We start from the raw sequence: 144,179 nt of genomic DNA, 5'->3' as shown, positions 1-144,179 counted from the left end.
CCTTTTAGCAATGTATCATCTTTTACAAGCATAGATTAATGTTGTGATTTTTCATTTATTTATTCCATCAACAAGCCTACTGATTATCTAATTGGTCCTCCTTGACCTCATTGCCCTCCCAATCAAACAGGCCAGATAGCCACAGACAATTAAATACAGAAGATGAAGTGATGGAAGCAGACATATGGCTATTTACAGAAGCCTGAGGTGGGCAAGGACAGAGCTCTGGTAAAGGTCATGTGCGACCTGAGTCTCCACAGATAAACAGCCAGGCTTAAAGACTAGGAAGAGACTAAAAACAGCCAGTATTTCTAGAGGTTAAGTTCCCCCACCTCAAAAAAACCAACATACCAATCAAATTTAACTTTTTTCTGGAAAAGGGTCTTGCAGTGAGAAATCTATTCAGTTTATGATGATCCAATAATAGCCCAAGTAGTAAATCACCCAAATCAATGGAGAAAATGTAGAAGAATTCAAATGACTATACAAACAGATAAAAAGTGACAGATAAAGGGGCGCCTGAGTGGCTCAGTCATTAAGCGTCTGCCTTCAGCTCGGCTCGGGTCATGATCTCAGGGTCCTGGGATTGAGCCCCGCATCAGGCTCCCTGCTCCACGGGAAGTCTGCTTCTCCCTCCCCCACTCCCCCTGCTTGTGTTCCCTCTCTCGCTGTGTCTCTCTCTGTCAAATAAATAAAATCTGCTAGGCTCTCAATACAACAAAGCAAGAAGAACTAGGAGTGTTTACAGAAGTCATCTCCTGCAACTTTGCCTGTGCAACTTCAGGCAAAAAGACCAACCAAACAATGGACTTCATTAAGGACCGGATTGGAAATGGGATAGCATACACTACCTTGCCCTTAACAAAAACATGGCCTTTCAAACCAAGTACTGTGTACAGTTCTAAACTCTAGTTCAGAGGCAGTCGGGTACAGTGATTAACAGATATGTTCAAATCCAACTTTCTGCCACTTACCATGTCACAGTTCCTTCACTTGTAAAATGAGAGGAGGAATACCTAAGTTTTTCCACAATTAAATGAAAAACATGTAATATTTTTAGCATAGTACATAACACGTAAGACTGTTCCCCAAAACAGTAGTTATCATTACTACTATAAAGCAAGAAGTAATCTCCCAGAGAAAAGCCATTACAATATCAAGAGACATTCTTAAACTTTGATATGCATTAAAATCACCTCAAGGGCTTGTTGAAAATGCAGATTCCTAGGACCCATTCCTCCCAGGGATTAATTCTACAAGTCTAAAGTAGAATGTGGGGGGAGAAAAAATTAAACATAAAAATAAAACATAAAATAGAATGTGGCCATTCTCTTGCCCAAACATCAAGAATTACTGAAGTAAGAGAATCAAGGCACTGCCCTATTTAAAAAAAAAAAAAAAAGGCTAAAAACCAGGATTCTTCCATACAAAGAACTGATCTAAAACAGTATGTTCAGCACCTGTTCAACAAGTTCATTCATTCAACTAACATTGAGTTCCTACTATGCAGTGAAAAGAACAGACAAGGTCCCCATTTTCTGAGTTTAATTTCTAGTGTAGGAAACAAGAATATAAAAAATAAGGAAATTCCAGATAGCACAAAATGTTATGAAGAAAATAAAGGAATGGAGAGATAATTAGGGAGCAATCTCCTCAAAGATACAACATCTGAACTGAGACCTGAATGACATGATGGAATCAGCCACAGCAAGATCTGAGAGAATATTGAAGCCACAAGGTACGGCAATCGTAAATGCCCTAAAGCAGGAACAAGCCTGACAAGTTCCAGGGACAGTGCCAGCAGAGCTGGAAAACAGGAAGAAACTGACGTGGCCAGGCTCCGGGGTACTAATCTAGGCAGAGGGATATATGGTGAGTTAAGGGAAGGAGGCAGGGCCAAAACATGTAGTTTGGATTTTATTCTGAACATGATGGAAGGCTTTCCAAAAAAAGGATAACATAATCTGATTTACACTTTAAAGGATCTTTTACCATGTTGTGATTTGGTAAGGGGAATGCACCATAAAAAGCCAAAGAGAAGGCCAGGAGACCAGGACGTTACTACAGTAGGCCAGGTAAGAGATAGTGAAGAGTTGGCAAAGGTAGAATCAGTAGCAATGGGAAGTAGTGGCCAAATTTAGAATACACATTTAAACACTATAATTAAAGGCAAATCAGAAAAAGTACTAAGTCACAAAATAAGTAGTAATCATCTGGAACTAATTACCCAAGAGATAGGGAATAAAAATTGAGATTTAAAGGTTTTACATACATTTATGACTAAGGGATGTGAACGGGTTATTAGCATATTTAGGATACTTCCTAATAAGTATTTATCCTCTGAAGCTGAGGTGAAGGGGACATTTCCTTCTCTTTTGGCACCACCAAGAAGGCAATGGGCTAAACGGGCATACATTCAATACTCTTAAGTGTGATTCATAAAGTAAAATCTTTGGGGACCTCACTGACAAGAGGCCTGGCCAGGTGGTCAGCATTTGGAGCACAGTGTAGCTATCGAATAGAACTAAAGCTCTACCTGAATCAAATCACTAAATTAGCAAAACCCTTTTAAACTTTCTATCATCAACTTAGGCTATTCTGTCCCTGCTCTCCCAAGAGTTAAACAAGAAAACCTTATAGTGACACACAATGCATATTAACTTCTTAATGTTATCATAGAAGTCTGGGAGGAAATCTTTTAAAACCATGATTTTAGAGACTCCTGGGTGGCTCAGTCGGTTAAGCATCTGCCTTCGGCTCTGATCATGATCCCAGGGATCAGTCCTGCATCAGGCTCCTTGCTCCGTGGGGAGCCTGCTTCTCCTTCTGCCTCTGCCTCTCCCCTCTGCTCGTTCTCTCTCTCTCAAATAAATGAATAAAATCTTAAAAAAAAATAAAACCACAATTTTAATTATTATGGTTTGGCAAACATACAGTGAATATACCCTAATTTAAGGTCCAAAAGTCACTCTCCACGAAAATATAAATTTTGTTACTCCAAAGTACTACCACGTAGAAGAGCAGATAACAGAAAAAGCATATGCAGTATGATACCATTTTTGTGTAAAATGTATAACTGCAAAAAAGAAGTCTGGAAGGATATAAATCACTACCAACATTTTGATCATTTCTGGATGGCAGGATTATCAATGATTTATTTTCTTCCTTTTTCCTTATTAATTGTAATAATTCTCCAATTATAAATTATTTGATATAAGCCAGAATATTCAGTTCAGGTTACATAAAAGGTAAAAAAAAAAAATTCAAGGAAACATAATTTCATTTATCTAAATCAGCAGGATTCCAACTGTGGTATTAAGAAAAAAAGATCTCAATTGCACATACAGGAGAAAGAAATTTGTTAAGAAGAGGTCCATGATCTACCACACAAGGAAACACCCTTCAAGGAAGTGGTCTAAATGCCTAAGTACTCTTCCTGAATTTCATAAGGGGCAATCAATTAGCACATACTTTTGTTGTTCTTTCTTGCCATTTACCAAAGAAACACCTCAATCAGTTCTCTGGGGACAAAAAAAAGGGGGGATTTTTTTAAACACCAAGTTAGGGCAAAAAGGAGGTTTGGTCCTCTGGTTTCCTTTGTGCTGTCCAGGGGCGCGGAGGGTAGCAGGGCTTGAAGCTACCCTAGAGGAATCTGCATGGCCGATCACCTGAAGTGGAAGGGAACGCAAGCTTTCTGCAACCTCCACTGAACTGGGCCGTGAGACCGCCTCCTAAGGGTCTCAAGGCTAAAACACCATCCAAGTTATTGTGTATGTAGAGCTGCCAACGATTTCTGACAATAACACACAAAAACTGGAAGGTCTCTTCAACAAACACAGGTATTACTTGATTGAGGCTCATCCGACTCTCGATGCAAAACCAAGATACCTTCTCTTATTAAGGCCGTTATCTTCGATTCTGCAAACTAGGAAAACTCAAAACATCCTATTGACTTTCTACAGCTAACAAATACCATCTTGGCTAAAATCCGAACACACACAGAAGCAGCCACTTTGGAAAACTTTGGCTTTAAACAGCAACATTGGACTTCCAAGTGCTCCGGTAACCAGTTTATCGCACATTATGTCTTTATAAAGGGTGCTACCTCTTTACTGTCAGCTCTGGTTCCACTTACTGAACAAACAGAAAAAGAGAATACTTTCAATTCACACCACAATAAGGACTAAAAAAGATCCCGCTTTCTGGATGGCAGCTTTCCTGTCTCATCAATCACAACAAAGGACGCATCCTAATGACTTCATCAAACCTAGAGAAACGGAGGTAAATGATACAGTGTGGATTTCAGGGTTTGTGGGGTTTTCCTTCCCGCTACGACTCTCTTCTTTTTACTCCATTATACGCCTCCACCCGAGCTGACTGCCTTGCCCTAAAAATAAAACCACCCGTGGCTACCGTCCACTTTCCTGCTAAGCCCCGACCCTGATTTCCTGCAGAGAAAGCCAAATTGCAGGCTCTCTGCCTCGCTCTTCGCCGGGGGACGCGGGCTCGGCAGCAGCCGGCTTTTCCCGGTGCAGAGTCACCAGCCCAGCCGGAGAACCACCGAGCCCGAGAAGCCAGCCCCGCTCTGCTGCAGCCGCCGCAGTCCCCCAGAGCCTGAGCCCCCAGGAAAAACAGGGTGAGGGGAGGGTGGGCCGGCAAACGGCGGTGGTAGAGGGGAAGACACTCACCCGCCCAGACAACAACCGACGGGGCGGGGAGGATGGGGGCCGGGACCAAGGCTCGGCAGAAAGACCGCCTGAAGCTTCCGGGACGCCGCGGCCGCTGCTGCTCCTGGCCGCTGACTTCCTCCCCTCCTCTGTTTTGATTCGATTGACCACGTCACTCAAAGCCACGAGACCCGGATCTGCCGGCTCCCGCGGGCGGCCGCGCAACAGATTGCAGCTGCTCGAGACCCCAGCCGCCCGCCGGCAGAGCATGCGCGCGCTCTGCGCCTGCCCAGTGCGTCGGGGGAGGCGGGGCGGGCGCGAGCGATCACGCTATTCGTGGGGGCGCAGAGCGCGGGGGTTGCAGTTCCGGTTGGGAGGGGTGGGGCCGAGCGCTGTGAAGTGAAGAGGGCGAGGCACGGCGTTTGTTGAATTGCTCCGTGTAACCTCTGTTTCGTATCTCGTGAACAATGTCCTTTGCTGTGCGTCTCCTTTTGCTTGATTTGGTGGCTTCCTCTGACCCGAGTCCTTAGAATAGCGAGGGGAGAAGTAGAGGTGGGCGCAAGTTCGTGTCTGCTGAGAAAGTACCTTTGTAGAGTTGTGGGGTTTTTGTTTTTGTGTGTTTTGTTTGTTTTGGGGTTGGGGTTTTTTTTTGCTCACTTAGGCCCGGGTGAAAATTGGAGATGAGAATTTAGTCCGATGCACAAAAGTATGTCAAATGTAGCAGTTATTGAACCACTTTATCCTCCCTAACGTTTTTGCACCCGGAAAGCTGTCTAAAATTAAGCTCAAGAGAAATAGTAAAGGGAATAGGTCACCAACCATGGCTTGCTGGTCCGGAGATAAGAATGGGCGGGGGGAAGCTTTGTTGGGCGGCATCCCTAAGCCTTTGTTGCTGGAATAAGGATACTATTTGGGAAGTAAGAACCTCACATCTTTTGGACCTTTGGTGCTTCCTACGCTCCCATTCTGGCATTCTTAGTTTCCCAGCTAAACCTTTGGGGCCCTGGAAATTTCCCAATTTGGCAAAACTTAGGGCTACTCTTTTTTTTTTTTTTTTTTTCCCCCTTGAGAGAGAGACTATAGAGGGAGAGGGAGAAGCAGGCTCCCTGCTGATGCGGGAATCGATTCCAGGACCCTGAGATCATGACCTGAGCCCAAGGCAGACGCTTCACGACTGAGCCACCCAGGTGCCCCAGGGCTACTCTGTTTTAGGTCCATGAATTAACAAACTTTAATTAGAACAGGGCCAGTGGCAAAATAAAAGTGTAAGTTCCAAACAAAGATTTCACAAAGGCATATCCTCTGCCTGTCCTGCAGAAGAGGTGAAAGTTAGCTGTTAAAAACAGTCTTCCTTACTCCGACTTGGATGGATGACCTTTTCACCTCTCTGAATTTCTGCCCAGCCACTTAGTAAATCCTCTCCCCTGAGTCACCTTCAGCAAATTAGTAATATAATCTACAAGATCTTTTTAATATACATGGAATATTGCACAAAGATAAAGATTTCTAGAAAATTAAAGGTTTCTGGTAAAACTCAGTGTTTCCTTGTTAATTAACAGATTATAAGTAAATAGAAGTCAAACTTCTTGGCTGTTCATCTGCCATCTTGAACTCTACTCAAATTTAGAGAACTTGAGGTGGAATCTAATGCCCTAATGAAGTTCATGTGCTGACACTATAGCAGAGGGTTTTTAATTTGTGGAACAGAAAGTCTTACATGCTTGGGTGCACTCACGTGCACAGATGTGTTTGAGAACACTTTAAAACAACAGTATGTCACAAAACTAGAATTGTACGGGTTGTGGCAAAATTATCAATACTTGTTTTATAAAGTATATTACAGGAAAATTAAGATGTTAGGATCCTTGGCAGGCAGCTGCCAAGGTAACCTCCAATGATTCTCACCTCTGGAAATGTAGTCCCCTCCAGCCTTTTGAATCAAGTCTAGTCCCATCCATAGAATACAGCTGAAGGTGTGTGACTTCTGAGACTAGGTCATAAAAGCACTGGTTGCAGCTTTCCACCTCATTCTTTTGGATTGCTTGCATTGGGTAAGCTAATGTACACACCACTCCACTCGAGCAGCTCTATAAGGGGACCATGTGGAGAGGAACAAGAGCCTCCACTAACGGCCGCACCACCTTGCCAGCCATGTGAGTGAACTACTTTGGGCTGATCTTGTAACCCCAGCCAAGCATTGGTTGACTGCATTCCTGCCCAGCATCTATTTGCAATCTCATGAGAGAGAGAAAGGGCCAGCTTTACCCACAGAGAGTGATATGGGATTTTACATGGTTTATGCCCAATCGTAAAGTTCAACCTTTCTAACCTTTAAACAATAGAAAAACAAAAAGTGTGTGTGTGATTCTATACTTAAAGCAATTTGAAGAATAACAGAATTCCTACCACAGTACGTGGAACATAGTAGATACTGAATAAATACTTTTTAAATTATTTTTTATTTATTTGGGGGAGGGCAGCAAAAGCAAGGTTTATTGAGTGATAGTAAATCAAAGTTTATTGAGAGTGCGAAGCTCCCAAAGAGGGAGGGGACCCAAGAGGGTTGCCCAATAGATACTTTTTAAAAGATTTATCCGTTTTAGAGAGAGAGAGTGGGTACAACTGCACGAGTCAGGAGGGGCAGAGGGAGGAAATCTTCAAGCAGACTCCCCGCTGAGTTCAGTGCCCAAAGCAGGGCTCAATCCCATGACCCATGAGATCATGACCTGAGCAGAAACCAAGAGTCGGATGGATGCTCAACCAGTTGAGCCACCCAGACGCCCCTGAATAAATATTTGTTGAATGGACACACAAAATTAAAGACACACCATTTAGAAAATACTGGGAATAAATATTGATAAAGAAGTAACACCATAATATATGAAGGACTCATACACATCAATAAGGAAGATATTAATGCCTCTAATACTTGTGTAGGTATAGAGTATGAACTGAAGGTTTACACACAAAAAGGAGAAACAAATAACTAATATTTGAAAATCTTCAATATTGGGCACATGCGTGGCTCAGTTGGTTAAGCATCTGCCTTTGGCTCAGGTCATAACCCCGGGGTCCTGGGATCAAGCCACGCATCAGGTTCTTTGTGAGGTGGGGAGCCTTCTTCTCCCTCTGCCTGCCGCTCCCCCTGCTTGTGCTCTCTCTCTTTCTCTGTCAAATAAATAAATAAAATCTTAAAAAAATAAAAGTCTTCAATCTCATCAAAATGCAAATTAAGGGGTGCCTGGGTGGCTCAGTCAGTTAAGCATCCAACTCTTAATCTCAGTTCGGGTCTTGATCTCAGGGTCATGAGTTCAAGCCCCGTATTGGGCTCCATGCTGGGTGTGGACCCTACTTTAAATAAATAAATACAGAAATAAATGCAAATTAAACTAAAATTTCCTTTTAAAACTATTACTTTATGGAGATTTTAAAGACTTTTTATTTTTAAGTAATCTCTACACCCAACATGGGGCTCAAACTCACAACCCTGAGATCAAGAGTCTCATGCTCCACTGACCAAGCCAGCCAGGCACTCCTGGAGATATTTTTAAATAGGAGTATTTAATATTGGTACTGTTAGCTCTACTGGTAGAATTTTTAAGTTGGCAGTCAGCTTTTTGGAAATCAATTTGGCAATATATATGAAGTTCTATAAAAATCACATCCATTAGCTCAATTTCACTATTAGGAACTTAAATAATTTAAAAGTTAATAACATTATAAAGATATTAATTGCATTTATATGATGGAATAAAAATATGGAAATAACCTCTGTGAATAATGGTAATGGAATAGATAACTTTGTTGCATTGTATGTTAGGATCTAAGAAACTTGAGTATAGAAGTAATTTAAAATAGATTTTAAGAAAGTTAATCACATTTTATATGATGGAGAAAATATCTAGAAATCATCTAAACATGTAATGGTAATGGAATGGATGAATATGTTAAATTATGTGTTAGGGACTAACAAACTTGAAAGTTTCTCCCCTTTCTGAACCAACCCTACTTTGATTCTTGATCTAGAAGAAGAAAGTGTTCGTAAGTAATATATGCTTTATATGTTCATAAAAGCATTCTGGAATATATTCCTAAAACTACTGACATTGGTTACTGGGGGAAGGGGGTGCAGGTGGAGAGAAGTAAGTGGTGAGAGACTTCTTTATGACTTTTTACCCTTTTGTATGGTTTGAATTTTTACATATCCAATACATAAGTTTTGCAATGAAAACAACATTTTTTTTTTTTTTACCTTTTTTTGTGGTTGTATTAGGCTGTCTGTCTGTATACAGGCTACATAACAGAATACCACAGACTGGATGGCTCAAACAACAGAAATTTATTTTCTCAAACTTCTGGTGGTACGAAATCCAAGATCAAGGTGCCCACAGGGTTGGTTTCTGGTGAGATCTCTCTTCCTGGCTTACAAATGGCCACCATCTGGCTGTGTCCTCACATGGCCTTTCTTCTGTGCACAGGCCTTCCTAATGTCTCTTTTTATAAGGATGCCAATGCTGTTGAATTAGGGCTTACCCTTATGAACTCATTTAACTTTAATTACTTCCTTATAGGCCCTATCTCCAAATATAGTCACATTGGGTGTTGGGGCTTCAATATATGAATCTGAGGAGACATAATTTAATCCATAGGAGTGGTTATATATATATAACATGAAATTTACCATTCTAACCATTTTTGAGAATACAGTTCTATGGCATTAAATATATTCGTGTTGTGTAAAAATCACCAACATCTATTTCAGAAACTTTTTCGTCTTTCCAAGTAAAACTCTGTGCCTGTTAAACACTAATTTCCCATTCCCCCTTCTCCCCAGTCCCTGGCAACCACTATTCTACTTTCTGTCTCTGTAAATTTGACTACTCTTGGAACTTCATATAAATAAATCACAGAAGGGTGCTTGGCTGGCTCAGTCAGAAGAACATGTGACTTTTGATCTTGGGGTCGTGAGTTCGATCCCCATGTCAGGTGTAGAGATTACTTAAATAAATAAGACTTAAAAAAATAAATGAATCATACAATATTTGTCCTCTTGTGACTGACTTATTTCACTTAGCACAATTTATTATTTTAAAAGATTTAGTTTTTTGAGAGAGAGAGGGAGGGGGAGGGAGAGAAGAAGAGAGAGTCTTAAGCAGACTCCACAGGACGTGGGGCTCAATCTCACAACTCTGAGATCATGACCTGAGCCAAAACCAAGAGTCAGATGCTTAAACTGATTGCACCACCCAGGCACCCCTCACTGAGCATAATTTAAAGTCATCCATGTAGCTTGTAGCAGAATATCCTTCCTTTTCAAGGCTGAATAATTTTCCATTGCATGTATACACCACGTTTTGTTTATTTGTTCATCTATTGATAAAAACTTGGGTTGCTTCCACCTTTTGGCCTATTGTAAAACTTCTATGAATATGGGAGTACAAATATCTATTCAAGTCAGTGCTTTTCATTCTTTTAAACATATACCCAGAAGTGAAATTGCTGGATCATATGGTTATTCTACATTTAATTTTTTGAGGACCCATCATACTGTTTTCCACAGTAGCTGCACTATTTTACATTCCTACCAGCAGTGCACGAGGGTTCCAGTTTCCCCACATCCTCACCAATACTTGTTACTTTCTTTTTTTTTTCATATTATTCATCCTAATGGGTGTGAGGTGGTATATCATTATAGCTTTGATTTGCATTGTCCTGATAATTAGTGATGAAAATCTTTACATGTGCTTACTGGCAATTTGTATGTATCTTCTTTAGAGAACTGTTCAAGTACTTTGCCCATTTTTTAATTGGGTGGCTCATTTTTTTGTTGTTGAGTTGTAGAAGTTCTCTATATGTTCTGGATATTAATCCCTTATTGGGTATATAATTTGCAAACATTTTCTTTCATTGCATGTGTTGCCTTTTTACTCTGTTGACAGTGTCCTTTGCACAAAAGTTTTAAATTTTGATAAAGTCCAGTTTATCTATTTTTTTCTTTTATTGCCTATGGTTTTGGTGTCATATCCAAGAAATCATTACCAAGTCCAATGAAGCTTTTCCTCTGTTTTCTTCTTTTTTTTTTTTTAAGATTTTATTTATTTGAGAGAGAGAGCATGCACACACAGAGGCAGAGGGAGAAGCAGACTCCCTGCTGAGCAGGGAGCCTGATGAGGGGCTCAATCCCAAGACCCTAAGACCATGACTGAAGCCAAAGGCAGACACTTAACCAACTGAGCCACCCGGGAGCCCCCATCTGTTTTCTTCTAAGAGTTTTATAGTTTTAGCTATTAAGTTTAAATCTTTGATCAATTTTCAGCTATTTTTTTTATATATATAGTGTAAGGTAAGGGTCTAACTTCATTCCTTTGCATTTGGTTATTCATTTTTCTGAGCACCGTTTGTTGAAAAGACTGTTCTTTCCCTACTTGATACTCTTGTCAAAAATCATCTGACCATATATGTGAGTGTTTACTTCTGGGTTCTCTATTCTATCATATTTGTGTGTGTGTGTGTGTGTGTGTGTCCATTTTTATGTCAGTACCACACTGTTTTGATTATGATTACTGTGGCTCTATAGTAAGTTTTGAAATCCAGAAATGTGAGACCTCCAACTTTTTTCTTCTTATTTTAAGATTGTTTTGACTATTCAGGGTCCTTTGAGAGTCCATATGAATTTTAGGAATGATTTTTCTATTTCTGCAAAAAATGTCATTGGGATTTTGATAGGGGGTGTGTTGATCTGTAGATCACTTTGGGTAGTATAGATGTCAAAATAATATAAAGTCTTCCAATCCATGAACACAGGATGGATGTCTTCATTTATTTGTATCTTTAATTTGTTTCAGCAATGTTTTCTAGTTTTCAGTGTAGTAGTTTTTCACTTCCTTGTTTAAGTTTATTCCTAAATATTTTATTCTTTTTGATGCTATTATAAATTGAATTATTTTCTTAATTTTTCTTTTGGATTATTCATTGTATATAGAAATGCAACTGATTTCTGAGTGTTGATTTTGTATCCTGCAACTTTGCTGAATTTGTTTATTAGTTCTTTTGTTTGTTCTTTGTTCTGAATTTGTTTATTAGTATATCATCTGCAAACAGAGATAATTTTACTTCCTTTCCAATGTGGATGTCTTTATTTATTTTTCTTGCCTAATGGCTCTAGCTAGGACTTCCAGTACAATGTTGAATACAAGTCATCAGTGAATGAATTATGACTACCATACAACATATGGAAAAATGCTTATGGACCTACTGTTAAGGGGAAAAATGACACAACATGCACACTATAATTATATCTGGGTAAAGAATATTACACAGATGAATAAACACTAAAAAAAGGAATATTAAAAGTGTTAGGAAGTGAGATAATTCCTGATTTTACCATGTTTGAAAAAAAATTTTTTTAAAGATTTTATTTATTTATTTGATAGAAAGAGAGAGAACACAAGCAGGGGAGTGAGAGAGGGAGAAGCGGGGCTCGATCCCGGGACCCAGGGATTATGACCTGAGCCGAAAGCAGACACCTAACGACTGAGCCACCCAGGCACCCCTGAAAAATTTTTTTAAAGATTTTATTTATTTTTTTAGAGAGAGAGTGTGTGTGCACAAGTGAGGGGAGGGGCAGAGGGAGAGGGAGAGAGACAATCTCAAGCAGACTCCATGCTGAGTGCAGAGCCCAACACAGGCTCAATCCCGGGTCCCTGAGATTATAACCTGAGCTGAAATCAACAGTCAGATGCTCAACCAACTGAGCCACTCAGGCACTCTTCATGTTCAAAATTTTAAAAATATTTCAGCAGCTGAACTATAGTCTGAACTGAGCATATTAAGAATTACTGTGTTTTTTAATATTAATATTCTAAGGATATTGGGCTTTGTTCTTAAGACTAATCCATTCATTCCAAACAGTAGTTGAGATTGATGTTTTATCTCAGACCTGAAAGGTTTGCATCTATTAAAAACAGTTTACCAACTGTTAAAATGCCTGAGATAACTTGAAGTTCAGAGAGGTCTATGTTTTTATGTTTTATCTTTTTAATAAAGATCTCTACTCTTGGGTGTCTGGGTGGCTCAGTCGGTTAAGCAGCTGCCTTTGGCTCAGGTCATGATCCCGGGGTCCTGGGATTAAGTCCCGCATAGGCTCCCCGCTTGGTGGGGAGTCTGCTTCTCCCTCTCCCTCTGCCCCTCCCCCCTGCTCATGCTCTCTCTCTCTCTCTCTCTCCCTCTCTCTCAAAGATATAAATAAAATCTTTAAAAAAAAATCTCTACTCTTTATCATATTTACTTCCAAGTTTCATGAGTAGAAATTTGAATAAGAAAGACATTTCTTTGGGTTAGGAAAATAAAAGGTAAATTATTTGTCCGCTGACACCGGGGATAATGTTTAATAAGTGTGAGAAGCAGTGTGATAGCTTCAGTATGGTTGCAGTTTGCCTTTCCACATTTCTTCCTTTTAGAAGAGATTACTTATGGGCGCATGGCTGGCTCAGTGGGTAAAGCATGCAACTTCTTGATCTCAGAGTTGTGGGTTCAAGTCACACGTTGGTTGTAGAGATCACTTAAAAATAAAATCTTAAAAAAAATAGAAGCTATTATTTCATTCTCTGGAACACGTTAAACACACACACACAAATAAAACTAGGGTTTATTGAGTTCTAACAGTTATTAAGCTATGTCTGTTTTTATTCCCCCATCTCTAACTCCTCACCAAAGTATTTCAGTCTCTTTAAAGTTTAAAAGATATCATCTTCTTTGAAAAGTAGCAAGATGGTGGAGGAGTAGGAGACCTAGATTTCGTCTGGTCCCAGGAATTCAGCTGGTTAGGGATCAAACCATTCTAAACACCTACGAACTCAACAGGAGAATGAAGAAAAGAATAGCAACAACTCTCTGAACCGAAAAGCGACCACTTTCTGGAAGCCACTCACTACACTGTGACTATGGACAAGTTGTTTGAACTCCAAGGGCCTCAATTTCCTCATCTGCAAAATGGAGATGAAGATACTACATTTGTCCTAAGTACCAAATATGAAGCCATTTGTCCTAAGTACCAAATATGAAGCCAATCCGACATAAATTCCCTTACCTTGCAGACTGAGCAACAATCTCTCATTATGATATACTCCCATAAATCACACAGGATTGCATGGTAGGAACAGCATAGCTCTGCCTTTAATTCTGTTTCTGTGTGTTCGTGTGAGTGTGTGCTCCCATATGCAAAAAACGAAAAGAAAGAAAGAGAAATGGGGCTGCCGTCTACCTTGTAAAGTCCTTTTAACTAAAAGTGACTAGTGTTGGGTGCCTGGGTGGCTCAGTTGGTTAAGCAACTGCCTTCGGCTCAGGTCATGATCCTGGAGTCCCAGGATCGAGTCCCACATTGGGCTCCCTGCTCAGCGGGGAGTCTGCTTCTCCCTCTGACCCTCCCCCCTCTCATGCTCTATCTCATTCTCTCTCTCAAATAAATAAATAAAATCTTTAAAATAAATAAATAAATAAAAGTGACTAGTGTTAAAAAAAAAAAAAAAGATATCATCTTCGGAGTGCCTGGGTTGTTCAGTCAGTTAAGCAGCTACCTTCAGCCCAGGTCATGATCCCTGGGTCCTGTTTCTCCCTCTCCCGAACTTGTGCATGCACTCTCTCTCTCTCTCAAATAAATAAAATCTTTAAAAATTTTTAAAAATAAAAGATATCATCTTCTGCTATCAGAATATTCTTTCTCCTAATGTGATATGTAGAATTGTAAATCTTGAAGGGACCCCCAAAGCATTACAGGAGGATTTTAAGTACTCATTTCCTGGCTATTATATTACCTCTTTATCTGACTAAATCCACAGACTTCTAGCTTCAGCCACATTCCAAAATGCCACCTATTTAACTTTCCCTTGCTACTGGAAATCAACTTTAAATTGTTAAAAAGAATCTAAATGCTAAATTAATGGGAGATTAAAATAGATGAAAGGATGTTCTTTCCTGAACTAGGCTTTAATCTAGGATCAACTATGACTAGAAATCCTTTGGCTCTGGGAAGGAGGCTGCAGACCTTGAGGAGGAAAGACAATTAGAAACTAAACTGGGAAATCAGGAATGCTCTGGAATGTTCATAGATTCAATCCCATAGATAGGTTGGCAACAACCCACACATTTAATTAAATGGTACAATATTTATTAAAATGCTCTGTAAACAATAATGAACTAGACTATTAAAAAACCAACCAATTCTGAATGATTTGTAATATTAGTCTTATACACATATTAGCAAGTCTCTACCGCACTTACACTTCTAATTATACGAAACAGTTTGAAAGGAGTCCAGCTCAAATCATTGTATCAGGGATTGTTTCATTTTAAGGGAAAAGGGGTCCTGTTTTTGAGCCCACAGCTAAGAATACACGATACTAAAGACTACCCTCCCCTGGGAACCTGGCTGGTTCAGTCAGTGGATAGTGGGACTCTTGATCGCAAGGTCATGAGTTCAAACCCCACATTGGGTGTAGAGATTACTTTATAAAAAAAAAAAAGACCTACCCCCCCTAACCCATTCTGTGTTTGAAGAAGCATCAGCTTTTGGAGTCTATCCCTTCCTCATTGGGTCTAGTGAGAGGTACCAGTTAAGAAAACACAAACCCCCACTATTATCCCCTCCCTCCTGTAAGGGAAGACAGGAACAAGGAAAGTTGCATTTTAGAGGGAATACAGTGTTCTAAAGAGAGGACATTCTCTTTCCTTACATTGGGAAGGAGAGTAGAGAATGTCCCCCTTCCCTAAGACCAGGAAGGGAGTTACCAAAAGAATCATTCATAAAGTAGAGGTCCTTGAACCCTCTGAACCATTACCTGCCTCAGTAAGTTGAGAATCCATGATTGCCTCTGGTCTAAAAATTGCTGAGCCATTCTCCTGATGCTGCTAGGGAATAGAAAAAAGAGACATGAGAGGGGTGCCCGGCTGGCTCAGTCAGTAGGCTTAGTCAGTAGACACTTGATCTTAGGGTCATGAGTTCAAGCCCCACATAGGGCAGAGAGCTTACTTAAATACATAAATAAAATTTTTTTAAAGATTTTATTTATTTATCTGAGGATGAGAGAGAGAACACGAGAGGAGAGAGGGTCAGAAACAGAAGCAGACTCCCCGCTGAGCAGGGAGCCCAATGTGGGACTCGATCCTGGGACTCCAGGATCATGACCTGAGCCGAAGGCAGTCGCTTATCCAACTGAGCCACCCAGGCACCCCCATAAATAAAATTTTAAATATTTTTTAAAAAGACATGAGAAAGTGGGTAAAGCTGAGAGAGGGGGTGTCAGCTGAGTAGGGGGGCAGTCTGCATACCTACTGTTTGGAATGGCAAGTTTCCCAAGACTCAAGTTGTACTACATGGTATAGCAAGGCCCTAGAACTGCCCCATCACCACACAAGCACAAAAGCACGTGCAATGCATGCCCATACCAGCCATGTATTATCTCCAGCTCAAGCAGGCAAAAAAACTCCAACTCCGAATTCTGAGAGAAAAACCAATTCGCCCAGCTTAGTGCACTCCTGGTCCAACTGGCTAGGGACTGAAGAGCAATACTATGTGTGAGCAAACTCTTAGAGAAGGAGGCATTGGCAAGCTCATTTAAAGAAGGGGATGGAAAGTAAATGAGAGACATTACAGCACAGTTTATCTGCAACCGATATTTTGATGATAACAATTTGGGAAACTGGCCCATTGTAAGAGAAGATATATTCCTTTTCCTAACTAAATCTTCCATTTTGAGGTAATATCAAATAATAGACCTGTAATATCAAATAATGTTTATTTTTTTAAATGTCTATTTTTTTAAAAAATTTTTATTTATTTTTTGACAGAGAGACAACGAGAGAGGGAACACAAACAGGGGGAGTGGGAGAGGGAGAAGCAGGCTTCCCGCAGAGCAAGGAGCCTGATGTGGGGCTCGATCCCAGGACCCTGGGATCATGACCTGAGCTGAAGGCAGATGCTTAATGACTGAGCCACCCAGGTGCCCCTCAAATAATGTTTAATGTAAAATTTAATTGCCATTATTACATGACTGTAGTTGGCAAAAGTGGTTACATATTTTATCTCTCCAATAAATTATTTATGGAAGACACCCACCCCCCAAAAAAAACAAACCTCAAGAACAAAAAGAGAAAGTACTCATTTGGAGTAACTGTCATTTTAGTTAATTATTATGTGCCCGACTTCTAGGCAAAATGTTTTTCGGACCATAAGAAGGTTCACGGTATACAAGTAGTCATCATTATCAGCAACAATAACAAACACCTATAAAGCACTTATAGAAGGTCAAGTCTTTCTGCTGCTGCGGTCATGGTTAAGTTCAAATAAACTGAGTGCCTTCTAAAAGGAAATCATTGTATGGAGCGCTGGTGCTGGAACAACTGGGAATCCGTATTAAAAATCTTAAGTATAGGGGTAACTGGGTAGCTCGGTTGGTTGAGCGTACGACTGGATTTCGGCTTAGGATCCTGGGTCAAGCCCTAGGTCAGGATCCATGCTGGGTGTGGAGCTGCTTAGGACTCTTTCTTTACCTCTCCCTCTGCCCCTCCCCCATCCCCGTTCCCACACAAAAAAGACTACTACTCAGTAATAAACGGGCATGGATTGTTGATGTACACAACATGGATAAATCTCAAATGCATTATGCTGAGTGAAAGAACCCCATATCAAAGGATAGGTACGTAGTATTTCATCTGTGATATTCTGATAAAAGTAAAAATATAGGGAGGCGCCTGGGTGGCTCAGTTGGTTGAGTGTCTGACTTCAGCTCAGGACATGATCTCAGGGTCCTGGGGTCAGCTCTGTGTTGGCCGGCGATCAGCGGGGAGTCTGCCTCTCCCTCTCCCTCTGCCCCTCACCCACTCATGCTCACACGCTCTCTCTCTGTCTCTCAAATAAATAAAATCTTTAAAAAATGTAAAACTAGGGGCGCCTGCGTGGCTCAGTCGGTTAAGTGTGTGCCTTCGGCTCAGGTCATGATCGCAGGATCCTGGGTTCAAGCCCCATGTCGGGCTCCCTGCTCGGCGGGAAGCCTGCTTCTCCCTCTCCCATGCCCCCTGCGTGTGTTCCCTCTCTCGCTGTGTCTCTCTCTGCCAAATAAATAAATAAAATATTTTAAAAAAATAAATAAAGTAAAACTATAGGAACAAATATAATGCATACAGATCAGTGGTTGCCAAGATTAGGAGTCGAAAAGGGCCATAGGGGCAGCAGGAGGGAATTATTTCAGGTGTTGAATTGTTTTGTAGCCTGTCTGTGGTGGTGGTTACAAGAATCTACACATGCAAAAAAAGAATCTATACATGCATAAAATATCATAGATATGTACATTACACTGAAAACATGAATTTTTATGTATTTGCCAGAAAAAATAATTATCTGCATAAAGAGCTTCCTTGATGCTTTAAAAAACATTACCTTATATTAACATATGTATAATCATAAGTATTAACATATGTATACATCCATGAAGCTAGCACCACAACCACAACCAAGAAAGCTAATTTATCACACCCACGTGTTGCTTTTGTAATCCCTCCTTCCTCTTCATTCTAGACCCTCTTCCCCAAGCAATCACTTCCTAGATTATTTTGCATTTTATAGACTTTTATATAAATGTATTCACACAACATGTACTCCTTTTTTGTCTAACTTCTTTCACTCAGCATGCTTATTTTGAGATTTATCCCTGTTGTTTCATGTATCAATAGTTCATTCTTTTTTATCACTGTGTAACATTCCATTGTACGGTATACCATAATTTGTTTATCCATGAACTTCTCTGGGTTTTCAGTTTGGGCTATTAAAAATAAAGCTACTAGGGACATTTATGCTTTCATGTTTCTTATATAAATACCTAGGAGTGGAATGGTTGTGTCATATGGAAGGCACATATTTAACTTTCAAGAAACTGCCAAACTGCCAAAGTACCATTTTACATTCCCATCAGCAACGTGTAAGAGTTAATTCCTTCTTATCCTTACCAATAATTGGTATGGTCAGTCTTTTCAGTTTTAGGCATAGGTGTGGAGTGTTACCTAATTGTGGTATTAATTTGTATTTCCCTAATATCTAATAGTGTTAAGCATCTTTTCATGTATTTATTTGCTGTTATATACCCTCTTTGGTCAAGTAAGTCTAAAGATTTTAGTGAAGCAGCTTTCAAGAGGTATAAACATAAAATTTAAACCTCCAAGTATTTACTATTTCCTCTAAGAGCTCCTTTTAAATACTTGTTTAAATAATAGCTTTATTGGGGTGCCTGGGTGGCTCAGTCGTTAAGCATCTGCCTTTGGTTCAGGCCATGATGCCAGGGTCCTGGGATCGAGCCCTGAGTAGGGCTCCCTGCTCAGCGGGGAGCCTGCTTCTCCCACTCCCTCTGCCTGCCGCTCCTCCTGCTTGTGCGCTCTCTCTCTTAGTCTCTCTCTCTGTGTCAAATAAATAAATAAAATGTTTAAAAAAATAAATAATAGCTTTATTGAGATATGATTCATACACCATAAAATTCACCCCTTTAAAGTGTACAATTCATAGTTTTTAGTATATTCATGGATCCGTGCAACCACAAGTACTGTCTACTCTCAGAACATTTTCATCACTGCAACAAGAAACCACATAATCAGTAAGAATCACTTTCCATGCACCTCCTTCTTCCGACCGCTGGGAACCCCTACTATACTTTCTGTTTCTGTGGATTTGCCTATTCTGGCCCAGCAGTGGAATTGCTTGGGCATATGGTAACTCTAAGTTCAGCATTTTGAATAATTATCAAACTATCTTCCAAAGTGGTTATGCCATTTTACAATCATAATAACGATGTGTAAGAGTTCCATGCACTCCACATATATTCTACATTCTCACCAACTTGTTACTGCCTTTTGTTTTTTAGCCATCTTACTGGGTATGAAGTGGTATGTCACTGTGATTTTGATTTGCATTTCCCTAATGACTAATTACGTGGGGCATCTTTGCATGTACTCATTGGCCATTTGTATGTTTTCCTTGGAGAAATGTCTATTCATATCTTTCACCCATTTTTTAATCAAATTGTTTTTTTATTGTTGATTTTTAAGAGTCATTGTATATTTTGGATTCAACTCCCTTATCAGTTATATCTTGTAAGTATTTTTTTATTCAGTGGATTATCCTTTTACTTTCTTGATAGTGTCCTTTGAAGCAACACTTCTTTGTCCTTTGAAGTGAAAGGCTTCAAAGTTTTTAGTTTTGATAAAATTCAGTTTATGTATTTTTTTCTTTTGTCACTTGTGTTTTGGTATCATACCTAAGAAACTATTGCCTAATCTGAGGTCATAAAAATTTACCCCTATGTTTCCTTCTATGTGTTTTATTGCTTTAGCTCTTAGGACTATGACCCATTTTGAATTAATTTTTATATATTATGAGCTAGGGGTCCAACTTCATTCATTTGCATGTGGAGACCCAGTTGTCCCAGTACTACTTGTCGAAAAGACTATTTTCCCCCGTCTTTTTAATAGTTTTAATCTCTAATTGGGAAATATGTCTATGCAAAACTCATGCATTACTTAATTTCCAAGCGTAGTATCATCATACTTACTTAATGTCTACCAGAGTTATCCGTCATCTATGACCTGAATATGAATAGTCATGGTTTTAGTTTGCTTTGACATCCAAGAGATGTCCAGGAAGTAAGCTATATTTGCTTTTTAAAAAAATATATGTTTCAGGGCACCTGGGTGGCTCAGTCATTAAGCGTCTGCCTTCAGCTCAGGTCATGATCCCAGCCTGGTGTCGAGCACCACATCGGCCTCCCTGCTTGGCTGGAAGCCTGCTTCTCCCGCCCTCACTCCCCCTGCTTGTATTCCCTCTCTCGCTGTGTCTCCCTCTGTCAAATAAATAAATAAAATCTTAAAAAAAAATGTTTCTTAGTACAGTAATAGTTCATATTATTCCTTAGAGACAAGAAAACGTAACTCTTTACAATGTTATTTAGTACTACAGTTTCTTACATAAACCTATCATTTTTTATTTTTTTATTTTTTTTTAAGATTTTATTTATTTATTTGTCAGAGTGAGAGAGAGTGCACAAGCAGGAGGAGAGGCAGAGTGAGAGGGAGAAGCAGGCTCCCCGATGAGTGAGGAGCCTGATGCGGGGCTCGATACCAGGCCCCTGGGATCACGACCTGAGCCGAAGGCAGATGCCCAACCAACTGAACCACCCAGGTGTCCCAATATATCATTTTTTAATCTGCAAAGATATTGGTAGAACCTTTACTTATATCCAGTGATGACTTCATTAGAGCTAGAACGTGGGTTCTCCACCCAGCTTCAAAGTTTACTTTTTAAACAAAATTTACATAAGTTAACAGACAATATTTGCAGTGGTTTTGTAGTGTATTAACTTAGTTAAACAAGAACTGAGTCCCGGAAATTTTCTTCCTTACATAGGTACAGGTTAGCCTGGGCCACAAGAGACATTTTGGGTGAGGGTGAGATCTGGAAGGCAGAGGTGAAAAAGGAGCCATCTTAAAAAAAAAAAAAGTTTTATTTTGACATAATTCACTCTCCATCTAGCCATGTAACTCACCCATTATCATCTTCTTTGTACACTCGAAGGGTCAATGCAGCACACCACCTACTATTGCAGTTCACACACACTGTCAGTGATTTGTTGGCTCACTTTGGAGGTGTGCGGCAGCAGCGGGGTCCAAAGCAACTCTGTCTCCTGCTGGATCTCCTCCTTTAGCTTCTCCAACTCTGACTCCTGAGTCAGCTGCACATTTAGCTTCATAATGAAGGATACTAGCTTCTCTTGCAAGTTACCTGCATCGCTGACGTTAAAGGCTTAGAGGTGGTAAGGGACCAAAGCAGGTTCTAGCTTGTCTTCCTGGGTTCCAGTTTATCTTCGCTCTCCCCTACTTCACGTCCATTTTTCCCTCTGGACTGCCTGCCATGCTGGCGGCTTCAGGCCCAGCACCAGACAGAAGCAAAAGCCAGACATAAACTATTTAACCAGTTCCCACAATTGCCTAAGGTCAAATGTTACATCATTACACACTTAGCAATCTTTGCAAATCCTCCCTGTCAATAAGCCATCTAAGTGTATAATTAATGAAGAGTCAACTGGCTATACAACCTTCACCCCTAATTCCAAAATGCTTGTCTAGAGTGTTTTATCCAATTGTTTTTTTGTGAGCTCTGGTTTCTTACAATATTCAGCTCAAGATTATCACTTGGATTTTCCCCCAGGGTCTGCCTTAGTATATCAGATGAACACCAAGACAGGATGAAATGGCCTGGGGGTAAAAAATAAACTTTTAGGTCGAATGAATACAGGAGTACAATGTACAAGACGGGTTAAGCTTGCTTATCAGCCCCTTAGGGTGATAGAATTAATTTAAGGGATATGAAATGCCACTATAAAAGGGTAAAAATTAAAATGTAGTTAAAATTTAGAATGTATGATTTTAAAAATGTATGTCATTGAGGTATCTTTTTTACTTTAACATGTAATTAGTACAGATAAGGTTTTTAATAGAAATTTCTCACCCTACTGGGTAAAATTGAAAAGAGAATAATATATTAATTGACTCTTTGACCAGCACTAGTTGGAGATGTGAAATGAGAACTTTTAGAGTTACTAAGCCAGGCCTTCCCTGCTGCTATTGCAGAATTGGGTCCCTCATTTCAACCGATTGCTCAAGGATATCAGGCAACCAACCTGGTTCACTGATAGCAGTTCCAAAACACAGGGTCATGGAAAGCAGTGGCCCACCCAGGGTCCAGTAGATGGCAAAATTCTTGTGAAAGAAAAGAAGAAGTTGGTCCAGGGGGCTAACTTAGAGGCAGTATTCCTGGCAGTGATAGAATTAGATACAAATAGGAGTCCTATTCTCTGAGTGTCTACTGGCTCTTGGACTGTTAGCAAGGGATTTGCAATCTGGCCTAGCAAGTGGGCCAAAAATCAGTGGATGATAAAAGGGGTACTGCTCTTTGGAAATCTTTATGTAAATTCCAAAGCAAACAAGAGTGAAACACATGTTGCTGCTCACCAAAGAAACCTGATGCAAGGGATCAACAAGTTTGATCTCTCTCTTTTTTTTTTTTTTTAAGATTTTTAAAATTTATTTGACAGAGAGAGACACAGCGAGACAAGCAGGGGGAGTGGGAGAGGGAGAAGCAGGCTTCCCACTGAGCGGGGAACCCGATGCGGGGCTCCATCCCAGGACCCTGGGATCATGACCTGAGCCGAAGGCAGACGCTTAACGACTGAGCCCCTTGATCTCTTGAAGTGGCAACCTGGGTCCATGAAATGAGTTGACATTAGGGAATTCAAGCCGCGCGGCAATGGACCGCGTGACCAAAGTACCAGTGGTCTTCACTGAAACGCAAACTGTTAATAATGTTTCTATTTACAATTAACCTCTGGTAGTATTCCCAGGGGAGAAGCTCCAGCGCATAGCTGGCCAGTAGATAATATTGACTCTTTATCTATTGCTCCAGGGGAACTTAGATGGATATTGAAAGAACTTGATACATAGTCTGGGTTGGGTTTTGCACACCTAGGGACTGAAGCCACTGTCTTTAAAACTACCGAAAAGCTGGAACAAGAATATCGTGACCATTTGGCCCTGTTAGTTACATTTCCTCAGATCAAAGCACTCACTTCTCTGCCCACACGGTACAACAATGGGCAAAGAAACATCAGTCACTGGACTGGGCTTATCATATTCCTTATCACACTCAAAGGAGTCGATTAGTAGACAATTAGAATTGAACTAAACACAACAACTACTTAAAAAGATGCAGGGGTGGGGCGCCTGGGTGGCTCAGTCATTAAGCATCTGCCTTCGGCTCAGGTCATGATCCCGGGGTCCTGGGATCGAGCCCCGCATCGGGCTCCCTGCTCGGCAAGAAGCCTGCTTCTCCCTCTCCCATTCCCCCTGCTTGTGTTCCTGCTCTCGCTATCTCTCTCTCTGTCAAATAAATAAATAAAAAATTAAAAAAAAAAAAAAGATGCAGGGGTGAGATGGATTGAAGGATGGGTCTACAAACCTCTAGCTTGTGTTTTGCAACTTAACATGAGGGAGACTGAAGTTGGGTCTCAGTTAAACAAATTGTTAGGCTTTTATAGTTGACGCAGGGAAAAGAGAGTGGGGGATAATAGAGGAACATAAAGAAAGGTCTTTCGTAGTTTTGACAATTTTCTTTTTTTTTTAAGATTTTATTTATTTCAGAGAGAGAGAGAGCACGAGCAGGAGGAAGGGCAGAGGGAGAAGCAGACTCCCCACTAAGCAGGGAGCCTGACTCTCGGGGCTTGATCCCTGGACCCTGAAACCATGACCTGAGCCAAAGGCAGACGCTTAACCAACTGAGCCACCCAGGCGTCCCAGACAATTTTTCTTTTTTAATGCTGTCTTAGTCCATTTGGGCTGTTAAAACAAAGTACCACGGATTGGGTGGCTTATGTACAACAGAAATTTATTTCTCTTGGGGCGCCTGGGAAAAAAGAAATTTATTTATCTCACAGTTCTGGAGGCTGAAAGTCAGAGATTACAGTGCCAGCATGATTGAGTTCTAATGAGGGCCCTCTTTCAGTTTGCAAACCACTGATTTCTCATCGAATCCTCACAAGGCACAGAGCAGAGAGCAACAGTAGGCCTCATGACTTTTATAGGGGCACTAATCCCATTTATGAGGGAACAATCCTCATCTAATCCTAATCACCTCCCAAAGGCTCCACCTCCTAGTACCATCACATTGCAGGAGGGTTTTGAGATAAATTTGGGGGGTGGGGATGGACACAAACTTATCAGTCCATAACAAATGCACTGGACTGGTAGTTCCTGGCCTAGATATATAATTAAGGGCTCCCGAGGCTGATAACGTAAAACAAGATAGTATCTACTAATTTGAACCTGACGCAAGAATTTCAAAGAGCTTGGTGGGATAGACTATCCCTTCCCCCACTTTGCCAAGTTGGGGCTAACTGTACAAATGTTTTGTTGCCTAGTGGACAGGATAGCCCCATTTTCTCTACTTATTCAATCTGATCCCCTAAATTTGGAATGGACTGAAAGCTAAGTCCAAACACACTTCATCTCATTACCAGCTACATGGACTAGCCCAGGGGCTAAAGCAGAAGGATCTTATTCAGGAAGAAAGGTTTGAATTAAAATTGATGATTAATGAAAGAAAAGTGAAATTATTGCTGAGGGGAAAGGAGCCAATAAATGGTTTTTACAAAAGGGAAAATCTAACAATGCTAGTGAGGCTTAGACAGAGACTTAGAATAAAAGAATAATATTCTGTCTTAGTTTAGACTCAGGTGCCTGTTCCAGGGGAGGGAGCCTGCCAAAACCTCTTCCTCTTTTGAGGGGTGCCTGGGTGGCTCAGTCAGTTAAGCGTCTGCCTTTGGCTCAGGTCATGATCTCAGGGTCCTGGGATTGAGCCTGCATCCTCTGCATGGGGCTCCCTGCTTAGTGGGGAGTCTGCTTCTCCCTCTGCCTCTCCCCCTGGATTTTGATCTCTCTCTCTTTGCTCACTCTCTCTCTCTCAAAGAAATAAATAAAATCTTAAAAACAAAACAAAACAGGGCGCCTGGGTGGCTCAGATGGTTAAGCGTCTGCCTTCGGCTCAGGTCATGATCCCAGAGTCCTGGGATCGAGTCCCGCATCGGGCTCCCTGCTCCTTGGGAGTCTGCTTCTCCCTCTGCCTCTCTCTCTCTTTCTGTCTCTCATGAATAAATAAATAAAATCTTTAAAAAAACAAAACAAAACAAAACAAAACGTCTTCCTCTTTTGAAGAGCCAGGAAGTAAGCTGAAGAAAAACAAACAAACTTCCAGGAATGGTCTACATTCTCAAAATGAATGATAAAAGTGGGAAGTTCTAACTGTGACTATATAGTAAAATACTAATGTGGCTATGTCTTTTGGTTTTTGTTTCATAGGACATTATCCCTACAGAAGAGAATTGGCCTTTCCAAGGAAGAGGTAGAGTTGATTAATGATAGATTGATTACGGTTCTTAATCATACAGCAGATGTATACCTTATAGTTCAGATAGCTCTAGATTAAGGAGGCAGAAGAATCATAAAGTCAGTATAAAAATATGAGAAAATTTATGCTGATATTATTTAGTGGTTTAGTTTCTGCTTGAATTCATACTACCTCCTCACTGGTTATTGCCAATGTTTATTCAGAATCTGTGCATGCATTTCAATTGTAAGGCAACTCAATTTCTGTCAAAACAGGGATAATTGTTTTGCTGTAAAAAGGTCTTGACTGCAGATTAGAACAGTGGACTGAACTGTGACAGTTGATTCGCACAGGCCAGAAATGAGCCTGCACTGTTTTGCTAAAGTTCCTGCATGGCACTGACCCCTGGTCAAGTCAAGAAACATATTGATGGATAGTGTTGTTTCATAACCGTGGGTCTGAGGAGTTTTGAGGTAGTTGCAATTTGTACCACTTTGTCAAGATTGATTATTAATATCAATGAGACCAGTGCTCTATCGCTGGGCTCAGCTCAGCTGTTGAGACTGGCTATTTAGCAGGAATATACCTACATGACCAGTAAAATGTAACAAACTCCACCCAAGACTCCATTTTGGGCTTTTTGCTTCCACGATATTCTGTGCACACACCAGTGGTTCCTGACCTGAGAGAGAAACTGCATCTGGCTTCAAGCCTTATGCAAGCGAAGCAGCCCACCCTGGCCTCTCCGGACCCCTGACAGTGAGGCAGCCTTTACTGTGATGCAATTTGTACTTCAATGCCATTGATATATTCTTTTTTTTTTTTTTTAACGGACTGTAAATTTGTAAGCGCCGTCATTTTGAGTGTTGTGAGTCTTCTTGAGCAATAAAACCCTGTGTAACTATTACTGTCAGTGCATGTGTAGATATTACATATTAACTAAAAATATTCTAAGAAAATAAAGGCATGCAGTTTAGGTTATCATCAGGGACTCTGTTGAAAAGATAAGAAAGGAAATAAAGGATGACAAGAGGATGTAATATTACTTAATTTAGGAGGAACATAATAAGCAGAATATTTTGACTCCAGAACCCCACTACTTAACGGGGGAGGGTCAAAACCGGCTGTTCCAGTTCCAATTAGAACCATCCTCAACACATAGCAGTTTATTTGAAATTAAAACACTTGACTAAACCTTCAGCTGTTATGATATCATACTGAGGTTGGCCAAGAGCACGGTGAGATTCCGGAGAATGATTTTATGATATTTGAACTGATAATCCTAGAGTCTCCCCGAACTCCAAGCTAAGGGCACCATGTTTCATGTCTAAAATGAGACAGTGGGGAAATTTAAGGAGAGGTATTGATGAATAAATTGCTATGGTTGGTGAAATACTTTGTAGCATCCCACATGAGTTGAAGTGGGAATAATTTGGAAACCCAACCATAGAAATATTTTCAGTTCTTAAATATAAGTTATCTAGGACTAGAGCAAAAGTTTTGAGAGAGCATAAGATTAGTTAGATCCAGCGGATAAGAACGAAAAAGAGATGGTATTTGACAATATTTTGAAAGCACAGTGTGAAAGCAAAGAAATCACTTTTACCCCAAAATTATAGAAACCGAGGTACTTGTAGCTGAACCAGGGACAAAATCTAGGACAAAGTTTTCCCTAACAGAACGATCTACATGGGTGGAGGCCTGCTTTTCCTACTGGAAGACTGACCCTACTTTCAAACATAATTTAGGACCTGATATCATTTTCAACAATTAAATAATAGGACTACTGAGTAATATAAGACAGACACTGTGGTTATTTGATGACTGAATAAGCATGACACAGGAAAAGAACACACAGTCCTTGGCTTTGATAAATAGTTCTCCACCCAAATACTGGAAATCACATAAGGAGAAACTGCCATTAAATTATGGATGACTGTCCACCAATTACTTGTAAGCAGAGTAAATACATCATCAGGGAGAGTCTAAAATAAAACGTGATAGGCATTAGCCAGCGGTAGTTGAGCATTTTTGAGGTGCTAGTTCTTGTGCTGTGTGTTAGGTATAGTATGTAACTCACAGTAATGCAATAGATAACATTATTATTACCTTTTCACAGATGAGGAAACTGAAGACCATAAAGTCACTCCAGTTTTCGGACATCAGGCCATTGTTTAATGACCTATGCAGTGGCTAGTGGTAAAAATGGAGAAAGAATATCTGAAAGGAAAAAACCAGCTCACTAGATTTGAATCACCAAAAGTGATTACTTCAAATGAAGAATTCATAAGAATTTATTCTATGAATGGCTCAGTTGTTAAGCGTCTGTCTTCGGCTCAGGTCATGATTCCAGGGTCCTGGGATCGAGCCCTGCATTGGGCTCCCTGCTCCGCGGGAAGCCTGCTTCTCCCTCTCCCACTCCCCCTGCTTGTGTTCCCTCTCTCGCTGTGTCTCTCTCTGTCAAATAAATAAATAAAATCTTAAAAAAAAAATATGACACCAACACTTGAATTTAAGTAAGATCACAGTTCTTCAAGTGTTCTTGCTTTTGGTTACACTTTTCCATATACATTCATACAATGCGCTTTATTAGTCAAATTTCCCACCATAATCAAGCAACAGATAACTACTGAGCTTTTGCCATTTATAAGACCTTGATGGACATTGTGAGAGAGAAAAGAAATAGATGACAGGGCATTTGCCTATGAAGAACTACACCGAGTGGGAGAGAAAAACAAATGAAAAGTGAATTCCTTTTAAAACATTCATCCCATGACTACAGAGAAGCTGTTACTACCCTGGTTCCACAAATACCTGCCTCTCTGACCTCCCATCACTTTCTTTGGGTGGCTCCCATCACTCGGCATTGACCCTTTAAGGTAACTCTTCCTCAATGTTCTCTTGTTCTTCTCACTATACACGGTCACCCTAAATGACCTCAATTCTTCCAAGTCTTCAAATTAACGTCAGTGCAAATGACTTCCAAATCTGTATCTCTTTGTGCTGTGGAATCACATTTCCAACTGCCTGCTGGATTCATTCCAGTGGACTTTGTGGTTATCTCCTCTATGTGCATCACACCCCAGGTCCAGAGGTAGGCTTCACTGGGCTAAGAATCCTGTCCAACCTCCTTGCTAGTTATTGGTTTAAATGAGCACAAAGCACTCTTTTTGGTCTCGGGGATTGAGTTAGTCCTGGACATGAGATTCAATCTAGGCATTGACAAGTGAATAAACAGAGAGCACCACATGGAGAGATGGCCTCTTTTTTCCTCAGTATAGTGTAAGGGAGGAAAACCTTTTTTTTTTTTTCTTCCTTTCTAGGTTATTTGGTTGGTCTAATACTGAAAATGACATGAGACAGATTAGCAGGAGAAAAATTTAATATCATAATTATGGGAGCTCATAAAAATATGAGACTCAGAGAAGTGACCAAAGCAGGGAGTTTTTTATACCTTTTAGACAAAGACACAATAAATTTGTGAAGAACTGACAAGACAAAGAAGTTTGGACTTGGGGTAGCAAGTTCATGAAGAAGTAACTAGGTTTGTTTATATAGCTTTCTTGACCCTGAATTTCTTATCTCTGGCAATAAAGATGCCTTCTGCCCTCCAGGTACAAGGAGGGCAAGCTTCACATGGGGGATTTATTTTCTGTCTTCAGGCGGACAAGGATGAGAGTGTCTTTCTTGCACTGACTGTTCATTAAGTAACTTTAATTCAAAAGAATCAAGATGCCAAAGAAGCATATTTGGGGGCAGCCTGCCCCGAACCCTATCAAATATCTTGTCCAGGTATGAGGCCAGAAAAGTTGCAGGAATCTTAAAAACCAGCCTAAGGAAAAGGCTGACACAAGGAAGAGAACAGAGCAAGAGAAGGGAAATGGAACTGGAGGTACTTTAGGTTAGCCCTAAAAGCCCGTCCCACCTCTGGATTTCTGATTTGTGAACCCATTACTTTCCTTATTATTCCAGCCCATTTGAATAAGGGTTTATATCCCTTGTAGCCAAAAGCATTCTAATTGACATACTCACTGTTGGTTAATGGACTCATCATGGACACAATCACTTACACTAGAAATCAGAGTGATTGAGGATGCCTCCCTCTTTCACAATCACATTGTTCTGTGGTTTCTGCATCCACAATCTATCTCACCTTAGCTCCTTCTTTTCATTCCCTATTGTCATCCCCCATGGCCGTAACACTTCTAACTGGAGTCTCTCTACTTTTAATCTTTCCTCTTCTTTCTATTCATTTGACATGTTTCTTTCTGCTAGTAGCTTTTTAGATAGAGTGAAAAAAAATTTTTTTAAATAAAACATAGACTGAATAATGCCATAACTTTGCAGAAATTCCAATGGATTTCCATTACCTATAACACCATTTCCTAAATGTGTTCCATAGAACACATATTGTCCCAGGAAAATATCAAAGAAAGGGTTTTGTGATCAAATACACTTAGGAATTTTATCTGTGGTAGCCAAATTCTGAGATAGCTCCCAATGATCCTTCCTGTCTCTGAGTACTTACTCCCTTCTGTGGTGCCTTCCCGTATTGTATCAGGATTGGTTTATGTGAGCATCAGAATAAGGGATAAGTGATGGTATGTCATTCCAAGTTTAGGTCATAAAGGTTAGCTTCTGTGTTGGTCTTTCTTGGATGACTCATGGTGGGGAAGCCAGTTGACATTTCACGAGAAGAGGTTCATGTGGCAAAGAACCAAGGCCTTCAGGGGCGCCTGGGTGGCTCAGATGGTTGAGCATCTGCCTTCGGCTCAGGTCATGATCCCAGGGTCCTGGGATCGAGTCCCACATCGGGCTCCCTGCTAGGCGGGGAGCCTGCTTCTCCCTCTGCCTCTGCCTCTGCCTCTTTCTCTCTCTCTCTCTGACTCTCATGAATTAAAAAAAAAACAAAACCAAGGCCTTCAGCCAACAGCCAGAGTTCACCCGATGGGCTTATACTCTTTCTCTACTGGAGTGCTTAAAAGAGCAATGGTGGAAGAGCCCTTTCCTCCTTATCACCCTGTCCCTTGAGCCTCCACAGATTAACACAACAGACTGTGCTGGAATAGAAAAATAATTATTTACAAAGGAGAACTATAATATACAAGAGACAAGAGGTAACATATCAACAACTTGAGCTTTCCTTTGCATTCCAGAAGGGAAAGCACCCAAAGACTTCATTGGGACGGAGCCCTCACGGGGCCCTTCCCTCCATTCCTAACAGGACAGTCCAGGCTCTTGCCCCTGCCTCTGCTCCAAACATCTCCTCTTCAAGATAGTCCTACAACCCCACACTATCCTTGGGAAAAAAACCTGGTCCTGCTCCTTCTATAGGAAAAGATTTCTTCCCCTGGACCTTTCTCCCACCATCTGCCCGAGTCTAGGTCTTATTGTTTCAAAAAGGGACTATAAGAGAAGAAAGAAGTCAGCACAAATCACTATAAGAAGGCTGACTATCGTGCATATTAATACTAATCTGCTTCTGCTGGGCAGGAATTTTTCATCAGTGAGTGGGGGACCCACTCTTAATGGCTCTGGTCTCAAGTAATTATCTGAACTTAAACTAGGTGAGCAGCAACACTGCCAGTCTTTTGGTCTTTTGTAAGGTAAGTATATCTCCCAACGACTTGCATTAATGATTTATCTTGAAGATATCAAAGTCTAATTTCATACTTAAGAAAGAAAAAGAAAGAATGTGTCCTCTGTCATCAAGATTCCCCATTGTGTTAATAAGTTCCCAGTGGTTTCTTTCCTACTCCTCCAAGGAGCTTGAGGCCATTACAAAATTACTTACTGGCTTTTAAAGTCTTCCTTCTCTCTAACTCAGAGATTGGCACCAGCCTCAGTTGCGTTCTTTAGACTCAGACATTCCTGATAACAGGTAAGAAGGAAATTGTTGATACTTTCCATCATTAGGGCACGGTCCAATGAAAGCAAAAATCAGGGAAAGGGTGCCTGGTTGGCTCGGTTGGAGGAACATGTGACTCTTGATCTTGGGGTCATGAGTTCTAGATCCACGTTGGGTATAGAGATTACATAAATAAACTTTAAAAAATCAGAGAAAAACAAAGAAGTTGATAGCTTGAATGCATAACTCCAAGAGAATATTTTCAAGTTTATTCATTCAACTACTATTTATTGAGTGCCTGCTATATGTCAGGCATTCTGGGTACAAAGACAAGTAAGATGTAAAACATATAAAACATGATTCCCTGAGAACTCATAGCTTGATAGAGGATTGATGATTGAGAAATGATTTGGCCAGATGTTTTAACTTCCAGTCTAATCCTCAGTTTGCTAAATGAACCACTTTGATTTCCTTGTCCTCAAAGTGCAATTCATAAAATTTCTTCAGAGTCTTGAAACATGATTGCCTAGGCTCTTAAGTATACAATATTTGATTTGGACAAATATGTGATCTTTCATTCCTGTTTCCTTTCCTAAGTTGATTTCAAAGATAGACTAATAGAAGTCAACCTCAAGATCCCTCTTTAAAACTAGATCAAATCCTAAGCAGCCAGCTCTATGTCGCCTTCTCCTGGTTGCCTCTGGTTGCCAAGAATTAAAAGGTTCAGAAGGCATTCTCTCAGAGAAAGAGAGAGAAAAAGAAAACAAAATCAACAACAGAACAAATGAATCTCAGCTATTGTGGAATCTAAATTCCCAAAAGTTTAAGAAAGAAAGACCTCTAGGGGGCGCCTGGCTGGCTCAGTCAGTAGAGCATGGAACCCAAGTTGTGAGTTGGGGCACCATGTTGGGTGTAGAGCTTACTTAAAAAAAAAATACAAAAAAAAAAAAAGAGCCTCTAACCAAATAGTCCAGGCCAGTCTAGTTCTCAATCATCTAGACTCCCTTCAATTCCTTTGTAAGTCTCACCCAAGTGTTCAGACACAATCATTTAGGGAGGGATAAGTTGGATATTTTTCTACTCCCCTTCCTACCAGCTAGTGCTATCAAACCGTATTTGCATTTCCATGGTAACTCAAAACCCCTCCCCCTTGTCCTCCTTCATTATGGATTCTGATGCATTTCCAGTTTCTTTCCTGTAAGGTACAGTTAAGAGAAACAGGATGGCTGAGATTGGGAAAAGGAGCCAGTGCAGTCCTACAGAGCCACTGATTAATTATAAATTAGCATTTTCCAACATAACATGGTGGAGAGCTATGACATGGAAAACAGTTCCTGTTATATATATAAAAAGAAAAACCTTGCTTTGACCTCATTTTCTTCTCATTATCCCTTTTCTCCTTTATCGCTTTTTGCAGGTTTTTGTTTCTGTCTTCTTTTTATTGGATTTACATTTTTCATTGTGTCCTTTATCTCACCAGTTCTCCTTTCCCCACCCCACCCCCCTTTTTTTTTACACTGCTTAGGACATTGTAGAAATGTGTATTTCTAAATTTGTTATGCTGTACTTTTTGTTCTTGAGTAGATACTGGGCAAAAGGAGTTCAGGATATAAGAAATTTGTGTTATATTCATTTTCTGCCTCAGTAGAGAAATAGTGCCTTCTAGTGTTTGCAATAACATTTTGTATTTGCACTATTTCCACTCTGAAAAGTAAAATGATACTTTTAGGGGCACCTGGGTGGCTCAGTCGGTAAGCGTCTGCCTTCGGCTCAGGTATGATCCCAGGGTCCTGGGATCGAGCCCTGCATCGGGCTCCCTGCTCAGTGGGAAGCCTGCTTCTCCCTCTCCCACTCCCCCTGCTTGTGTTCCCTCTCTCGCTATGTCTCTCTCGGTCAAATAAATAAACAAAATCTTTAAAAAAAAATGATACTTTTATTTTTTGTAGTTCTACCTATTTATTAAATATATTGATAATATTTTTATTTTAGGGACTTAAAAGTCAGGATCATAAAACATTTATTTAATGAGCTGATGATAGCACCTAGTCCAAATATGTGAAAGGATTAGAAAAATGTATGCTACATAATGCATTCCCCATTTAGCTGCCATCGGTCACCAACTGGTGAGGAAACAAATCACAAAAATATGATTCATGATATTGCCAAGACTGCTAAAAAGATGCCATAAGCAAAGAATTGCAAAAACTGGTTGCTTGAAGGCACCATGAACAGGAAATGTTATAGGCTTAAAATTTCTATCCCTCAAGGTATCCCTTTTGGGTTTTGACATGGGTTTTTTTTCTTTTTTAATTTTTTTTTATTTTAAAGATTTCATTTATTTATTTATTTGAGAGAGAGAGAGAGAAACAGCATGAGAGGGGAGAGGGTCAGAGGGAGAAGCAGGCTCCCCGCTGAGCTGGGAGCCTGATGTGGGACGCGATCCCAGGACTCTGGGATCATGACCTGAGCCGAAGGCAGTTGCTTAACCAACTGAGCCACCCAGGCGCCCTTGACATGGGTTTTGAAGGGATTTGATTGACATGTCTTCTTTGGTTCTGCTGCTCCTAAGTCACCTCTATTTCTCCTAGAACCGGCCATGTTCTTTGGAAGAAGAGCTGTTCTCTCAGAGAGGCAGCTATACTCCTTACGCAATTTATTGTTGTGAGAAGTTAGCTGTTGTCCAGTATTTCCCAACTTCCTGTGGCTGGATAAGCATTCCCTAAAATGGATTCTCACTTGTTGACTATTATGAAAATGGGAGGAATAACTTTGTGCATGTGTATATCTATGTATTGTGTTAGGGTTCTCTAGATATACAGACACAGATATATAGATATAGACATATATATAATTATATAGGTGTTTGTGTTTTTATGTATCTATATATACACGTATCCTAATGGTTCTGTTTCTATATATTTATTTTTATAAAGAAATTTATTATGAGCAATTTGCTCATGCAATTACGGAGGCTGACAAGTCCCCAGATTTGCAGGGTGAGTTGGCAATCTGGAGACCAAGGAGAGCTGATGGTACAATTCCAGTCCAAGTTCAAAGACCTGAGAACTAGGAGAGACAATTTTCAGTTCCACTTCAAAGGCTGGCAGGCTTGAGACTCAGGAAGAGTTGATGTTTCAGTTTGAGTCTGAAGGCAGAAAAAATTCTCCTTTACTTGAGGGAAGGTTAGCCTTTTGTTTTATTCAAGCCCTTCAACTGATTGGATGAGGCCCACCCCCATTTGGTGGGGGAATTTGCTTTACTTAGTCTATTGATTCAAATGTTAATCTCATCAGAAACAAAATAATGTTTGACCGAATACCTGGGCACCCCATGGCACGGTCAAGTAGATACATAAAATCACAGGTATTATCAACGTATACAAATTAAAATATGTTTATTTCTTTAAAATGTTTATAGTGTCATTGTTCTATAAAAAACATATTGTTTCAGTATTCGTTATTTGAGTCTTATGAATTTCTTTCTTCAAAGCAGTAGACTGTACAATCTCTAGAGTTATTGTAGACAGTGTCTTTATTCCACAAATAACTGGAAAGAATATGGAGATAATATTTATTGAACACCAACCATTTATTTGGGATTAGCTATTAGTACATTTAATTTCCACAATAATCAACTGAAGTAGATAAGATTACTATCATTTTAGAGATGAGGAAGCTGAGACTCAGAGAGGTTAAATAACTTGCCCCAAAGTGGCAGAATATGACTCTAGAAATAGAAACAAATCTTAAAAGCTCATATTCTTTCTACTCCAATATATTATCACTAACAAGCTATATTACTGAGGCAAACTAACTTCTTCAGGCCTTGCAAAATGACTATGAACTAGATGATTTCTTTTTTTTAATATTTTATTTTTTAAATAATCTCTACCCTCAACATGGGGCTCAGACTCACAACCCTAAGATTAAGAATTACAGAATGAGCCACCCAGGCACCCTTGAACTAGATGATTTCTTAGGTCTCAGTTGTTAGAGTTCATGGCAGAGATTTCCAATTGTCTATCCAATATCCATTACCCTATTCTTCCTTGCCAATAGAATAGAGATAAACTCATTTAGCATACCTCCTTTCACCTTTCATCTTTACCCTTATTCCTACCTGAATACAGACATGATGCTAAAAGAGAAACATCATGTCCCAATTTCTTGGTGCAATGTTTGTTTTCTACTCTTCTAGCTAACGATCTTTCAACTTCATTCCAGGATCTAATGTTGGCCTTCAAAGTACAGTGTGTTCACCCCAGGGTAGAAGCAAAATAATTATAGGTGTGCCAAAGTAAATACACATATATTTAAAAACATAGGTTTTTCCTAAATACAGGGAAAATTTTGTCATTGAAGTAATTTGGAAAATACAGAAAAATTGGAAATAAAAAAATAGGAAGCCTGTTATTCCTTATTTAAGAGAAAGAGAAAACCATTTTTGAAATTTTGCTGTGTTTGAATTTTACTCCTGGTCATAGTGGAATGATCAACTGTAAAACTGCATTAAACATATTCAGCAACTATTTTCAGACAATGTACAATTAACAGCATAGACTACAGTTTCTGAGAGAAAGAAAACCCATGAGGTGAGTCTCATTATTGATCAGCTCTCTGCCTAAGGAAAATTTCCTAACTGTAGTGCAGAGGGCTTGAATTTGGGCAGAGCATAGAGATCCTGCTGAACTGAGGAGGCAGGCATGAGAGTCTGCGGTCTCTGAGTTGGCTAAAATCTCGGGGGCAAGGCACTGGAGAGGAATAAGCTGTATAGAAGTGGGGGGTTCCAGATACATCTATATCTACATGTCTAGGTCTATATACCTATCTATATTTTTTCAACTGATCTATATAGCACTACACACACACACATACATATACCCACATATATATACATATATGTGTGTATATATATTGAGAGAGAGGGAGGGAGAGGTCTAGATATAGATATATAAATATATATAGTTATATATCTCTGGTCTAGCAGCACATAAAAAGCATTTGATAAAATAAAATAACCATTCATGACATAAATTCTCATCAAATTAAGAACAGAAATTTTCAGGGTGCCTGGGTGGCTCAGATGGTTAAGCGTCTGCCTTCAGCTCAGGTCATGATCCCAGGGTCCTGGGATCGAGCCCCACATCGGACTCCTGGCTCAGTGGGGAGCCTGCTTCTCCCTGTCCCTCTGCCTCTCTCCCTCCTCATGCTTTCTCTCTCTCTCTGTATCTCTGTGTCTCAAATGAATAAATAAAATCTTTTTTAAAAAAAAGAATAGAAATTTTCTTAGTCTGTATAGAAACATGTACAAAAACTGCAGCTAGTATCACTTATGGATGGACGAAGGAATGCTTTCCCTCTAAGATTGGGCATAAAGCTAGGATATCCACATTCAACACACTTAGTATTATTGTATTGGAGGTCTTAGCTAATGCAATAAGGCAAGAAAAAAAGATATAGAGATTCAAAAGGAAGAGGTAAAACTGTTTGTATTCACAGATCACATGATTGATTACTTATAAAGAAAATCCTAGAGAATATACTAAAAAAGTGCTATAATTAAGAAACGAATTTAACAGGGAAGTGTGGTTAAAGAATCACTTGTATGTCAATACACTAGCAACAAAACTACTGGAAAATATAAAATTTTAAATGCTATTAATATATTTATAGCATTTAAAAATAACATAATTAGGAATAAATTTAACAAAAGATGTCCAAGACTTCTTCGCTGAAAAGAGGTAAAGCGTGACTGAGAGAAATTACGAATCTAAGTAACAGAAAAATATATCATATTTGTGGACTGAAAGATCTAAAATTGTTAAGATATCAGTTGTACCCAAATTGATCTTATAGAATCAATGCAATCTTAATCAAAGTCTCTGAAGACTTTGAAGAAATAGACGAGCTGATTTTTAAATTTATTTGGAAATGTAAGAAACCAAAATAGCGAAAACAATTTTGGATATCTTGTTATTTCAACACTATTTGTTGAAGGACTTTCCTTTCCCCATTGCATTGCTTTGATGCTTTTGTCAAAAATAAACTGATCTTATAAGTGTGGATCTATTTTGGGGCCATTTTGTTCCATTGATCTATTTATTGATTTTATGCCAGTCCTACACTATCTTGATTGATCCATACGACTGTTGTTTCTATGACTGGTTCTAGAGCCTATAGTCCACAGGGCAAGTACTCAGGAAAGGAAGATGGATGTGACGTGGAGGAGGCAAGAACAAACTGAAATTTGTGAGGTTGAGCTGGACATCCATGGGATGGACTAGGACTCAGGTAGGTCTTTCATCGCCTCCAAGCTCCCAACTTGAATGATGGGGGTGTAATGCAAGGAATCCAGCTGATACTTTTCATCTAAGAGCTATTCAGGCACCCTCCCCAGGAGGCGAAGAAGCTGCAGGAGATCTGGCAGGAGCTAGAGTTGCAGTACTGTCCACACCAGCAGGTGAGCCAGCAGATAAGAGACAGCTGTAACACTTGCTGGTGCCCTGCACTGACATTACAAGTATAAGAAGAAGATGGCTGCTACTTCACTTGTGCCTTCTAAATCTCATGCAGAGAAATCCCTCATGGCCCTGGAACTATGTGTTGGGCAGCTATTCTCCATAGTTCTCTCACTTTTCTGCACATTTCAGAGCAAAGGCAGTGTCAGACTTTATTTTGGAACATCTTTTTTTTTTTTTAAAGATTTTATTTATTTATTTGAGAGAGAGAGAGAGAGCAGGGTGGGGGAGGAGGGCAGAGGGAGAGGGAGAAGTGGACACCCCCCTCCGAGCAGGGAGACCGCCGTGGGGCTCGATCCCAGGACCCTGAGATCATGACCTGAGCCGAAGGCAGATGCTCAACCAACTGAGCCACCCAGGCGCTCCTATTTCGAAATATCTTTTAAAAGATATTTGTATAGTGAACAGCCTTGAAAGAAAGAGATAGTGTCTTCCTCTGGGATAGAGGGTACATTTATTTGCTCTCCGGTATAATAAGACAATAATGGAATAATGACACCTTCCAAGGCAAAGGTTGGAGAGGTTTGCTTGCAGCCTATTAAAAAGATTGGGAGTTTTCCTAAGCTCAAAGTCCCTCAGTTGTAACACAAAGTCATTACATGCGTAGCACCCACCTGAATCTACCTCCATGTTGCCCCGGTGGGGCTTGGTGGGGGGTGAGTGTGAGGGCAAAAGAAGCTGTATGAACATGAAGCTCATCTGACTGCTTATGCCGTGAAAAAGAAAGTCCTCTACCTCTAACCTGGGTATCTCATGTCTTCTGTCAGATCCACTAATGGTGGCAGGCTTTTAAGAGGGTAAAATCTGGAAAACGTGGTTCCAGTTTAGCTAAATTGACCCAACACAAATCCACTGTAGAGAGACAAAGGGAGAGAGGACTGAGGGGCAAGGGAGGGAGAGGGTATATGGTAAAATGTTAGCAATTGGTAGATCCAGATGAAAGCTATGCGAGTGTTCATTACACTAATCTTTTTTTTTTTTTTTTGAGAGAGAGAAAGAGCGCAGGGGAGGGTCAGAGGGAGAGGGAAAGAGAATCCCAAGCAGTCTCCACGCTCAGCACAGAGCCAGATGTGGGGCTCAATCTCACGACACTCAGATCATGACCTGAGCTGAAATCAAGAGTCAGACATTTAAGCAACTGAGCCACCCAAGCACCCCTACACTATTCTTTCAATTGAAATTTTACAAAGTAGAAAGCCAAAAGGGAAAAATCACCCAGACTGCTATGTGAGACGGTAGAGTGGGAAGAGCTGAAGCAGGGATATTAGTTTGGAAGTCTTAAGCAGATAGCCAACCCACAAACCAGAAATCTAGGAGCCATTTTGCCATCTTTTCCCACATCCAAACTATCACCAGGTCACCAGGTTAATATAACCTCCTAGTCAGCTTAAATTTTGGCATAATCTCTTTTTCAGTACCAATACCTGGATTAGAGCAAGACTAATAAAATCATCTCCCAATTAGTGGTCTTACCACCAGTACAGCTGTCTCTAAGTCATCCTCCAAATTGCTGCCAGGATAATCTTCAAAGATCTTTTCTGACCATGTCATTTCCCCCAACTCAAAACCCTCTGCAGCCAGGACGAAGTTCAAATTCCTGTACACCGCCTCCGTGGCATCATGATCTGGACCCCACACTTGACTTACACATGCACCAGAACAATGGTCACATCTTTGTTTTCCCACACACATCACGCTCTTTTCGACATGGTATTTCTGCTGCCTAGAATGTCCTTTTCACCTTGACTTCTCTGCGTACCTATTCATCCTTTCATATCTGGTGACTGCAACACTCACAGGTGCTGAGACACTTTCCTGAGCCTCGCCCGCAGTAAGCATTTCCTCCTCCGTGCGATTTCACAGCCTTGCTCATGCTTCAGTTATTTCACACATCACACACTGTTATATTATTTATTGACATGGCTGTCTTCCCAACGAGGCCATGAGTGTCTTACAGGCAGGGACTGACTCGTAGTTGTAATCCAATGCAAAGGAAAGGGACTACGTGTGGCAGGTGTTCTAGAACAGCTCATTGAAGTGAACTGAAAATCCTGTCACAGTAAGAGAATTTAGGAAGGGCAGAGAAGAGATGAAATACTGAAAATGCCAAGCATAAACTTTGCATGGCTGAATTCTAAGATGCCCACCCAACGAGTCAGCTCTGAGTCACCGCTTTGAGGTTTGAAAACACATAAATGAAGCAACTGAATATAGAATTGTAACCACCTTCTTTGAAGAGGGTTTCTTGCTAGCTGTTTGGGGAAGTACAAAATGATGGCAAATATCTTTTTTTTAAAATAGGAAATCTAGGGGCGCCTGGGTGGCTCAGTCGTTAAGCGTCTGCCTTTGGCTCAGGCCATGATCCCAGGGTCCTGGGATCAAGGCCCGCCTTGGGCTCCCTGCTCCGCGGGAGGCCTGCTTCTCCCTCTCCCACTCCCCCTGCTTGTGTTCCCTCTCTCGCTGTGTCTCTCTCTGTCAAATAAATAAAATCTTTAATAATAATAATAATAAAATAAAATAGGAAATCTAGGGAAATTCAAACTGAGTATTAAAACATAAGGCTAGTTCATGAACAGAGAGAATGAGTAAGTTGGAAGAGGGAAAGTGGTATAAACAAAATTTCTCTTATATAGTATCCCCCCTGCATCATCATTCTGTACTTTCTGAGAGAGAGAACTCAATTTCTATTCCTACCATTTGAAAGGTCCTCCATTTTAATCTAAAAAAGCTGAACTCAGAGAAACAAAGAATAGAGTGGTGGTTGCTAGGGGCTGGGGCTGGGGGGTGGAAGCAATGGGGGGATATTGGTCAAAGGGTACAAACTTCCAAACTTTGGTGATTATAGCTAATAATACTATATTATATACTTGAAAGTTGCTAGGAGCGTAGATCTTAAATGTTCTCACCACAAAAAAGAAATGGTAATTATGTGACAGGACGGAGGTGTTAGCTAATTCTTTGGTGGTAATCATTTTGCAATATTGAAGTGTACACCTTAAACTTATGCAATGTTGTATGTCAATTACATCTCAATGAAGCTGGAAAAAAAAGGTCTTCGTTTTAACAATAAAGTTGTTGAATTCCTGCCTGAAACTCTACATTTCAGAAGAAACATTGTAAATAGGATACTTTATAGTTATTATTTTTTATGTAGCAAAACAGCTCTAAAATGCTTTGAAATAGGCAAAATAATTTTAAAAGCAAGGTTTTGTACTAAACTGTCTATGATGTATTTTAATAAATTAATCCAAAAAATACTACCTTGTAATACCAGTGGTTAGTAGTACCAATACATAAAGGCAGTGTCAGGAAAAGTGATGTCCTCAGCAAGAAGAACAAGGAACAGAAGGTGGAATGATAACGGATGACAGAGGAAAAAGCAGAATCCATCTGCTCCTACTTTGCTTTCATTTTCCATCACAAAGAATTATCCTCAAATTCGAAAAGGTAAGAGCTACACATGAAGGAGAGAATTTTAGTCCAAGGCAGGTGAGGATGTAAGAAAGCATCCAGCCCTTTAGTGCTAACTTCACTTCTCTGGTTTCACTGTGAGAATTTGAAATGTGGTGGTAACTTTGTTGGGAACCGGAGAGGTGCCAGAAGACTGGAGATGGACAAATGTCCTCATTTTCTAAAAGAAGAAACTATAAGCCTGTGAACACATTTTTTTCCTTGGCAAAATTCTGGAATGGAAAATTAGACAAATGGTTTGTGAATCTTTTAAAAAGTGGTGAAAATAAGACACAGCATGAATTCACTAAAAAAATAAGTGGCTCTAAATGAGGTGTTCTTCCTTTCTAATAGGGTTCCGACTCCACCTGGTCTGACCCCTACAGGGTGGGACACAAGGGAAGAAGGTGGGCTTGGGAGTGGGATGAGGCTGTATTCCCTTCCCAGCTTCCTCACTTACCAACAGGGAGACTTGGACACTCAAATTCTCGGAGCCTGACTTGTAACCCAAATGTGATGGAGCTTCTTTGGGCTAGCTCTGCTCTCACCCAAGAACTTACTTGAGACCAATCTCACACATGTGGTCTTATTACAAAACGACAACAACGATTCAAACTTTGAAGGCATTGATAAATAATGGGGATTATGTTATATATGACACAACAAAACTTTTTAAAAATATCCTTGTCTAATCTGACACTTTCCTTAAAATTCTTTCCCTTGGGAATCTATATCATCTCCTTCACTTCGAACTCTCTCAAAACAAACAAACAAACACACTCTCCACAGCTTCTCCAGGTATACCTCTGCTTTCAGTAAAATGCCAATATTCAGAAAATGAATGTGTGGTTAGCTAAAACCGAACCATACTCACGTGAATTCTTCTGTCACATCAAAAAATAAAATAATAGTACCTATGTCAGAAACTTTTTGAGAGGCCTAGCTTAAAAATTCTATATGAAAAAGTTTTGGTCTAGTCACTCAGTAAGTAGTAGCCATTATTATTCATCACTACTCTCACTACTGTGATAGAGCAAGAAAACGGTATGGACCCTCTATATCCTTAATTTTTCAAGGCATTTCACAAATCTTCATGGGCAAGGAGGGTTGGAGATAGTATAGTTCATTGGAAGTTCAAACAATTTATACTAAGGTGAGATAGAAGTTTCTAGTAGTTTGTCAGAGGCCTCTATGGTCCTATCCTGTTAAACATTTTCATGAATCAGTTAACATTAAGAAGCATATTGGACATGCTAATAAAATTTGTAGTTAATACAAAATGGGGGGTGATTAATAGATGACAAGCTTAATGACAAAACAAAGATTCCAGAAGATCTGAAAAGGCTGATACAAAAAAGTAATTCAATATGGTTTAATGTAAAATCGAGTTTCCCCCAATGGTTACCTCTTACATAAGTATAGTAGTACAGTAACAAAGCCAGAAATTTGACATTAGTACAATGTGTGTGTATAATTCTGTGTCATTTTCTCACATGTGTAGATTTGTGTAACCACTGCTATAATCAAATCTGTTGGTGTTGACATTTTACCTTATCTCCATTTATGTTCCTTTACCGTCCCACATTTATAAGATAATTGTCTTACATATTTACTCTATATACATTGAGAACCACATTAGACAGCGTTATAATTTTTGTTTCAATGGCCAAACGGAAAACTCAAGATAAGAAAAGTCTATTGTATTTAGCTATATTTTTGCTTTTTCTGTGTTCTTTCTTCCTTCCTGATGTTACAAGATTCTTTCTCTCATCATTTCCTTCTGTTTAAAAGAGAACTTCCTTTAGCCACTCTTTTAGGGTAGGTCTAATTTGGTGAATTTTATGTCATATTCTCTTAGTTTTCCTTCATCTGAGAATGTCTTTTTTTTTTTTTAAAGATTTTATTTATCTATTTGAGAGAGAGAGAGAGCATGAGCAGGGGGAGGGGCAGGGGAGAGGGAGAAGCAGGCTCCCCACTGAGCAGGGAGTCCAATGTAGGGCTCAACAGAACTCTGGGATTCCGACCTGAGCCGAAGGCAGTCGCCCAACCGACCGAGCCACCCAGGCGCCCCACATCTGAGAATGTCTTGATTGATCCTTCACTTCCGAAAGACATTGTCTCTGGATAGAGAATTCTGGTTTGACAGTTCTTCTCTTTCACAACTTCAAAAATGTTGTGCCATTTTCTTCTGGCCTCTTTGACTTCTGATGAGAAATCTGCTATTATTCCAAGTGCTTTCTGTCTATAGTAATATTTCATTTCTCTCTGAGTACTTTCAAAAATTTTCCCATGTCTTCAGTTTTCAGAAGTTTGATTCTGATGTGCCTTGACACGGATTTCTTTAAGTTTATCCTGTCTGGAGTTCAGTCCGTTTCTGGCAACTGCTTATGGGTTTTTCGGGTGGTTGTTTGGTTTTGACAAATTTGGGAAATTTTCAGTTATTATTTCTTCAAATACTTTTTCAGTCCTATTCTCTTCTTCCTCTGTCCAGGACTCTGAAAATATGACTATTAGACTTTTTTGTTGTACCCCACAAGTCCTCAAGATTTTGTTAATTTTTCCAAAAATCCATTTTCTCTTATTGTTCAGACTGCGTAATTTCTACTCTTCTATCTTCAAGTTCACTGCTTCAACTGTCCTCTCCATTCTTCTGTTGAGCCCATCCATTAAGATTTTAATTTTGGTTATTGAATTTTTTAGCTCTAAATTTCCATTTGGTTCTCCTTTATATATCCTATTTCTCTTCTAAGACTTTCTGTCTCTTTGCAAAACTTTCTGTTTTGTTCTTTTTCTTTAAACATGCTCATAATTGCTTATTGAAACATATTTATGATATCTGCTTTGAAATCCTTGTAAAATAATTCTAACATCTGTGTCATTTTGGTGTTGGCATCTGTTAATTGTCTTTTCTTCATTCATTTTGAGATCATCCTGGTTTTTGGTATGAGCAATTTTTTATTGAAACCTGGACATTTGGGGTATTAGAAGACTCCAGATCTTATTTGTTTGTTTGTTTGTTTGTTTTTAAAGATTTTATTTATTTGTTTGACAGAGAGAGAGTGAGAGAGGGAACACAAGCAGGGGGAGTGGGAGAGGGAGAAGCAGGCTTCCCTCTGAGCAGGGAGCCTGATGCGGAGCTCGATCCCAGAACTCCAGGATCATGACCTGAGCCGAAGGCAGATGCTTAACGACTGTGCCACCCAGGCACCCCTCCAGATCTTATTTAAATCTTGTGTTTTAGGAGGCCTCTCTGCTCTGGTGGGTAAGGGGGGGGGCACTACTTCATTACTGCCAGGTGAGGGTGAAGTGTTGGTTCTCTTCTATTACACCCTGGGTGGAGGAAGGGGCATTTGATTACTACTGAGTAAGAGTGGAGTTCTGGCTTCCTACATGGCCTCTGCTGATACCGTGGAGGTGTGTATGCATTGTTACCACTCACAGGTGGTGAAAGTCCTGACTCTATTAGGTCTCTTCTGACAGCACTCAGCAAGGAGGAGGAGGGATGTCTTGGGTACAGATGGAAGTCCAGGCTCCCCATATGGTCTCCACGGACAACACCGGGAATCCTATGCTCTTAACCATCAAGCTCTTCACTTGGCTTTCTCTGACACTTACCCAGGCAGGGAGATTGGCATGATTCATTACAGCCTGGAAAAAGTGGGAGTCTAGGCTCCCCACTGGGCCTTTGCTGGTGATTGTGTGGGTGGAGTCACAGTTTTTTCTTTTTTTTTTCCTGTGATGTTTGCATAAAGTAGAGCAGTTATTGTTTAAAGTTTTTTTGTCTAGCAAACTATCCCCTTCCTGGTCCTTTGGCTAGAGAGAAAAGGCTTTTCTTGGGAACACAATTTTTTTAAATCTGTGTCCATTCATAGTTCCAAGTTGCTGGCTTTTCCAGTATCCAGTCTGGAATATACACGTGAAAAGATAACCCAGGAACTCACCACCATGTTATCCTTGGGCCTTAACATAATTAGCTGGTCCACTTTCTCTTCTCCATATATCCAGGGATTTTAGTTGCACTTAGTGGAAGAAATAGGGAAAAGGACATCTATCCCATTTCTTCCTGGATGTAGAAGTCTATGCTAGCTTTTAAAATCCTCATGTCAATCCTATGAGGTAACTACTATTACAGTCATTTCAGATGGGGAAACTGAGGTTAAGTCATTTGCCCAAGATCACACAACTAGTAAGTGGGAATATGAGATTCAAATCTGAGGCAGTCTGGGGTCAGAGCTCATGCTCACGACCACCACATGGGCTTATGACAATCATTTATTTATTCATCATTACATTTCAGTCAAAGTATCATCACACTTAATTTCATTCATTAATTCAAAAAATATTTATTGAGCGCCCATTATGAAGCACCTTGTACTAGATATAAAGAGACAATATTAAAAAGACATGGTCTCGGGGTGCCTGGGTGGCTCAGTCGTTGGGCGTCTGCCTTCGGCTCGGGTCGTGGTCCCGGGGTCCTGGGATCGAGCCCCGCATCGGGCTCCCTGCTCAGCGGGAAGCCTGCTTCTCCCTCTCCCACTCCCCCTGCTTGTGTTCCCTCTCTCACTGTGTCTCTCTCTGTCAAATAAATAAAAACTTAAAAAAATAAAATATAAAAATAAAAAGACATGGTCTCTGCCATAAGATGATTACAGTCTAGTAAAGGGTATAGAAATATAAATAAATAATCATAATAGAACAATGTGAGTGCAATAGTAGATATATGTGGTAGATGCAGTGACTGCACAAAAGAGATTGTTAAGTTTGGAGAAGGAAGGAAAGTTTCACAGATGTTTAATTTGGATCTTGAAAGATTAGGATGTCAGTAAATGGACGAGGTAAAGAAGAAATTCCAAGCAAAGAGAACAGCATACACAAAGGCACATAAGCATGAAAATAGATAGCATCACGTGTTTGGGAAGCACTAAATAGAATGACATAGCTGTTGTACATGGTGCCTGTTGTGGGGTGGAAGGTAGCATTGTTTTTCCCAAATTATCTTGACGCTGCTTATTAAACAATTCATTATTTCTCTAACAATTTGAAAAGCCACATGTATCACATAGTAAATCTTTTTTTTTAAAGATTTTATTTATTTGAGAGAGAGAGAGAGAGAGAGCATGAGTGGGGGGTGGGGAGAGGAAGAAGCAGGCTCCCCACTGAGCAGGGAGCCTGATGAGGGACTTGATCCAGGACCCTGGGATGCTTAACCAACTGAGCCACCCAGGTGCCCATCACGTACTAAATCTTTATAAAGTGTTGGATCAGTCCATTCTCGCTATACCATCTACTCAGAAAATGATTTGATTCTCAACAGCTTTAAAGTATTTATTTTCATATCTAATAGTGTCTTTCTTATTCAAAGATTCTTAGATTTAGAATGAAATGGTTCAGATGAGGGGGGAAAAAAGCTCCTTGGAATTTTAGTTGGAATAGCATTAAATTGATAAATTATTTTGAGCAGATGGGAAAATCATTAAAATTTTGAGAGAGAAATGTGTCTTTTTATTTGAGTCTTCTCAATAAAGTTTCATGTTTTTTATGTGCTATATAACTATAATATTTATTGCTAGATAATTATTTTAGTTTTATTTTGTGAAAACAATTCTGAAATTGATTTTTTAAATTATTATACAAATACATAGTGAATTCATGTCAAAGTTTTATTTAATTCATTAATGAGACAATCAGTAAAATTCTGAGCTCCTTCAGAAAAATAGAACTAGGGGTACCTGGCTGGCTCAGTTGGAAGAGTATGCAATATTTTTTTTTTATTTTTATTTTTTGAGAAAGAGAGAGAAGGTGCATGAGAGAGAGCAGATGGGGGCAGAGGGAGAGGGGGAGAGAGAATCTTAATCAGGTTCCATGGTATCTCACGACCCTGAGATCGTGACCTGAGCAGAAATCAAGAGTTGGATGCTTAACCAACTGAACCACCCAGGTGCCCCAGAGCATGTGACTCTTGATCTTGGGGCTGTGAGTTCGAGCTCAATGTTGGGTATAGAGTTTACTGAAAATAAACAAAATCTTTAAAAAAGAAAAAGAAAAGAAGAAGTAGAAGCATATAGTTAATGGGAAAAAGAATGTTGAAATAAGATTGCTAAATTAGATGCAAAACTGGTCAGTATCCTAAGGGACAATAAAATACAATCTTACTACCAACAGAAAAAAAAAACCACTCTACATCCTATTTATTTCTATAAATTAAGCTCAACTATTACAGGAAAACATCTGGTCCCTAATCAATTATTGGTCAGAGTTACAATTTCTGAGTCAGAGATGATCCTTGGGCAGCTTATTTTAAAATGCTCTAAAAAAATACTGAAGCACAGAATAGCCAACACAATACTGGAAAAGAAGGACAAAGTTGGAGGATTGACGCTAGCTGACTTCAAGATTTACTATAAAGCTGCAATAATCAAGACAGTGGTACTAGTGAAAGAATGGATAAAGAGATCAGTGAATAGAACAGAGTACCCAGAAATAGACCCATACAAATATGTGCAAAAAATATATATATTTGTATGTATAGTGAATATAGTGAACTGATCTTTGACAAAGAGCAAAGGCAATCCAGTGGAATAAAGATAGTCTTTTCACAAATGGTGCCGGATACTAGGTATACACATGCAAATAAATGAATCTAGACACTAACCTTACTTAAACCTATCAGAAAAATTAGCTCAAAATGGACTTCACCAAAAAAAGTCACAAAACTATAAAACTTCTAGAAGATAATATAGGAGAAAATCTAGAATTTTTAGATACAACACCAAAAGCATGATCTTTGAAAGAAGATATTAATAAGTTGGACTTAATTAAAATTTAAAACTTTCTGCAAAAGATGCTGTCAAGAGAATGAAAAGATAAACCAGAAACTTGGAGAAAATATTTGCAAAATACATATCTGATATAGCACTTGTATCCAAAACATAGAAAAAACTTCTAAAATTCAACAATAAAAAATATATGTCATTAAGGAATTATGAATTAAAACAGTAAGATATATTATTAGAATGGCTAAATTCCCAAATGCTGACAATACCAAATGCTGATGAGGATGTAGAGCAACCGAACTCTCATTGCTGGTGGTGATGCAAAATGGTATAGCAACTTCAGAAGACAGTTTGGTTGTTTCTTTTCCTCTTTTCCTTTAAATATTTTTACTTATATATTTATTTGACACACAGAGAGAACACAAGCAGGGGGAGCAGCAGAGGGAGAGGGAGAAGCAGGCTTCCCGCTGAGCAGGGAACCCAATGTGAGGCTCATCCCAGGACCCCGGGATCATGACCTGAGCTGAAGGCAGACACTTAACTGACTGAGCCACACAGACCCTTTTTTTTTTAATAAAGATTTTATTTTTAAGTAATCTCTACACCCAATGTGGGGCTCGAACTCACAACCCTGAGATCAAGAGTCACATACTCCACCGACTGAGCCAGCCAGGTGCCCCTAAGTGGCACTTATTTTTAAATTAGCATATGCTATGTTATTTATATGTATTTTAATGAGATATTCTATTTCCTCCAATAAATTGGTAGTTTCATGAGCAGAGTCCATCTTATTTCTCTATGTATCCCTAGCATCTAACATAGTTACTTGTATACTCATAAATGTTGATAATAGTGCATTTTCTTCAAATGTAAAGCTTTGCCTGGGAAGAAAGATAAGAATAACCTGTGTTTAAAGGCTTGAGATGATCCCTTACATACATGGTCAAAGAATTTTCTTTTTTTTTTTTTAGATTTTATTTATTTATTTGAGAGAGAGAGAATGAGAGAGAGAGCACGAGAGGAAAGAGGGTCAGAGGGAGAAGCAGACTCCCTGCTCAGCAGGGAGCCTGATGTGGGACTGGATCCCGGGACTCCAGGATCATGACCTGAGCCGAAGGCAGTTGCTTAACCAACTGAGCCACCCAGGCGCCCGGTCAAAGAATTTTCAACAAGGACCAAGACTATTCATTGGGGAAAGGATAATCCTTTCAACAAATCATGCTGGGAAAACTGGACATCCACATGCACAATAATGTGGGACCCATATCTTACACCATATTCAAAAATTAACTCAAAATGGATCAAAGACCTAAAAGTAACAGCTAAAGGGGCACCTGGGTGGCTCAGTCCTTAAGTGTCTGTCTTTGGCTCAGGTTATGATCTGGGGGTCCTGGGATTAAGCCCCATGTAGGGCTTCCTGCTCAGTGGGGAGCTGTTTCTCCCTCTCCTTCTGCCTCCTCCCCTCTGCTCATGCTCTGTCTCACTCTCAAATAAATAAATAAAATCTTCAAAAACAAAGTAAAAATAACCTTCTGGGGAGGAGGGAAAAAAAGAAAAATACACAGAACGGTCTTTCCTAATGTTAATTTAGCAATATACTAATAGGTTAAAGATGTGTAAGAATTCACAAAATTGTTAATATATCTAATTCATAAAAAGGAAGATAAAATGTAGTTGCATCAAATTCTGAGCACAGTGCTTTTGCTGAGATGTTTATATGATAAGTCTGTCTCCTGCTACTTTGGATTATGCTTTTCATTACAGCTCTGCTATGCAGAGAAGCCTGGCCTCCGTAGGGTCTCCTGAGAGTGCCTGTTATGCTGCTTGCTAGCTTCAGAGGGCACAGGGAGAATTGTTTGCATATGCTTCCCTAAACCTCTGGAAAGAGACACTTAAAGCTGGATCGTTCACCGTAGAAAGGAGCTATTCCCTAGAATAGTACAGTTGAATGTTCAGCTACAGTGATCTGCAAGTGGCGATGAATCTCTACTAAGGAGCATCAAGAAAGGGAAAGATATTTATCTATTATTCATAGGGCAATACCTATAGCGGTCATTCTCACTTGGTCCTTCTGAGTTAGGTCATCACCCTAGTGGGGAAAGTTGTTACACTGGGCTCACTAATCCTAATGCAGAGCCTACAGAACAGTAGAGAGAGAGTGGTAACTTTCCTCAATGACAGCAATATCCAGGAAAGTAAGAAATTATTGTTGTACCTTGGTTTATCAGACAGAGTCCTGGCAGAAAGCAGGTGGTTAATCAGAAGAATTTGTTAAAGAGACTATAAAAGTTACAGGAAGCTGACAAAGGTTAACAATAGCAGGGACTGCTTGGCACCTCCAGGCTTGAAAGGGTAGAGGCAGCAAGATTACCAGAATCCTAAAAGAGCTCTAGCAGTAGCTGTAGCTATAGCTGGAGGCGAGAGCTATTGGACAGAAACTGCAGCCTTTGGTAGTGAAATACAGCATTGCTGATCCTTAGTCTCATTTCCTGCCAGAGCCTCCCAATCATTGGCCACACTCATCTGAAATCCAGAAGGTAATGAAGCCTTATTGATGTCAGGACAACGTTGCAGATCATACTTCCAGAATCTAGGGGCACAGAGTAGAGACTTTTGGAGAGTGGATTTGCAGGAACAAATGAAGACTATCTGACCAACTTAATGAGGCTTATATGATTTATGAAATTCTGTATTCTAAATGAATGATAAACAATTGACATGATTGAGGGGTCGAATAGGTAGAAGCTAGTTGTGGATTTTATTTAGTGGGAAGTTCTTGGCCTTTGAGATGACCAAAGGAAGGGGATTTTGGAGAGTGGCTTCTAATGGATTGGGATCTTTGCATTGGGGCCCCAATGGTTCTAGGGTCTAAAATAGAGGACTGTAGTTTAGAGGACAAAAAGGAATCAACCAACTCAGCAAAAACAACTGAGATGGTCAGCAGAGGGAGGCCTACCGGAAAGTTGGCTCATGTCTTAAAAGTGAAGTGTGAAGGCCATACAGCCATGTCCCAGTTGTAGCTGTGTATTCCCTGGAAAGAGTGAAATTAGAAATTCCTTCCCTCAAAAAGTTCCCACCTAAAGAACCTCTGTGCCTAACAGGAACCAAATCAGTAATTTAAGACAAGGAAACCTATTCTGTGCTATTAAAATCAGCTAAAACCATACTGCACGTATTCTGAAGCCACAATGGGGGGAGTTCTGCTCTGTTCTCTAAATTTGGAATAATATAATGTGCATTACAATCAATACTGTGGTGCCCACTGGCCTGGAGCTAAGTTTAGAAGTTCGACTGTGGATCTAAATGCTGTTTTCCACTCTTGCCACTAGAGCTCCTTACCCCAGCTGGGGTGGGTTGGGGAGAGAAGATAAGATGGGAAGGGCAGAATTCAGTGACAGAAAAAAAGGCAAAATGACCTCAGAGTTATGACTGGGTATTAAAAAAAAAAAGTTAAATGAGAGGCTTGAGTAGAACAGGCAGTGATGAGAGAAAGAAAGGAAAAAAGTTTCAAAAAAGCTGGTAAAAACAAGGCCAGGAAAGGGCAGTAGGGGAAAAAAATTGCTCTGCCTTGGGAAGAACAAGAAATTTGAATCTGAGGAGCAGTAACAGTAACTAGCAAGAACTACAAAAAGGAAGACTTGCACATTTCAGATGTTGGCAATTATTATCAGGGGTCAGCAAAGCACTATTATGCCTTGCTGCATTTTTTTTATGTGAATCAATAGATCAAAACACATTGTTCTGTGAGAGGCAACAGAAGAGTTACCAGATTAACTCTCCATCAATCTAAAACCAAGTTGACAACCTTCACATATATAATGTTTATGTAAGTTATATACTCTGAAAGTGTGTGACTTTTTAGATCTAACCCTTGTGCCTAAGCAGTACAGTATACTCAAATGTACTTAGAACTCCTTTATACTCTTTAAAAATATCGAGGATTCCAAAGAGCATTTGTTCACATGGGCTAAACAACACTGTGTTAGAAATTAAGACAGAAATTATTGGAACATTTATTTTAAAATAACTATAATGGGGGTGCCTGGGTGGTCAGTTGGTTGAGTGTCTGCCTTTGGCTCGGGTCATGATCCCGAGGTCCTGGGATCGAGCCCCGTATTGGGTTCCCTGCTCATCGGGGAGTCTGCTTCTCCCTCTCCCTCTCCCTCTGCCTCTCCCCCCCACCCCCCGCTCATGTTCTCTCTCTCTAATAAATAAATAAAATCTTTTTAAAAATTGTAAAAAAATAAAAATTTAAAAAATAACTATAGGGGCGCCTGGGTGGCTCGGTCGTTAAGTGTCTGTCCTGGGATCGAGCCCTGCATCGGGCTCCTTGCTTGGCAGGGAGCCTGCTTCTCCCTCTCCTTCCTGCTTGTACTCTCTCACTGTCTCTCCTCTCTCTATCTCTCAAATAAAGAAAATCTTAAAAAAAAAATAAAAATAAAAAATAACTATAATAGAGGTGTCTGGGAGGCTCAGTCGGTTGGGTGGCTGACTCTTGATTTCAGTTTGGGTCACGATCTGAGGGTCATGATCTTAGTTGAGCCCGGCATGGGCATGGAGTCTGCTTGGAATTCCCTCTCTCTCTCTCCCTCTGCCCCCCACCCCGCTTGCCCCGGCTCTCTCTCTTTAACAATATAGTTACTATAATAAACCAAAAATACTATAATAAACCTATTACATACATATATCTTTTTTTTTTTTAAAGATTTTATTTATTTACTTGAGACAGAGAGAATGAGAGACAGAGAGCATGAGAGGGAGGAGGGTCAGAGGGAGAAGCAGACTCCCTGCCGAGCAGGGAGCCCAATGCGGGACTCGATCCAGGGACTCCAGGATCATGACCTGAGCCGAAGGCAGTCGCTTAACCAACTGAGCCACCCAGGCGCCCCTACATACTTATACCTTGTATAATATATCTTGAGTGAAAATAATTGTGTTTTCCAAGATAAAATCTCTTTTTAATGCCTGGCTTCATAGAACACAGCTGGATTTTCACATATGCTTTTGCAGTCAGTATGTGCATATATTGTTTTGGTTGAAGTAGATGAAGAAAATTCAATCTCATACAAATACGTAGTTGGAAAGTGAAGAAATATTTTAATAACTTTTTCAGATAATTGTGGATATTATTCTTCAGTACTACACTAAATCCATACAAGGGGTCATTCCTCAAAGGTTAGTTGCAATGTGGAATCTGAAATGTTACCAGTGAATTTTTTTGTACTCTGTTACATTAAAATCCACTGGTCTGTCGCACACCTTGAATGGAGGTTATACCCATGCATGATTTTGTAACATCATGCATTGGTCATTTAGAAAATACTAGTTCACTGGCTTATGCAGATCTTCCAAATATTAACACATTTCATTATATGATTTCAAGCAATCACATTTATTAATTTCACCATCAATTTAATCAAAACATCTTTAAGTGTATTGAGAAACTGTCAAGTCACAGGGGCAGATATATTTTCTAAAACTCTAATTTTCAGTTGGAAGTTTGAATTTTATCATTGGCAACAAATTCTGCCAGTTGTTTTCCTTGATGTGACAGGCTCACCTAGTTCATTTGTGATAAAATGTCTGCCAAATACCCAACGCTTGATAAACATAGTTTGTCTCAATCATTATTTTAAGTAAAAATAGTTCCATGGAAATAGTGGCTAATTTAGCTCACAACTCAACCAATTGTACAAATGCTTAACCATGTGCTTTGGTATGCAGTAGAAGTGCTTTCTCTATCCTTCCCATGAATGACACAGAATATTAAAAAGGCATGTATTCAAAAGTTGAAGTTTAATAAAATCAATTTCTACTGCTTCATCAAACACATTCTAAAGTGAAACTGGTAAAAAAAAAAAAAAGGGAGGGGGCACCTTGCTGGCTTAGTTGGTAGAGCATGTGACTTTTTTTTTTTTAAAGATTTTATTTACTTATTTGACAGAGAGAGAGACAGCGAGAGAGGGAACACAAGCAGGGGGAGTGGGAGAGGGAGAAGCAGGCTTCCATGGAGCAGGGAGCCCAACGTGGGCCTCGATCCCAGGATCCTGGGATCAAGACCTGAGCCGAAGGCAGACGCTTAACGAGCCACCCAGGTGCCCCGAGCATGTGACTCTTGATGTCAGGGTTGTAAGTTCAAGCCCCATGTTGGGTGTAGAGATTACTTAAAAATAGAATCTTTTTTTAAAAAAAGTGAGGGGCTTCTGGGTGGCTCAGTCAGTTAAGCATCTGCCTTCGGCTGAGGTCATGATCCCAGGGTCCTGGGATCGAGCCCCGCATCGGGCTCCCTGCTCCGCGGGAAGCCTGCTTCTCCCTCTCCCACTCCCCCTGCTTGTGTTCCCTCTCTCGCTGTGTCTCTCTCTGTCAAAATGAATAAATAAAATCTTAAAAATAAATAAATAAATAAATAAATAAGTGCAATTCTTACTAAAAAAAAGTAAAACTGGTATTTTTTTTTTTTTTTTTTTTTAGTAAGCTCTATACCCAATGCAGGGCTCGAACTCAGGACCCCGAAATCAAGTTGCATGCTCCACCAACTGAGCCAGCCAGATGCCTCTGAAACTGGTATTTTTTGTCTTTTTAAGATTTATTTATTTATTTTAGAGGGGGGAGGGGCAGAGGGAGAGAATCTCGAACAGAGACTGATATAGGGTTTGATCTCACCACCCATGAGATCATGACCTGAGCCGAAACCAAGAGTAATACGCTTAAGTGACTGAGCCACCCAGGCACCCCAAAACTGGTATTTTCGAAAGTGAGTGCATGGTATTAATAAAATTATTAATAGTATAGTAATTATTTTGTTCGCTATTGCTTTTATGTCACCAGTGTAAATGTCAACATAGTAAAAGGCAAATAATGTCTTAGTTGTATTATGATAATAGTTTGGTCATGGCAGACCAATCCCTGAAACCATATCAGGGAGCCCCCGCATTTCTGTGGACTGAACTTTGAGATGAATTCTCCCTTCCCTGACAGAATGTAAATCCTGCAATTCCAGAGGTTTTCTGTTTCTTGTTCACTGATATACCTCTAGTGCCTACATTGTGCCTGGCACATAGTAGGCACTCAATAATTATTTGTTTAATTAATAAATTTTTAATGAAGTAATCAACCAGAACTAGATCATAATAGTGAAGAGCTTATAATCTGCATTACTGGAAACTCATTTTTTAAAAATTTAGTTTTGAATAGGTAAAATATACAAGAGGGTACACGGTGAAAATTTGCCCATTTTGCCTTCTCCAAGGCATTTAAGTTGTTTTCTCAGAGATATCCCCTACTGTCAGTTTCTTATGCATTTTTCCAGTGATATTTTGAGGATTCACAAGTATATACACAAGCATATTCCTTTCTTCCCTCACACATATGGTGGTATACTACATACAATATGGACTGCATAGTGCTTTTTCAAAAGTAAACTTTTCTTTTGGAGTAATTGTAGATTTACAGAAAAGTTTCAGAGATTCTTGTATACTCTTTACCCACTTCTACTAATGTTAACATCTTACATAACCATAGTACCATGTCAAAACTAAGAAATTAATATTGGTACAATACTATTAACTAAATTACAGAATTTACTTAGATTTCACTAGTTATGTCCTTTCAGTTCTAGGATCTAATCCAAGATAACACATTGCATTTAGCATACTGCTTTTTTTGCCTTAAAATGTACTTTGGGAATTGTCTCATTATCAGTTAATATGTAGTTGCCTCATTCTCTGGAAGGACTGTAGAATGACTTCCTAGAAGTAGAATTTCAAGGCCAATGATTATATGTGTTTAAAAATGACCAGGGGTGCCTGGGTGGCTCAGTCGGTTAAGTGTCTGACTCTTGATTTGGCTCAGGTCATGATCTCAGGGTCTTGAGAGCCCCCCTCTGTGTGGGGCTCCATGCTAAGTGGGGAGCCTGCTTAAGATTCTCTCTCTCCTTCTCCCTTTGCCCCTCCCCTGCTTTCTCTCTCTCAAGAAAAAAAAAAAGACCAAACCCCTCTCCGCCAAAGAAATTACCATACTCTTCTAAGCAGTCCCCCTGTGCTTTGAGTGTTGCAAGTTTCTTTGAAGTTCCAAGATTAAGATTGGGGACTGAATGAAGTTGACAAATGTAAATTACTCAAACCAGTTTTTGCAGACTTCAAAATAACTATTTTTTTTTAAGATTTTATTTATTTATTTGACAGAAAGACAGTGAGAGAGGGAACACAAGCAGGGGGAGTGGGAGAGGGAGAAGCAGGCTTCCCGCTGAGCAGGAGCCTGATGAAGAGCTCCATCCCAGAACCCTGGAATCATGACCTGAGCCAAAGGCAGATGCTTAATGACTGAGCCACCCAGGCGCCCCAAAATAACTATTTTTAATGTACTGACACAAATACACATAGCATTGCATGATTTACATTATACCAATAATTCATTGTACCATGACCCAGAGGTATAGTTGGTTCCTCTTAGAACCACTAGGGGGCTCTGCTGGAAGGGTTTTTATAATTTATGTTAGTCCACTTTGGGAGATGTTTCCAAATGATGCTTTAGAATTCTGACCTCTTAAAACTTGAAAGAGATCGTCATCTAATCCAGCTTCTTTATTTTGCTGATGAGGAAACCAAGGTTGACCAAGATAGCTAGCATGGAGGAGAGCTGGGATCAAAAATCTCTTCTTGGTTCCTGTGGCAGAGGTTCAAGAACTTCTTTTTTTCCATGTACTTCCACTTGAATGATTCACTGCCGGGGGATAGTTCCTTTTTGGTGCCATAATTTTAGTAATTTTTGCTAAGACCGTGTATTTGTGATATTTTTCTAGGAGGACACTTTACTAATTGATTAGGTGAAAGAAGCTCATGAAATAAAAACTAAATAACCTTTATTACTTATTCTATTTAAAGTACTGCTCAGCACCAAAACCATATTATTTACTGAAACCCTAGCAACGACTTTCAAATTGCCTTTCAAACTTACTTCGCGCTTAAAACATTTTACTCTTATCTTCATTTGTTCATTCAATATTTATTGAGTGCCTACTACTGCCAGACACCGTTGTAGGCCCTAGGCTTACAGAAGTAAAGCTACCGTTCCTCCACAAGAAGCCTCTATTTCTCCGTTTTTCACTTTAATATACAAACTATTTTCACATGTTTTAGTTTAGTGGTTCTCATAGTGTAGCAGCAAGAGAACTTGTTAGAGGTGCAAATTATTAGGCCACCCCACACTCTAGGGATGGGGGTCTAGCAACCTGGTTTTTTTAACAAGCTCTTCAGGGATTCTGATGTACACTCGAGGTTAAAAACTATTAAAACTCAGTATTAATTATCTAAGTAGCTCAGAGATCAACATCTGGCTTCTAAATCCACCTCAGGCATCTACATGGAGTACCTGTTTGAAATACACCTGATGGGACCCAACAACGACCACTCTTAATTCAGTGACGTGTAGTACCTGGAACGATCGGATTAGTAGTGGCACTCTAATGGCTTCAGAACAAAAACGGACCGCAGTGGATTTTTCTGGGCTACAACAACAGAAAATGGGCCGGATCGAGTTCTGGAATGGTGCTTTTATACACTAGACACAGTCAGGCACATTAAGCCTGTGGGTTCTGGGTCTGGCTGAGTCAGGACGGCGCTCGTAGGCGCTCGTAGTCGATGGGGCCGCGTGAACCCGTTAGGTTGGGCTCAGTCTTCAGTCAGAGGCCATGGGCTGGAAGCCCCAACCACACCGCAGTGATTTGAAGAGTGACCGCGGCACAAGAGAGGACCCGGGAGGCCCTGGCAGGGCGGGCCGGCGCGGAAGCCGCACCGCCCCGGACCCAGACGCTGGCAGGGCGGAGCCGCGCGGCCGCAGCTCCGGCAGAGACGCGCGGCGCGGCTCGGCGGGGGCTCGCGTTTGAGGCGTATGGGGCTACAACGGGAGCGGCTGCGCCGCCCGGCCGGGTCAGCGTCTTGCGCATGCGCGGACCCGGCGCCATTTTGGTGGCCGGGCGCGGAGGTGATTCCACACTGAAGAGAGCGCGGCGGCCGGGGTGGCAGTGGCAGCGTTCGTGTGCTCGGGTGTGAATCGCCGAGGGAGGAGGCGGTGGTGGAAGAGGTGGCGGCGGTGGCGGTGGTCGTAGCGGTGGCGGAGGAGGCGGGTACGAATCAGCTGCGGGCGGAGACATGGCCAACATCGCGGTGCAGCGAATCAAGCGGGAGTTCAAGGAGGTGCTGAAGAGCGAGGAGGTCAGAAATGAACTCCCGGACATCCCCCACCCCAGCCCAGGGCGGGAGGGTTCTTCCAGCGGAGACCCCAGTATCCCCGGTAACCCCTGGGTGGCCCTCCTTGCGGTCGCCCTTTTGCCTGTGGGGAAGCAGCAGTCTCCCCCTGCTTCCGTCGCCTTCTCCTCCCCTCCCTGGGCCCTGGGATGGACCGCCTCGCGGGCGGGTGGTCTGGAGAGGAACACGGTTTGGGGGGCAGATGGAGAAGGGGGCACTTCTTGGAGGGGTGTGAGCTCCAGAGAGAGCCCCGAGGCAGTGGCAACAGCTGGAAGTGTGGCTGTAGGGTGTGGAGGGAGCAGGCCGAGCCTGAGAAAACCCGGGAAGTGGGTTGGGGGAAGGGGAAAGGTGGTAACTGGATCCGGAGAGCCGCGCTGCTCAAAGGCCCACACTTTTAAGGGTATTCTACATTATAGCCTGTTTGGCCTCCAGTGTCCTTTCCTTTGGGAAGGAGCGGTAAAAGGCCTTAGGTATTGGTGAAGGGAGGACGTTCAGAGTTACTCCCTCCTTAGTTCGGTGTTGGGAGAGAAGAGGAGACATAATGGGATACTATTTTATTTGAGTGGGAGATAAGGGAATTTTCACCTGAGGTAGGAAATTGATTCCAAATTAGATCATTATCTCATTTTCACCGACCCCGGCCCCCAATTTCTAGGCCTCTTTTCTGTTGACATCTAAAGCTTTTTGATTGCGTGAAGGCAAGTTGTTTGGTGTATTAAAGGCATTTAAATGTTTTTCGTTAGGAAAAAATAATGGAGGGTATGAGTAGCTTATTTCAAAATATTGTTTACAAGTTACAGATCAGAGTTTCTCCTAAGACAATGCCTCTGTGACTGTTGTGTTGTGCCATGAAACTTCATTATGATGTCCCTCATAGTTAACTTGATTCTTACTTTTTAAAAACAGTCCTATTAAAAACATGGGATTTCACCAGATCAATACATTATTATACCTCCTTATTGAGTAGGTTTGTCTCGATGTATCTTATCTGAAATTATTAAAAACATTTTTTTGGTCTCAAGCTGCTCTTGAGTCTTGCAGAATTTACTCTGATGTTGGCCATATTTATTTATGTAAGATATTTAAAATTCCCTAGTTATTTGACTCAAAACTGTGCAAGTGTTGGTACAATTTTTCATACTCAAATCAACAAGAATGCCAAGTTGTTTTTCCTCCTTGGATTTAACAAAGAGAGATGAAAAAGTAATACTGAAATACTTATTATTTTCAAGATGTCACATACCATTATTAAACGTATCATTACTATTTGTGGTTTTATCTTGTGTTGGAACTTTGATAATCTAAATGATTTGTGAAATTCATCATTCTAAGTATGTGATGAGTAATAGACATAAATGATAGTACTTGAGCTTTATTTGTGTCACTGATTCTACAGTGATCATTTTTCCAATTAGACATGTTGAATATAATTCTTTAAAATTAACTTAAAAATAACCAATACTAGCAGATTTTTTGAATGTAGTAGTCTGTGAGAAATGATCTGTTTTACAGAGCATGTGTATGAACTCTGACCTCTGTATTTGTTCAAGTGCCAAAACTCTGAATGGAAGGATGACTTTGTATTTTTGCGGTACAGTGCAGAAATAGGGTCATAAATGTCTGTACTGATACACAGTGAAACAATAATTCTCACATTTTATTTGCAAGAAAATATATTCCAGGATAGTTGACATATATATTCCTAATGAAAGATTCAGTTAATACAGTTGCCAACAGCCTAAAACATTTCTTCTGTAATAAAGTTGTACAAGCCTGAGAATATAAGATTTCTTTCAAATACTTTATTTTCTATTACTTAAAAATGGTAAGTTACTGCTCTCGTAATTCATATGGTCTCTTTGCTTTATATGAGGTGACATTCATCATGATATTTTTAGTACTTCAGTTAATGCTTAAAAGAAATCTAGTATCGCTCTAGTATGCATATTGTTAAAACAGTACTGCCCTTCATATGTAAGGGATGCTGAAGCCTTGCTTCAAGTAAGCATTATAGTATTTCAGAGGAAGAGAATAGGAAATGCAACAAATTATTTTTTTTAAGAAGAGTACCTTTATAAATCTGGAAGGAAACTTCTTCCAGAAAATAAGTTGCAAAGTACATTTAGAAAAGGGTCAGATAATTTAATCTTGGATTATAACCAATAAATAGCTTTATTTTCACCAATATTTTATTTCATCGATAATTTAGTAGGCCCAGTTCTATAAGTGGATTATGTTGATTACTTTCAGCTCATTGAAGGACTTGTAGTACAGTCCACGTGTTTCCTTTTTAAGTGTGGAAATGTAGTATTTTGAGTGTCTGGTCAAGTAACCAAGTATTTCATCATTTCATTTATGTAACTCTCGACATTTACCAAAGTTTGTTTCATATGCTCTTGCTTACTAAGAATACTGGTTGATTTAAGTTTTTTTTTTTTTTTTTGGCCTTTTAAGTTGTCTTATAAAGATAGCTGACATTTGCTCAATTCTGACCATAAGAAGTTGTAAGTGGCCATTCTTGGAGTGTGTTAATTAAAATATACTCTCCAGGATAAATCAAATGTGAAAAGCAAGGTGCAGAATAGTGTGGAGGAGGCCACCATTTGTGTTGAAAGAAGGGGAAAATATATGTATTTGTCTCAGTGAGAAATTGGTAAAATTGATTACTTCTAAATAAGGGAATGGGTGTCTGGGGTAACAGGCATCAAAGGATCCCTTTTGAGTTTTGAGTCATGCAAATATACTATTTACTTAAAATAATAAATAAAGGCATCTAGGCCTTTTTTCCTTGAGACTGTTTGGAAATCCATCCTTTATGTGTCAGACATTAATTTTATATATGTGTGAATTTTAAGTAATATTTCAAATTGCCAGGAATGGAAAATTGATTAAAATACATTTTATAGTTATTTTATGAGTCGAATTACTAAGTGAAGTGTTGATTGTGAGGATATAATAAAACTATAATCTGTATTCACAGGTTGTATTATTATTATTGCTGTTAACAACTAACCACCATTTGTAGAGTGGCTCTCAGTACCATTTGTTTATGCATTATTGCTCATTTTCAAGAACAATTCTTTGAATTAGATTTCCTATTTCTTAGATGAGGAAATTGAGATTCAAAGAAGTTAAATTATTTGTCTGCAAACATATAGCTTTGGGATTTGGATCTAGGTCTGCTTGTGTTTATATTGTACCACACTGTCATTACTTTCCAAGGATAGGCATGCTTTAATTATTTAAAAATAACTGAGACTGGTTTGTATTACTGGTTACAGGATTTAAACACAACCTAATTAAAAAAAATAAATAAATAAACACAACCTAATTTAATAGTTTAAACGTTAAAATAAGGGACGCCTGGGTGGCTCAGTCATTAAGCGTCTGCCTTTGGCTCAGGTCATGATCCCAGGATCTTGGGATCAAGTCCCGCGTGGAGCTCCTTGCTCAGTGGGAAGCCTACTTCTCCCTCTGCCTGCTGCTCCCCCCCTGCTTGTGGTCTTTCTCCCTCTCCCTCTCTCCCTCTCTCCCTCTGACAAATAAATAAAATCTTAAAAAAGAAACACATTAAAATAAGTGTTAACCTGTAAATTACTTAAAGATTTAGTTGATGTCAATATGCAAAATACTTTTAAAAAATATTTATTTGAGAGAGAGTGCAAGCTGCGGGAGGGGCAAAAGGAGAGTGAGAGAGAGAATCTCAAGCATGCTCCCCACTGAGCTCAGAGCCCTGCATGAGGCTTCATCTCAAGACCCTGAGGTCATGACTTGAGCTGGAACTGTGAGTCAGACACCTAACAGACTGAGCCACCCAGGCACCCCTGTAAAATACTTTAAAATTTGAAGCTTAGTGAAGTAAAATGCCCTTAAGTCAGTGCACATACCCGTGTTTGATCGTTATATGTTATTTGTAGTTTTTTCATATTGTAATTGTACTTTGCTAACATTTTCTAAGATTTCAATAGGGAATATTTTAATTTATGGCATTACAAATTGATTTCATGAAAACTATAGTGTAAGTTTTCTTTTAAGTGTTTAAATGGATTTTGTATTTAGTGTCATTTTAAATTTAATATATTTGATCTAGGTTGATCTATAGAACTAGTTGGCAAGTCTTTAGAAGTAAATCTTTTTTTTTTTTTATTTTAAAGATTTTATTTATCTATTTTTTAGAAAGCGAGCGAGAGAGAAACAGCATGAGAGGGGAGAGGGTCAGAGGGAGAAGCAGGCTCCCCGCGGAGCCGGGAGCCCGATGCGGGACTCGATCCCAGGACCTTGGGATCATGACCTGAGCCGAAGGCAGACGCTTAACCATCTGAGCCACCCAGGCGCCCTCTTTAGAAGTAAATCTGTTGATTTCTGTAGACCATAGTTTCTCATCCTTAGCATTATTGACATTTTAGGTGGATAATGAATTCTTTGCTGTCAGAGTGGCTCTTTGCATTGTAGGATGTTTAGTAGTATCCCTGGCTTCTGTCACTAGTTGCCAGTAGCACAACTAACCCTCCTCCCTACCTCCCCTTGCTCCCTGCCAGTTGTAGCAACTGAAACGTCTCCAGACTTTGCCAAATGTTGAGAACCACTGCTGTAGACAAAACTCTTTAGAAGAACATTTCAGACTATTAACTTTGTAAGATGTGTAGTGTATTTTATCTAAAAGATGCACAGTAAAGGTACAAAAAAGTTTATAGCATGGCTACTACTAGTTTTGAGTGATGTTTTAAGATTTTATATTTGTTTTCCCTTTGTAAATGATTTTTTTCTTTTAAACTCTTTCCTTTTTGATTTAAAGAAAAAGGTGAAATTCCCTGCTGGAAATGAATGTAACCGGAATTTGAACAATTTTTTTAAGAGTAGAAAAGCAGTTTTTACAGTTACATAAGTTACAGCTCTGTGTAACTTATTTAAATAGTGTGCCTTATGGGGTTCTGGGTGTGGGCTGAGTGAGGAAAGCTTTTGATGGGGTAAAAAAAAAAAAATTAGAGCCTGTCCAAGTAATACTGTTTGGGGTGCATTTCTTGTTTTATTTATTGTAAAGACTTTGATCTCTGTCCATCAGGCATAGATTTAGATGCATCTGGGATTCCCTACATGTCACCCCTTTGTGAAGAATATATATTCTTATTTTCCAGTAAATGTTATCAACAGTTATTGAGCATATTGGCCACAGCTCCAGATTTACTTGGTTGGAGATAAATAAAAATGTTAGGTGCAAGAGTAAATATTATGGGAGTTTTGAGGGTATAGGTATGGAGGGAGGGTTTTGTTTTTGTTTTGTAGTTTTTATTTTAATTCCAGTTAGTTAATATACAGGTTTATATTAGTTTCAGGTCTATAATATTGGAGGGAGGTTTTTAAGCTAGGTTCCGAAGGAAAGTTAAGACCGACCTCAAATTTCAGAAGACCGTGCCAAAGGAACTACAGGAATACTGGAATTTATAAGTATATGATTTTTTTTTTTTTTCTGTAGGCACCTGAATTGGAACTAGGGTGCAGAGATTATTGACAAAATTAGGCAAGAAACACATTTACATATTTAGAAAGGTTGCGTGCACAGCTCTGATATACACACATAGTTGTGGAACTAGCGCCTAAATATCTTCACTATTATCTTTAGCAAAAAACACCTTTTTTCATGTCAAAGTAAAAGGTAACCGTAAAGTATGACCAGCACCCAGATCAGGTCTGAAACAATATTACCAGCACCACAGGAACGCCCAGCCATCTCTTTCCAGGCACTTTCCTGACTTCTGATAGTACAGATTTGCTCTGAGTATGTTTGAGTAAAAGAATAGACGTGAGTGTATACTATATGATTGTTTTAATTTTGAAGGTTTTCAGAAGATGCCCTTCAAAATCTTTGTTCAGGGGGCACCTGGGTGTCTCAGTCAGTTAAGCATCCAACTCTTGATCTTGGCTAGGGTTGTGAGTTTGAACCCTGCATTGGGCTCTGTGCTGGGCGTGGAGCCTACTTAAAGAAAAAAAACAGGGGCACCTGGGTGGCTCAGTCGTTAAGCGTCTGCCTTCGGCTCAGGTCATGATCCCAGGGTCCTGGGATCGAGCCCCGCATCGGGCTCCCTGCTCAGCGGGAAGCCTCCTTCTCCCTCTCCCACTCCCCCTGCTTCTGTTCTCTCTCTCACTGTGTCTCTCTCTGTCAAATAAATAAATAAAATCTTTTAAAAAAACAAAACAAAACACAAAATCTTTGTTCAAAAAATGTATTAGTAGTGTCTTAGAAAATGTGTTGAAATGCAGTGAGTATTCGAGTTGAAAGAGACCTTAGATCTAGGCCAGATTCCCCATCTGTAAGAACAGGAAACTGAGGCCTGAAGAAATTGATTGTTATTCAGTGATACAGATCTGGTTAGTGAACCCAGGCTTTTTGCATACCAGTCCATTCTAACCATTATATATGATTGCTTTATGGGACTATTTTTTTTTCATAAATAATACTGTAAATGCTGAATGCTAATAAAGTATGAGTGCCGATTTAATATTGACTATTGTATTTAAGTATATTTTGCCTTTTTTTCTGTCTTGGTGTGAGAACTTAAATTTGGCAGGAGGCAGAGATATTTCACTCCTTAAGCATGATAGAGTAAATTTAGCTTAGTGATTAAGAGCGTGGGCTTTGGAATTAGATTTGCTTTGAGTCCTGGCTTTTCTATTTAACACCTGCAGCATTGACTCTGTATCTTAGTTTTCCTATCTGTAAGAATGTAGGAAGATTGAGCCTTTACAGGGCTCAGAGCAATTCCTGGGACATATGAACAGATAGCTGTTAAGATGTCAAAATTAACCACATGTTCATATTCTGCTTATTGTTGTTTTGGATCATAAAGGTTTCCTTCAGTGGTGTAGTGAAAGCTCTATGTGAATTTGCCTGCAGAAAAGATTTAAATGAATGAGCTTTAGTACTTCTGATAGAGTTTCTTTGTCACCTGTGTGCAAACAACCTGTGGCCAAGGGGAATGCAAAAGAAAAATGTGGGCCTTGTTCTCAAGATGTTAGTTACCTTTCTTTAGGAGACAATTATAAATTGGGGAAGAGTTTGTGTTAAAATGTGACCTTTTTAAGTGAAAAAGAAGTACTTTATTTGGAAGCCTTTCAGATAATACAGCTTTACAGGATTATTTGGGATTTCTTGATAAGGCTCTGGTGGCCTTGAACTGCACTAAGAAATCTAGATTCTAATCCTATGGTATATGTAATCTTGAATCCCTTGGTAAACTTCCTATCTTACTTTTTTTTTAAAGGTTTTATTTGAGGGGGCGCCTGGGTGGCTCAGTCGGTTAGGCATCTGCCTTCCGCTCAGGTCATGATCCTGGGGTCCTGGGATCAAGCCCTGAGTAGGGCTCCCTGCTCAGCAGGGAGCATGCTTCTCCCTCTGCCCCTCCCCCTGCTCATGCTCACTCTCTCTCTGTTAAATAAATAAATAAAATCTTTAAAAAAGAGAGATTTTGAGAATGAGAGAGTGTGCACACTTGAGAGCACGAGTCGGGGGAGAGGCAAGGGAGAGGGAGAAACAGACTCCCCGCTGAGCAAGGAGCCCGAAGGGGCTGGATGCCAGGACCCTGAGATCACGACCTGAGTGGAAGGCAGATGCTTAACTGACTGAGCCGCCCAGGCGCCCCTAAAATTCCTATTTTAAAATTGGGTCTTGGAAAATAGAAAGTGGCGGTCACATCCATCTGACATCCGTGGTGTTCTCTTATGTAATTTTGCAAAGGAGAGAATTTCATTCCATTCAAAACCTTTCTCCTTTTTCTCCCTTTAGTTCTTTGCTTTTAGCAAATTTAAAATAATAAATACTTACAGTTTAATGCCTACTATCTGGCATTTTATATGTATGGCAGCCCTATGAGATTGATGTTATTTTACAGTTTAGAAAATTGCAGCTCTGGAGAAAGTACGTAACTTTCTCAGTATCAAGCAACTTGGTGGAACAGGGGTTGGAAACTATGTCTCCGACTCCCAAATATTTACTGATGATGGTGGAAAGAATAGTGTACAATCATGTCTGCTGCTTGCTACCTGTCCATTATTTTTAAAGATGCTTTTTAAAATTATGGAATATTTTATACTTAGAAGTTTAGAAAACAGTAGGTGTGAACAGCTTTATGGTCATGGTATAGATTTAACAGATCTTAACTCTCTCATACTTGGTTAACTTGCCCTTTCCCTCAGGAAATAAAACAACATACAGATGAAGTTCACTTTGTAACCTTTTCCCTTTTCCATTCTCTTTCTTAGAAGTAACCACTGTGCTGAAGATGCCTGTATCCTTACCATTCATACTTTTGTTTTTACTATTGAAATCATAGTAATTTTGAGTATAAAAGCACTTTTTAGTGTTTTTAAAAGTTTAAAAAATTTTTTTTTTGTAGATGATTGTAATATTCTACATCTCCTGCAACTTTTCTTCTCCTCCTCCTCTTTCTTCTTCTTCCTCTTCTACTTCTTTTAAAGATTTTATTTATTCATTTGAGAGAGAGAGCAAGCACAAGTAGGGGGAGAGGCAGAGGGAGAGAGAAGCGGACTCCCCACCAAGCCGGGAGCCCGACATGAGACTCTGTCCCAGGACCTGGAGATCATGACCTGAGCTGAAGGCAGACGCTTAACCATCTGAGCCACCCAGACGCCCCTCCTGCAACTCTGCTTTTTAGTGTTCTTTTTTTTTTTTTTTTTTGAGAATTTATCCATGACAATGCATATTGCTTTAGTTCTTTAAATTATGTAGTATTTCACATCAGTTTTGTTGTTGTTGTTTATTCATTCTCTATGGACAGCATGTAGTTTCAACTTTTAGCTGTTGTACAAAAAAAAAAAAGTATTGAACATTACTATATATGTTTTCTTGGATACCTAAGAGTTTTTCCTAGGAGGTAGTATTGTAGGATCTGAGTGTATTTGCATCTTCTGCGTTACTGGATATTGCTTCAACCTACCAATGATTGTATCAGTTTACACTCTTCTAGCAGTTTGTAAGAGTTCTAGTAAGACTTTGTAAGACTAAGATTTGTAAGACTTACATTTTTGTACATCTGGTGGATGTAAAATGGTAGCTTATTTTAATTTTAATTTCCCTTACCAGTAGAGATATTAAGCACATTTTTGTGTTTATTGGCCATTAGGCTTTCTTTTGCAAACTTAGCGTTCTTATTCCTTACTCATTTAAAAAAATTTGGGGCACCTGGGTGGCTCAGTTGGTTAAGCATCTGCCTTCAGCTCAGGTCATGATCCCAGGGTCCTGGGATCGAATTCCGCATCCGTAGCCCTGTGCAGCCCTAGCACAGCAGGGAGTCTGCTTCTCCCTCTGTCCCTACCCCCCCACTCCGCTCGTGCCCGCACAGGTGTGTGTGCTCTCTCCCTCCCTCTTGCGTGCGTGCACACACACACGCAAATAAGTAAATAAAAATCTTTTTTTTTTTTTAAAGATTTTATTTATTTGACAGATCACAAGTAGGCAGAGCGGCAGGTAGAGGGAGAAAGAGAAGCAGGCTCCCTGCTGAGCAGAGAGCCTGATATGGGGCTCAATCCCATGACCCGAGCCGAAGGGAGACGCTTAACTGACTGAGCCACCCAGGTGCCCCAATAAATAAAAATCTTAAAAATAAATTTGGATGGTTTGTATTTTCCTTATTGATTTGCAAGAACTCTTTATGTATTTATATGATTTCGTCTACTTCCATTATGTGGCTTAATTGTTAACTTTTTTTTTAATGCTCTTTTTTTGGTAATTGTGGTACACTACACATACAAAACTTACCATCTTGTATATTTTTAAGTTACAATTTCAGTGTACATTTTTGTACAACCATTACCGCTATCCATCTACAGAACTTATTTCATCTTGTAAAACCGAAATTCTGTATCTATTGAATGCTAACTCTGCTTCTCTGTTGCCCAGCCCATTCTTTTCATCTACTTCTTGTCTCTATGAACTATTCTATTATACGTTATTTGTCCTTCTGTGACTGTTGTATTTTTTTTAATGTAATATTATATTTAAAGATTTTATTTATTTATTTGACAGAGAGACACACAGCGAGAGAGGGAACACAAGCAGGGGGAGTGGGAGAGGGAGAAGCAGGCTTCCTGCTGAGCAGGGAGCCCGATGTGGGACCCTGGGATCATGACCTGAGCCGAAGGCAGACGCTTAATGACTGAGCCACCCAGGTGCCCCTGTGACTGTTTTATATTGTTTAACTTTGTCATATCTTCTATCTGAAGTTTAATTTTTAAGTAGTCACATTTTTAGGGGGGGCGCCTGGCTGGCTCAGTTGGTAGAGTGTGAACTAGATCTTGGGGTTATGAGTTCAAGCCCCATGTTGGGGTAGAATTCACTTAGAAAGAAAGAAGTCACATTTTTCTGTTTTTCCTGTATGGTATGCTTTTTGTATTTTGTTTAAGAAATCTTTTCCTTACTTTAATTATCATAAAGATATTTTATATTTGGTTTTAGGAGCAAAAGTGGGTTATATTCCTTAACTGCTGTACTCAGGCTTCTATCTCTACATATCATATGGAAACAACTACTTCAGGCATTACCAGTATCTTCCCATTTGTCAAATGCGGAGTAACTGCTCATCAGTTCATTTTGTCCATCTTTCACTTCATTTCTCAGAGCTTGCCTCTTGTGGTTGCTCTGATAACTGCTGGTCTTCCTTCATACTGTTACTACCCTTTCTAAGTTGATTTCATCCCTTATTCTCCATTTATCTCCTAAATCTTTGTTTCCTCTTTTGCATTCCTTTCATTAATTACTCTAGGTTGGGTTTTCATATCCCAGATGGACTATTTATAGTAAAACAGTTTGCTTATTATTATTTTTTTATTTTTTTAAACTTTATCTTTTTTATCCCTAGTTTTTTTTGTTTTTTTTTTTAAAGACTTTATTTGTCAGAGAGAGAGCACAAGCCGGGGGAGTGGCAGGCAGAGGGAGAAGCAGACTCCCCGCTGAGCAAGGAGCCTGATGTAGGACTTGATCCCAATCCCAGTACCCTGAGATCATGACCCGAGCTGAAGGCAGAGGCTTAACTGACTGAGCCACCCAGGCGTCCCAAACAGTTTGCTTATTTACATTTATTTCTCTGCATCCTCTGTTCAGCTCTCCTGGTGCCATGCCACAGGACTGATTCATTGATTGATTTTAAAAGATTTTATTTATTTGAGAGAGAGAGCATGGGGAGGAGAAGAGGGAAAGGAAGAAGCAGACTCCCCACTCAGTAGGGAGCCTGACGTGGCGCTCCATCCCAGGATTCTGGGATCATGACCTGAGCTGAAGGCAGACGCTTAACTGACTGGGCCACCCAGGTGTCCCCATGCCACATGATTTAATTTTTAAAATATGATCTTGTCATTTTCCTTTAGTCTCTTTACTGCCTATTGCATAAAGGCAAAACTTTTATACTTTTGTTCTAGCCTACCTTTCTTGACCTATTTCCTGTCAAGTCTCAACACAGTTACATGCCTACACATACTTCACTCTCAGATCTTCAGCTACACGATATTGCTCACCATTTAGTTATTCTGTCTGCCTTCAATAAGCCCTTACCTCCTTCTTTGCCCTTGAAATATACTTCTCCTAAAATGCCACTCCTGATAAACCTTTTGTGAAAACACAGTTTATCCCTATTTTCCAGTGTCATTTTGTCAGGATTTTGTTAGAGTAGTTATATATGTATTGGTAATTGTACATATGTCTTTCTGCTGCTGCTAAATATCATTGAGCTCCTTGAAGATACTTACTCATCTTTTTTCCTTCATCTTGTATAGTGCCTGGAATTGGTAGGCTTAGTAACATTTACAGTAAGCCAAAAAATCTTTGAAGGCATCTACTTTTTTTTTTTGGAGTTGCTGCTGCACGTGCATAAACCCTTTGCATAGGTGTTAGGGCAGGCCTGTTACTCTTAATTATTTTCAGCCTTTTTGGGATTACATATTTTTCTAGTGATTACAAATGCAGGGCTAGTATATGTAGACTTCTTTCTCAAGTGACTGTGGGTACTTTACTTTTAGGTTTCCTTGTTTTGTTTTTGTGGATTTTTTGGTTTGTTTTTGTTTAATTTGAGAGAGAGAGATTAAGCGAGGGGGAGAGAGAGAGAACATGAGTGTGGAGGAGGAACAGAGGGAGAAGCAGACTCCCCACTGGGCAGGGAGCCCAATGTAGGGCTCTATCCCAGGACTCTAGGATCATGACCTGAGCCGAAGACAGACACTTAACTGACTGAGCCACCCAGGTGCTCCAAGGTTTCTTTGTTTTATGTGAACTATCCTATTTGGGATTGGCATACTTAAAGTGTGGGTTGTCTGATACTATTGCTTTTTAGCAGTGATAATACATTTTGCTTCATTTTTCTTAAATCCTTCTGTAGTATTTCCTTTTTTAAAAAAATAGAATATACTGAAGTTGATGCATCTATGGAACATTTGGATATTTCCGGGTGGTTTTTTTTTTTTTTTTGGTGCACGTGTGTAAGAATTTTAGGTGTGTATCTGAGAGTGGTATTACTAGTCCATTGGGTGTTTGGATGAGATATTAGGTGTTTGGATGAGATATTAGGTGGTTAGATGTGTCAGACATTGTATCTGTAGGCTTGGTCATACTTTGTTATATCCTTAGGTGTTTACTTAGGTGCTTTATCTCTTATCTGCTCTTAGGAACTGTGAGTGTGAGTCATTAAAGGCAGAGACTTATATTTTCAGTTCTCCATTGCTTAGCTCATTGCCAGGTAAGAAGGAGGCACTTGTTTTCCCAAATGAGTTTAAGGATTTTTTTTAAGCGCCCGGGAGCTCATACCCAACCATTTGAAAGTATGACCGCTTATCCTGTTTCTGAGACTAGGGACTTTATAATATGTTGATAAAGGTGACCCATTCTGTTCAGTGTGAGTGTTGATAATTTGGTCAGTTTGTGCTTTGGGGTGATACAATGTCAAAGCCAAAAACTGGGAAATAAGATGGTGGGAAGGCAGTCTTTTTTTGATTTATTCTGTAGTTTTCCCTGTTAAAGATCTCAGGGGGCATCTATTTAGTATTATATATGACATCATCTGTATCACTATGGGTTAACTCTTTAGTTTAAGTCTACATTTTTCTTCATTTATTCAACAAATATTTATTGAATGCCATCTATGTTGTTAATAAGGTAGACATAGTCCAGGGCACCTGGGTGACTCAGTCTGGGCGGCTCAGTCAGTTAAGCCTCTGCCTTCGGCTCGGGTCATGATCCCAAGGTCCTGGGATTGAGCCCCACATTGGGCCCCTTGCTCAGCAGGAAGTCTGCTTCTCCCTCTCCCCCTCCCCCTGTTCATGCTTGTGCGCTCGCTCTCTCTCTGAAATAAATAAATAAATCTTAAAAAAGATACACCATGGTCCATGCTATTATGGAGTAAATTATGGTCTAGTAAGGCAATGAAACATTGAACAATTATATGTGTGTTTGTTGAGTTTAAATAAGGAGAACTGTTGGGGTGGGGTAACCTGACCTGAGGGAAAGAGTTTCTTGGGAATAATCCTTAAACTGATAGTTGGGAGGGTAAATTGGAATTAACTTAGTCATACAGTAAGATGATCAATTCTTATATGCATACAGAAAGAACTAGTAATCGTTATACAGTCAATGTAGAACCATTTAATTGCTTTTCCCTTTTGAATAATTGGCCAGTTTCTGTGAATACAAAAGTAACATGTTTGCTTATTATTGAATTTTGGAAAATACATAGAACTATAATAAAGTAAAAATTATCTGTAATCCCACCCCTGGAGATAATTCTTTTCTTTAAAATATTTTGTTTGTCTATGAAATATTTCAAACATGTAGAGATACATCTTCATTTTGGTTATTTCCTTCTATTGTTTTTTTTCTTTCATTTTTTTCTGTACATATATACATACATTTAGAAGTTTTTAAAAGAGCTTTGAATATAATTCCAATCAGACTTTCAACCCAGATTTGTAATTTTTAATGTTTTTCAAAGTGATTCAAAGGTGTCTTTCACTACTAGACTCCCTACTTTTTTTTTTTTTTTTTTTTTAAGATTTTATTCATTTATTTGAGAGAGCATGCCCCCGTGCACAGGCAGGGGCAGAGGGAGAAGCAGACTCCCCACTGAGCAGGGAGCCCGATGCTCCCTGAGAAGCTCAAGAGTAAGGAAGCATCTTGGCTCATCTTTGTATCATCAGTACCAACAGCTCTTTATTTAACAACTATTTGAGGGCTCCCTTTATCCTAGGTACCATGATATGTGCTGAGACTGTAGTAATGAGTGGGGCAAGGTAAGACAGACAAATAAGTGATAAAAGCAATGCAGAGAAATACAATATTGTATAGATGAGATTAATTGGTTGTTTTTGACTGGGTGTTCAGAAAAGGCCTTTCCTAGGACTCTTGACTTAAATTGAGATCTGAATGATAAAGCTATGTCTTTAGGGGAAGAAAATATTCCATATCAGAGGAAATAGTGAATGTAAAGGCCATAAATAAGGAATAAATTTGCTATGTTTAAGCAAGCAAAAGGTTATTGTGGCTGGAGTATTGTGGGTAAGAGGCGGTGAATGATGCAAGATGAAGTTGGAGATGTGGGAGGCAGGAGCCAGATCACATAAAACTTCCTAAGTCCAAAGTAAAGAATTTGTATTTTAAGTGACTCTGAAAGCCATTTGAGGATTTAAAGAAAAGAACAAAATTTTTGTTTTTAAAAGACCACTTCGGGGGCGCCTGGGTGGCTCAGTTGGTTGAGTGTCCAGCTCTTGATTTCAGCTCAGGTCATAATCTCAGGGTTATGGGATCAGTCCCCGAATCAGGCTTTGCGCTGGGCATGGAACCCTCTTGGGATTCTGTCTTTCCCTCTCCCCCACCCCACCCTTACCCCTACCACCCGCACATTCTCTCTAGATCTCTCTTAAAAAAAAAAAAAAACCAAACTTTGATGCCTTAAACTTATGACTAAGGAAATAATGCGGGATGATGCCTGATTCCTCACTGCTAATCTGAGATGTATTTTTGAGCAGATAAAGGTTGCCCCTAAGGTTACGCGTCTACTTTGTGGGATCCTTGGGAGTCAAGACCTGCCCATCCCCCCTTTAAAAAAAGACCACTTTGGCTGCTGTGTGGAGAATGAATTGAAACTGAAGATGTAAAGAAAAAGGATGGGGCGCCTGGGTGGCTCAGTCCGTTAAGTGTCTGCTCAGCTCAGGTCATGATCCCAGGACCCTGGGATCTAGCCCTGCATCCAGCTCCCTGCTCTGTGGGGGGCTTGCTTCTCCCTCTCCCCCTGCTTGTGTTCCCTCTCTCGCTGTTTCTCTCTCTGTCAAATAAATAAATAAAATCTTTAAGGAAATAAAAAAATAAAAAATAAATAAAAAGGATTTAGGAGTTAGGGGTTGAGTTTGGCTGGAGTAAAGTCAAGTCTGGAGAGAAGTATCCCAGAGTTGCTTGGTTAGGGATTTTACGGTGTTAATAGACTACTAACTTTCAATTTACCATTCTTAGAAGTTTGACCCTTGTCCTTAAACTCTCGAAATGCCTGTCAGAGGTCCAGACAACATGTCTTAATTTCAGAAAGGGAAAGGCATAACCCACATGTCAGCTGAGTTCGTCCCCTTTAAAGAGCTTTCTGAAAAATCCCATTCAGTGACTTCTATTTTTATTTATTTATTTTTTAAAGATTTTATTTATTTATTCATGAGAGACAGAGAGAGAGAGAGGCAGAGGGAGAAGCAGGCTCCCAAGGAGCAGGGAGCCCGATGAGGGACTCGATCCCAGGGCCCTGGGATCATGACCTGAGCTGAAGGCAGACGCTTAATGACTGAGCCTCCCAGGCGCCCCTGTGGTGTCTTTGAAACCATGAGAAAACAAGAGTTCCAAGAGTGGTCAACTTTGTCATGCTGCTGAGTGAGAGAAATGACCACTGAATTTGCAGCGCATTATCATTGGTAACCTTGACTAGAATATTTTCGTTGGAATGGTGAAGATGGATATATGGTTGGACAGAGTAAGAGGAAGTGAGGTGAGGAACTGGCAGCTATGGTCAACTTTTTCAAGTTTTGCTTTGACAGAAGAGCAGAGAAGAAAGGGGGAGCTGCAGAAGAATATGGCCTCAGAAATCTTAAAAAAAATTTTTTTAAGGTTCTATTTATTTATTTTAGAGAGAGAGAGAGAGTGTGTGCACACAAGCGTGGTCAGGAGAGCGACAGGCAGACTCTGTGCTGAGCTCAGAGCCCGACTCAGGGCTTGATCTCACAACTCTGAGATCATGACTTGAGCCAAAATCAGGACTCAGACACTTAACCAACTGAGCCCCCCAGGTGCCCCTTAAAAATTTTCTCATATTCTACTGATTATGTTTATATGTTGATGGATGGGAGAAATTGATTATGCTAGAGAAAGGAGGAGTAATTGAACCTGCAAAGTCCTTGAGAAGAATGGGGGGTGGGGGTATTACTAGATAAATGGAAGGATTAATCTTTAATAGGAGCAGAGACACTTAGGGCAATGTTAAGTTTTCATTTGGGATTTGTGGTATTCACTTGAACATGAGACCAGTTAATGATGGTTGTGTGTGTGTTTTTCCCCAGCAGTGCTGCTTGGGGCAGACACAGGAAGGTGGTTTGGTTTTGTTTGGTTTTAAGTTAATTGGGGAATGAGTTTAACTAGCAGTGGGGCTTTGCCGTATGAGTACCATGAAGGAACAAAAGCACCAGGGTTAGCAAGGAGTGATTGGTAATGATGGATAGTGGTGATGTTCGATTAAGCCAGCTAATAGCTGGGTTTGGAGTACTAGTGAGCTTGATCTAAGGAGGTTGGGAATCTGAGAAACTTGAAATGGATTTCAGAGAAAGTACAGTTTCTGGTGATGACAAAATTACGTGTATGACCATGGGGATAAGAACTTACAGTCTTTAAATATTTATTAGAATTACAGTCTTTGTCTCCTTACTCTTTTTTGAGAATTTAGAAATGTGCAAAGGTGACAGGTATAAGCAACAGTCTCTCATCAGCCACAGATTGCTGTTGCTAGTAACATCTTTTTTTTTTTTTAAACCAAATCAAGGTCTTAGTATGTAGTATACTGTTTTGTGTTTTTTTCTCATAATATATTTTATATTTCCTTCCTTCCTTCCTAAGTAGGCTCCATGCCCAATGGGGGCTTGAACTCACCACCATGAGATCAAGACCTGAGTTGAGATCAAGAGTTGGACGTTTGGGGCGCCTGGGTGGCTCAGTCACTTAAGTGTCTGCCTTCGGCTAGGGTCATGATCCCGACGTCCTGGGATTGAGCCTCGCATTGGGCTCTCTGCTCAGCAGGGAGCCTGCTTTCTCCCTCTCCCTCTGCCTGCCGCTCTACTACTTGTGTGCGCTCTCTTTCTTTCTCTCAAATAAGTAAATAAATAGAATCTTAAAAAAGAGAGAGAGGGAGAAATGTTTGACTGAACCACTCAGGCCCCGATATATCTTATGTTTTCTATGTGGCATTAAATATTCTTTAAAAATGTTTACTGTTTAGGGGTGCCTGGCTGGCTCAGTTGGTGGAGTGGGCGACTCTTGATCTCGGGGTTATGAGTTCAAGCCCCACGTTGGGTGTAGAGATTACTTAAAATCTTTTTTTTTTTTTTTTTTTAAGATTTTACTTTATTTATTTGACAGACTACAAGCAGGGGGAATAGCAGAGGGAGAGGGAGAAGCAGGCTTTCCACTGAGCAGGGAGCCCGATGCGGGACTCGATCCTAGGACCCTGGGATTGTGACCCGAGCCGAAGGCAGCCGCTTAACCAACTGAGCCCCTCAGGCGCCCCCCCACCTTTTTTTTGAAGATTTTATTTATTTGACAGACAGCGAGAGAGGGAACACAAGCAGGGGGAGTGGGAGAGGGAGAAGCAGGCTTCCCGTGGAGCAGGGAGCCTGATGTGGGGCTCGATCCCAAGACCCTGGGATCATGACCTGAGCCGAAGACAGGTGCTTTATGACTGAGCTACTAAGATTACTTAAAATCTTTTTAAAAAGTTTGTTTAAATATTAAATAGCATTAAATATTAACAGTATTTAATTTATATATCTAATATTTAGTATTACCTGACTAAACCATTCTTCTTTTTTTTTTTTTAAGTTTTATTTATTTAAGTAATCTCTACACCCAACATGGGGCTTGAACTCAATGATCCCGAGATCAGGATTCTCATGTTCTTCCGACTGAGCCGGCCAAGCCACCCTAAACCGTTCTTTAGTTGAACATTTAAAAGTTGTTTCTGGGGGCACCTGGGTGGGCTCAGTCGTTAAGCGTCTGCCTTCAGCTCAGGTCATGATCCCAGGGTCCTGGGATTGAGCCCCACATCGGGCTCCCTGCTCCGCGAAAAGCCTGCTTCTCCCACTCCCCCTGCCTGTGTTCCCTCTCTCGCTGTGTCTCTGTCAAATAAAAAAAATAAAAAAGTTGTTTCTGTTTTTTCCACTGTGTGTGTGTGTGTATTGAATAGAATATCTTTATATAATTTTTATATGAATTTATTTCCCTAAGATAGATATCTTGGAAAAAAGTTACTGGTCTTCGTGTCTGAACTTTTCATATGCTGATGACCAAAGTGCTTCCCAGAAAGTTTGTTGTAAATTACTCTAGCACTGGCATTGTATGAGGCAGCCAATTTCATCATATTCTCTCCATTAATACAATCTTTTTTTAAAGTCAAATAGAAAAATCAATTGTCCAGTTTTATTTTTTAATTTTTTTTAACTTTTTATTAAGAAAAAAATTTTTTTTTAAGATTTCAAATCCTATCTATTTGAGAGAGAGAGGACGAGCTGGGTGGGGGGGCGGGAATGCCACAGGGAGAGGGAGAAGCAGACTCCCTGCTGAGCAGGGAGCCCGATGCGGGGCTTGATTCCAGGACCCTGGGATCATGACCTGAGCTGAAAGCAGACGCTTAACTGACTGAGCCACCTGGGTGCCCCTTAATTAAGAAAATTTTCAAATGGAAAGTTGAAGTATACTTACATTCCCACTATCTGGATTCAACAATTGTTAGTGTTACTGATAGGAAGGTAATTCACTACTAAAATCTTGAGCTTGCATCTCCTAAAAATAACATTCTTTTACGTAACCATAATATCATTGTCCTGCCAAAGAAAATGTTAATTCCTTGGTATCTAATATTCATACTTCCTCAGGTTTTATAGCCTTTTTTGGGAAGGAGGAGCAGGATCTACTTAGGGTTTACAAATTGCATATGAATGTAATTTTTAGTGTTTTAAAATTTACAGTGGTTCTCTCACACACACCCTTTTGTTTTTTGACACTGAAAATCCTGGAGATTTCTTTTTAAATATTTTATTTATTTATTTGACAGAGAGAGACACAGCGAGGGAAAGAGCACAAGCAGGGAGAGTGGGAGAGGGAGAAGCAGGTTTCCCGCTGAGCAGGGAGCCCGATGCAGGGCTGGATCCCAGAATCCTGGGATCCTGACCCGAGCCGAAGGCAGACGCCTAACGACTGAGCCACCCAGGCGCCCCATGGAGATTTCTTTATGGTGGTGCTTTTTATATTTCTTGTAAACTGGGAATTTATATGTAAAGGTTTGACTAGATTCAGGTTAAACATTTTTGGCAAGAAGACTCCTACTGTAGTATAAATTTCATATTCAGTCATTAGTAGATGTGCAATAATATCAGGTTGTCTCACTGTTAGCGATGCTAGGTCATTTGATCCTTGCCTGCATCAGTTATTACATTGGGGGTTGCAGAAAGTTGATTTTCCTAATTGCCAACTTTACATTTGCTTAGCTAATATTCTCCTAGAAAGAAGAGATTTCCATTGTCAACTGGAATGAAAATTATTATCAGAGTAAAGATTTGATATAGTAGTCACCTCCAATGGCAATAATGATTTTCCCCTTTCTCTTTTTTTATTACCAGTGTGTGGATGTCTTGGTCAACCTAAGCTACCATAGTGAAATACCATAGTCTGGGTGGCATAAACAACAGAAACTAACTTTCTCACAGTTCTAGAGGTTGGGGATTTCAAGTCACAGCTTCAAAAGTAATTTGAGACCTTTGTTGTTTGAAACTCTTGTGATTAAAATAAAATTTATTCAAAATAAATTCATGTTGGATTTTATAATAGTGTTTGTAAACATTTAGGTGAAAGGATTACTCTTTTTTTTTTAAAAGATTTTATTTATTTATTTGAGAGAGAGAGAATGAGAGACAGAGAGCACGAGAGGGAGGAGGGTCAGAGGGAGAAGCAGACTCCCTGCCGAGCAGGGAGCCCGATGTGGGACTCGATCCCGGGACTCCAGGATCATGACCTGAGCCGAAGGCAGTCGCTTAACCAACTGAGCCACCCAGGCGCCCCGAAAGGATTACTCTTAAGTGGTAGAAGTGATGGCATATTTTCTTGTCTTTTCCCTTTTTTAAGAAAAATATGATTTTGTTTCAATTTCAGATATATATACTTGTCAAATTTAAGGTCTGTATTTGTCAAATTAAGGCATTTCCAAATACCTTTTTAATTTTTTTTAGATTTTATTTTTAAGATTTATTTATTTTAGAGCGCATGTATGCAGGGGGTGGGGGTGGGCAGAAGGAGAGGGAGAGAGAAACTTAAGCACACTCCTTGCTGAGTGTGGAGCCTGACTCATGACCCTGAGATCACCACTAGAGCCAAAACTGAGAGTCCCGTGCTCAACCAAATGCACCACCCAGGTGCCCCTTAATATTTTATTTTATTTTTATTTTTTATTTATTTGACACAGAGAGAGACAGCGAGAGAGGGAACACAAGCAGGGGGAGTGGGAGAGGGAGAATTAGGCCTCCCGCGGAGCAGGGAGCCCGATGTGGGGCTCGATCCCAGGACCCTGGGATCATGACCTGAGCCGAAGGCAGACGCTTAATTGACTGAGCCACACAGGTGCCCCTAATATTTTATTGTTAAGTAATCTCTACACCCAACTGGGGCTCAAATTTACACCACCACGGTCAAGAGTCACATGTTCCACCAACTGAGCCAGCCAGGCACCCCCCAAGTACTTTTTGATAAAAGTTTTAATGGAATCAAATCATTCTTGAATTCTTGGAATAAATCCCTTTTGGTCATAGTGAATAGTACTTCAGTTTGTAATGCATGTTAACCATGATTTTGTTCAGAGTTGTGTATCTTTTTAGTGAGACTTGCCTGTATTTGTTCAGAATTGTGCTAGGTAAGTTTGAGGGGAGTCAGAGCCATGTTTGTTTTATAAAATGTGTTTATGATCATTCTATTCATTTAATTGTTTTGAAACCATATGGGATTATTCTTTGTAAATTGGGCTATGTGTTTGAGAACGAAGTATCTTTTTAGAGCAATTGCTAAAAGGCATATTTTTTGTGAATTTCTTTTTCTGTCTTAATGTTCGTTCATGTTCAAAATTTTTTTCAATTTAGGTGTTTTTAAAAACTCCTATGTAATACATTTCTTTTATTATTTATGATCTGTTATAATATGTGGCAAATACAGGGTATGATTTACTTCATTTTTTAGTTTCTTTTTCTCACCTTTATTTTACTTATTCTTTTTTTTTTTTTTTTAAAGATTTTATTCATTTATTTGACAGAGAGAGAGAACAGGTAGGCAGAGAGGCAGGCAGAGGGAGAGGGAGAAGCAGGCTTCCCGCTGAGCAGGGAGTCCGATGCGGGGCTTGATCCCAGGACCCCGGGATCATGACCTGAGCCGAAGGCAGCGGCTTAACCGACTGAGCCACCAGGCGCTCCTATTTTACTTATTCTTTATCTTATCAGTTGAGCCCATGGCTTTTCAATTTTATTTTGTTTTTCTTCCTTTGGTTTCAGTTCTTTAAGAGTTTTGTTATTTTGTCTTTTTTGCTGTCAGTACTTTTTATCATTTAAAATTCCTTTGAAATTTCTTAGTGATACAGGAATCTGGAAGATCAAAAAGTTGTTTTAAATTAAGGATACAGGGTCTTTGTGAAAAATATACAGAGGGGCGCCTGGGAGGCTCAGTTGTTAAGCGTCTGCCTTCGGCTCAGGTCATGATCCCAGGGTCCTGGGATCGAGCCCCACATCGGGCTCCTGGCTCAGCCGGAAGCCTGCTTCTCCCTCTCCCAATCCCCCTGCTTGTATTCCCTCTCTCTCTGTCAAATAAAATCTTAAAAAAAAAAAAAAAAAAAAAAAATATATATATATATATATATACACACAGACACAGAGTAAAAGTTTTCTTTTTTTTTTTAATTTTCTTTTTGATCATTTACTTCAAGGAGAGAGAGAGTTGGGGGAGGGGGGAGAGGGAGAGGGAGAGAGAGTCTTAAGCAGACTCGACACTGAGCCCAGAGTCCAACGTGGGTCTTGATCTGACGACCCAGAGATCATGAGCTGAACCGAAGCCAAGGTCGGATGCTTAACTACGCCACCCAGGTGCCCTAGAGTAAAAGTTTTCAATACTTAGGCACCCTTTCCTTCCTCTCCTCAGTCCTGATCCTCTCTTTCAGAGGGAACTTTCAATAACTTTCTTTTTTTTTTTTTAAAGATTTTATTTATTTGACAGAGAGAGACACAATGAGAGAGGGAACACAAGCAGGGGGAGTGGGAGACAGAGAAGCAGGCTTCCTGCTGAGCAGGGAGCCCGATGTGGGGCTCGATCCCAGGACCCTGGAATCATGACCTGAGCTGAAGGCAGACGCTTAACAACTGAGCCACGCAGGCGCCCCTTTCAATAACTTTTCCTGTGCGTTTATATATTTAGTAAATATAGGAATTTTCAGTTTATGAACTTTCTTAAATAAATACGAACAAGAGTACAACCATACTGAAAGTATTTTAGCTCTGTGTGTGATGATAGTTGTAAAGGAAAGCTTGTGCAGTATCACAAGATTTAAGAACAACTTTTTGACACCCCGTGGTTCCACAGATGCATAGCTTCTCTCATTAGCATCCCTACAAACTACCAAGGTATAGATTACATCTGTTACAATCTATGAACCTACACTGACAATCATCCAAAGTCCATAGTTTACCTTAAGGTTCACCCTTGGTGGTGTTTGTTCTGTGGGCAATGTAATATGTAATGACATGTGTTCGTCATTATAATATCATACAGAGTATTTTTTTAAGTTTATTTTTTAGTAATCTCTATACCATATGTGGGGCTTGAACTCATGACCCCAAGATCAAAAGTTGCATGCTCTTCCAACTGAGCCAACCAGGCACCTCCCCAGAGTATTTTCATTGCCTTAAAAATCCTCTGTGTCATCCTGTCTATCTCCCTCCCCACTACCACCGCTGCTGACCTTTTTACTGTCTCCATAGTTTTGCTTTTCCAGAATGGCATATAGTCGGAATTGCACAATATGTAGCCTTTTCAAATTGGCTTCTTTCAATTAGCAATAGGCATTTAAGTTTCTTCTGTATCTCTTCATGGCTTGATAGCTATTTTTATTATATATTTGTATATGTAACAAATATATATTTAATATTCCCTTATCTGAATGTATCACAGTTTATTCATCTACTGAAGTACATCTTCGTTGCCTCCAGGTTTTGGCAATCATGAATAAAGCTGCTATAAACATCCATGTACAGGTTTCTGTGTGGACATAAGTTTTCAACTCCTTTGGGTAAATAACAAGGGAGTGTGATTAGTTCTCAAAGAAACCACAGCTGTCTCCAGTGTGGCTGTATAATTTTTTATTCCCACCAGCACTGATTGAGAATTTTTTTCAGATTTTTTTTTTTTTTTTAAATTTGACAGAGACACAGCAAGAGAGGGAACACAAGCAGGGGGAGTGGGAGAGGGAGAAGCAGGCTTCCTGCTGAGCAGGGAGTCCAGTGCGGGGCTCGATCCCAGGACCCCGGGATCATGACCCGAGCCAAAGGCAGACTAACGACTGAGCCACCCAGGCGCCCCTGATTGAGAATTTCTGCTGCTCCACATCCTTGCCCGCATTTCATCCAGATTTTGGCTGTTCTTATAGGTGTGCAGTGGTATTTAGTTGTTTTAATTTGCATTTCCTCCATGGCATATGAAGTGGACCATCTTTTAATATGCTTATTTGCAATCTGTATATCTTGTTTGGTGAGGTGTCTGTTAAGGTCTTAAGTTCATTTTTTGTGTTGTTTTCTTATCGTTGAATTTTATGAATTCTCTGTGTATTTTGGGTAACAGTCCTTTATCAGATATGTCTTTTGCAGATATTATCTCCCAGTCCCTTTTTCCTTTATTCTCACGACATTGTCTTTTGCAGAGCAGTTTTTTATTTTAATGAAGTCCTACTTATCAGTTATTTCTTTCACAGATTGAACTTTTGGTGTTATATCTAAAAAGTCATAGCCATACCAAGTTTATCTAGATTATCCCCTTTGTTATCTTCTAGGAGTTTTATACTTTTGTATTTTATGTTTAGGTCTCTAATCCATTTTGAGTCAATTTTCATGAAGGGTATTGTGAGTGTGTCTAGATTTTTTTTTCCCCATGTATATGTCTAGTTGTTTCAGAAATATTTGTTGCAAAGATTGTGCTCTGTTGTATTGCCTTTACTCTTTTGTCAAAGATCAGTTGACTGTATTATATTTATGTGGGCCTATTTCTGGGCTGTCTATTCCGTTTCATGGATTATTTGTTCTTTGGCCAGTACCATATTTTGATTACTGTAGCTTTACTCTAAATCTTGAAGCTCGGTAGGGTGACTCCTCCATTTTTTTTTTTTTTTTTAAGATTTTATTTATTTGACAGAGACACAGCGAGAGAGGGAGTAGGAGAGGGAGAAGCTGGCTTACCTCTGAGCAAGGAGCCCGATGCGGGGCTCGATACCAGGACTCTGGGATCATGACCTGAGCCGAAGGCAGACGCTAAATGACTGAGCCACCTAGGCGCCCCATCCTACGTTTTTTTAGTTCTTTGATACCATTCATCAGAGCTTTATAAGTTTTCCTTATATAGTTCTTGCACATATTTTGTTAGATTTATACCTCAGTATTTTGGCTTACTGGTGCTAATGTTAAATGGTATTGTGTTTTTGAATTCAAATTACAGTTGTTCATTGCTGATATATATATAAAGTGCTTGACTTTAGTGTATTAACCTTGTATCCTGCAACCTTGCTATAATTGCTTATTCTTGGAATTTGTCATTTCTTTTAGATTTTCTACATAGGTGTCATTTGTGAATAAAGTTTTATTTTTTCCTTCTCAATTTATACGCTTTTTCTTCTTGCAGTAGCTAGAACTAGTATAATGTTAAAAATGAGTGGTAAGAGGGATATCCTTGACTTGTACATGATCCTACTGAGAAAGCTTTGAGTTTCTCACCATTAAATATGTTAGCTGTGTTTTTTTGTAAATATTACTTATCAAGTTGAGAAAGTTCCACTCTATTCCTAGTTTATGGAGTGTTTTTATTGTGAATGGGTTTTGGATTTTGTGAAATGGTTTTTCTGCATCTATTGATATGGTTGGTTTTTCTTTTAGCCTGTTGATGTGATCGGTACATTAATTGATTTTTTAATGTTGAACCAGCATGTATACCCAGGTTAAGTTCCACTTGTCATGGTGTACAATTGACCCTTGAACAACACAGATTTGAATAGCACAGGTCCCCTTATACATTTTTGACAAATACAGTAAAGTAACGTAAATGTATTTTCTCTTCTTTATGATCTTATTGGTATATTCTTTCTCTAGCTTACTTTATTGTAAGAATACAGTATTAATACATGTAACATACAACATATGTGTTAATTGTTTATGTTATCAGTAAGGCTTCTGGTCAGTAGTGGGCTATTAGTACTTAAGTTTTTGGGGAATCAAAAGTTACATGCAGATTTCCAACTGTACAGGGCATCAGCACCCCTGACCCCCTTGTTGTTCAAGGGTAACTGTATAATTCTTTTCATTCATTGTTGGAGTAAATTTGCTAATATTTTTTCAAGGATTTTTGCATGCATGTTCATGAAAGATAACTGGTCTGTACTTGTCATTTTTCTGCTTTTGGTACTGGGTAATACTGGCCTCATAGAATGAGTTAGGAAATACGTCCTGCTTTGCTTCTACCTTACAAAAGAGATTATAAGCGGTAGAGAATTGGTGTAATTTCTTCCTTAAATGTTTGGTAGAATTCATCATTGACACTATCTGGGGCTGATGCTCTTTGTTTTGTAAAGTTACTGATTCAATTTCCTTAATACATATAATCCTACTCCGATAGTCTATCTTTGTTGAATTTTGGCAGATTGTGTCTTTCAAGGAATCAATTCACTTTATCTAGGTTATCTAATTTTTGGGCATAGAGTTGTTTGCAATATTACTTTATCCTTTTAATGTCGATGGGATTAGTGGAGATGGGTCTCTCATTTCTGATATTTAGTAATTTGTGTCTTTTTTTTCTTAATCTGTCTAGAGTTTATCAATTTACTTGATTGTTTCAAAGAACCAATTTTTTGTTTAGTTGACTTTTCTGTTTATTTCTTGTTTCAATTTTATTGATTTCAATTTCATTGATTTCAATTTCATTGTTTTCAGTTTCATTGCTTCAACTTTTAAATTACTTTCCTTTTCCTTACTTTGTATATAAGTTGTTCTCTTTCTGATTTCGTAGGTGGAATCTTAGGTTATTAATTTTGACTTTTTTCTAATATATGCATTCAACATGTATCTCCCTCAAAGCACTATTTTTATCATCTCCTGCAAATTTTGATGTTGTCTTCTTGTTTTCATTTAGTTCAAAATATTTTAAGATTTCCATTAAGATGTATTCTTTGACCTATGTGTTATTTAGAAGTGTGTTGTTTAATCCCCCAAGTGTTTTGAGGTTTTCTAGCTATCTTCCTGTCATTGATTTCTAGTTTATTTTTAAAAGATTTTATTTTTAAGTAATTTCTACACCCAGTGTGGGGCTTGAACTCACAAAGCTGAGATCAAGAGTTGCATGCTCTACCGACTGAGCCAGCCAGGTGCCCCTGATTTCCAGTGTAATTCCATTGTGGTTTGAAAGTATATGTTGTATGATTCCTGTTCTTTTGAATTTGTGTTTTATGGGCCAGAGTATGGTCTAGTGAATGTTCTATTTGAGCTTGAGAAGAGTGTATATTCTCCTACTGTTGGATGAAGTAGTCTATAGATGTACATTAGATCCAGTTTGGTGTTTGCTGATTGGTCCATCTATGTGTGCTGGATTTGTCAAATAGAGTTATAGTGGTGGAGGGATGTTGAAGTCTGACTATAGTAGTGGATTCATTTGTTTCTCATAGTTTTATTGTTACTGCCTCATGTATTTTGAAGCTCCGTGGGTTTTTTTTTTTTCTTAAGGTTTGTTTATTTTTGAGGGGGGAGAGGGAGAGAGAGAATCTTTTTTTTTTTTTTTTAAGATTTTATTTGAGAGAGAGAGCGCACGCACATGTGAGATGGGGAGAGGAAGAAGCAGACTCCCTGCTGAGTGGGGAACACGACATGGGGCTCCCATCCCAGGACCCTGAGATCATGACCCGAGCCAAAGGCAGCCGCTTAACTGACTGAGCCACCCAGGCGGCCAGGGTGTGAGAATCTTAAGCAGACTCTCCATTGAGTATGGGGTCTGATGTGGGGTTGATCTCACAACCCCGAGATCATGATCTAAGCCGAAATCAAGAGTTGGATGCTTAACTGACTGAGCCACCCAGGCACCCCTGAAACTCTGTTGTTAAGCACATACGTACTTCAAGGATTTTTTTTAAAAGATTTATTATATTTATTTATTTGAGAACAAGAGAGAGTGGGGGGAGGGGCAGAGGGAGAGAGAATCCTCAAAACGGGGGGCTCTATCCTAGGACCCTGAGATCATGACCTGAGCCAAAATCAAGAGTCAGATGCTTAGCTTACTGAGCCACCCAGGAACCCCCCTTTTGGCTGTTCCTTTTTTTTAAGATTTTATTTATTTGTCAGAGAGAGAGAGCACAAGCAGGGGGAGCAGCAGTCAGAGGAGAAGCTGACTCCTAGCTGAACAAGGAGCCCGGTGTGGGACTCGATCCCAGGACCCTGAGATCATGACCTGAGCTGAAGGTAGCCACATAACTGACTGAGCCACCCACGCACCCCCCTTTTGGATGTTCTTGAATAATGCTGCCATGAAATGGGTGTGCAGATTATTTGAGACCCTGCTTTTTGAGCATGTACCTGAAAGTAGAATTGCTTGATCACGTGGTAATTCTGTTTTCAATTTTTTGATGAACAACATACTGTTTTCCATTGTGGTTGCACTGTTTTACATTCCCAACAACAATGCACAAGGTCCCATTTACTCCATATCCATGCCAACACTTGTTATTTTCAGTTGTTTTTTTTTTTTTTTTATACTAGGCATCCCGATAGATCCGTGTATCTCATTGTGGTTTTGATTTGCATTTCCCTAATTATAGTTATGTAATGATGTTGAGCAACTTTTTATGTGCTTGTTGGCTGTTTGTATATCTTGTGGAGAAATGTCTATTTAAGTACTTTACCCCCTCCTTTTTTTGTGTGAGTAAAGCGTTAGAAGTTTATTAAGTGAAGATACAGAAAAAGCTTTCAAGAGTGAGAGGGGTCCCAACAGGGTTGCCCAAGTACTTTACCCATTTTCTAATTGGGTTTGGTTTTTGTTGATTTTTTTTTTTTTTAAGATTTTATTTATTTATCAGAGAGCACGCACAAGCAGGGGGAGCGGCAGGCAGAGGCAGAGGGAGAAGCAAGCTCCCTGCTGAGTCGGGAGCCCAATAGGAAAAGGGACTTGACCCTGAGCCAAAGGCAGATGCTTAACTGACTGAGCCACTCAGGCGTCCCTGTTTTTTGTTGTTGTTGTTGATTTTAAGAGTTCTTTTATATATCCTGGATATTAATCACTTGTCATTTATATGACTTGTAAATAATTTCTTCCATTCCATAGAAGCCTTTTTACTCTGTTGATTATGCTCTTTGATGCACAGGAATTTTTCACTTTGATGTAGTTCCAGTTTATTTTTTTTGTTGGTGTCATATCCAGGGAATCATTGCCTAATCTAGTTGTCATGAAGCTTTTATGTTTTCTTAGTTTTATAGTTTTTTCCATCCCCTTTACTGTTAATGTGTCTTTGTCTTTATATTTAAAGTGAGTTTCTTTTAGATAACATGGTTGGACCTTTTTCTTTATCCACTCCAATAGTATGTCTTTTGTTATATTTAGACTCTTGACATTTAAAATTGTTGTTGATATATTGGATTAATAATATAATCCTGGGTGGCTCAGTAAGTTTTTTTTTTTTTACTGTATTTTTTTAAGTTTTTTTTTTTTTTAAGATTTTATTTATTCATTTGAGAGAGAGAGAGAGACAGAGCACAAGCAGGAGGAGAGGGAGAGGGAGAAGCAGACTCCCCATTGAGTTGGGAGCCCAACGTGGGGCTTGATTCCAGGACCTGGAGATCATGACCTAAACCAAAGGCAAACGCTTAACCATCTGAGCCACCCAGGTGCGCCTTTTTTTACTGTATTTTGTTTGTTGCCCTTGTTCTTTCTCTTTTTTGTCTTACACTCTTTTTCTGCCTTAACTTGTTTTATTGAACATTTTATATGATTCCATTTTTTTCCTCCTTTTAGCATATTATTTGTGCTTTTTCTTTTTCTTTTTTTTTTTTAGTAGTTGCCTTCGAATTTGCCATATATACTTAACAAGTACTCTGTAATAACACTATACTACTTCACAGGTAGTGGGAGTACTTTGTAACAAAATTCACATTTTCTCCCTCCTGTCTATTGTAATGTTTGTCATTAATTTCTTACCCATAAGATATAATCATGAGATACTTTGTTGTTGTTACTGTTTTGAACATACTATTATCTGTTAGATCAATTAAGAATGAAAAAAATTAGGGGCGCCTGGGTGACTCAGTCCATTAAGCATCCCACTCTTGATTTTGGCTCAGGTCATGATCTCAGGGTTGTGGGATTGAGCCCCACATCAGGCTCCGTGCTGGGCGTGGAGCCTGCTTGGGACTCTTTCTCCCTCTGCCCTTTTCCCATCTTTCCCCCCACTTTACTTCCCCCCCCCAAAAGAATAAGAAAGATCAAAGATTTTATTTTACCTTTATTTTTTCTCTAATGCTTTTTCTTTCTTTATGTATATCATTTTCCTACTTCCTGAAGAATTTCTTTTAACACTTGTTACAAGATAGGTCTGCTGACAACAGATGTCTTATTTTTGAGAAGTCTTTAGTTTAATCTTTCCTATTTGAAGGATAATTTTGCTGGATACAGAATTTTAGGTTGGTAGGGCTTTTTGCTTTCAACACTTTGTTTTTATTAATATTATTTTTTAAAGTAGTCTCCACATCCAACATGGGGCTTGGAACCCACAACCCTGAGATCGAATCACATGCTCCACCGACTGAGTCACCCACTCGATCCTGCTTTCAACACTAAGTACATTCCATTTTCTTGCTTTCATGATTTCTGAGAAGTCCAATGTAATTTTTATCTTTGCTCCTCGATAGGCAAGGTTTATTTTTTCTTCTGATTTCTTTCAAGCTTTTCTCTTTGTGTTTGGTTTTCTTCAGTTTGAATATGATATTCCTAGCTATGGATTTTTTGGGATTGATTCTATTTTATATTCTCTGAATTTCTTGGATCTGTGATTGATTGTCATTTAGGGAAATTCTTAGTCATGATTGGTTCAAATATTTCTTCGTTTCTTTTCTTCTCTTTCTGGTATTCCCATTACTTGTATGTTATACCTTTTGGAGAGTCTATTCTGTCTTTTTCATTTGTTTTTCCTTTGCATTTCAGATTTTGGAGTTTCTGTTGACATTTTTTCTAGCTCACAGATTCATTTTTTGTTTGTGTTCACTTACCAATGAGCCCATCAAAGGCATTTTTCATTTCTGTTAGTTTTTTTTTTTAATTATTTCTAGCATGTTCTTTTAATTCCTTCTTAGAGTTTCCATCTCTTTGCTAACATTACGCATTTGATTTAGATGTTGTCAACTTTTTCCATAATGACATTTAGCATATTAATAATAGTTTTAAATTTTTAGTCTAATTCTAGCATTTCTGCCTTCCGAGTCTTTTTCTGTGGTTTTGTTTTTTGGTATGTCTTATAATTTTTTTCTTGAAAGTGAAAGCCACACATGATCTACTGGGTAAAAGGAACTGAGGTAAATAGGCCTTTGGTGTGAGACTTTATGTCTATCTGTTCGGGGATACTGTTTGCTGTAGCTGTAGATACCAGAGTCTAAAATCTCCTCTGATGATCTTGTTTTTGTCTTCCCTGTTGCCTCTGGGGCTCCTTAGAGACATCTTCTTAAGTCACGTCTGAGACATGCAGTTCTTTGAGTTGTAATCCCCAGTTATTACACAGGAGCCCTATTGATGTAGTGGTTGGGGGAGGGGAAGCAGTCTATAGTCCTGTAATTGGGTCTCAGTCTTTTTTTTAAGATTTATTTGTCAGAGAGAGTGTACAAGCAGGGGGAGCGGCAGGTAGATGGAGAAGCAGGTTCCCTGCTGAGCAAGGAGCCTTTGCAGGACTCAGTCCCAAGACCCTGGGATCATGACCTGAGCCAAAGGCAGGTGCTTAATTGATTGAGCCACCCAGGCATCCCAGTCTTTTAGGGAGTCTACCCCCCCTAGGCTGTGACCTTCAGAAGTGCTTCTCAGTCGTCTTCCCCACCACCACCACCCCGCCACTTCGATGATACTGGAAGACTGGAAGGGTTTGGTATAGGGTATTTCTCTTCCCTCAGGTTGGTTAGATCTATTTTAAGACCCTAATTGGTTAGGCTCTGGTGAAAGTTTCTCTTGAGGGCAGGCCTTGTTAAGAAAAACAGAATACTCTCGGTTTATTTCAAAATGGCTTCTTTCCCCTTCTCTCTGCCAGGAGCATGAGGGCATTTTCCTCTGATCTTCACTGTGAAAACCTGATAGGGAACCTGGAGGTAAAAACTAAACAAAAATGGGAAGGCCCCTTGAGAGTTTTTCACTCTCAAATTCATCCCCACTGTGCCTCCAGCAGTTTGTCAATTACAGTTTACGTTTTCCTACCTGGGTAATGGTTCATGCTTGTGTGCTTTTGCCCTGATAAGTTTGAATCTTATTTTCTGCCCATCATGTCTCTGCGATTTTGGGGGCAGCAGTTTGCCCTGTGGCTTCAATTCTCTGATGGATTTAAGAGGAGTTGTTGATTTTCGGTTTAGCTTTTTTCTTCTGTGGATGGGAGTGATGATTTCTAAGTTTTTACATGTTGGATTGGAAACCAGAAGTATACTCATTTATTTTTGTTTGTAGTATTCTATTAAATTGCACCGTGGGGTGCCTGGGTGGCTCAGTCGGTTAAGCGACTGCCTTCAGCTCAGGTCATGATCCTGGAGTCCCAGGATTGAGTTCTGCATCTGGCTCCTTGCTTGGCGGGGAGTCTGCTTCTCCCTCTGGCCCTCCCCCATCTCATGCTCTCTCTCTCTCTCTCTCATTCTCTTCCAAATAAATAAATAAAATCTTAAAAAATAAATAAATTAAAAATAAATTGCACCATAATTCTTGTAGACATCCCTCAATTAATGGATACTTAGATTAATGTTTTTCATTATATTTAATGCATCAATGATTTCCGTTAGGGTTATATATTTTTTCCTACCTGTAATGAAATTATTTGCTTAGGCAGTTTCTAGGAGTGGTTATACTGGGTTAAAGAGTGTGACAAATTTTATGGTGTTAATACTTTTTGCTCTATTGCCTTTAAAAGGGCTTCTGAGCTTTATTGGTATCCCATCAACCTTACCAGTATTGGATATTAAGAATTTTACCAGTTTAGAAAATGTAAAATGTAATATGAGACTACTTTGCACGTGGATGTCCAGTTGGTCTAGTGCCGTTTTTTACTCCTTTATCAAAGATAAGTTGACTGTATACGTATGGGCCTATTCCTGAGCTCCCTATTCTGTTCCGTTGGTCTGTGTGTCTTTTCTCTTACCAATACCATGCTGTTGATTTTAGTAGCTTTATGATAGCCCCGTCAGAAGTGGAAAAAATGGAAAAGGGATGACTTTTAATAATAATTTTCAGACAGCACCATAGTCTCCCATCTATCCCAGATCCATAGGTCTTAGTGTGTGTTTTTAAGATTTTATTTATGTACTTGAGAGAGAAAAAGAGCACATGAGCGGGGGGAGGGGCAAAGGGAGAGGGACAGGCAGACTCCCCCGCTGAGTGGGGAGCCCGATGCGGGGCTTGATCCCAGGACCCCAGGATCAAGACCTGAGCCAAAGGCAGATGCTTAACTGACGGAGCCACCCAGGCTCTCCCATAGTTCTTAGTTTTACTACCTTAAGGGAATCATTATTACCAGTTTCTTATGTATGGTCCTGGATATTGTGTGTGTGTGTGTGTGTTTGTGTGTACACATTCAGGGCTTTAAATGTGAAGAAAATAACTATTTTGCTTATTTTTTCTTTATGCAGTCTTAAGGGTGATACATGTGAAGTCTAAAGTTTCTTTGAGTAAGTGTAAAATAAAAAGTTCTAGGGGTGCCTGGGTGGCTCAGTTGGTTAAGCATCCACCTCAGGTCATGATTTCAGGGTTGTTAGATTGAGCCCCACATTGGCTTATGCTGGGTGTGGAGCCTGCTTAAGATTCTTTCTGTCCCTCTGCCCCCCCCCTTAAAAAAATCTAAGTGACAAAATATTGTGTCATAGTGTAAGTAAAGGTTTGTTTGGTTTTTTTTCTTGCATACAACAGGGCGTCCTGTAATTGATGGTATCTTAGTGAAATTAAATGTGTATGGTTTGGCTCATGGGTCATTTTTGAAACTTGGCTTCACTAATTATTAGCTGTGTGACCTCTTTGTAGCTCAGTTTCTTTATTGGTAGATACATAAGATTGTTAACAGGTCAAATGAGTTATTACATATAAATCAGAATACTACTTAGAAGGTGTTATATAAGTATTAACTATTATTTTTAGTCTGCCAGCAACATTAGCTACTTTCTTCTTAAAACATTTTTCTTCCTTTGGTGCCAGTGATAACAGACTATCTTGGTTTTTCCTGTCTTGCTCATCATCATATCTTCAGCCCAGATTACTTCTGAATTTTAGACCATGAACCATGTTCTTGGCCCTTTGGATTTTCATATATAGCTCTTCTCAACATGTCCAAATCTGAGTTTTTATTTTCCACTTCCCCAAATTCTGACCTCTCACTTTCTTGTTTCCTTATCTTAGTTTTTTATTGCACTATCATCCACTCAGTAGAAAAGCAAACTATAAGACTGATCCTTGTTCTCTCTTTAAGAGATCATACACTTTTAGTTTATAATAATTTATTCCTAGAAATTTTACCTCATCTCTCTCTCTCTAAGATTTTTATTTACTTATTTTAGAGGTAGACAGCACACGCATGGGAGGGAGTGCAAGCAGGGGGAGGAGCAAAGGGAGAGGGATACACAGAATCCAAGCTGAGCAGGGAGTCCGATGTGGGGCTTGATGTCATGACCCTGAGATCATGACCTGAGCTGAAATCAGGAGGTGGGTGCTCAACTGACTGAGCCATTCAGGCGCCCCTACCTCTTATCTCTCTTAATTCATTTACTTCTTTTCATCAAAGTGGACTTCCTTCCTTTCTTTCTTAACCCCCCCAATGGACTAATTAATTACTCTCACTGGTTCCTAACCTTGCTCTCTGTATCTGCTTTAATCTACCTCCAGGCATTTTTTCCTCCCTATACAGCTGTTCGTTCTTTAAAAGACAAATTTGATTGTCAAGTCACAGCTTTAAATGTTTCTCATCGTTCTTCATGACTTTGCATAATCTGGCTCCTGCCTACTTTCCCTGCTTCATTTCAGCTCCTTTATTTTGTGTGTATTCTAGGCACATTGGTGGCTTTTCAATTCTTAAACATGCCAGGGCCATTTTTGCTTCTATTTTGCACAGGGCAGACTTGAAATGCCATCATTGACATCATTCGTAAATCTTTTAAAGGTAGTTTCCTCAGAGAAGCTTCTTCTTATCCTCCATATTCTCTTTGTTAAATATTACTCTCATGATATTCTGTACTTCATTTAAAAGTTGTATAATTTGTTTAATACCTTAGAATGAAAGCTCTATATATGTGGATAGGGTGGGTTAGAGAACATTTCTGGTTGATCGTTTTACCACTCAATACCTATTTGCCTTGTAAATAGTAAGTACTCAGTAAATATTCATTGGATTAATGTGTTCAGAACTTTAATTATTCTGCATTATATATTGTGTGAAGTATGATGACAGAAATCCAGAAGGTAAAATTTTAATGATAGACTGTTGCTGTAATTGGAAAAGCTGTTATTTCCTGGTTCTCTGTAGCTGCACTTGTCCAGTGTTGTAGCCACTATCCACATGTGACTTTTTTTCAAGTTTTTAAAAACTGTTTTTTGACTTCTTAAAGTGTACAAATCACTGGTTATTAGTATATTCACAGAGTTGTGCAACTGTTACAACTAATTCCAAAACATTTCATCTCCTTAAAAATAATCCTTGTACCCATTAGCAGATCCTTCCCATCTCCCTTCCCTCTCCTCTCTTAACAACCAATAATTTACTTTCTTTATTTTTTAATTAATTAATTAATTTATTATTTGACAGAGAGAGACAGCGAGAGAGGGAACACAAGCAGGGGGAGTGGGAGAGGGAGAAGCAGGCTTCCCACTGAGCAGGGAGCCTGATGCGGGGCTCGATCCCAGGACCCTGGGATCATGACCTGAGCCAAAGGCAGACGCTTAACGACTGAGCCACCCAGGCAGCCCCCAATAATTTACTTTCTATATCTGTGGATTTGACTATCACATGTGGCTTTTGAACACTTGAAATGTGGGCAGTCCAAATTGAAATGTGCATGTGATTTGTAAATTAAACACTAGATTTCGAAGACACTGTTTTTTTTTAAAAAATGAAAATATCTCAAATTTTTATTTTGATTACATGTTAAAATGATAATTTTATATATAGGAGATAAATTTAAAGTTAATTCTCTACTTCCTTCACTCTTTAATGTGATTACTAGAAAATTTTAAAGTGCATTTGTGGCTTACATTTTTTAAGATTTTATTTATTTATTTTTGCGGGATAGAGTGAGAGAAAGAGAGAGCATGAGTGGGATGGGGGGAGGGGCAGAGGGCGAAGCTGACTCTCCGCTGAGCCAGGATCCTGGGATCACGACCTGAGCTGAAGGCAGACACTTAACTGACTAAGCCACCCAGGAACCCTGTGGCTTATATTATTATATATCTATTGGACAGCACTGATCTAGAACTTGTATTTAGTAAGGGTCATAAATGTTCCCATGGCTTCAGTTCCTTTCTGGTCTCTTAGTTTCCATGTCAACCTGCTTTGGGTATGTGACATGCCCCAAGCTTCAGAATTGTTTTTACTTATTAAATGCTTGGAAAGTGAAAATCTTTTTTATTTGGGCAGCCTTAGAATAGTAGGGGAAGATAAGTCATTCATATTAAATTAAGGGAAAATAATGGCAACTCTTAAACCTTTTAAGCCTCATTTCCAACAAATTAGGAAGAATTGAATTTCAGATTTATTTTCATGATACTGATAAACAGTGCCCCTAAACTTTGGTAGTTGTGATTTGACTAGGAAACAAACTAATAGTTTCTTTATAGCATATGAGAATGATCTATAACTTTAGGGGTAATTTAGAATTATATTTGTCTATCTGAAATTTAGATTGAAATTTTGTTTTAGAATAAATTTTAGGGATAAATACAAGCGAGAGTAATGTGACAAGTGGTTCTCAAAAAAATATGCAATATTTGCTTTAGGTGGAAGTTTTCTGCTCCTACATCATTGTCAAAAGTCAACATGTTACAATGTTACATGACTACTATACATTCATCATTTACTTTGTGGCAGGCATTGTTTTATATATTGTATTAATTCATTAAATTATAATTCCCAGTTGACAGAGGTTGAAACTGAGGTTCAGAGTGATTAATTAACTTGCTTGAGGTCACATGTTAGTTTAAACAGGTTAAATAACAATGTACTTAGAGACTTTATGATAAAATGTTTCAGTTTTTAGTTTTCCTTACTAGAATGTAAGCTCCAAGTGGGCAGATATCTTAGTTTTGTTCACTAACACTTGAGATTTCTTTCTGGCATATAGTAGACTCCAGGAATTATTTGGACAAATTTTGTGATGATGGTATCAATTCACCAAGAGACTTGGCCTTGGAAATCTATTAGAATTGCTTTAAATTCTGCACTATCGCTTATTAGCAGTAATGCTAATTTTACCACATCCAGATAAGATTTAACATTATGTACTATTTTGCATACTTTGTTATAATAGTTCATTTTAAAAATGTTTACTAGGAACTGTAGCTTCTATTCATCTCTTTTCCTTTTATGTGTTAGAAACGCATTGGAGCCACAAAGGAACATCAGAAAAACCAGGACTATCAGAGGTCCCACTCTGTGTTTAGTTGAGTTGGGAGAAGAAAATATAGAAAAGCAATTTTGCAGATGTCCTCACAAAAAATGTAGTACAGTGGTAACACCATTCTGCAGGGTTTCATCCAAAAGCCTTAGTGTTTCTGGTCATTAAAATGAATAACACATTGTTTTGTTATTTATTTTTAGAAATAACATTTCCATTCTTAGACTAGAAACAGAGCTGTGAAATAAATTTTATAGAGTAGGGCTTTGAAAGCAAAGGTTTTTATAATTAATACTACTAGGGGAAGGGTAGCTATGCTACTTCTTTCTAGAAGATTCTCATTTAAATTTGAGATATGTATTCTCATTTTAGAGTAATAAAATTGAGAGATGTTAAGTGACTTACTTAAATTAATGCCACAAGTAAGTGGCAGAACTTGGATTCAGCTCATATCTGTCTGACTTCAAAGGCCATACTTTTTTAAATACTGTCATCTTTTGCCATTTTCCGTATCTTCCTTATAGTCCTTGAGTGGGATTTTAAGTTTGTTGGGGGCACTGGGATCAGAATTTTGGATTGTGGAGTAACTGGATGTTAAACTGTGGAGATAATAAAGGATAATTGTTGCGTGATGGAAAAATTAAGCTGTGAAAAATCTGTCTTTAACTTTCCATTTTCTTTTTATCTTTGGTTATCTGCAGATAAAGACCCTACTCTATCTAGACCATATAGGATGCTTCTTTATAATGGATTCATCATGGTGATTGTATTTTTTTTTAGCTAATTTAGTACATTTTCATACACTAGTAATGTGCTTTCTGTAGAGAAAAAAAAAGATCTGTTTTCCTCTAATTATAATTTGGGGGTAATGAGGACAGAAATAAGGACAGAGGAATACTAATAAAATTAATAATTGTTTATTTAACATTTTACTAACTTGAGAATTGGGGGCAGTCTGGAAGGCAGCTTCTCCAATTTCTGTTATGTCCTTTTTTTCCTCCCCAACACTTTAATCACATCCTTTAGTATCCTGACATTTTAGGGTTATTTACTTCCTTTTGGAAAGGGGATATTGTGGGAAGCTATAAAGAACTTTGAAAGCATTGATGATTTGCAACATCTCATTACTCTTGTTTTACTTAGAACTCTCAGGGGAGAATTGGAAGTCTTATAGTTCTACTTGCAGTTTCTTAAATTGGTCAGTGAAAGTGTGGTGCCTCTGATTTTCATTTTAACATTCATTCCTGTGCGTACTGGACAAAGTACTTTATCGTTGGTAAATTGTATATTTCATCCTCTACCGCAAATCACTAAGGATGATAATGATTTTTTAGGGCACAGGAAGAAGTTTCCCATGTATATTTGTAATTAATTTTAATTGGGGGTAAAATTAACTTCAGAAAAATATGAAATATATTAATCCCAAGGGTAAAATAGAAAAAAGTTATGAAATAAACCGACTAATTAGAAGGTTTTTTAAATGCATAAAGTTTTTTAATCTTATGTTATTATTAAAAGATAAGATTAATTAGAAGTCATGAAATGACTTTGGGTTTTAAGTTATATTTTTTCAGTACTTATTCTGTATTAATACAAACTGCTTAGTACAGAAAAAGAGTAACAATAGGTATCTACTTGTTGGAGGTTGGGGGAGGAAGCCATGGACCTTAAAACAGTAATTCTTACATTGTTCATCCAGTAAACAAGCTTAAAAAGGTAGGTTTGAAAGCAAAAAATTTACTATTGATATCTTGCAAGGCTTTTTTTTGTAGGAATGGATATGTTGTGTTACTTAGGTAGAAATATGAAATCCTAACCAAAAAAATGAAAACATAACTTGTATATTAAGGATTTATGTTTTTAACAATTGAGAAAAAGAGAAAGTTTACCGTATTAGGAATTTAGACTTAGACCAGTAGGGTATTACTGAACATTACAAAATATAAGTGGAGAGCTTGTTTGCAGACAGGTACTTTTGAACATTAATGTGAATCCCCCTGGAGGGTTCTGAATCATTTAAGGTCACCATTAACTCAGAACGGTTTGAGAAATTGAAATGATACTATAGATGTGAAAGGACTTTGAGAAATGTAATGTGCAAAATAAATAGATATAGATAAATTGAAAGTAACAGTCTGTTTTGAAAAGTAGGTAGCTGCCACTGAAGTAAACTAAGCAGTTTAGCTTTGGTTAAACTAAGCAACCTAAAAAGAAATTGAAGGCATTAGATGATTCTAGTGAGGCATTTTAGGCTTCAGGAATTTTCATGGAAAGGAGAATTAGTTAGATGCTTAGAGTTTTCACCATCTGGGTGGATGGAATAGGTTCAGTTAACCTAAACATCTAGAGTTGTTGTGGTTAGTTTAAGTGAGAGTTTATACCCTACATGGCTTTTAATGACCCTGAGTTTTCTGTTTATATGGATAGAACCCATGTAACCTGGGGTATACTATAGCAGCGTTCATCTATAGATGAATAATAGACTTATCACTTTGGACCTAACATATATGAAGTTGGCAAATATAAAATAGGTGTCTGCTGTTTTTCTCTAAACATTCCAATAATGTTAACAAGCCATTGTACTGTTGCTCAAAGTGGTTTTATTGCATTAAAAACAAGTGAAAATTTGTTAGTTTTTTGGTTTTAAATATTCTCAAAATTGGCTAATTAAATCCTAGAAAAGCACAGGCTATTATTTTTACTAGAGCAGATAATCAAGTTTATTAAAGAGGGGGTTTCAAAATTTTTTATAGATAATACTTTAAAATAGGCTTTTTTCTTGCTGATATAACTAACATTTATTTTCTGTTTATTTTTAAGACGAGCAAAAATCAAATTAAAGTAGATCTTGTAGATGAGAATTTTACAGAATTAAGAGGAGAAATAGCAGGACCTCCAGACACACCATATGAAGGCAAGTACTTTTTTCTGTATCAAAATATTGTGCGTATTAGAACTTATCTGAAACATTAAATCAGAATAATCTTAAGCATCTATAAATTACATGGAAGGTAACTTCATTTGGCTTAGGATATTACATTTAAATAATAAATTTAGATATTTATATAGACTGATTTTTCTTACTGAATTTTAGCTGATTTTTTTCTTTCCCCAACATAGATTTAGTAGAGCCAAGTTACAATTTGTATAGTATAGATTAGAATTTAACAGTAGAAGACATCTAGCATGTTAAGCCTCTAATATATGGACTATAGATGCTCAGTTACCCTTCATATGGTATCTATAACAAACCTTGCCTTAAATTTCTGACAAAATATTTTTTTTAAAAAGCTCCTCTCCCCTGAATGTCATTAAGTATTTCATTCATTCATGTGTCTTCACACAGGCTGTATTCCAAATATTTAATTTTCTTTATTCAGGAAAGCTTTGAGTATCATTTCAAGACAGAGAAAAGAAAAGAGACAACTTTGCTCAACTTTGTTTTCACAAACTAAGTCTGTAGCTACTTTAGACTATGGAATTGGGTGGTAAGAAAAAGAAAGAAGCTTTTTATAGCTTTTTATTTCCTCATCAGGCAAATCTTCAGTAATGAATATTATTGTAAATTTGGGTTATGTAGCATAACCAAGGTTCTTGCATATAATAGGCATTCAAATACATGCTTAGTAGAAATCATAACCGAATTTGTAGTAGTAGTAGTAGTAGTAGCATTTATTGAGTTCTTACTTTTAGAGCTTTACGTGTATTTTCTCATTTAATCCTTACAACAAATCTTATGAGGTAAGTAGTTATCACCGTTTCATAGAATGAGGAAACTTAAGCTCAGAGAAATTAAGTACCTGTTTAAGGTCACACATCTAAGTGGCCCAGCTGGGATTTGAGTCCTAATAGCCTTTGACTCCAAAGCCAACGTTTCTAATTACTTTCTGCTTTTGAATAAATGAGGGTTGACTGAATATTGGAAGTGGTGGTTATGTCTACTTTGAATGAGGTGGTTTTATAATTCCTTAAGGAACAGTTAACCCAAAGTCATCAGAAAAATCCAATATTCTAGAATATCTTCGTTTTCGTTTAAATTTTTAAAGACCCTAGAATGTCTTTAGCATATCCTACTAAATTTTAAATGATAAAATTTTATTTCCTGTTTTATAGTTCATATGAGCCATTTCTTGACATTATTTTATTTTGTATTGTTTATTGAGTGCCTCCTATATGCCAGGCCTTGTCTGGATGCTTTCATGGATGCTGTTCATTTAGTCCTTTTGACAATCATTAGATGGAAAAAAGATCTTTAGTTATCTTATAAAAATCAAGTTCTTGTCTTAATAGTAGATATTGTATGGAATGATACACTAGCTGCTTCTTAAAGGCAGGCATTATAAATACTCTTGAATCTTTTTTAGGTTTTCAGATATATTTTTAAAAGACAGTATGGCAGTAGCATTATCATTCTAGAACTCTTCCAGCAAACTGATATTTATAAACAAGACACCTCCTGAACTAAGTTAGATAGGCAGAATGTTCATTACCTTCTTAGCAACCCTTAATAAAAGTAGGTGAATTTTTAAAAATTGGATAGTACTCATTTGTAGGATAATTAAGTTACAAATATACCATATTTATTAATTGGAAGCAAGTTTGGTCATATTTAAGTGTTTCTGCTGCTGCCACTAAATGAGATATTAATGTTTGATAATACTAGTTTTTAGTTGTTTTGATAAGACTAGTTTTAATATGCTTTTTGGGTATAAATTGTGTCCTTTTTATCGTAAAACTGTTGAAGAGAAGTTGTTCATTTTATTTAAGAAAAGCACTATTCAAGGGCATAAACTAAGATACTTTTTGGAAACATGAATATGAGAAGTATTTTGATAATATTTATTGCAGGGCTTTTGCTAGTTTTTGAGAGTTTTTGTTTTTAAATCTCAGTAACTAAGGCAGGTGTTTCCATGTGGAATGTTAAACTGTTTATAATCATTAACTAATGAGGAAACTATTTTACGTTGTGTTAAAAGTAATCAGATTGAAAAGTAGAATGCCCATGGAAAAATTAACCATATTGCACGTGTTACTTAACTCCATTTTCTTCTTCTGTTGTAATAGTGCAAAGGAACAGTTTAGTTCTTGAGCCTTCCTAAAAGTTGTTTTGAATTTATGGAATAATTGTTATTTTTAAAAATCTCATCCCTTCCCCATCTTCTTTTTAGATGAAGTTAAATCTGAAGATTATAAATTTTTAACATTAAAACCTATTCTTTAAGAAGAAATGATTTGTGGTGAAAACTTATATGAATAATGTAGTTATCATAAAGCTTGCTTAATTGTGTTGCTCTGATGTGTATGTGTGTATGTATATGTGTATATATGGTTAATATTGTGGTTATATATTGAAAGTTGTCAGATAATAAGGCAAGAAAGCATATTAATAGCATGTGGAGTAAAAATAGCGTTGGGGGGTACTCTAGGGGCCAGCATTATTTATATAGTATTTCTGGGCTCTCACACTGCTCCTAAGAAATTGTTTTGGACATTCAAGAAGGAAGAGCTTTATATGAACGATTATAGAAATAGTAATCTAGACTTTATCAGAAAAAGTAAGATTCTTAGGAAGGAAAAAGAACCTACATATTACTCAGGCCAAATTTATTATATTTGAAGCTGGCATTTATAACTAAACAAAAACAGGTCTGTCTATAAACAGAATTTTCTCACTCTCCTCTTACCTATCTTGTTTCTTTTGTTTTGACTACTTTCCTTTATATTGATTTCACTGTTGCTGAATGCTCTGTGATTCAGGCATCTAGTTCCAACTCATCCATCAGTCACTATGGGATACCATTAAAAAGAATTAGCAAGAAAAGAAGAATTGGAACCAGAAAGGGCTTGAAGAATGGTACCAAGTGAATTGCTCTTTTGTTTTTCTCCCCACATTCATCTATTCCTAACAACGGAGGGAGGTGGATTTGAGAGAATCCAGGATATACTGAGAATTGAATTATGAAATTTTGAAGTTAATAATGCTAGTGCATAGTTCTTACTTTATTTTACTTTTATTATGGAAAGTTTTAGGTATATACAGAAGACAAATGCTAGAATGATTCTTCGGTGTACTTAGCACAGCTTTAATAAACTATCAGCTTAGGGCCAGTCTTTGATCTAATCCATCCCTTCATTATTTTGAAATGAATGCTAGGCATAGTTTCATATGTAAGTATTTCAGTAGTACAGTTTTATTTGTTAACGTTTTGGAATAGTGTGTATTCTGTGTTAAATGGATCATAAAATCTTAGGATTGGAAGGTTCCTTGAAGTCAGGATTCAAATCCACCCTCTCATCCAGTGGAAGACTTCCCCTTTCAGAGTTTCCTGAGTGGCAGTTACTTTCCCCTTGAATTACCCAGTTATGGGAAGCTAGATAAACTTTTTAAAAATATGTATTTGGTTGCTAGTTGCTCAAGATGACTTCAAAACAGAATGTTGTATTCTGTTTACATGTTACTGGTTAGAACAACCTCTTGTAAAGTGTTTCCTTTTGTATACCTATTGAGAGGAAGAGGATAGTTTTTTGTCTTTATGCCTACCTGTTATTGTTGAATTTTATTTTTAAAAATTTTTTTTTTTTTTTTTTAAGATTTTATTTATTTATTTGAGAGAGAGAGAGAGAAACAGCATGAGAGGGTAGAGGATCAGAGGGAGAAGCAGGCTCCCCGCTGAGCCGGGAGCCCGATGTGGGACTCGATCCCAGGACTCCGGGATCATGACCTGAGCCGAAGGCAGTCGCTCAACCAACTGAGCCACCCAGGCGCCCCTATTTTTAAAATTTTTAACAAGAAGTGTTGGCCTTTCATTTAGGGCACGAGTTAAAAGTTTGGGGCATTTTTGCATTTGAGAGAACCAGCTAGAAGTAGATTTTTTCAGTTTATCACATAACCATATGTCCTTTTTCTCTGTACCATCTATGCCCTTATACCTCCTTGCCTTCTTTTGCCTTTTTATTTTTTCCATATTTTCTGTTATTTAGCAACTCTTCTCAGTGTGGACTAGAGGAAACCAAAGGAGACGGGATCTGTATTACTTAACTGTCCCAATGAAGCATTAGATTGTCTTTGGATTTAATGTATTCGTCTATCTCTAGCTCTGCTATTCACTGATAAACTAATATAGTTGTATAAAATGGCTGTTTTATGTTTTAAATAACCTTTCAGTTAACTAGTGTTTTATTTCCTTTTTGGGTTTCAACTTTAAAATGAATTTGTTGTAATTGAATATAAAATAGTACATGTTTTGAAAAGTTATGTCACTATATTTGGCTTCAAATATTTGAGGTGAGCAGCATTCTTAACTTTCTGTTTTCCCCGTTTTTTAGGAGGAAGATATCAGCTAGAGATAAAAATACCAGAAACATATCCATTTAATCCCCCTAAGGTATTGTAAGCCTATTTTTTGTGCATGAACTTCTAAATTTTTTCCCCATTTAATTTATATTTTAGTGCTTATTAAGGTTGTTGAGTTGTTGTCTTCATAAATTTAGTATGGAGAAGGTTTCAGGTAATGGCAAATGGTTTGCTTCTGGAATTAGAATGAAAAGCAAGCTTACTCAGAGGCAGCTAGTAATGGCTGTAGACAGGAATAGGAGTTTCATTTGCCAATGGCTTAAATTCTGGGTCTGGAAAAATTTGCAATGTTCCCAAATTTAGAGAACCCTTAAACAGATTCTTACTTGCCTCAAAGAAGTTTTTTTTTGTTTGGTTTGGTTTAGGGAAGAGTCTATTCTGAATTCATTCAATAGTTACTTGAGTACTATGTGCCAATGTAGCAATAAATAAGACTTATACTGTCCTTGCTTTCTAGCTCACATTCTAGCAGAAAAAAAATTATGAACAAATAATTGCAACTGATGAATATTAAAAGAGGAAATGTAATGCCCTAGGTCTTGTATAACAAAGGGAACTAACCTAAACTTATTTTTTCACTGAATAGCTTCGTTTGTCTTTACTTTTGCTATTACTGCTTTAGTTTAGGCATTCAGCTTTATTACTTTCCTGTTTTGCCTATTATTTAATCCATGTTTGCCACTCCTATTCATTCTTTGCAGTTCTGTTCTGTAAATCTTCCTAAAGTGCAGTTTTGATGTTTCTTTTCTTTCTTTGTTAATAAAGTCTAAACTCCTTAGCTGGGCATTTAAAACCTCCTACAGCGTAACCCCAATTGTCTTTTCCATCCTAATTTTCTACCACCTGTACCCTCAACATGGGTCTCATTTTCCAACCTAGATTATTTGCTGTTTATAGATGGTGATTATTATTTTGTACTTTTCTGTCATTTTCACAGATCATTATCTGTATCATTTAAAATTCTAGGGTTTTTTTGAGGTCTAGGTAAAGTATATCACCTATTACATTAAGCTGTATCCATCAAATTGTTTGTTCCTCTACTCTTTCAATAGCATTTTATATAATTTATACACAGCTGACCCTGTGAACAATGTGGGAGTTAGGTGCACTGACTCCGTGTGCAGTCGAAAATCCACATATAACTCTTGACTCCTCAAAAACTAAACTAATAGCCTACTGTCAGCCAGCCTCCTGAAACCTTACCAGTAACAAAGTCGATTTACACATATTTCATATTTGTATTAAATACTGTATTCTTAAAATAAAACTGGAGAAAAAATATTAAAATCATAAAGAGAAAATATACTTAAGGTACTGTACTGTATTTATCAGAAAAAATCCACATATAAGTTGACCAGTGCAGTTCAAACCCATGTCATTTAAGGGTCAGCTATAGTACCAACACAAATACAGTACCAATTAATGTATTACTTGGGGTATGTGTCTTTCACTAGCTCTTATGCCCCTGAGGTGAAGGACCATGTCTTAATACATCTTTGTCTTTTCTGTGGCTCCTTGAGTGTCCTTGAGCATATGATAGCAGTCACTCGGAAAATGTTCTGGAATTCATTCAGCCTGTTGGTTGTTTCCATTTAAGAACAGACATGGTAATGGAAGTTCCAGGGTGCATTGGGGTCACTTACTGGTTTGGGGTGTCTCTTATTCTGTATCTTATGTACATCTACTTTCTGATATGCCCACTTGATTCTTTTAAATTGTTGTAAATTACACATAACATAAAATTTACCATTTTAACCATTTCTAAGTGTGCAGTTCAGTGATATTAAATACAGTCATGTTTTGTGCAATCATCACCTTTATCCATCTCCAGAACTACTACTTCTTACCTGTTAAACAATAACTCCCCATTACCCCATGCCCCCAGCTCCGTAACCATTGTTCTACTTTGTCTGTATGAATTTGATTAGGTACCTCAATTAAGTGGAATCACACAATATTTGTCCTTTTGTATCTGATTTATTTCACTTAGCATAATGTCTTCAAAGTTCATTCATATTTCAGCATATATCTGAATTTTATTCCTTTTTAAGGTTAAATAGTGTTCCCTTATTCATACATGCCACATTATCCATTCAACCATCAAGGGACATTTTGGTTGTTTCTACCTTTTAAGCTGGTTGATTCTTTTTTTTCTGAATTTTTTTTTCTCTATTATATAAAGTAATTTGGGGGCGCCTGGGTGGCTCAGTTGGTTAAGCATCCAACTCTTGATTTCAGCTCAGGTCATGATTTCAGGGTTGTGAGGTCAGGTCTTGCATCGGGCTCCACACTGGGCATGGAGCCTGCTTGAGATTCTCTCTCTCCCCCTCCGCCCCTCCCCCTCGTGCTGTCTCTCTCTCTTTCTAAAATAATTAAACATTTTTTTAGAAAGGTAGTTTGTGCGTTTTGTAGATATTTGAGAAAGTTATGTAGTGAATTATAAAAAAAAAATATTTTTCAATATGACCATTTAGAGATGACCACTATTATTAAGCCGTCATCTTATATCTGTGACTTAATTTTCATCCTCATCCTGGTTACCCTCCACTAGATTCAGTCTAGGTTTTAATGTTATCATTGGAATGAATACACACTTGGAGATACTTTAATTGTTGAATACTATAAATTTAACAAAAGAAGATTTTAAATGTTTAAAGGTAAGGATGCCCTCTTAGCCTAGAAAAGTTTCTTAATGGAAATAAGGAGAAAGAAAAGACCTCAAAAGAGACTGCTTTCAGCCACTACATTTTTTATTATTAAATAATGGCAGTAGTAGCTGTCACTTGGTTTGTGCTAAGAATTTTATATGCCTTTCCTGAAACAGTCTTAACCATTCTAATAAATGAAGGACCTGAGGCTTAGAGGTTAAATGGAACCCGAATCCCGTAAGGCCCAGTGTGCTCTACTTTTTTGAACCTGATGTGAGGAAGGAATGAGGGCATAATCTCTAAAACAGTGAATATGACTCCACCAAGAATAAGAGCAGTCCACCAAAGTTCAAATCCACTTCAGCCATTTAACTGGCTTTATAATTTTTTTTTTCCTAGTAATCTCTGCCCAATGTGGGGCTCAAATTTACTATCCCAGAGTCAAGAGCTACATGCTCTAACTGAGCCAGCCAGTTTTATAATTTTAGGCTTTATGATTTTAGGCAAGTTGTGTGCCCTAGTTGCCTCATTTATAAAATCCTCACTTAGAATTATAAAGATTAAAGGCATTAATCCATGTACAAATTATTGTAATAATTCTCAAACATTTTTTCACATTTTTTTTAAGTTTTTTTTAAAAATTTTATTTATTAGAGAGAGTGAGAGAGAGAGAGAGAGAATGAGAGAGCACAAGTAGGGGGAGGGGCAGAACGAGAAGCAGACTCCCCGAGGAGCAGGGAGCCGGACTTGGTGCTCGATCCCAGGACCCCCAGGATCATGACCCAAGCTGAAGGCAGATGCCTAACTGGCAGGCGCCCCTTTTTCACATATTTAGTATCTCTGAAATTAAGATATACCTTTCAATGATGACATGTCATAATTTAATTGGCAGAGTTTTTTTCTTTCTCAGGGTACATAAAGTAATGGTGTATTATATAATTCATGGTACCTGAGATAGAGTAATACTTATATAACTGTGCCTACACAGAGTAAGCACTATGTAAATATTATACTGGTTAATGCTACCACTCTAAAAGGCCCTCTTGAAGTAGTCTGATGGCTTCCTTCTGTGACATCGTTTGAAATTATAGCATTGACACTTATATTTCCTGTATAAATTGAAATTCTCATTCATTGCTGGTGAGAATGTAAGATGTTGGAGCTGCTTTGGAACATAGTTTGGTCAAAATGGTAAACATAGAGTTACCTTATGACCTATCAATTCTACTTCTAGGTACCTACCCAGTAGAAATGAAAACATGTCCACACAACAACTTGTACGCAAATGTTCATACCAGCACTATTCATAATGGCCAAAAAGTAGAAATGACATAAATGTCCATTTACTGAATGGAAAGATAAAATGTGGCATATTCATACCGTGGAATATTTTTTGGTTATAAAAACAAATGAAGTACTGATAATATGGTATAAGATAGATGAACCTTGAAAACATCATGCTACATGAAAGAAGCCAGACACAAAAGACCACACATTATATGATTTCATTTATATGAAACATTGGAAGAAGCAAATCCATAGAGACAAAAAATAGGTCAGTGGTTGCTTAAGACTGGGGGTGTGTGAAGGAATGGGGAGTGACTGCTGATGGTTACATGGTTGCTCTGTGTATGTACTGAAAACCATCATGGAGTTGTATACTTTAAATGGGTGAATTATAATCTCAGTGAAAGTGTTTGATTATTTCCCTCTATGGTCTTGTATAGCTCCAAAGTGATTGCATAGCCCTGGCTCTGTTTCAGGCATTAATATATTATTTTATTTAATCATTGAAATCAGTGTTTTATTAGTCCCTCTCTCACCCTCCTTTTCTTAGCACAGTGGGAAAAATAGACTCAACATGAGAACACATCTCCTATTGTTCTTCAGGCCACTACTATCCTAATTCCAGACATTCCATATTGAGGTAGCTTCAAGATTTAGGAAAGTCTTCCTTTAATCATTCTAATGTGTCTCCCTCTGGCTTCAACTAGTTAATATTAGTTGTAATTTAGTATTCTTTTAAATATGGTACTCATCCCATTTATGGCATTAAGCTTTTGCAGTAAATGTGAATGATCATTATAAATGTGTTCTAGATACGTGCTACCTTGAATTTATACTGATTGGTAAATATAATGGAAAAAATGGAGAGTATTTGTAAATTTCTTGCTGGATTTTGTTTACATATGTTTAATATATAGGCTCAGATTTAATTTTAAGCCTCATGAGATAACATGTAGCCGGTTATATTTTCTCTCTCTTGTGCAGCTAAAATTGCACAGGGTTGAAAATTAAATGTTTGATAACCAGTGGTCACAGAGTATTTCCTATTTATTATTCTGCAATAATTTCTTAACCTGAAGAACAGAAGGTTTGCTTCTAGATAGAGAAGATATATCTTTGAGTCAGATGAATATAGTGTAGAAGGAATTTAATTCAATGCATACAGTGTTATTTCTAAAGTGAATTATAATATACTATTAATGAAAAAATTCATTAAATTAGGAAAACTCTAGCTCAATGATTTGTCCAGTTATATATTAGAGATTAGGTTGTGAATTTTCCTGTTTTTCCTTGACATTATAAATGTAGTTTTATATGTGAAATTGATTATAAATACCATTGCTAATAACTTTTAATGGGTCTGCCCATACATATTTAAAATAGCATTTTTTTGTACAATAATTTAGTTAAAGCTGGTTTAATAGCATAACGTCCATGAGTTCCAAGTTTGAAACTGGAAATTCAGTGGAAATGTGAGCTTACATTTACCATGAAGTAGTTACTGAAATGTTTGAACTGAAGAGTGAATGAATAGAATACTGTCCTCCAGGAGGAGATAAGATTAGTGATGGAAAAAAAAGTAGATTAGTGATGATGGTGTGCCAATGTAGATAATAAGAATAGTCTCCTTCATTTTGGTCTGGTAGCACTGTGTACATGGTGTTAAGATTAATATTTCTCTATAAGATGTTTAATATTCTTTAAATATTTGATATTTTTATAAAAATTTATATTTTATAAATATTTGTTTATATTTATATTTTTTTATATTTCTATATAATTTTTTTGAGTGTTCCTCAAAGGTAATGAGTATTCTGAATTTACCCAGATGGTGCTGGTATTAGTTTCATTGGTGAAAATAAGGAGGCTTGAATTGTGATTAGTAAGTCTTTTAAGTAAGTCATTTTGTACCTGTTTTGTAATCAGTGTCAGATATGACTAAAATAGGTCATAATAAATGTCCTTGTATTGTTATTTACTCTTATCCTTCATCCTTTCCAAGTTGTTTTGATTCTGCATTTTTGTTCATAAACAACGGAGGTGTTAGCACTATGAGAAAAAGTGACAAATTCAGTAGATATTAATTGGGTATAGAATAATAGGACACAATTCTGGACCACATGTGGATACCACTAGTGATATTAAGGCTCAAGAAAGAAAAAGACATGAAAAATCTAAGAAATGAGGTAGTTGATAAATAATAACAAAAGGGGAGTAGGAGATAAAGAATGGTAGACCACACAAAAAACTACTAAGATAAATACTTATATCCATACTAGTAGGTGATGGAATGTCCTCTTGAAAATTTTTTTACTACATCATTTGCAAATTCAAAGGTATCTATTCCTAAAAATATAGATTAGTACAAAGTAACAAATAGTTTAATAATTTCCTTGATCCTGCATATATGCATATTTGTTTTCATATAGAGTCTATAGAGATCATGTATTGAAGACTTCTCTTTGAAAAGAAAAACATCTTAGATCACTTGCCTAACCATAAACCTTCTGATGACTTAAGTAGTAATTTAAAATTCTTGGGGCGCCTGGCTGGCTAAGTCAGTGGAGAATGTGACTCTTGATCTCCGGGTTGTGAGTTTGAGCCCCATATTGGGTGTAGAGATTACTTAAAATCTTTTTTAAAAATGAAATAAAATGATTTTTCCAGTGTTTAGAAGATTAAACCAATTTTTTTTTTTTTTTAAGATTTTATTCATTTATTTGACAGAGAGAGACACAGCGAGAGAGGGAACACAAGCAGGGGGAGTGGGAGAGGGAGAAGCAGACTCTCCGCCAAGCAGGGAGCCCGATGCGGGGCTTGATCCCAGGACCCTGGGATTATGACCTGAGCCGAAGGCAGACGCTTAACGACTGAGCCACCCAGGCACCCCCCAATTTTTGTTTTAAAGTCACAAAATGCTATAATGTCCTTGAGTTACTGAAATTATGGCACATGGTTATTTTGTATTTTTTATACTTTAAACTCAATGAATGGTAGAAATTAAGATATGAATATCGTGGTTATATCTGTTAGGAAGAACTGTTTGTTGTACATAAGCCCTGTATGCCTGTCTTCTTTGACCTGCTCTGTATTTGAGAGGGATGCTGATTAGCTCTAATAACAGGTTTGTCATAATGTTAATTGCATATTCATTCAGTCTGAGACACTTTGGGTACTTGGGAGGCTCTCGTAAGCAGGAGAGATACTGAGCCTTTTAGGGAAGGCCAGACATAAAAGGAAAGAGATTATAGAAGTGTGATCAATATGATGACATAGGAAAGTATAGGGTGCTGTGAGAACAGATCAGGAAGAAGTGATGTGGAAATTTAAAGGATTAAGTAGGAATTAGCCAGGAGAAGAGGGTATCAACATGTGTTATTGAGAGGAAACAGGTATGAAAGGCCCAAGGGGGAAAAAAAATTTTTTTAAGATGACTTGAGAGATAGACTGGGGGTCAGTTTAAGAGTGCAGGCTAACATAAAGGGAATGAGAAGTCATTAAAGGGCCTTAAGTAGGGTAGTGAATCAATTGTTTTAAAGGGTACTCTTGGTTTCAATGTGGAGAATGGATTGAAAGAAACCATACTGAAGGTATTAAATTCAGTGGACTGTTTAGTAACCCAAGTGTAGGATGATGAGATGTCTTATTTAACAATTTGGTGATTCTGTGGATTGAGAGAAGTAGATAGCTTTGGAAGCAAGAATTAAAAAGGATCAAGGCATGGAAAGATTCCATCAGTTAGGTGTTTTGAAGTCATTGGTAACTTGAAGTTCTTTTTTAGCATGTAAGTTAGTGAGTAATTAGGTGAGGAAGTAATAACAGGTACTATAGACAAATCCAGTCACAAGGAGAGAAGTGGAAGCTATTTGCTTAGCTTCTTTCCATAAATAGATTAGATTTAGAGCACATTTTGATGAATTAATTTTTGTAGAGTACTTAAAACATTGCTTTGCTTGGGGCACCTGGGTGGCTCAGTTGGTTAAGCATCTGACTCTTGGTATCAGCTCAGGTCTTAATCTCAGGGTCGTGAGTTCAGGCCCCACTTGGGCTCCACTCTGGGCATGATGGAGCCTACTTAAAAAAAAAAAAAAAAAGAACCAATGCTTGACTTACAGTAATTAATCTATTAAGTGTAAAGGAATTTTGACTCAGATGACTATTACATGTGTCAGATCCAATAACAATAATAGGTCCCTCTCCAAATAATAATAATACTTGGTCCTTCAGAAGCTCAGAGTAAGAGCTGATGAACTGAATTTCATTTCATGGTGATCTGTTAGATCATTTTCATTTTGTTGGTTTCTTATCCATGCTAAATCAAATAATGAGGTGATTAGAGACTCAGAATCTGAAATGAGATTGTGTAAGTTTGCATATGGTTCTATTGCTAACTAGTTAATTGATTTGGGATAAATTTTTTAAACTCTGAGCCTCCGTGTCTCCTTAGTGCCAGTGTCTTTCAAATATTTGTTGAATTATTTTTTTAAAATCTGAGAAAACAATTTTTTTTTCTTTTTTAAAGATTTTATTTATTTGAGAGAGAGAGAATGAGAGACAGAGAGCACGAGAGGGAAGAGGGTCAGAGGGAGAAGCAGACCCCCTGCTGAGCAGGGAGCCCGATGTGGGACTCGATCGTGGGACTCCAGGATCATGACCTGAGCCGAAGGCAGTCGCTTAACCAACTGAGCCACCCAGGGGCCCCTGAGAAAACAATTTCTACAGCAAATTTAGGAGCCTTCTTACAGCCATTTACTACTAAAATGCTTCCATGTACTGATTTTGCTTACTTTGTCCTTTAATGCTATGCTACATCCTATTTGACACTAAATAAATTGCCATTTACTTATCTATATTAATTTTGATTTTATGTTACTTTATCTACCTAACTAGATTTTAGTCTTGTGTTGTAGTTCTCATAGCAAGGACTGTTATGCTAGGTGAATTGTAAACACCTGGTAATTGTTGGGTTTCTTTAGGGGCAGAGCATTTATTAAAAGTTTTAAAAAGAATGTATGTCAGTGACAACATTCAGCTTGCTGAATGCTTTGTCTTCCACACCCTTCCCTTCAGCTAGGCAAAATGTTAGTAATGTAAGTATGGACTTTATTTTTTTAATCTGAGGATTTCATTTTCTTGTCATTATACTTGAACTATATTTGTTTTATTTCTGTTACTTAAAAACTCAAGTGTGCTTTATATTCTAGGTCCGGTTTATCACTAAAATATGGCATCCTAATATTAGTTCCGTCACAGGGGCTATTTGTTTGGATATCCTGAAAGATCAATGGTAAGAGATTTTGAATTCACTTTCTTCCCTCTCAATGAATTCCAAGGCTATATTTAGAGTGTTACGTGTGTAATTGCCTCAAAACATAAGCATATATTATACTTTCTCTTATTTGGGCTGTAATTTTAAAACCTTATGAAGTCTCTTAAGTACATGATCAAAAATGTGTTGGGGTGTCTGGGTGTTGCAGTTGGTTAAGCATCTGACTCTTGGTTTCAGCTCAGGTCATGAGCTCGATTGAGCCCCACGTTGGCTGTGCGCTAAGCGTGGAGTCTGCTTGAGATTCTCTCTCCCTCTCCTTTTACCCCTCCTACCACCTCTGTAAAATAAATAAATCTTTATTAAAAAGTGTGTTAGAATTGAGATCACAATCATTATATAAATAGTGACTTATGGGGCACCTGGGTGGCTCAGTCGGTTGAGTGTCTGCCTTCAGCTCAGGTCATGATCTCAGGGTCCTGGGATCGAGCCCCACATCGGGCTCTCCACTCAGCAGCAAGTCCGCTTCTCCCTCTGCCTCTGATCGCTTTCGCTCTCTCTCAAAGAAATAAATATAATCTTAAAAAAAAAAAAGTGACTTATTACATCTTGAAAAGTCTTGATTTAATTTATTTTGGTAAATTTGGTTCTTTGCTGTCTCTGGAAGATATTTGTGAAAGACTAAAAAAATTTAAGTATTGAAATAATCAGCTCTGATTTGGATGGAGTGTAGGCAACAAAAATGTTTAAAGTTGTGTTAAGTGAGCTTAGTTAAGGTTCTCAGAGTTGTAAGAAAGGAGTACCTTTGTAAAGTGATGTCTTCATTTGCATAGCACTTTATAGTGCTTTAACATGTTTTGTCTGATTTGATTTTAGCAGCAGAATGTTTAAGAATTCTTACCCTGGAGCCATTAAGTTCAAATCCTGACTGCCATTTACTAAACTGTGGTCTTGAGGAAATTACCTAGCCTTTGTGCCTTAGTGTCCTCATCTCACAAGATGGGGTTAATACGTCATAGGGCTGTTAAAAGGATTAAATGAATTGTTTTATGTAATTTTCTTAGAATAGAGCCTGGTATATTCTAACAATATGAATGGAAAAAAACTAAGACAAGAAGTATATAAAAAAGATATCAGAGTGGGCAAAAACAGTAATAAGCTATGTGTTTGATTTAAGAAAGGGAAAGGATGGAACCTGAACACGAACAAGGTGAAACAAAATGACAACATTTAGTGTTTGGGTGATTTGGTTTATTTAGTAATTGGATAAACAGACAAGAATTGTTGGTTTGGTTTTGCTTTTCCATTCTAATAGCACATCTGAGTAAAGCCTCCTCCCTCAGATCATCTCTTGGGGTCTAGTTTCTTGATCTGTATTCCATACCATTAAACATGGAATAGTGTGAAATGGAACTAATTTTATTCTATCATTCTTTTAATTTGTGACTTTTCACAATTTGTAGGCCTCAGTGTTTTTATCCATAAATTTATTTCAAAGGCCCCTTACAATAGTTTGATCATTCAGTGATACTAATGAATATTTGCAGACATTGTACTTCTTTCACTTGGTTTCTGGGACATTAGTTCTTCTATTCTCCCCTTTTCTGTGCCCATTCCCAGATTTCTTAACTAGTTCCTCCTTGTTTCTAGGAGCTTTGCACATGAGAGTACCTCGGGGCTAAGTCTTTACCTCTGCTACTTTTCATCTATACTCACTTTCCTGGTATGCTCATCTGATTTTAGAACTTCACTCTTTAAATACCAGCAACTCATAAATTTATCTTTCTTGGACTCCACACTCATATGCTGCTGCCTGCTTAACATCTGTACTTCAATATGTATGTAGTAGACATCTCAAACTTAAAACATGTTGAAAACTGAACTGATACTCCCCTAGCATCACCCCATCTACTATTGGCAGCTACATTGTTGCAGTTGCTCTGGCCAAAACCTCATCATGATCCTTGGTTCTTGTTTCTCTGGTACCCTGTACCCTGTTTGCAAATCTTATTAGTGAAACTTTCAAAATCTTATCAGCAGTTTCATTACTACTACCTGGCCCCAATCGCATTACCTCTTTCCTCAATGATTACTGTAGCCTGTCTCCCTGCTTCTGACTTTGCCCTACTCAGCAATTCTCAGAGAATGATAGTCTCCTCCCTGCTCCCCCCTCCCCACATCCCTTTTTAAAAACAAATATAGCTCCAGACTAAAATTTTCCACTGACTCCCCTTTTTGTTCAGAGTTAAGCCAGCAGTACTACCACTTCTGATTATCTCCCTATAGACAGTTGAAAGATTATGGTATGTATGTAGAGAGAGAACTTGGCACTTTTGTACTGAAACACTTGTCAACTCTTCCCATTTCCTTAGGCAGATGTGAAATAGCTGAATTTAGCCTCATTTCATATCTATGTAATTGAAATATTTTAAAATGCCAAAGACACGTCAGATAAAAATAGGTGAGATTAGATATACATGGATATCCTAAGCCCTCCCCCCCCAATTTATTGAGGTATAATTGACAGTGGGTATTCATGTTTACTTAGGCTTCAGAGCTGGAATTTGGTAGAGAAAACTAGAGGATAGTAATCTTCAGAAAAATAAATTGAATAAACATTGAATAATTTGGGATAGGTATGCTAGAAAACTGTCTTGGTCTTTGGTTAATACATATGGCGGTTTACCTTTAATGTTTAACAACTCTATGTTAGTATGGTTTATTAACTCCACAGTGTGTTCTATATGGAAACTATGTTCTAATGTTTTTTCCAGTGACACCTGTTATGACTATAGGTGTCTATTTACCTGGGGAAATAGAAGAAAATGACTACACATAAAAATTGCACTCAGTGATACTGCCCTTCTAAAAGACATGAACAGGCATTAAGAGAATACATTCCTAGGTGGTTGATAAGCAATGCTCAGCATCATTAGTTATTAGGGAGATGCAAATTAAAATTACAATTAGATACTATTACATACTTATAAATAGTTGTCATGCATTGATGGTAGGAATGTGGTTCAACTACTCAACCAGCAGTATCTACCAGAGCTAAACGTACACCTTTGATAGGGCCTAGCAATTCCACTCCTAGGTCTATATCCAAGAGAAATGAATGCATATGTCCACCAAAAGACTTGTACAAGAATACTTGTAGCACGTTTATTCAATAACCCAAATGTCTGTTAACAAGAAAATGGATATATAATGGAATAATTGTACAGTGAAACCCTACATAATAGTTTAAAAAAAAAAAAGCGTATTGACACAAACAGCATGGATAATTCTCACAGACATGTTGAGTGACCAAAGCAGACACAAAGGAGCACATACTGTATGATTCTGTTCTTACAAAATTCAAAATGAGCCAAAACTGGGGCGCAGTCAGTTAAGCATCTGCCTTCAGCTCAGGTCATGATCTCACGGTCCTGGGATGGAGTCCCGCATTGGGTTCCCTGCTCAGTGGGGAGTCTGCTTCTCCCTCTGCCCCTCTCCTCGTGCTCTCTCTCTCTGTTCTCTCTCTCTCTCTCAAATAAATAAGCCAAAACTAATTTATGGTGATAGAAATTAGGACAATGGTGGGGGTATGTGAGGGTTGTGAAAGGGAGTTGCAAGAGTGAAGTTCTTTTTGAGTGCTGGAAATACTCTAAATTTTGATCTATGTGTTGGTTACATGGGTGTATATATACATAAAAATTCATCCACATGTATAGCATTTAACTCTGCTTATTATACTTTAATAAAAAATTATAACAAAAAAGCTGCCATACTCTTTAAGTAGCAGTCAGTGTTTTGAATAAACATCAGTTATATTGATGGTCTTCTGAAGACCCTTAACAGAAAGTTAGTCAACAGTATTGACAATTCACATAGCTGTTGTATGTTTTGGAGGCCCTTCTGAGTCTGTATGCATGAATATTTATTTAGCCATCTTAACTGTGTTTATTGAGATCTGGGCAAAATTAATTTACTGAGGATAGATTTATAAGGTACATCATCCATTAACTATTAAAATTAGCTGACACATTTTGAAATTTCATATTCCTATTTGCCTGTTAGGATTTGTTTTTTACACACTGAATCCTAAAAAATCTCAGTGCATTATGAATTTAGTCAGCACTATGTAAAAAGAACAATAAATGGAATGAAAAATTATATTTTTACTTGTATACTTTTTCACATTACTAAATTTAGATTTAAAAATTAATGTAGATCAGTCAACATACACATTTAAAAAAATTTTTTTTTAAGATTTTATTTATCTGAGAGAGCATGAGCGGGTTGGCGGGGAGAGAGGGAGAGGCAGGCTCTCCGCTGAGCAGGGAGCTTGACATGGGGCTCAATCCCAGGACCCTGGGATCATGACCTGAGCCGAAGGCAGACGCTTAACCAACTGAGCCACCCAGGTGCCCCAAAAAACGTACACATTTCTTTACACTATCAAAGATGTTAAAATTGCTATAGTATTTAGAGCCAGAAGACTAGGTTGTGTTTTAATAATAATTTTATTACAACTGATTATTAAAACAGTGTCATTGTTTACCATTAATTTTTTGTCCAGCTTATAACTTTGCATTTAGGAGTTTTTTTTTTTCCTCTAGCGTTTTAAAAAATTTATTTATTCATTCATTCATTTATTTTTACCTGCACCCACTTTTATTTTTGTTTTTTTTTTTTAAGGGGGGCTGCAGAGGGAGAGAGAGAATTTTATGCAGACTCCATGCCCAGCGCGGAGCCCAGCATGGGGATGGATCTCACAACCCTGAGATCATGACCTGAGCCAAAATCAAGAGTCAGACACTTACCCAACTAAATCAGTTTTATGTTTTTTTATTGAGGTATAGTTGACATACAATATTAATTCCAGGTGTCATTTAGATTTCTTTTTAGCCAACTAATTCTTTTTTTTTTTTTTTAAACCTCCCCCACCATTTCATTATGAAAAATTTGAAGCATACAGAAAACATAACTTTTTCTCATTGAGATTATTATGAATCAAATCTAAGATTTTTCTTTTCATATTGAGAGCAAACTGTCCCTTTCAACACGTTCATCTTTAGGTCCTTAGTTTCTGATTTTTGAAGTTGTAAGTCTGAGGTCTATAATAGTTTGTGTCCTCCCAATAAAGACTGTGAGTAAAACAAATAAATGAAATAAAATAAAACTAAATAAAAGAGGTAGAAAGTATAATAAAAACTTACAAATCTCTAAGGGAAGAACTCCTCACTTTAAAAAAAATTTTTTAGGGGTACCTGGGTGGCTCAGTCGTTGGGTGTCTGCCTTTGGCTCGGGTCGTGATCCCAGGGTCTGAGGATCGAGCCCCGCATCGGGCTCTCTGCTCGGCGGGAGGCCTGCTTCCCCCTCTCCCACTTCCCCGGCTTGTGTTCCCTCACTCGCTGAGGAACCTGCATTGACCTATCTCAATCACCCAGAGTCCTTAGTTTATATTATGGTTCACTCTTGGTGTTGTCCATTCTATACATTTGAACAAGTGTATGATGACATGTATCCATCATTGTGGTATAGAGTATTTTCACTCCCCTAAAAGTCCTCTGTGCCCTATTCATCCTTCTACCCTGTCCTCTCCCACCTTTTCATCTTTCAGAACTGAAACCATACCTATTAAACAGTAACTTCCCGTTTTTCTCACCCTCCAACCAATGACAACCACCATTCTACTTTCTGTCTGTATGAGTTTGGCTTTTCTAGGTACCTCATGAATCCTAGTATTTGTCTTTTTATTCCTGGCTTCACTTAACATAATGTCATCAGGACTCATCCATGTTGTAGCATGTGTCTGATTTGTCTTCTTTTTTAAGGCTGAATAATATTTCAATGTATGTATATACCACATTTTATTCATTCATGGGTTGATGGAAGTGAGTTACTTCCACCTTCTGGCTATTGTGAATAATCCTTGTATGAACATGGGTGTACATATATCTGAGTCCTTGCTTTCACTTATTTTGGATATGTACCTCCTTACAGGTGAAATTGTTAGATCATATGGTAATTCTGTGTTTAATTTTTTTGAAGAATTGCTATACTGTTTTCTGTAATTGTTCCATTTTGCATTCCCACCAGCTGTGCATAAGGATTCCAATGACTCCGCATCTTCACCAATAACTGTTATTTTTTGTTTTGATAGTAGCCATCCTAATGGATGTGAGGTAGTATCTCATTGTTTGATTTGTTTCCTTAATGATGAGGTGATATTAAGCATCTTTTTATGTGCTTATCAGATATTTGTATATCTTCTGGAGAAATGTCTGTTCAAGTCCTTTCTTATTTTTTAATTGGGTTTTTATTGTTGAGTTATAGGAGTTCTTTATATATTCCAGACATTAACCCTTTATCAGATACATAATTTGCAAATATTTTCTCCCATTCTTTGGACTGCCTTTCACTCTATTAATTTTTATCCTTTGCACAGGAGGTTTTTCTCTACACAGTTAACTTTGATATAGTTAGACCAATTTTTCTATTTTTTCTGTTGTTGCCTGCACTTTCTATGTCCTATCCAAGAAATCATGGTCAACTCCAGTGTCATGAAGCTTTCAGATAAATACTTGCTTTATTTATTTTTTTTTTTTAAAGAATTTTATTTACTTATTTGAGAGAGAGAGACAAAGCGAGAGAAGGAACACAGCAGGGGGAGTGGGAGAGGGAGAAGCAGGCTTCCCGCCGAGCAGGGAGCCCGATGCGGGGCTCGATCCCAGGACCCTGGGATCATGACCTGAGCTGAAGGCAGACGCTTAACGACTGAGCCACCAGGCGTCCCTAAATATTTGCTTTATATAGATGCATGGATTAAGTGATATATTTTAAGCAAATAACTTGCTCTAGTTCAGAATGTTATGGACTGATTTCACACTTTCTTGAAAGTAAGAAATACTTGCTTGAATGGTATTTTACATGTTTTTGGAGTGGCACTGAAAGTTATATATACTAGTTTATCACTTTTTTCCATAAAGTTAAATTATGTCTAGAGAAATGGATAAAAAGTCAATGAGTAAAGCTGAGCAGAAGGATATTGACAACAATAAGAAAAGCAAGTCCAGTTCAGGATGGTTTGACTTGTGTTAAAAAAAATAGACTCATTCATTCATTGTAAAGTAAAGGAGAAAAAAATATGATCGGCAGATATATACATTTCTATAAATTACATGATTAAGATAAAATCTAGATTTTTTTTTTTAGCTCCAGTAGTTTTTATATTTTATTCAGAAAACATCCACTTTGCTTTTGTCATGCAGCATGTCCTTAACTGCGATATTTTCCTGTGTTGATTTTTAGGGCAGCAGCAATGACTCTCCGCACGGTATTATTGTCATTGCAAGCCCTATTGGCAGCTGCAGAACCAGATGATCCACAAGATGCAGTAGTAGCAAATCAGGTAAGGTGGCTGCTTTTGAAAGGCGTCCTTATATTTACCTATGAGTCTCTACTACTATAATGGTTTGCAGTATTAACACATGTGCGTAGTTCTATTGAAACTAAATTTGGAAGTGGTAAGATTTTGTCAGATGTAATAGTGAAAACTTTATTGATTTTTAATATACTAATTTAATTGGATATATGATAGATGGTTTTTAAACATTAATGGAAATTTTCAAACACACAGTGTCAAAAGATTTATATAGTGAACACCCATATTCCTACCTACATCTGGATTCTGTGAGATTTTACTATACCTGCTTAATCATGTGTGTATCTGTCTATCCCTCCATTTAGTGATAATTCCTCCCTGGTGATCATTTTTTGTAACTATAAATTTAAATGTATTTGCATGTTATAAAAATAAAGATAAACATATACATATTTTACACTAGTTACGGAACAGCAATGAACGGTCAGTTGATCCCTCTTTCACTTTTAAGAGAACTGAAATCTGGGACACCTGGGTGGCTCAGTTGTTAAGCGTCTGCATTCGGCTCAGGTCATGATCCCAGAGTCCTGGGATCAAACCCTGCATCCGGCTCCCTACTCAGCGGGAAGCCTGCTTCTCCCTCTCCCACTCCCCCTGCTTGTGTTCCCTCTCTCGCTGTGTCTCTGTCAAATAAATAAAATCTTTAAAAAAAAGAACTGAAATCTGAGTGCTCAAAACACGGGCCACCCTACTGCAGCTATGGCTTTTTTGTGCACAGAAAACAAAATGCCTGAGAAGCCATTCGACTTCTTTTCTTTTCTTCAAGTAGCACTCTCTTTGGAGGATCACAGTCCTGAGGTTCAGGTTGTAAAACATTTGCTCCATGTTCTCCCCCACCTGATAATTTTAACCAGCTCCAGCTGTGGCTGAAGTGGCATGGTAAAAGTTACGAAGGATCTTAAAATTGCCAAATGGAATAAATATTTTTCAGTTCTGATCTGATCTCCAAGGCAGAGGTCAGCGAATTATAGCTAGACTTACTATTTTTGTAAATAATGTTTTATTGGAATACAGCCACATCCGTTTGTTTACCTTCCAGCCACAAGTGGCAGGGTTGAGTAGTTGCAACAAAAACGGTATGGTCTGAAAGCTTGAAATAATTATTATCTGGTCCTGTGAGAAAGTTTGCCAACCCCTATTCTAAGCCGTTAGGATTTACTGAGCCCTCTCCCCCCCCCCCCCCCCGCCGCCGACCTAGAATTTTTTTCTTCTCTTGACTTCTGAGATACTACTCTCTTCTCATCTTGGTAGTTGTAGTTGTTCCTTCATAGGTTCCTACAATTATTTCTCTTCTTCCTCCTTTTAAACAGAGTTCCTTGGTTTAGACATTGTTTCTTTTATTTTCCATTACATATGGTCACTTGGATGATCGTATCCACACTGATACCACCTGTGAATTGAGAAAATGTTTAGGCTTGACCTCTCCCTGAGCCCAAGAGCCTATTCAGAACTGGATAGTTCTACGGGCGCCTGGGTGACTCAGTTGTTAAGCATGTGCCTTCGGCTCAGGTCATGATCCCAGGGTGCTAGGATCGAGCCCCACATGGGGCTCCCTGCTTGGCGAGAAGCCTGCTTCTCCCTCTCCCACTCCCCCTGCTTGTGTTCCTGCTCTCACTCTCTCTGTCAAATAAATAAATAAAAATCTTTAAAAAAAAAAAAAAGAACTGGATAGTTCTTTATGAATGTTTCATGGATACCTCAGCACATTCCCATACTGAACATAGAATCTTAAATCCTATGAACTTGTCCATCCTTATATGATACCATCATCAGCTTAAATATCCAAGCCACAGACTTGGAATTCTCTATGCCTCCTTTTCTCTTGGTGATTCCATTCCTAGTATCTCTTTCATACTTCTCTGATTTGCCTTAGTTCACATTTTAAAAAACTCAGGCACCTGGGTGGCTCAGTCGGTTAGGCGTCTCCCTTTGGCTTAGGTCATGATCTCAGGGTCCTGGGTTTGAGTCCCACAATGGGCTCTCTGCTCAGCGGGGAGTCTGCTTCTCCCTGTCACTCCGCCTCTGTACTCTCCCTCTCAAATAAATCTAAAAAAAAAAAAAAAAATTCTCAATTCAACTACTCTGATAGCTGTCCCTTCCTTGACCTCTTCCTCATCCCATCTTCTGCATTGATAACAGTGAACTTTTTAAAGTACAAATCTTACTTTACTTTACTACTAAAAACCTATTAGAAGCTCTGCTATCGGGGGTGCCTGGGTGGCTCAGTTGTTAAGTGTCTGCCTTCAGCTCAGGTTATGATCCTAGGGTCCTGGGATCGAGCCCCGCATCAGACTCCCTGCTCGGCGGGAAGCCTGCTTCTCCTTCTCCCACCCCCTCTGTTTGTGTTCCCTCTCCCGCTGTGTCTCTCTCTGTCAAATAAATAAATAAAATCTTTTTTTTTAAAAAAAAAAGGAAGCTCTGCTATCACCTACTTGGTAAATCCAGATTCTTTAGTTTATAGTCTTTCCATGATTTGAATTGTCTACAAACCCAGCTTCGTCTCCTAAATTTTTACTGTTTCTTGGACTCCTGCTTTTTCAAGATGATGTTCATTTCTGCCGGTCATTTCACTCAATCTGCCATGTTTCCTCTGCCTGGTTCCTCTTAGTAAACCTATTCCTTTCCCTTGAAAAGCTGTTCACTCCTTATTTTATGTATATCTTTATTAATACATTCTACTGTTGTTTGTTTCAGAGTGCTTAGAATTAGGGTTTTACATGCTGTATGTATGTACTGTTGATTTGCTTTTGGTAGTCAGAAGCATGGCTTGAATCTCAGCTTTGATTTCCTGTGACGTTCTGAGCCTCAAAGGCTGAAGTTGGACTTACAGCTTTCCTCTAGCTCCTCAGAGAGTCCAGTAATTTGACTTACTTCCTCGTTAGGAATTAACAAGGTAGAAACTAGATTTATCATTTTAATCTATAATAGAAGCTGATCAGTCTTAAAATATTCAGTACATGTAAAATACTTTTAAAAGAAATATTAAAGTGAATTGAACAGTTATTTTAAATTTATACTTCATTTGTTAAGTAATATTGGTTCCAGAGTATTTAAGAATGAATTTATTATCTCTTTCTAATGAGAATGGGAAGTCTTACCTTTTAAAAGTACTATGAGTTCATAAACATCTCAAAAGATGCTGTAAGTTAAGACTGCATATTGAGGGATGCCTGGGTGGCTCAGTCGGTTAAGTGTCTACCTTCGGCTCAGGTCATGATCCCAGCGTCCCGGGATCGAGCCCTGTATCGGACTCCCTGCTTGGTGAGCCTGCTTCTCCCTCTCCCTGCAGCTCTCCCTACTTGTGCGCTCTCTCTCTGACAAAAAAATAAATAAAATCTTTAAAAAAAAAAAAAAAAGACTGCATGTTGAGTCAGTGGAGCATGCCAGTGGAGCATGACTGGCTCAGTCAGTGGAGCATGTGACTCTTGATCTCAGGATTGTAAGTTTGAGCCCCATGATGGGTGTAGAGATTACTTAAAAATCTTTTTTTTTCCTTTAAGTAGGCTCCATGCCCAACATGGGGCCTGAACTCAAAACACCGAGAACAAGAGTTTGCCTGCTCTACCAACTGAGCGAGCCAGGTGCCCCCAAAATAAAATCTTTTGAAAAAAGGCTTTGCACATGGTATTTTCTTAAATCATTGTATACGAATACCGTTCTAGCAAAGCAGCAAAGTCTAGTTGTATTTTTTTCTGAGCTGTGGTTAATATAAAAGTCCGTCACATTTGTTAGTTAATGTCCATACAATTTTAGAAGCAAACAATTCTGTTTGGTTGTATAATGTTTGACACTTTGCAGTGTTCAGAAACATGTCTGTACCTCACTTCAATTAGTATTAGTTTTCTGTTACTTATATCTATTGAAATTGGAGATTAAAGTTGATAAATATAATTGGTCTTTTTTTTTTTTGGTAAACACTTGTGAATCACAGCTTCAGGTCGGACCTTTTTTCTTGAGTGACCTAGTATGCAGCAGAAAGTTGAATCAATTACATTTTAAATGTAAATTACTTTTACTTAGAAAAAGCCAGTTCTTAGGTAATTAAATATTGAATATTGTGACTGTATTGTCATGTCATTCAATTTGTTTCTTCATTATAGTACAAACAAAATCCCGAAATGTTCAAACAGACAGCTCGACTTTGGGCACATGTGTATGCTGGAGCACCAGTTTCTAGTCCAGAATACACCAAAAAAATAGAAAACCTATGTGCTATGGGCTTTGATAGGGTAAGTACCAAAGGCTTACTTATTTTGATATATTGGTTGAGTTATATTATTGCTGCAGATCCTTGGCTGACAAAAGTGGCTCAAAGATACTCTAAATCTAGTTTTTATAAACTTTCTTATGTTATTACAATCAGTGATTCTTTTCTTTTCCTTTTGCTAATTCCCCCCAGTCATTGGTTTAGAAGCTTTTTATGCACTACAATTACAAGGCAACTTAAAAAAACAAGAAAACAAGGTGTGCTTTCGCAATATAAAGATAGTGCGTGATTCAGTATTTTAAAAATATTTTGAGATTTGATTTTTTTGTCCCCTTTTCTTCTCTACAGAATGCGGTAATAGTGGCCTTGTCTTCAAAATCATGGGATGTAGAGACTGCAACAGAATTGCTTCTGAGTAACTGAGGCATAGAGAAAGAGCTGCTGATATAAGTCAAGCTTGCCCCTTCTTGAGGAGCATCAACATCTGTTATTTTTAGGATTCTGCATAGATTTCTTTTAAACTGGCATTCTTGCCTAATGATGTTATCTAGGCAACATTGGAGACTGAAAAAAATCCCTGCTCTGTAAATAAAGCTAATTAAACGTCTGTGTAAATTTAAAAAGGGGAAATACTTTAATTTTTTTTCTTAATAGTGTAAAAATTCTTTGAGCTAAGCTAAAACCATGGAAAAAACATGCTACTTTAGTGTTTAGCAGTGTACCAAGACTAGCAAGAGTTTGCTTCAGGATTTTGTTGAATAATTAAGATAATATTTTGAGTGTGTCAGGGCCATTCAAATTGTTGGTGTTGCATCACAGCTACCTTAACTGTTTTTAACATGGATCCTCTGTGCCTGTGAATTTACTTGCATGCTTGTACTTGACTTCTTAGGATGGGTAGCTGAAAAGACCACCATTTTAAGCATTTGAGAATTCTTAAATATGAGATTTATCCAGAATTGAAGATGGTGACCTATTCAGAGCCTTTTTGTCCTTGTCAACAGACTGGGACACCATATCTATTTTTCCCCCTCTTGCCACACACAGCTAATATTCTAATAGTAAATTTCTCTATATTTGGTGGAGAAAAATGCTGAGGGGCAGTATCCCTTGCTCCATTTTTAGGTCGTCCATTTGGAATGTTTTGTTACAGTTCTTCACTCTTAAAACTTTCCTATGTGAGTAATAATGTAAAAATGGAGCTGCCAGTTTTGTTCCTCTTGCAAAAACAGTAAATACTTAATGTTGTAGTATTCCCAAGATTTAATGAAGGAACCCAACTTAGTTTTTCAGTGAATTTGACATCTCTTTTTAAACTGATGAAATTTTCTTTGCAAACTTGCAGGGATGCAATCAACTGTTGGCAGTTTTTTAGCCTAATTTTGGCTTTATAGAGATTGCTTTATCAGGTACTTTACAAGTCACTCTTGCTTGCATTTGCCCCTATTGACACATGAAAGCTGTGTGGTGTTTTACTGTACATACTTCAGATACACTTAGGAATAGAAGTGTGTTATAAATCTAGCTTTCTTTATGATGTTTCTGATGAGAATTGAAAACTTTACCTTTTCTTGTACATAGTCAGACTTTCTATTCGTATTAAAGTTACATTTCATTCTAAGTTCAAAAGTTTGAAAATTATTAGTTTTGCAAGCTCAAACACTAATGTGACCATTTTATGAAGGCTGAAATGGATTTATGCAGGCAGTTCTATACATAGAAACACAGTTCTTATTAAATTTTCAGGACCAATGCAAATAACAATGTAATGGAATGAGAATGAATTAAAGTAAGGCTGTATATTGAAAGTCATATTATAAAAGGTTTGCTTTCTTCAAGTGTTATTTATCCTAAATTATAATCATTAAGTGTTTGGAAAATAGTTTTGAACCATAAATTCAGCATAATTTCATTTGACTTCTCAATAATCTTAGAAGCAATAAAAGAACCATTATTAAATATATTGTAATGTTAAAGATGTGAAGGTTCTTCCAAAAACTTGTAAGGCTTTCCTAATTAATAGTAAGCTCTTGTAGTTGATATTATTGCATACTAAACACAAGTTGCTATGTTTTTTCCCCCTATATGTTTGCTTAAGCATAAATTTCTTTATACAATCACCTCCTTTAATTGTTATAGTTTAGTTACTTTCTAAAGATGCCAAAGGAAACAAGATTTTTCTTTATTTATTTTAAATAGCTAAAACCTTGTACTTTTCTTTATATTTTGAAGTAAGGTTGGGATTGTGTGAAATGTGGACAGTTTTGTTCCACCGTTGGTTAGAATTAATTTTTTTTTTTAGTGGAGGGTTGGCTTGGTAATATTTGGATTATTTTCAGTATCAAACACATCTACCCAATTTACTATTTGCCTGTATTATCAGGGTATATTTAATTGTCCTGTGGTTAGACAAAAGAGAGAATGAACTCAGAGGTTACTAAGGTCAAACGTTACATACTTAGCTCTTGGAGGCAGCTGTACCTTTATACCTTGCCTTTGATTTTTAAGCACATTAACCCCATAGGTAATCTCATCCAACTGCAATTCAATATCCTCAGTGCCCAGGAAATTGAAAAGTACAATATTTGGTAAAAGAGGTTTTCCATAATGCATTTTTTATTTCAAAAATATATTTACCTCATTTACATTAAATGTGATAATCCCTCTTTCCTTTCTGGTGCATTTCCCACTGTCCTTCTGTTTCTTGTTTTTCACTTCTCTACAGATAAATGTAGTTTTCCCAAACATAAAAATTAAGGCAATTGCTTTTTTTCCTCTGGTCTTACAGGTTTGGGAAACGGACACTAAAACTGCAGGTCTAGAGAAAAGGTACCCTGGTGGAAATTATTTTTATAATTCTCAATTTTGTGTGATTCATCAGTTGTAAAAGCCTCAAAAATTATGGTTAAATATATATATATATATTTAATACATATATATATATATATATTTTTTTTTTTTTTTTAAATATCTCATTTAGGGCAGGCAGATTTGCTAGAGGTCGCTGATATTCCAGGAGGTTTTTATTAAAATTGGGTCTATTTCCTGGGTATGTGCCCAACTTTTAAAAGGACAAATACTTAGCTGTATAGTAGTATTTCACTATAGATTACTGAATGAATGAATAGCAGTTTGTCCCCCAAGTAAGTATACAGTAGGTAGTATATCAATATTTGAGAACTTTGTACTAAATTAGATTCTCTGAGTTGGCTCCCTCAAATATTTGGAATTGTGACTGTGGTTTACTTAAACACGTAATACATTCAAGTATATATATGTTTGGATTCTGGGTATTTTGCTTTTGAGGAGAGTAATCTATGAAATGAAAGACTGACTTCTTTTTTCTTTTTGGAAGTATTTCACATTTGTGATTGTTGGTGGCGCTTAAAACTATGCAAAAATAATTTTTTAAAGTATAAGAAAGAATTGGCAGTTAAAGTGGATATTGCTTATTTATGCGCTGCAGAATGCAGCATATTGTGTTACTGCTTAGGCTGCTTATTAATAAGTTTGTCGATGTGAAAAGCAGATCTTGGCTATAAGTGTATGCCTGATTTGAGCTTTTAAAACTCTGCAGTTAGGGTATGATAATGTTTCCACAGTACTTGTAGCAACACAGGAAATAAAGCATTTTTGTTGTTGTTTTAAATTTAAGATGGATTCGGGCAGGGAAGGGTTGGAGCCAGGTATATACTTCCTTGTACATAGATGGAAACAATGTTTGGATATGATAAAGGAAGCTGTTTACAGTTAACTTTATTTCATGGACTTTTACAAAATGATGTATTAATCACTTTTTCTAGTTCAAGAAATTTCAATTCCAGGGTACAAACCATTGGTTTAAAAAACTTGCATTTCCATTCCTTTAGTACCAGTTTAAAATAAATGCTTAAGATCAGCTGTTTGCTATCACTGGGGAAGAAGGCAACTTGAAGTATTTACTGATAAATAGCCTTTTTCCCAAATGTTACTTTTCTGCAGTGTCTATCATATAATGTCACATGTTCTGTTTGCACTGTTGCAATATGGATCAAATCTTGTGGCATAGGGATAGGGGAATGTTAGTCTCTCCCTTGTCCTGTTTGTTCTGTTACTGCTTTATTGGACTGATCTACCCTCATAAGCCTGTGATCATCACCTAAATGTAAGTTGTGAATGTGTCACCTTTTGCTTGGTTATTTCAACCACGCTGCTATATATATAATCAGGTGTGGCACAGTTTATCAGTTTGGTTCTAGGGGGTGAGTGAATACAAATCATTGCACTGTGCTGTTAAACGATCCTTGTGTGCTTGCTGTTACCTACTTTTTACAGGCATCATAATAAAAGCTAGACTATTTCTTTGGGGGGAAAGAGACTTATTTAATGTAATTTAAAGACTTTTCCAATAGAAAATGAAATACTATTGAAAATAATCTATTTTTTAGCTTTCAGCAATTGATGGTGCTTTGTTGTGGTGTCTGCTGGAAGTCTACTGCCATTATAGGGATTCTCATTAACCTCACTGAGAAAGAACCTTGCTTGTTAGCTTCTCTAGATCTCTATTCTAAACAATCTGTTAGTGATGATAAATTCTGTAGGAGGATCTATTCTGAGCCATTAACTTCCTGTAAGGGGAAAATGGGAGGGTTACCAGAAAGACCATTGAAGCAGGGTGGGCTATGGGTGGAGGGTTGGGTATTTGTCTTGAGAATTAAAAACTACGAAACACTTTTGTACACAACTGATTTTTTAAAAAATAAACACATTTTTAAAGATGTTGAATTTTTTTTCCCCCCCTTACTAGGAATTCTTAAAAATAAATGCATGCATGTTTTCCCCTGAAAATGGTTTATATCTTCTTTCTGGGTACTCATCTAGGCAGGCGGTTAAACTTCCACATTACTTTGAGCAAGAAAAAGAAGCAAGTAGGTCTGTCTCCTAGACAAGGTTCATAGTAATGAGCATATGATAAATGGGATAAATTATATTAGATCTTTGAATTTTAAAATGTGTTGAAACTTTTAATTGAAGTTATTTATTTGAAAATAGAACATTATTTGGCTAGGTCCTAATCCAAAATTTAGAGTAATCCAGAGTGAATTGGTACTGAAGGTAATGTTTATTCTGTTTTCATCTGTGCACACAAATAGTTCTGGAAAGGAGGGTGCTTGTTCCCATGGAAAAGACTCTTGAATTGTTTCAGAAAGTCCTGGGTTACTATCCTTGGATTATCCCCTGCCTCTAATACTGATAACTAAAAGAGGCTATATTGGTTAGGGTTTGTACTAGTTTTTTTACATGGCAAAACTGATTGTTACTTTATGTCTCTAGGGCATTCATAACCAGCTTTCAGCAGACCTATGACTTTTCTGTAGCCTGGAGATGGAATTGCTCCTGACTGGAATACCAGTATGAAGTGCTCTTTTCATGGAGCAAGCTGGATCTTTACATATTAAATCAAGAATAACAGATGGACTTCAAGTGAGCTCTCATACCAACCCCTAGCAAAGGATGGTCAGATTTTTAGGGTAGTAAACACTTGGTATAAGTTTTGTTTCAGTCATCAAAGAATTAAAGATTTTCAGTGAAATAACATGAATTCTCTAATACCTCTTAGGAGTATGTCCTACAGTAATATACTATCCATGCATTCATGTTGTAATGTTCATTTTACCCCATTTCAGTAAAAAGACATTAAAGCACAACTGTATTCTAATCTCCCTATTGTACCTTTTAATAAGATACAGAACCAAAGTCAAAAAGGCCAAGCTGTTTAAATACTCAGTGTACAATATTTATAGAGCCTTTTATTAATATAGGTAAAATAAGACAAATACTAGAAAACTTGGACATTTGAGGAACCCAAAGTATATTTTATTTCTTACAGAGTTAATATACCTAATACTCTGTTTCTCATTTATGGCGTAAAAGCTTTGCTGCATGTACAGATTATGCCTAACTTGATTTAAGGGCAACTAGTAGTGCCTTTTCTTCACTCACACAACTCACATACAGCTTTTTAGTTATTGTATTTATTCCTCGGTTCATTTTTAATACGTGAAGTACATATATTCCTTTTTGTGCACATTATTACTTGCATTATATTGTTAGAAGAATGACCTTGTGTCCTGAGCAATATTGAGGAACAAGAGTAATGGCATTGACATTGCACTGGTATCTTCCAACCGTATTTATAGGATTGTATAATTTTAAGGGAAAAGGGGAAGCTTCCAGGCTCGCTCTTTTTTTTTTAATATGGAAAACTAAATGACTTGGATACCTAGAGTGACAGGGTTTTTGCTGTAGAAACCCCATCATATTGTTAATTTATATGTGCCTCCTAAACTTGGTAGCGTTTTAAGACATTTTAATGCTATTCTTGTTTTCCTTAAAACTAGGAAATATGAAGGGATCATTTGCAAGCATGAAAAGGAAAACCAGTTCAGGTGGGAGTAAGGTCTTCAAGGAAAGTGTACCCAAACCAGTCAGATCAATGGTATGAATTGAAAAGAATGTTTTGGTAAACTAGCTTCAACTGTATTTAAGGTTCCATGACTTCTGTTGAAGTTGCTTTACATGCACCAAACATACTATTTTCTGTTTTTGTAATAATAGAATAAATAGCAGTGTTCTTGGTTTATGGAGCCCATAGAAGATGATCTTTTAAACCACAAAATCTAATTGGCCCTAAAGACCATTTTATTCCATTTGTTTTAATATTTTTATTTTAATATTTTATTCCACTACAGATACTTCAGTTCGTAATTGAATAATGTCACACTTCTGTTTCTATGAGAGAGGTGTAGCTCGTTTCAGGTTAACCTAAGATGTCATGACATTAAGGTAAAATCAAAAGGCAAAATTTTTATAAAGGAACAAATGTGGGGCACCTAGCTGGTTCAGTAGGTAGAGTATGTGACTCTTGATCTTGGGGTTGTGAGTTCAAGCCCCACATTGGACATAGAGTTTACTTAGGAAAAAAAAAAAAAAAACGAATTCAGGATGATAGTCTGCTGAGGTGATTATTAGCATGGTTGACTTTCCTTTAAAAAATACGTTTTCCAAATGATAAACATGCATTTTTAACAACGAGAAGTAATGAAGAGTTCATAATGTGAAATCTATAATCCTCTTCCTACCTGTAGTACTAATCCATTGAGAAAGTAGCTTTTAAATGTTTCTGGTTTTCCTTTTTAGGTTACCTAACACCTATATTAATTACGTTTCTATTCCATCAATTATACATAGTATCTCTTCACTCCCTATTTTTGTCCCTAATCTTCATTTAGTACAGATAGTCCCTGACTTTCAGTGGTTTAATTTAGTTTTTTTGTTGTTGTTGTTACCTTATGATGGTGCAAAAGCAATTTGCATTCTTTAGAAACCATACTTAAAATTTTGAATTACTATCTTTTTCTGGCTTAGTAGTTTGCAGTATGATAGTCTCTTGTGATGCTGGGCAGTAGGAGTGAGCTGCAGCTCCCGGTTAGCCACGTGATACGAGGGTAAATAATGATAGAACGATTCTGTACACATACAGCCGTCCTGTTTTTCACTTTCAATACAGTATTCAATAAATTACATGATACATTCAGGACTTTATTACAAAATAGGCTTTGTGTTAGATGATTTTACCCAACTGTATGCTAATGTGTTTTGAGCGCGTTTAAAATAGGCCTAACTGGGGCGCCTGGAGGGTGGCTCAGTTGATTAAGCATCTGCCTTCAACTCAAGTTGTGATCCTGGGGTTCTGGGATCAAGCCCCGCCTCAGGCTCCCTGCTCAGTGGGGAGTCTGCTTCTCCCTCTCCCTCTGCCCCTGCTTGTGTTCCCTCTCTCGCTGTGTCTCTGACAAAGAAATAAATAAATCTTTAAAAAAAAAAAAGATCAGTACAGGGAGAAGAAAATCTGAAAATACAACTACCTTCAAAGACAAGATAAGTTCTTGCGTCCATGAGGAAAGTACAGAATGCTTTATAAAATAGATTTTGTAAATTACTACAACAAAATTTAATTAAAACATTTGAAGTTTAAGAAGTACAACAAAGGGGCGCCTGGGTGGCTTAGTCTCTTAAACATCCAACTCTTGATTTCAGCTCAGCTCGTGGTCTCAGGGTCATGAGATCAAGCCCCTTATCAGGCTTCTCTGCCTTTCCCTCTGCCCCTCCCCTGGCTCTCATGCATGCTCTCTCTCTCTCTCTCTAATAAATTTTTAAAAAAAGAAAATAGGTAAAATAAAAATTTTTAAATACAAAATGTTTAAAATTACAGGATCACTTCAGAAGGTCCAACATCTAATAGGAACTTTTTTTTTTTTTAAAGATTTTTTATTTATTTATTTGACAGCGCACAAACAGGGGCAGCAGCAGGGAGAGGGAGAGAGAGAAGCAGGCTCCCCGCTGAGCAGGGAGCCCGATGCAGGGCTCGATCCCAGGACCCTGGGATCATGACCCAAGCCGAAGGCATTTGCCCCAGGCTCCCCTAATAGGAACTTGTTTAAAAAAGATTTTCTTTATTTTAGAGAGAGTTAGCACGAGCTGGGGAAGAGGAAGAGATAATCTGACTCTGCACAAAGCCCGACACAGGGCTCAATCTCACGACCCTGAGATCATGACCTGAGCTAAAATCGAAGAGTTGGATGCTTAACTGACTGAGCCCCCCAGGCACCCCTAATAGGAACTTAAAGAAAATGGAATGAGGCAAAGTATTAAAATAATCAGGGACATTTCAGGACACTGTATTGTGAGGGAACCTATTGAGCACCCAACACAGTGGGAAAAGACCCACAGCGAGGCATGTTTTGTTTCAGAACATTAGGAAAATGAGACAGCCCAAAAAATGGAATTGGGAGTTTGGGAAATAGGCCCCTTAAATGAACGGGGGATAAGAATGTCCTCAAGTGGAATTCTTTTTTTTTTTTTAAAGATTTTATTTATTTATTTGAGAGAATGAGAGCATGAGATTGAAGAGGGTCAGAGGGAGAAGCAGACCCCCCGCTGAGCAGGGAGCCGATGTGGGACTTGATCCCGGGACTCCAGGATCATGACCCGAGCCGAAGGCAGTCGCTTAACCAACTGCCACCCAGGCGCCCCTCAAGTGGAATTCTTAATCTCAGGAAAAAAACTGAGGGTTGCTGGAGTGGTGGGGGTTGGAGGTATGGTGTGGCTGGGTGATAGACATTGGGGAGGGTATGTACTATGGTGAGCGCTGTGAATTGTGTAAGACTGATGAGCCACAGACCTGTATCTCTGAAACAAATACATTATATGTTTAAAAAAAAAAGTAGGAAGGGAAAAATGAAGGGGAAATCAGAGTGGGAGACGAACCATGAGAGACTATGGACTCTCAGAAACAAACTGAGGGTTCTAGAGGGGAGGGGAGTGGGGGGATGGGTTAGCCTGGTGATGGGTATTAAAGAGGGCACGTATTGAATGGAGCACTGGGTGTTATGCACAAACAATGAATCGTGGAACACTACATCAAAAACTAATGATGTATGGTGATTAACATAACAATAAAATAAAATTAAAAAAAAAGAATGTCCTCAAGTTTCTCAACAGTGATATGGGAAGCTAGGACAATGAAGCAGTGATTGAGAAGTTTTGAGTGAAAAATTATTTCTAAATTCTGTTCCCAGGTGAGGTGTCAGTGTAGGCTAAAGATAGTTTTGGGCGCGCCTGGGTGGCTCAGGTGGTTAAGCAACTGTCTTTAGCTCAGGTCATGATCCTGGAGTCTCGGGATCGAGTCCCGCATCGGGCTCCCTGCTCAGCGGGGAGTCTGCTTCTCCCTCTGGCCCTCCCCCTCTTGTGCTCTCTCTCTCAAATAAAATCTTAAAAAAAAAAAGATAGTTTCATATATTCAAGTCTCAAAACATTTTTGTCTTTTATTGTCTTTTTCTTGGGAAGCACCTGAATGATGCACTCACCAAAATGGAGGAATAAGCTGTGCAAAAGAGACATGAGATACAATATAGGAGCTGGTTGTTTCTGGAATGAGTGAAGAGAAATCCAGAATGCCAGTTGTGAAGCAGGCTTGAACAGCCATTCCAATACATAGAGGACCCACCAGAAGGATGAAATAGTCTGGAGAAGATCAACAAAATGAAAGGAACTGATAGATCATCTAATATATTTTACCATACGTGAAATTACATTGGAATTAATTAGAGTGCAAGGAAAAAATTGACAATAGTAGGTATACAGAAAGCTAATAAAAAAAAAAAGATGTGGGGCACTGCGGTGGCTCAGTCGGTTAAGCGGCTGACTCTTGATTTCGGCTCAGATCATGATCTCAGTGTCCTGGGATTGGGCCCCAAGTTGAGCTCAGTGCTCAGTGGGGAGTCTGCTTCAGAATTCTCCCTCTCCCTCTGCTGCTGCCCTTGATTGCTCACGCGCTCTCGCTCCCTTTCTAAAATAAATCTTGAAAAAAGATGTAATTGTTCTAGGAAAACAACGATGTAAAACATTCAAAGCATGGTCATTTAGCAATCAATAACCATATAGTCATAATGTAAACTATTTTACCAGACTTGCCAAATACTAAAACATGAAGAATGGAAGGGGGATGGATGATCTAAGAGAGCTAAGAACGTGTCTACCTTTAAAGTATGTTTTAAGTCAATGAATAAAAATATAGTCATGTAAGCATATTATTTTGAAAATGTTTGCCTTTAAATGAAATTATATGCTGTGTGTGTCAAGATATGCTGTCTATGTGTGTTTTTAACAGACTTGGTGACATGTAATTCCCATACCATATCATTTGCCCATTTAAAATGTACAGTTCAGGGGTCCCTGGGTGGCTCGGTTGGGCATCTGCCTTCGGCTCAGGTCATGATCCCGGAGTCCTCAGATCGAGCCCTGTGTCGGGCTCCCTGCTCCATGGGGGGGCCTGCTTCCCCCTCTCCTGCCTGCTGCTCCCCCTGCTTGTGCACTCTCTCTGTGTCAAATAAATGAATCTTTAAAAAAAATAAAATATAAAAAAATATATATACACAGTTCAAGGATGCCTGGGTGGCTCAGTCCGTTAAGCTTCTGCCTTTGGCTCAGGCCATGATCCCTGGTGTCCTGGGATTGAGGACTGCATTGAGCAGGGAGCCTGCTTCTCCCTCTCCCTCTGCCACTCCCCCTGCTTGTTGTCTCTTGCTCTCTCTCTGTCAAATAAATAAAATCTTTAAAATAAAATGTACAGTTCAGTGGCTTTTAGTATATTCACAGAGTTGTGCATCTGTTAGCTCGATTTTAGTCATTTTCATTACTCCAAAACTGCAGCCTTTACTAGTTATTATTTAAAAATAATCCTTTAGTAATAGTTGACTTAAAATCTATATATACTACTTCGATAAAATGAAAAATGCCATATTGAATCACTTTGTATGCATTTCAGATTACTTCCTTAATTAAGGACAATCTGCAGGAGCACCTGGTTGGCTCAGTGAGGCATGTGACTCTTCATCTCGGGGTTATGAGTTTGATCCCCATATTGGGTGTAAAGATTACCTAAAAAATAAAAAAGGGGCTCCTGGGTGGCACAATTGGTTGAAGATCAGACTCTTGGTTTCAGATCAAGTTGTGATCTCAGGGTCATGAGATTGAGCCTCGTGTCAGGCTCCACACTCAACACAGAGTCGGCTTGGGACACTCTCCCTCCCTCTGCCCCTCCTTCCCCATGCTCACTTGTGCTCTCTCTCTCTCTCACTGAAATAAATCTTTAAATAAAAATAAATTTTAAAAAGGACAATCTGTAGGGATTTGCTTTATTGCTAAAATACTTTCCTACGATGTACTAATTAATATTACCACTAACATACATGAAAGGGTCACCCCACTCTTTCTGAAATGTAAGTATTCATTTAAAAAATACTACTGTTGGGCTCTCTGCTCAGCAGGGAGCCTGCTTTTCCCTCTCCCTCTGCCTGCCTCTGTCTGTCAAATAAAATCTTTAAAAAAATACTGCGAAGGTGCAAGTAATGTGGGTTTGTTTTTTAAGATATAATGTGATTGGTTGTCATTTCAAGGGTTAATTTGCATTGGTATTCCTCTCTGTTCAGGTCCCTTGTTCACTTGAATTTTGCAGTCTTAAGTGTTTCTTAAGAAATTAGAATAATCTTAGCTTTTTTTTTTTTTAAAGATTTTATTTTTATCTATTTGACAGGGACACAGCGAGAGAGGGAACACAAGCAGGGGGAGTGGGAGAGGGAGAAGCAGGCTTCCCGTGGAGCAGGGAGCCCGATGCGGGGCTCGATGTGGGGCTCGATCCCAGGACGCCGGGATCACGACCTGAGCCGAAGGCAGACACTTAACGACTGAGCCACCCAGGCGCCCCTTAGCATTGTTTTTCAAAGCAGAATGTGAATTAATACTGGGTTTTTACTTTATATCAGATGGCCTTTTATTTAACTTTTTAAAGATTTTATTTATTTGTCAGAGAGCACAAGCAGGGGGAGTGGCAGGCAGAGGGAGAAACAGCCTCCCTGTTGAGCAAGGAGCCTGATGTAGGACTCAATCCCAGGACCCTGGATCATGACCTGAGCCGAAGGCAGATGCTTAATAACTGAGCCACCCAGGCGTCCCCAGGTGGCATTTTAGATATTATGTATTATCTCACTTAATACTTCAAAACAAATAGAGTACTTTTTTTTTTTTTTTAAGATTTTATTTATTTGAGAGAGAGAATGAGAGACAGCATGAGAGGGAGGAGGGTCAGAGGGAGAAGCAGACTCCCTGCCGAGCAGGGAGCCCGATGCGGGACTCGATCCAGGGACTCAAGGATCATGACCTGAGCCGAAGGCAGTCGTTTAACCAACTGAGCCACCCAGGCGCCCCCAAATAGAGTACTTTTTTTTTTTTTTTGAAGATTTTATTTATTTGACAGCGAGAGAGGAAACACAAGCAGCGGGAGTGGGAGAGGGAGAAGCAGGCCTCCCACCGAGCAGGGAGCCCGATGCGGGGCTCGATCCCAGGACCCTGGGATCATGACCTGAGCCGAAGGCAGACGCTTAACGACTGAGCCACCCAGGCGCCCCTAGAGTACTTTTTAAATTCTATTTATTTTACACTGAAGAAACAGGATGAGCAGCTGACCAGGACTCAATGAACAGTAACCCAACTAAATCAGATATCAAACTTAGACCTATGTTCCTATTTTATCATCCTGTTAAGAGACACCTTAGATGGGGCACCTGGGTGGCTCAGTTGTTAAGCGTTTGCCTTCAGCTCAGGTCATGATCCCAGGGTCCCGGGATCCAGCCCCACATCAGGCTCCCTGCTCGGCAGGAAGCCTGCTTCTCCCTCTCCCACTCACCCTGCTTGTGTTTCCTCTCTTGCTGTGTCTCTCTCTGTCAAATAAATGAATAAAATCTTAAAAAAAAATGACACCTTATTTTCAAAACTACATTAAATATCTGATTTCTCTTTTTAGCATTTCAGTGCTGACTTCTGATTAAAGCTAAAATGGATTGGCATATTTATCCTTCATTTCTAAAAGATCACATTTAAAGGAATACAAGGGGAGTGCCTGGGTGGCTCAGTCGGTTAAGTCGTCTGCCTTCAGCTCAGGTCATGATGCCAGAGTCCTGGGATCAAGCCCCACGTCAGGCTCTCTGCTCAGCAGGAAGTCTGTTTCTCCCTCTTATCCTCTCCCTCTCTCTCTATCAAATAAATAAAGTCTTTTAAAAAAATAAAGGAATACAAGGTAATTATACATATAAGCTGACAACAATGAAGAAAATAGGATAGATTCAACAGTGGATAAAGCAAAATCCTGCAAAGTATTATCCGGTGGGTGTGAAGTAATGCTACATATGGTAAAAGCCACAGCTTAGCTAGAATGCAGAGAGCTTTGAATGGTGGAAAAGGATAGGCCTGGAAGAACCTAGGTATTGTGTGAAGATATAAGTTGGATAAGAAGCTTAAAATGGGAATTAAATGAAAATGAAGATATATAACTCTTAATCCCCACCCTGCATGATTATCTTTTTTATTTTTTTAAGATTTTATTTATTTGTCTCGGAGAGAGACTACAAGCACAAGCAGGGCGATCGGCAGGCAGAGGGAGAAGCAGGCTCCCCACTGAGCAAGGAACCCGGCATGGGACTTGACCCCAGGACCCTGGGATCATGACCCGAGCTGAATGCAGACACTTAACTGAGCCACCCAAGCGTCCCAATTATCTTTTTTTTTTTAATTTAAACTTTAGTTAACAGATTCTTTTTTTTTTTTTTTTAAAGATTTTATTTATTTGAGACGAAGCACAGAGAGAGAATAAGAGAGAAGCAGACTCGCTGCTGAGCAGAGAGCCTGATGTGGGGTTTAATCCCAGGACCCCAAGATCATGACCTGAGCTGAAGGCAGACAGTCAACTGACTGAACCACCCAGGTGCCCCCTGAACAATTATCTTAAAGGAAAACCCTGACAGTCAATAACTATAGTAACAGTACTTTTAATCATCTTTCAGTGCCTCACTACCAGCCATATGCAGAAAACTAAGATAAAGATTAGAGAAAAGTCTTCAACATGAAAGAAAAACCAATGTAAAAAGAAAAAACAAATCAACCTGGAAGAAATAACATAGGGAACAGAACAGTAGTTAAAACAATTCTAGTTAAGAATTCATTGCACCCATCCAAAAAGAGCAGGATGCTATGAAAAAGGAACTTAGAATAACAAAGAGCTCTTAAAAATTTTAATGCTTACATAGTTAAAAAGAAAAAAGTAAATTTGATTTTCCCCCAGTTTTAAGGGCCACCAAAGCATTCCTTGTAATACTGGTAAGACCACCACCATCTGTCACCCACTTTATCACAACAAACTGCCTAAGAAACTGATCCCAATAAGGAAGCTATGATCATAACTGATTACCCAACCTCTAAAACTTTTCAAGGTTTAATCCCATCTTGCTTTTCGTCTTGGTTTACCCCATTCACTCAGTTCAAGACTTTTTTTTTTTAAGATTTTATTTATTTATCTGACAGAAAGAGGGAACATAAGCAGTGGGAGTGGGAGAGGGAGGAGCAGGCTCCCCACTGAGCAAGGAGCCTAATGTGGGGCTCGATCCCAGAACCCTGGATCATGACCTGAGCCAAAGGCAGATGCTTAACCAACTGAGCCACCCAGGCATCCTCAGTTCAAGACTCTTAAAGTTATTTGATGACACCTAGACTTTATACCCTATAAAGCTATTGCCTGATCTGACCCAATCTTACTAACTGGCCCTCTCCACTTCCTTCCACCATGCCCTAATTCATAGAATTCTCAGGAGCAAAATTGAATCTTGATTACTTCCTGAAACCCTGTTTTCTCTGGAGTCTCCTCAATTGGTGGTTATACTTTAAAAAAAAAAAATATTTTTTTATTTTTTTTTAAGTAGGCTGTACACCCAACATGGAACTTGAACTCATCACCCCAGATCAAGAGTTGTGTGCTCAAAAAAAAAAAAAAAAAAAGAATTGTGTGCTCTACTGACTGAGCCAGCCAGGCACCATCTGGACCTAGGATATTCTTTTTGGAAGATTTTTAGGTACAAATTTGATGTCTTTAGTGGATATAGAACAATTCAGATTGTCTCTTCTTGAGTGAGTTTTGTTGTTTTCAAGGAAGGAAATGGTCCATTTCATCAAAGATGTTGAATTTATGGGTATAGAGATTTCTGTAGTATTCCCTTATTGTTCTTTTAATGTCTGTGGAATTTCTAGTGATATCTCCTGTTTCGTTGCTGATATTGGTAATTTATATCTTCTCCATTTTTTTCTTAGTCATTTGGGCTAGAGCTTTATCAATCTTACTGCTTTATGAAACCAGCTTTAGGTTTCATTTATTTTTTTGTTTTTTTTATTTTCACTTTCATTACTCTCCTTTTAATCTTTATTATTTACTTCTGTTTGTTTTGGGTTTAGTTTGCTTATTTTTCTTAAGGTGGAGGCTTAAGTTACTGATTTTAGATCTTTCTTTTTTTTCTTTTCTTTTTTTTAAAGATTTTATTTATTTATTCATGACAGACAGAGAGAGAGAGAGGCAGAGGGAGAAGCAGGCTCCCAAGGAGCAAGGAGCCCAATGCAGGACTCGATCCCAGGACCCTGAGATCATGACCTGAGCCGAAAGCAGATGCTTAACCATCTGAGCCACCCAGGCGCCCTCTTTTTTTTCTTAATATAAACATTTAGTGCTGTAAGTTTTCCTCTAAGCACTGCTTTAGATGTAGCTCACAAATTTTACTGTGTTGTATTTTCATTTCCTTTCAGACTAAATTGTTTTTTTAAGTTCTCTTGAGACTTCCTCTTTGATCTAAGGACTAGATAGTTTATTGTTTAATTCCAAATATTTGGGAATTTTCTAAATATTTCTGTTGATTTCCAATTTAGTTCTGTTATAGTCTGAGAACATATATTTTCGGATTTTTGTTGCTTAAATTTGTTAAGATTTGCCGTATGGCCCAGAACATGGTCCATGTTGGGAAGTTGTATTGAAGTTCAGTTATTTTAGGTGCTTGTACATTTAGGATTATCCTTTGTTGGAGAATTGACATCTGTCATTTTCTAATATCCCTCTTTGTCTCTGATAGTATTCCTAGTTCTTAAGTCTGTTTTTCTGAGATTAATTAAATACTCCAACTTTCTTTTGGCTAGTGTTTGCATGATATAGCTCTCTCTATCCTTTTACTTTTATTTATTTATTTATTTATTTATTTTTAAAGATTTTATTTATTTGACAGAGAGAGACACAGTGAAAGAGGAAGCACAAGCAGGGGGAGTGGGAGAGGGAGAAGCAGACTTCCCACGGAGCAGGGAGCCTGATGGGGGGCTCGATCCCAGGACCCAGGGATCATGACCTGAGCTGAAGGCAGACGCTTCACCAACTGAGCCACCCAGGCGCCCCTATCCTTTTACTTTTAACATGTCTATCTCTTTATATTTAAAGTGAATTTCTTATAATTAGCACATATAGAGTTGGATCTTGCTTTTTAATCCACTCTTACAATCTATTTTTTAGTTTTTTAAAGTAATCTCTACACTCACTGTGGCACTTGAACCCACAACTCCAAAATCAAGAGTTACATACTCCCCTGACTGAGCCAGCCAGGCGCTGCCACCCCCCACCCTTTTTTAAAGATTTTATTTACAATCTCTGTCTTTCAATTTGTATGTTTAGACCATTTACATCTAAAGCAATCATTGATATGGTTGATTTAAAATTCTCAGTAGCTGTTTTTAATTTCACAACCCAAATTCCTGAAGGTGAGGCATGTATACTTGTTATTCACCTTCCTCTTTACCCAACTTAGTTTCCATGGGCCATCATCATAATTATCCCTTGTCCCTTGCTTCCTGATCTTCCTTGCAAAATCTCATGTGTCTGCCTACTCAACTCCTATAACTTCACAGCAGAAATAACTGGAGAAAAACACACACAGTTAAGCTGAATGTTCTCACTGTGAGCTGGTCACCGCTATTTTCAAGTGTGCTTTTAGCACTTAGCTTCAATCTTTTATCTCCCCAGTCATTTCAATCTTCTATTCTCTGAGGTGACTGTTGTACAACTTACTTGCCTCCAATTTCCATCAGCTACTTCTAATTCTTCATAGCTAATGAACTAATTTTTTATATTACTGAGAGATAGAAGCAAGGAGCACTGCATCTTTTCATCATCAAATGTATCTGCCCACCTGCTTATATACTTACAAACTCATAATATACATATATACTTGCAAACTCATAATATCTCCATGTTAAAGAGAAAAAGGAAAGCTTTATAGGCTCCATACCCCATCTGGTCCAGGATTTGAACTCATGTAGGCCATCTCCATGCGTTTAACCACTGTGCAGGACATTTCAAACTTAGGTTTAAAAAAACCAAAATCTGGGGCGCCTGGGTGACTCAGTCGTTAAACATCTGCCTTCAGCTCAGGTCATGATCCCAGGGTCCTGGGATCGAGCCCCACATTAGGCTCCCTGCTCAGCAGGAGCACTCACCCTGCTTGTGTTCCCTCTCTCGCTGTGTCTCTCTCTGTCAAATAAATAAAAAATCTTAAAAATAAATAAATAAATAAATAAAATCTTTCTTTAAATATTTTTTTTCCCTCTACTTCCATCCAAATCTGCTGCTTCCTCCATCTTTCCTTAGGCATTTGAAAGGTACCATTATTTATCCAGTTACTCAAGCCAGCCCCCTCCACCCCAATCTCCCTTCACTCCTTTCTCTGCCTTATGGCCTATATTCATTAGCAACTCTTACTATGTCAGTCTTTAAGTATGCAGCTGACCTTTGAACAGCACAGCTTTGAACTGTATGAGTCCACTCTGTGGATTTTTTTTTCCAAAGACTACATTACAAGTGCTGTAAATATATATTTTTTAATTTTTTTTTTTAAGATTTTATTTATTTATTAGAGAGAGAGCACAAGCAGGGGGAGGAGGGGCAGAGTGAGATGGAGAAGCAGACTCCCCACTGAACAGAGAGCCCCATGTGGGATTTATCACCAGGGGCTAATCATGAAGGTGTGGGTAAGAGTGCAGGGACACCTCCAGGAAGAGTGCAGAAGCACAGGGCTGAGTAGTGCTTCTCAAACTCTCAGTTTTTTTTTTTTTAAGATTTTATTTATTTATTTGTCAGAGAGAGGGAGGGAGGGAGAGAGCACAAGCAAGGAGAGTGGTAGGCAGAGGGAGAAGCAGGCTCCCTGCTGAGCAAGGAACCTGATGCAGGACTGGATCCCAGGACCCTGGGATTATGACCTGAGCTGAAGGCAGATGCTTAACCAACTGAGCCACCCTTAACCAACTAAGTGCCAAGTCCCTGAATATATTTTACGATTTTCTAAACATTATTTTTTCTATGTTACAAGAATACAGGTTATAATACATATAACATACAAAATATGTGTTAGTCAACTGTTTATGTCATCTGTAAGGCTTTTGGTCAGCAGTAGGCTATTAGAAGTTAAGTTGCGGAAGTCAAAAATTATATGTGAATTTTCAACTGCCCAGGGGTTTGGTGCCTCTAACCTCCACATCGTTCAAGCATCAACTGTATTCTGGTTCTGATTTCCACTTACCGCTATCACTACCTCCCTAACAAGCCACTATCACATTTGCTTTGACTATTAAACATCCTCCCTCCTTCCACTCTTGAGCTTCTATAGTCCATCTGCCACATAGCAGCCAGAATGTTTTTTTTTTTAAGTGGTACTTCCAGCTCAAAATGACTTCTAACTAAATTTAGAATAAAATCCATGTTCCTTATCATGGCCACAATACTCTATGTTACCTTACTACCTGTTCTGCTCCTAACCATTCCTCCAGCTTTATCCTTTTCTTCTCTCCCTTGCTCACCCTCCATTAGATGTACTAGCCTCATGGTATTTGTCAAACACACCAGGCTTCTTAAAACCTCAGGTCCTTTGAATAGCCTGTTCTATCTGACTGGAATGCTCTTCTCCCAGATCCTCACGTATCTTGCTCAATCATTTAATTCATGTTATTGTTCAAATGTCAGACCTTTCCTGACCATCCTAATTAAAAACTTCTGCCTCCATTCACCTGGCCCTCTACTTGTTCATTTTTTTTATGACACTTACTATTAACCTACTTTTAAAAATTTTGTCCAACATGAGGATTGAGATTTGTTTCATTCATTACTTTATCTGCAATGCCCAGAACATTGCCTGGAACATAAAAAAATATAGTAAGTCAGTCATCAGTAAATACTTGTTGAGCAAATGAATGAATAGAAGGGTAATTAATAAAGTAGATGTCTCAGTGGGGGTAAAAAAGGCAGAAAATAGAAGCAAGAATATGAGGAATGTACTGGATCAGCTCAGAACATTCAGCAACCGATCCCGGTAAGAGAACAAACTCTATCAAAAGAGATTTTTTTAAATGTGGTATTATATTACCAAATAAATAGTACAAGAACATCTCAGAGCTGAAGGACACAAATTTCCTGATTGAAAGATTCACCAGCTCAGTGCTATCAATAAAAAAAGACAAGGATCTTTGTAAAATTTTAGAGCACTGGGCAGGAGCCAAGATCCTAAATGTCCTTGAAAGAAAAGAGCAAGAATCAATAGCATTAGATTTCTTAAAAACTCATTGTATTCTGGAAGACAGTGTAACAGTATTTAAATGCTGATAAAAAATTTTTTTCCATTTAAATTTTTATCAGTTCTTTA

General features: G+C 38.5%; 2 protein-coding genes, 1 long non-coding RNA gene and 1 other non-coding gene across 9 annotated transcripts in view; 3 read left to right on the top strand and 1 right to left on the bottom strand.

The window, feature by feature from the left end:
• LIAS (lipoic acid synthetase) overlaps positions 1 to 23,590 on the top strand; it is a 164,511-nt gene extending 140,921 nt beyond the window's left edge. The window contains exon 12 of one of the 2 annotated variants that reach the window (XR_014143054.1): positions 23,502 to 23,590. The gene's annotated coding sequence lies outside the window, so the exon portion shown is untranslated. Of the gene's footprint in view, positions 1 to 12,753; positions 12,770 to 23,501 lie in introns of those variants that run through there. The other variant, XR_014143055.1, reaches the window with a different exon arrangement.
• LOC115940587 (uncharacterized) lies at positions 8,997 to 21,749 on the bottom strand. The gene is made up of 3 exons (XR_004075324.2): positions 21,248 to 21,749; positions 15,503 to 15,572; positions 8,997 to 9,290 (listed from the first exon to the last, which is right to left on the bottom strand). It is a non-coding gene; the product is annotated as an uncharacterized LOC115940587 (long non-coding RNA).
• A 34,584-nt stretch (positions 23,591 to 58,174) lies between the features above and the next one.
• On the top strand, positions 58,175 to 134,717 carry UBE2K (ubiquitin conjugating enzyme E2 K). Of its 5 annotated transcripts, XR_014143059.1 has the most exons (9): positions 58,175 to 58,437; positions 98,665 to 98,758; positions 103,171 to 103,229; positions 112,338 to 112,420; positions 119,699 to 119,798; positions 123,932 to 124,060; positions 124,387 to 129,501; positions 130,419 to 130,516; positions 133,924 to 134,717. XR_014143059.1 is itself a non-coding variant. In XM_031027020.2 (8 exons), exons 2-8 carry the CDS (start codon positions 96,578 to 96,580, stop codon positions 124,459 to 124,461), a joined length of 567 nt encoding a protein of 188 aa, XP_030882880.1. In that variant the 5' UTR covers positions 58,189 to 58,437; positions 96,546 to 96,577; the 3' UTR covers positions 124,462 to 134,717. The 5 variants fall into 5 exon arrangements, 2 of the variants coding, with proteins under 2 accessions (XP_006732380.1, XP_030882880.1); XR_014143058.1 differs by having other exon boundaries at positions 130,419 to 134,717; XR_014143057.1 differs by having other exon boundaries at positions 124,387 to 130,516.
• On the top strand, positions 73,407 to 73,552 carry LOC115940592 (U12 minor spliceosomal RNA). The gene has a single exon (XR_004075328.2). It is a non-coding gene; the product is annotated as a U12 minor spliceosomal RNA (small nuclear RNA).
• Positions 134,718 to 144,179: the final 9,462 nt, after the last annotated feature.

This window comes from Leptonychotes weddellii, chromosome 2, assembly GCF_054177405.1.
Source record: "Leptonychotes weddellii isolate Sample4059 chromosome 2, ASM5417740v2, whole genome shotgun sequence".
In the NCBI taxonomy this organism is placed as follows: Eukaryota; Metazoa; Chordata; class Mammalia; order Carnivora; family Phocidae; genus Leptonychotes; species Leptonychotes weddellii.
The sequence above is the reverse complement of the archived record's forward strand: the minus strand, read 5'-3'. Positions and strand labels throughout refer to the sequence as shown.

What these genes read in the sequence shown, in the direction of transcription:
- UBE2K (XM_006732317.3), top strand. Translation starts at nt 58,375, where the DNA reads ATGGCCAACATCGCGGTGCAGCGAATCAAGCGGGAGTTCAAGGAGGTG. An exon ending in AGGTGCTGAAGAGCGAGGAG is followed by an intron (nt 58,438 to 98,664) that starts GTCAGAAATGAA and finishes TTTATTTTTAAG; the next exon opens with ACGAGCAAAAATCAAATTAA. An exon ending in ATCCATTTAATCCCCCTAAG is followed by an intron (nt 103,230 to 112,337) that starts GTATTGTAAGCC and finishes TTTATATTCTAG; the next exon opens with GTCCGGTTTATCACTAAAAT.